The sequence below is a fragment of the Gnatocerus cornutus genome, chromosome 4 (assembly GCF_029298725.1).
Source record: "Gnatocerus cornutus isolate USDA-ARS CGAHR chromosome 4, icGnaCorn1.1, whole genome shotgun sequence".
Classification (NCBI taxonomy): Eukaryota; Metazoa; Arthropoda; class Insecta; order Coleoptera; family Tenebrionidae; genus Gnatocerus; species Gnatocerus cornutus.
This window is the reverse complement of record NC_142236.1, coordinates 18,124,400-18,268,578: the sequence shown is the minus strand read 5'-3', so window position 1 is coordinate 18,268,578 and position 144,179 is coordinate 18,124,400. Positions and strand designations below refer to the sequence as shown.

At 31.7% G+C, this 144,179-nt stretch overlaps 6 protein-coding genes across 7 annotated transcripts in view; 3 read left to right on the top strand and 3 right to left on the bottom strand.

Annotated features, from left to right (window-relative positions):
* Nucleotides 1-43,666, bottom strand: part of LOC148176517 (pan-ceramidase-like) — a 48,172-nt gene extending 4,506 nt beyond the window's left edge. Inside the window, exons 1-12 of the mRNA XM_088034338.1 lie at nt 43,279-43,666; nt 23,723-23,841; nt 23,533-23,676; nt 23,304-23,480; nt 23,129-23,256; nt 22,885-23,083; nt 22,558-22,767; nt 19,230-19,346; nt 18,983-19,177; nt 12,256-12,489; nt 4,035-4,130; nt 3,813-3,980 (exon numbers count right to left, since the gene is read on the bottom strand). Of these exons, the coding sequence (XP_087890464.1) occupies nt 3,813-3,980; nt 4,035-4,130; nt 12,256-12,489; nt 18,983-19,177; nt 19,230-19,346; nt 22,558-22,767; nt 22,885-23,083; nt 23,129-23,256; nt 23,304-23,480; nt 23,533-23,676; nt 23,723-23,839 (1,785 nt within the window). The 5' untranslated portion in view covers nt 23,840-23,841; nt 43,279-43,666. The remainder of the gene's footprint in view (nt 1-3,812; nt 3,981-4,034; nt 4,131-12,255; nt 12,490-18,982; nt 19,178-19,229; nt 19,347-22,557; nt 22,768-22,884; nt 23,084-23,128; nt 23,257-23,303; nt 23,481-23,532; nt 23,677-23,722; nt 23,842-43,278) is intronic.
* Nucleotides 43,667-48,368: 4,702 nt separating this feature from the next.
* On the top strand, nt 48,369-48,980 carry LOC148176516 (activity-regulated cytoskeleton associated protein 2-like). The gene has a single exon (XM_088035126.1). The coding sequence runs from the start codon at nt 48,369-48,371 to the stop codon at nt 48,978-48,980; it is 612 nt and encodes a 203-aa protein (XP_087891252.1).
* Nucleotides 48,981-53,607: 4,627 nt separating this feature from the next.
* LOC148176515 (pan-ceramidase-like) lies at nt 53,608-59,507 on the bottom strand. Its single transcript, XM_088034282.1, has 9 exons — nt 59,385-59,507; nt 59,015-59,335; nt 58,840-58,967; nt 55,246-55,447; nt 54,987-55,196; nt 54,392-54,937; nt 54,249-54,344; nt 54,036-54,203; nt 53,608-53,989 (listed from the first exon to the last, which is right to left on the bottom strand). The coding sequence occupies exons 1-9, from the start codon at nt 59,505-59,507 to the stop codon at nt 53,687-53,689; spliced, it is 2,097 nt and encodes a 698-aa protein (XP_087890408.1). The 3' UTR covers nt 53,608-53,686.
* An 8,850-nt stretch (nt 59,508-68,357) lies between these two features.
* On the top strand, nt 68,358-99,569 carry PH4alphaEFB (prolyl 4-hydroxylase subunit alpha-1). 2 transcript variants are annotated; one of them, XM_088033570.1, is made up of 9 exons: nt 68,358-68,560; nt 89,065-89,243; nt 92,381-92,532; nt 92,583-92,918; nt 92,972-93,378; nt 95,866-96,090; nt 96,137-96,202; nt 96,665-96,830; nt 99,391-99,569. In XM_088033570.1, exons 2-9 carry the CDS (start codon nt 89,074-89,076, stop codon nt 99,474-99,476), a joined length of 1,608 nt encoding a protein of 535 aa, XP_087889696.1. In that variant the 5' UTR covers nt 68,358-68,560; nt 89,065-89,073; the 3' UTR covers nt 99,477-99,569. The 2 variants fall into 2 exon arrangements, with proteins under 2 accessions (XP_087889696.1, XP_087889697.1); XM_088033571.1 differs by lacking the exon at nt 68,358-68,560 and adding an exon at nt 68,854-68,969.
* On the top strand, nt 72,700-79,169 carry LOC148176514 (uncharacterized). The gene is made up of 3 exons (XM_088035125.1): nt 72,700-74,025; nt 77,401-78,212; nt 78,265-79,169. The coding sequence occupies exons 1-3, from the start codon at nt 72,825-72,827 to the stop codon at nt 79,051-79,053; spliced, it is 2,802 nt and encodes a 933-aa protein (XP_087891251.1). The 5' UTR covers nt 72,700-72,824; the 3' UTR covers nt 79,054-79,169.
* Nucleotides 99,563-121,992, bottom strand: jdp (DnaJ domain-containing protein). The gene is made up of 5 exons (XM_088033573.1): nt 121,743-121,992; nt 121,585-121,686; nt 106,650-106,766; nt 103,356-103,541; nt 99,563-99,860 (listed from the first exon to the last, which is right to left on the bottom strand). The coding sequence occupies exons 1-5, from the start codon at nt 121,827-121,829 to the stop codon at nt 99,678-99,680; spliced, it is 675 nt and encodes a 224-aa protein (XP_087889699.1). The 5' UTR covers nt 121,830-121,992; the 3' UTR covers nt 99,563-99,677.
* Between the last annotated feature and the right edge of the window lie 22,187 nt (nt 121,993-144,179).

The window sequence follows — 144,179 nt, the reverse complement described above, 5'->3', positions numbered from 1 at the left end:
TTCTTTAGATTCTTTAGATTCTTTAGATTCTTTAGATTCTTTAGATTCTTTAGATTCTTTAGATTCTTTAGATTCTTTAGATTCTTTAGATTCTTTAGACTCTTTAGACTCTTTAGACTCTTTAGACTCTTTAGACTCTTTAGACTCTTTAGACTCTTTAGACTCTTTAGACTCTTTAGATTCCTTAGATTCCTTAGATTCCTTAGATTCCTTAGATTCCTTAGATTCCTTAGATTCCTTAGATTCCTTAGATTCCTTAGATTCCTTAGATTCCTTAGATTCCTTAGATTCCTTAGATTCCTTAGATTCCTTAGATTCCTTAGATTCCTTAGATTCCTTAGATTCCTTAGATTCCTTAGATTCCTTAGATTCCTTAGATTCCTTAGATTCCTTAGATTCCTTAGATTCCTTAGATTCCTTAGATTCTTTAGATTCTTTTCTTTAGATTCTTTAGATTCTTTAGATTCTTTAGATTCTTTAGATTCTTTAGATTCTTTAGATTCTTTAGATTCTTTAGATTCTTTAGATTCTTTAGATTCTTTAGATTCTTTAGATTCTTTAGATTCTTTAGATTCTTTAGATTCTTTAGATTCTTTAGATTCTTTAGATTCTTTAGATTCTTTAGATTCTTTAGATTCTTTAGATTCTTTAGATTCTTTAGATTCTTTAGATTCTTTAGATTCTTTAGACTCTTTAGACTCTTTAGACTCTTTAGACTCTTTAGACTCTTTAGACTCTTTAGACTCTTTAGACTCTTTAGACTCTTTAGATTCCTTAGATTCCTTAGATTCCTTAGATTCCTTAGAATCCTTAGATTCCTTAGATTCCTTAGATTCCTTAGATTCCTTAGATTCCTTAGATTCCTTAGATTCCTTAGATTCCTTAGATTCCTTAGATTCCTTAGATTCCTTAGATTCCTTAGATTCCTTAGATTCCTTAGATTCCTTAGATTCCTTAGATTCCTTAGATTCCTTAGATTCCTTAGATTCCTTAGATTCCTTAGATTCCTTAGATTCCTTAGATTCCTTAGATTCCTTAGATTCCTTAGATTCCTTAGATTCCTTAGATTCCTTAGATTCTTTAGATTCTTTTCTTTAGATTCTTTAGATTCTTTAGATTCTTTAGATTCTTTAGATTCTTTAGATTCTTTAGATTCTTTAGATTCTTTAGACTCTTTAGACTCTTTAGACTCTTTAGACTCTTTAGACTCTTTAGACTCTTTAGACTCTTTAGACTCTTTAGACTCTTTAGATTCCTTAGATTCCTTAGATTCCTTAGATTCCTTAGATTCCTTAGATTCCTTAGATTCCTTAGATTCCTTAGATTCCTTAGATTCCTTAGATTCCTTAGATTCCTTAGATTCCTTAGATTCCTTAGATTCCTTAGATTCCTTAGATTCCTTAGATTCCTTAGATTCCTTAGATTCCTTAGATTCCTTAGATTCCTTAGATTCCTTAGATTCCTTAGATTCCTTAGATTCCTTAGATTCCTTAGATTCCTTAGATTCCTTAGATTCCTTAGATTCCTTAGATTCCTTAGATTCCTTAGATTCCTTAGATTCCTTAGATTCCTTAGATTCCTTAGATTCTTTAGATTCTTTTCTTTAGATTCTTTAGATTCTTTAGATTCTTTAGATTCTTTAGATTCTTTAGATTCTTTAGATTCTTTAGATTCTTTAGATTCTTTAGATTCTTTAGATTCTTTAGATTCTTTAGATTCTTTAGATTCTTTAGATTCTTTAGATTCTTTAGATTCTTTAGATTCTTTAGATTCTTTAGATTCTTTAGATTCTTTAGATTCTTTAGATTCTTTAGATTCTTTAGATTCTTTAGATTCTTTAGATTCTTTAGATTCTTTAGATTCTTTAGATTCTTTAGATTCTTTAGACTCTTTAGACTCTTTAGACTCTTTAGACTCTTTAGACTCTTTAGACTCTTTAGACTCTTTAGACTCTTTAGACTCTTTAGACTCTTTAGATTCCTTAGATTCCTTAGATTCCTTAGATTCCTTAGATTCCTTAGATTCCTTAGATTCCTTAGATTCCTTAGATTCCTTAGATTCCTTAGATTCCTTAGATTCCTTAGATTCCTTAGATTCCTTAGATTCCTTAGATTCCTTAGATTCCTTAGATTCCTTAGATTCCTTAGATTCCTTAGATTCCTTAGATTCCTTAGATTCCTTAGATTCCTTAGATTCCTTAGATTCCTTAGATTCCTTAGATTCCTTAGATTCCTTAGATTCCTTAGATTCCTTAGATTCCTTAGATTCCTTAGATTCTTTAGATTCTTTTCTTTAGATTCTTTAGATTCTTTAGATTCTTTAGATTCTTTAGATTCTTTAGATTCTTTAGATTCTTTAGATTCTTTAGACTCTTTAGACTCTTTAGACTCTTTAGACTCTTTAGACTCTTTAGACTCTTTAGACTCTTTAGACTCTTTAGACTCTTTAGATTCCTTAGATTCCTTAGATTCCTTAGATTCCTTAGATTCCTTAGATTCCTTAGATTCCTTAGATTCCTTAGATTCCTTAGATTCCTTAGATTCCTTAGATTCCTTAGATTCCTTAGATTCCTTAGATTCCTTAGATTCCTTAGATTCCTTAGATTCCTTAGATTCCTTAGATTCCTTAGATTCCTTAGATTCCTTAGATTCCTTAGATTCCTTAGATTCCTTAGATTCCTTAGATTCTTTAGATTCTTTAGATTCTTTAGATTCTTTAGATTCTTTAGATTCTTTAGATTCTTTAGATTCTTTAGATTCTTTAGACTCTTTAGACTCTTTAGACTCTTTAGACTCTTTAGACTCTTTAGACTCTTTAGACTCTTTAGACTCTTTAGACTCTTTAGACTCTTTAGACTCTTTAGACTCTTTAGATTCCTTAGATTCCTTAGATTCCTTAGATTCCTTAGATTCCTTAGATTCCTTAGATTCCTTAGATTCCTTAGATTCCTTAGATTCCTTAGATTCCTTAGATTCCTTAGATTCCTTAGATTCCTTAGATTCTTTAGATTCTTTAGATTCTTTAGATTCTTTAGATTCTTTAGATTCTTAGATTTCCTATTGTCAGATTTTATATTCAAAACGTTATTCTTGAATTCTTTACCTAGGTATCTAGATACGATTGTTGGTTTTTTCAGAATTATTTATAATTGATAATAATTTTTCATATCTTTGACTTTTATTTTTAAAATTAATTTTTTTTTGAATTATTTATATTATGTAAATTAATGTTTTCAGCTTATATTTTTGGCAAATTACTCAGATTGTTGAAATTTTCTAAAAACTTATTTTTTATTTTTTGCGTAAATTGGTTTGAAATTTTTAAATTCGTTGAAATTTTGTGTTTTTTTTAATCTTGAAAAAATTGTTTCATTTCTATGTGCATTCATATTTTTTTTTATAGATAGTCGTTGAATTTAATCGATTTTTTGGTATAATTTTGTAACTTGCAGTACTGCGCGTTGTTTGAATTCATTTGATCCTTCATCCAAATTATGAAAACAAAACAATATTTTTGAAGAGAAAGCAAAACATATCCAAAAAACGAAAAAAAAATTATACAATCCACAATCCACGAAATTGAACGAAACGACGTCTAGTAGAATTAATTTTAATACTCCTACATTTTAGTGGTTTCACTGTGATCATCAAAATTTCAATTAAAACCCACCCCCAGATCCCACCCTCATCAGTCACGAATAAACACAAGCAAACGAACAAGGCATAACCAAATTCCTCTAAATTACATCTCATAATCGAAATTCCCTTTCACCCTAAATTAATATTCGTCGTTCAAACAGCAAAAATACTCACAAATTTCGCAAACACTTTCTTCCCCCTTTTCACGACTTCCGGCGGCTCGGCCACACAATCTCCAAATTGGTGCAGAAGCCCGGAAGTATCAAACATTACCCGGGAAACTAACGACATAACTTTTCCGGAAAGATCCGGAGGGGTCGGTCCCGGATCTATAGTTTCTCCCTGAAAAAAAACGAAGTGCTGTTATTGATTGTTACCAAGATTAAAAGCACTTACTTTGAGTATCGCTTCCGCCATCTTCTTGTAAATGTTTAAGTACAGGGTAAGGGTGTGGGGGCCGAAAATTGTGGAGGCGCCTTCGTATCGCTGCATCTGAAAAAAAATGAGGAAAATTAAGACAATGGAGAGAAAAATCTTTAGATTTTTTTAGATTAGGATTGTTTACCCAAAGATTTGGTGAAAATTATACTAAAAACCGATGACAGGTTATAACATAACAGTAAACCGAAAGAGAATCCAAAAAGAAAAATGTTGACAAAGAAAGATCCATAATATTCAAACAAAACCAAGAAATTAAAAAAAATAAAAAAAATAAAAAAAAAACAAAATAAAATACAGTGTGTCCTAGAACGCTCGCACTTCCTCATAATAACAAAATTTTCCATCAAAACCAGAATTGATTGCCGTATCGCAAAATGTTCTGGCATTTATAGTATTCAAGCTACAAGCAACTAAAGTTGACCATTCACAGCGCATTTCGTGCAATTTGAGAAAAAAATTTCACAGGTAACGTAATAACAGAATGCTATCTAGCGATTTATGACCTGTGATTGGCCAACCTAAAGTGCTTGTAACTCAAAAACGTGCGATACGACAATCAACTCAGATTTTGATAAAGAATTTCTCGTTAAAAGAAAGTGCGAGCGTTCTGGGACATCTTGTATACAGAGTGTTTTAGAAATACATAACCAATCGAAACACGGTAATTGGTGAAGACAAGTAAAATCAATTGACAAAAAATATTGTAGGTAAAAGTCTCTTCGTTTTTGAGATAAAATTAATCAAATATTTGGTCAAAATTTCCAGTTCGCCAGTGGACTAAAAAATGTAGTCTTGATTGCTTTGCAACAATCCAAGGTTTGTTCTTTTAGGTGGATATTTTCATCAGTGCTGTTCTAAATAAGTGAAAAAAAGTGTTTTAATTAATTTAATCGTTAGAAAATATAAAAAATAGTTAATTCGATTTTTTAAGACTAGCAAAGACCGTGTTTAATTTTTGGTAGTGTATGTCAAAAACACTCTGTATAGAATACAGAAACCAGGAGAATTTCTAGAAAAACTGATAAAGATATATGATTTCACAGACTTTTAGATTCCACAAATTACACAGATTTCTCAAATTACACAAAATTCCATAGATTTCATAAATTCCTTAAGCCTAAAACAGACTTGAGAGAAACTCGCGACACTTCTCGCGCGAGTTCTTGCTTATATGTTTACACTGTTTGCAATAAGTTCTGGAAGTTTCTCTCGCGTGAGTTTAGACAGTTCTGGCTTTTGCAATTTTTTGCAGACCCCTTATTTAAAAGAGTTGCGAGAACTTGAGAAAGATCAAAAATGCTTGTAAACACTGGAGAGAAAATCGCTCGCGCGGGAACTTCCGCGAGTTTCAGAGAGTCAACTTGCAGCGGTAGCTAGACTAGGAACAGCAATTTCCGACAAAAACTCACGCAAGATTTCATAGATGTCTTATATTTCATAGATTCCATTGATTCCGTATTTCTTGTAAGTCTTTCATAGATTCAATAAAATTTTATAGAATCCATAGATTCGATAGGTTCCTTATGTTCCTTAAAATCTTAGGGTTCCGTAGATTCCATAGGTTTCAGAGATTCCTTAAATTTCATAAATTTTACAAATTCCACAGATTCCACAGATTCTACAGATTTCACTAATTCCAGAGATTTTGCAAATTCCACAAATTACACCGATTCCTCAGATTTTATAGGTTTCATAGATTCGTTATGTTTCATAGGTTCCTTAGGTTCCATTGATTCCATAAATTCTATAGATTTCATACGTTCCATATGTTCCTTAGGATCGAAGGGTTCCTAGATTCCATAGATACCATCGATTACATAGGTTTCTTCAATTCTTTAAATTCCATAGATTCCACAGATTCCACAAGTTGATTCTGTAGGTTCTATAGAATCCTTAGATTCCATATATTCTTTAGATTCCTCAGATGCCACAAATTCTCCAAATTTGATAGATACCATCGATTACATAGAATACTTGGATTTTTTAGATTCCTTAGATTCCATAGACCCCATCCATTCAATAAATTCTAGATTCCACAGATGCCACCAATTCCCACAAATTTTTCAGATTTCTCAGATTCCACAGATTTCATACATTCCATCGATATTCAATCTAGGAATTTCACAAATTCCATAGATTCCATAGATACAATCGATTACATAGATTTCTTATGTTCCTTAAATTCCATATACCCCATACATTCCATAGATTTAATAGATTCTATAGATTAAACAAATTCCTGAATTTTTTCAGATTTCTCAGATTCTACACATTCCATCGATTCCTCAGATTCCTTAAATTCCTTAGATTCCTTAGATTCCATAGATACTATAGATTCCACAAATTTCTCAGATTCTTCAGATTCCACAGATTTATCAGATTTCTCAGATTCCACACATTCATCGATTCCTTTGATTTCTTAGATCTCGTAGATTCTTTATGTTCCATAAGTGGCCTTAAGGTTCCATAGATTCCATAAATTCCTTAGATTCTATAGATTTTTTATATTCTTTAGGTTTCAGAGTTTCCATAGGTTTCAAGGATTTCTTAGATTCCATAAATTCCATAGAAACCTTAGATTCTACAAAATTCACAAATTACACAGATTACATAGATTTCTTAAATTCTATAGATTCCATATTATGTTACTTATATTCCCCAGATTCCTTAAATAAACATAATTTTAATTTAGTCGTACAGAAAAAAACAATAAATCTAAAAAGAAATTGTAGACAACCTAGAAAATCAATATTATTCAAAGAACTTTGCGACAAAATTTAACAGGGACTCAAAATAAATCAAAAAGAAAATATAGGAGATCCCAACAATTTACCAAAAAATGGACAAAATTTTATGAGAATACAAAGATAATATATATATATAATATACAGAAACCGATTTATTAGAAAAACTTAGGAAATATAATGAAGATAAAATAGAACTCACAAGGAAGAAAAAGAAACAAAATTTAAAAAAAACTAGAAAATTTAGATAAAATCTAAAAAGAGTTTATACAGAATTTGGCAAATATGAAGAAAATAGAAAAAATTGTATGTTAATTTTGCAGAAGCATAAAAAGAATCAACGAAAAATCTAAAAAGAAATTGTAAAGAATCTAGAAAATCTACGTTATCCGAAGAAAATAAAAGAAAATTCGACAAGAATTCAAAAAGAACCAAAAGAAAACGACTCAAGAGAATTTAGCAAAAAATTGGTAAAATCTAATGGGAATCCAAAGGAAAATGAAAGAAAATCGAAAAAGAATACATAAAGTAGAACAGAAACCGAAAAAGGTTTTAGAAAATCTGAGGAATTATAATAGAGATTAAAAAAAACACGAAGAAGAAGAACAAGAAGAAGAAACAGAATATTAAAAGAATCTAAAAAGAATATAAAGGCGACAGAGAAAGAATTAATTATTAATTAAAAATAATTTAGACAATCAAGAAAAATTTGGAAAATGTCAATTTACCTTAAGCGAATATCAAAAAAATCTAAGAAAAATTTTAAGTAGATCCAAAAATTATCCCCAATTTAATGAAAATCTATAAACTCTAACAAATATCTAAGACATTCTTTAAAGAATTTGAGTAAAATATAAAGAGAATCTAAGATTTCAAATACAAATAAAAATAATAAAAAAAAATCTAGAATAAGTCTATCAATAAAAAGCACAGAATACGTTGTATTCTAGAGGGTCTCAAATAGAATTTAAGAAAATTTGAAAACCGATATCAAAACTAAAGAGGAATAAAAAACTAGAACGCAAAGTGTAATCAAATAAGAATCAAACGAGAATCTAAGAACAATCTTCAAAAATCTAGAAAATTAAAAAAAAATACAAAAATCGCATAATAATGCAGAGAGTGTAGCACTTAACAGAATCTAGGAAAGTTTCCTGCAAATCTCAAGATAGAAAAAAAATTTAAAAAGAATTTGTGCACAAACTAGAGCAAAACACGAAAATTTTAAGTTAATCTAAAATTACAAAATAATATAAACTTTTCGTCAGTAAATCCTTCATCCTTCCGGATTTCCGGTTTGTCTAAGCTGTATTGAAGATGCGTAGGAAGATATTAAATTGACTCCTGTCATTGCGTAATAGAAGAGTTACGTGTTCTGAATTAGTTGAAATGCTTTTTGGATATGAATAGATGCGGAGTATAGCGATATTAAGGTTAGATCTGCAGTAATGGAATTTAGATGAATCGCGTAAACATGAATGGAAACTCCCAGAGCTTTTGTTAAATATTAGACTTAGGAGTTCTTGCAAGAATTCGTCGAGACAGAAGAAATGTTGTATTTGTTGCTCCTTTGAGGATTGCTGCAAATTATTATTTCTAATATTAATATGTTCTCTAATAGTTAAAATGTACTTTTATTATATAATACAGTCTAAAATTAGAAATTTTAATATTAACACTAATCAAATTTTTCTAACTAATAAAAAAGAACTAGAAACTTCTAAAAATTTGAATAAAATTGTCCAGTGGTTGAAAAAACTTTAAAAATCTCAGAGTAGCGTAAAAATTTGTTTTGGAATTGACCTTTAATTTTTTTAGAAAAAAACTCCAAAGTCTTTAAAAAATTTTCAAAGAATTTACCAAAAATATAAGAGATTTTTAACGAAAACTTCAAAATAAATCTCCAAATAATCTAGAAAAAATTTGGAAAAGAATATTACCATACTCCAAACAATACCCTAAGAGTGCTCAAAAATCTCTAGAAATCTCAAAAGGAGCTCCAAAAAATTTTTACAAAATCTTTCAAAAATACGCAAATCTAATTTCTTAACAAATAATTCTAAAGAGTCTCAATCCAATATGCAAGGGAACAACAATTAAATCTACAAAAAAAAACTTTAAAAAAAATTACACATCTCCAAAATTTTAAAAATCTACCACAAAATCTCTCTAAAATCTTCCCAGAATGTTTTGAAAGTACGCAAATCTAATTGTCTAAAGAATCTCTAAAGAATTTCCACAAAAATTGCAAAAAAACTCCAAAAAATCTACAAGAAATGTTTAAAAAATTCCACAAAATTTTTAAAAACCTTAAAACATTTACAAACAAATTCTTCACAGAATCGTTCAAAATTAGAATTTAAAATTTCCAAATTTAATTTCCTAACGTATCTATGAAAAAGCTGCAAAGAAACTTCAAAGAATTTACCAGAAAACCTGCTAAAAAATCTCCACAGAAACTCCAAAAATCTTCAAAAAAATTACGAAAAATCTTTAAGGAATCTTCACAGAATCTTCCAAAATTACTTAAATCTAGTTTTTTATCAATATTCAAAGATCCTCGACATCATCTGTAAAGAAACTCTTAAAAATCTACAAAAAAGCTTTAAGAAATCTACAAAAAAATCTAAAATTTCCACAGAATTATCAAAAATCTTCGAAAATAAATGAATGAAAGGGCAAATCTAATTTCCTAACAAATTTCTAAAAAATCTCGACCTAATATGTAAAAGAGCGATAAATAATCTACAAAAATCAACAAAAAATCTTCAAATAATTTTCTCAGAACCCTCAAAACTCTACAAAAAAAAGTCAATCTTCGCCGAATTTTTTAAAAGGGAAACGTAAATTAATTTTCACACAAACTCTCAACCTAATATGCAAAAGAATAAATTTACAAAAAATCTCCAACAAATATCTTCACAAAATCTCCAAAATCTTTAAAAAATTGGGAAAAATCTCTAAAGAATCTTTACGAAATTTTCCAAAAATAAGTAAATCTAATTTTCAAACAAATTTCTGAAGAATCTCAGCCTAATTTGCAAAGAAACCCCAAAATTTGTCAAAAATGTACTAAAAATCTTTCTAAAATTTTCCCAGAATCTTTCAAAAGTATGCAAATCTAATTGCCAAAATAATCTCTAAAGAATTTCTACATAAACTGCAAAAAAACCCAAAGAATCTATAAAAAATGTTACAAAAAGTTACAAAATCTTCACATAATTGTCCAAAATACGAAAATAAAATTCCATGGCAAATACATAAAAAAAATTCACATAATCTGCAAAAGAACTTCAAAGAATTTACGAAAAATCTCCAAAGAATATCCACAAAATCTCTAAAAATCTTCAAAAAGCTACAAAAAATGTTCATAGAATCCTCACAGAATCGTTCAAAAATAAGGGAATTCAACATACTCAAAAAAATTTACATAATTTGCAAAAAAACTCCAAAGAATTTACAAAAAACCTGTTAAAGAATCTCCACAAAATCTTCAAAAACTTCGCAAAATTTCAAAAAAAATCTTCACAAAATCTTTCTAAAATACACAAATCTAATTTGCTATCAAATTTCAAAAGATATCCACATCATCTACAATGAAATCTATAAAAATCTCCAAAAAACAAGGAAAATTCTATGAAAAATTTTTAAAGAATGTTAAAAAGATACACAAATCTATTTTTTTAACAAATCTTCAAGCAATCTCGACATCCTCTACAAATGATCTACAAATAAACTTTCAAAAAATTTCTAAATTAAACTAAAAAATTAAAGAACCTCTAGAAAGAATTAAATATTTTAGAGAATCCAACTCCATAGCATTCAAACGGTCTCAAAATCCGAAATTCCAACAAATCTCCGAATAATGTCTTTAATAAAATCTTTAAAGAATCTAACGAAAAATCAAGGAATCTTTAAGAACTTTTTAAAAAATGCTCAACAATTTTCAAAAAGTCTGTAAAAAACCCAAAAATTTTTAAAACTCAAAAATTGCTTTTAATTTTTTTTAAGTTTAAAAAATCTTTTTTCTATTTCGCGTTCATAATGAAGATATTTCGATACGCGTTTGAGCGTATTTGAGTATCGAAATGGACCAATCCCGTGCCAATATTTCCAAGGGCATTTATTTTTCTTAGGTTTGCAGCAGACAAACCGTCAACCTGCCGTCAACGTTGACAATTTAGATTTTGGTTTTGATAAACCATGATAAATCGATCAATACACTATTATTTCTTGTTGTACTTGGCTTAATAATTCACCGGAGAAAAACTCTTTGGTTGGAAGAGAACCATCATGATCATGATCAACATCTTCGCTCTCTTGACTCCCTTGCGCTCCGTTAACCTCAAAACGTCACATCTGTCAAACTGACTGAAATTTTATTTGGCTACTTCGATTTTTTTGCCTGAACATTTTGCAAATATCAACTCCCCTAAAATTCCCTAGATTTCGAAATCAAATTTTTTCGTTTAAAATAAGGCGAAATAGAAAAAATAGCGTATGATACTTGTTCATAATGCATTTTGCCGCACTTACTACTTAAAAACGTGCGTGCGGCAAAATGTTCATTATGAAACGCGTTTCATAATATACTATTAAAGAATTTTAATAAATCACTAAAACATTTCTAAAAAATCCTTGAAGAGTTCCTAAAAAATCTTTGAAGAATCTGACAGATGAGTAAGGAATCTTCAAACAGCAAAATTGTCAAAATGTGCAAAAAATGTTTAAAAATCTCTTAAAACTGTCTAAAGAAAGACTAAAAATTGGAATTTTTTTAATGGTAATCCATATCATCCAAAAGGTCCAAAAATCAGAAAAAACTACGAAAAATAAACAAATACTGATAAAAATTAAAATTCTATGAAAACATAAAGAACTAATAAATTTACAGAAATTAAAGAATCTAAAAAAATAAAAATTCGACAAATTATCTAAATTCGTAGAATAAAAAAAAATATGTTAATAGGTTTAAAAACGAAGAATTATAAAAATGAAACCAATTTTAAATATTTAGCTAACCCACTTGTAATAGAAGTATACCTCGCTGATAATAATGTATTTCTCGCACTTATAAAGTGATGTACCACTTACTACACATACATTTCTTGCACGTGTCAGTGGAAGCTGAAAAAGTTCACGAAAAGGTTTGTAAACACGCCGTGCATTAATTTCCGATTGTTCGCAGAAAGACAATATTGACCAGGATCGCATTCAAGCCATTTTACCCTCGAAGACACCCCCGCCATTTACCGCAACTTTCCCTTTTGATTCCCTAAAATCGATCCTCTCCCAACTTCATAAAAACTTGATCTCCTCTTAATATAACTTTCCTGATAACTTAGCATTTTCCCATTTTTTTATCTTAATATTCAAGAAATATGTTTACACGGCTCTGCGAAACTTTTGAACAAATTTCAATCTTTACTCACTTGATATTCCTCGGGCGTCGTAATGTAGCTACTATACGTGTTACTCAGACCCGTAATAATGGATTTGGTGTCCGGGGAACCCCCGTTTGTAATAGCGGTTTCGGTGATGATGCTCCGGAGACGTCTTCCGGACATCGTGGTGAATTCCCCGGGTACTGCAATTAAGAAGACTTCTCCGAGTTGAATGAGCTGGGTGGAGACTATGCGGGGTTGCCAGGCGTATGGGGTGGAAATCTAAAAGAAAGGTTATAAATGGATCGGAAACTTGGAAAATTAATGTTGGGCGAAATAATCTAAGAACTAACTTTATTCGAGAGCAGGTGTTGCGAAAGTTAACTTATTAGTGATTGTAATGGGAGAGGGGAGACGAATTTAAATAATCTTTAATTGATTTTAATGCTGAGCAGAAGATACGCAGTGGTTGTTCAAATTTTGGAATTTTATAGATTCATTTCGATTTTTTGAGTTTAGAGTTCGATTTGAAGTCTTCAGATTCTACATATTTTACAAAAAAAATCTAGAGAGAATCTCTAACTAATTGTCAACGAATTCCAAGAAAATCTTCAAACGTTTTTTGAGAAATGTCAAAAAAATTTCTAAAGTGTTACAGAGAATCTCCAATGAAATTTCCAGAAAATTTCTAAAGCATCTTCAAGCAGTCGTCAACAAATTACCACAAAAAATCTCAAAACAATGATAAACACGAAGAAAATATTAAAGAAGAATCAGAAGATTAAGATTAAGAGAAAGAGAAGAACAGGATAAAGAACAAGTGAAGAAAGAGAAAAAGTAAGAGAAATACGCAGAGAAACCGACAGAAGAATGAAAGTAAGAATAAGAATAAAAATGCAAAAGAGTATGGAAATTAGAATGAAAATAAGAATGGAAAGAATAATGAAAATAAAAATAAAAACTGAAATAATAAAAAAAAGAGATGAGAATGAGATTCGATACGGTAATTGGCAAGAGGTAAAAGAACACTAAGAAGAACACAAAGAGAATGAAGAAGAGGAGCAAGATAAAGAATAAGAAAAAGAAACAAAAAAAAACAAGAAAATGAACAAGTAGCAAAACCGAAAAGGAAACAGAAAGAAAAAAACGAAGAATAAAAATGAGATTGAAAATGCGTAGAGGAAAACTGAAAAAAAAGAAGAACCATAAGTATAGAATAAGAATGAGAATAAAAATGAAATTAAAACTGGGAAAAAAAAAACAAGCAAAAGACTAAGAGGAAACACACGCAGAAGAACAGAAACAAAACAAGAAAAAATAGCAAAAAAAGAGCTTGAGAATGAGATTGCAAAAAAAGAGAAAAAATAAAATCGAATTGGAAATGATAATGAGAATAGGAATGAAAATGAAAATTAAAATAGGAATGGGATTGAAATTGGAAACAAACAGAAAAACAAGAAGAAAAACAATCAGAATAATAAAAAGAGAAACAAGAAAGGAAACTGAAAGAAGCTGAAGAATGACAATGAGAATGCAAAGAGAGAGAAGGCAAATAAGAAAAAAAAAAGAATTAAAATGAACGGGAGTTAAGAATGAGAATGAAAATTGAGAATGGAAATGAAAATATGCATGGGAATGGGAATGGGAATAAAAATGAGAATGGGAATGCGAATGGAAATAGGAGTGTGATTAGAAATAAGAATAAGAATGGGACTAGTAATGAGATTGAGAATGGAATTGGAAATGAGTTTAAAACTAAAAACAAACAGAAGAACACAAAAAACAGACAGAAGAACAGGAAGTAGAACAAAAAGAGATACAAAAAGAGAAAGAGGAAGAGATACATAAAAAGGAGCTCAAAGAAAAACATACAGAAGAAGAAGCACAAGAATAAGAATAAGAATGCAAAAAAGGAAATAGCGAAAAAAAAAAGAGGAAGGATGATAATAGAGTAAGAATGAAATGGGAATAAGAATCAGAATATAATTGAAATAAAAATGGTATTGGAGATGAAAACGAGGATGAGACTGGGATTTAAAATAAAAACATACAGAAGAACAAGACGAGAAACGAAAAAAAAAACAAAAAGAAAAATCTAAAGAGAAACATAAAAGAAAAAGAAAACAAGTAGAAAAAGAAGAGAAACCGGAAAATACACAGAACGAGAAACAGAAAAAAAGGAGGGAATGGGAATGGGAATGGAAATGGAAATGGAAATGGAAATGGAAATAAAAATGCAAATGGAAATGGAAATGGAAATAGAAATGAAAATAGAAATGAAAATGGGAATGGGAATAAGATTGAAAATGGGATTAAAATTGGGATTAGGACTGAGAACAGGCAAAAGAACAGGAAAAGAAACAAGAAGAAAAACAGAAAGCAGAACAAAAAAAGGAACATATAGAAAAACTGGAAAAGAAACAAAAAGAAAAACAGAAAAACAGGAAAAAGAACAAGAAAAGAAACATATATAAGAACAAGAAAAGAGACAGATAGGTGAACAGATAAGAGAAGATGCTGAAGAATGAAAATAGAATGAGAGTGAAAATAGGGATAAAGAAGGAAAATAGAATTCCGAATGAGATCGGAAATAGGAATAGACTTGGAACTGAAAACAGGCAGGAAACGGGAATAAAAACAGACTGAAAAATAGAAAGAGAAACAAGAAGAAAAACAAGAAGAGGAAAAAAAAGGAAAATAAGAAAAAAATCATGAGAATGAAAATGAGAATGAGAATAAGAATGCAAAGAAGGAAAATGCGGGAATGGGATTGGGAATGGAAATAGGTATAGCAATGGGATTGAGAATTAGAATAAACAAAAAAGTATACGAAGATAAAAATTTGCGTAAATAAAAACTTCCAAAAACTTGGATCTTCTGAACAAAAGAAGAAAACCAAAAAACAAAGAAATTTGAAGCACAGAAATTTATAAAATTTTAAATAAAAAACAAAAAAAAACGAAAAAGAAAAAGAAGAATAAGATTGAAAATAAGAATTGGAATAAAAATAAGCATAAGCAGAAAAACAAGTACATAAACCTGAAGAATATCGTAAATAAAAACTTTGCTTAAATTTTCTGAACGAAAAAAAAACAAAAAACAAAGAAATTGAAAGTCATCATAAAGAGAATACTATTAAACCAAAAAAAGTTATAAAGTAAAAATGCAAAAATAAATAAAACAAAAAAAGCACAATTTTCCAAATAAAAATTTGAAAGAAACAAGTAAAACAAAAATGTAAAACCACAAAAGGAAACAGCAAAGCTTGTACGCTGACTGCTAGCTCTGAAAAGAAGTGCACACTATCGAGTTTAGTAAAAAACAAATAGTTTCCCAGACAGGCATTACATTTATCTAGCGACGACTTCACCTAAAAGACGTACCTAACACCATTTTTCCACTTTACCTATTTTCTCATTTTTCCATACAAGTACAAATATTGAGAAACACTTCCAATGCTATAAAAAAGTAAAAGCGTTTTACATTTCCCAAGAAAAAATAGCTCTCGTTCACAACTATCGATTCGAAAGGACACATTTCCCCGACCGTTTCATATTAATATTGTATAATCTATACATGTCATAAAACACGGCCTGTTTTTCTCCTAAAGAACAAAAACTGTTTCGTACATTCGTGTCCTACATTTACAATTTTTCCTGTTTTTATTTCAGGCTGTTTTTATCGCATTTTCATAATTTACGCATCACAAGCGCATTTATCACTCGAAGCTCGTTCTTTTATGCTAAACAATCGTCGAATCGATTCATTAGGAGGCGGAAATTTAATTAAACGCGGACTATCAGCATTTACTATCTCAAAACGGACTCCAATTCTGGACACTTGTCATCCATTCATTAAACTCATCTCGCCCGAAAAGCGGCCCTTATTAGTGGAGAATTCAATATTCAATGCTGAATCTGCTCTAACTTTTCTTTTTTTTAAATATTCAATATTTCTTTGTTTATATTTCGTATTTTTGAAATTATGATCCAATCGGTACGATGCGATGAGAGTAACTGTCTAAACAATTAATTATTCTATGTTAGGAATGGAACCGATTAAAAAAATTATAAAAACTGCGAAAAAATTAATGAATAGAAATATAATTTTAGAATAGAATTTTCTATAAAAGAATAAAATGGTAAAGCGAGAAAAAGAAGGGAAAAAACTAAAAGAAGAAGTGGATGAGAAGCAGAATGAAGAACTAAAAAGGAAACGACAAAAACATAAATGGAACAAGAAGAAGAATAGAAAGAGAAACAAAACGAGAATTAGAAATCAAAATAAGAAGAATAAGGATGAAAACAAAGATTAGAATGAGAATGCAAAAAAGAAAGAAGAAGAATGGAAATTAAAATGAAAATAGAAATGCAAAGGAGAATGAGAATGTGAAGAAAAAGAATGAGAATAAAAATAGAGATGGAAATAAAATTTGAAATAAAATTTCAAAAGCATTTTCTACCAAGTCGTCAACAAATTTCCAAAAAAAAATTTAAAACAATTATGAACACGAAGCAAAAATTAAAGAAGAATCAGAAGAATAAGATTAATAGAAAGAGAAAAAGAAGAGACAAGAAAAAGAACAAGTGAAGATAGAGAAAAAGTAAGAAAAACACGCAGAGGAATCGACCGAAAATCTGGAAGTAGATCAAAAAAAGAAGCAAGAAGAAAAAGTAGAGTGTGAAAGAAATGAGAACTAGAATAAGAATAAGAGATTGATTGAGAGTAAAAATGCGAAAGAGTATGGGAATTAGAATGAGAATAAGAATGCAAAGAAGAATAATAAAATTAAAAATAAAAATCGAAATAGGAATAAAAAAAAAGAAATGAGCATGAGATTCAATACGGTAATTGGCAACAGGCAAAAGATCACTAAGAAGAACACAAAGAGGATCAAAAAGAGGAACAACATGAAGAACAGGAAAAAAAAAACAAAAAAGGAAACAAAAAAACAGGAAAATGATCAAGTAGAAAAACCGAAAAAAAAACAGAAAGAAACATAAAGAAAGAATAAAAATGAGATTAAAAATGCGTAGAGAAAAACTGAAGAAAAAAAGAAGAACAATAAGTATTGAAGAGGAATGAGAATGGAAATGAAATTAGAACTGGGAAGGGAAACAAACAGAAGACTAAGAAGAAAAACACGCATAAGAACAGAAAGAAAAACAAAAAAAAAGAGGCAAAAAAAACGAAAAATGGAATTGGGAATTGGGAATTGGAAATTGGGAATTGGGAATTGGAAATTGAAAATTGGAAATTGGAAATTGGAAATTGAAAATTGGAAATTGGAAAGAGAGTAGCGCAAATAAAAACTTTCAGAAGCTTAAATTTTCTGAATAAAAGAACGAAAATAAAAAACGAAGAAATTTGAAACACATTATCCGATGAACACTACAAAAAATTTTAAAATGCAAATACAGAAACGAAAAAATCAATGTTGCCAAAAAACTAAAACTGCAAAAAAATTAAAGAAAGAAAAAATAAGAAAAATAAGAATAATAAAACGAATGAGGAGAATACAAAATAAGAAGAATAAGAATTTAAGCATTTAGAACAATTTGTGCTTTTTCAAATTTGTGCAAACTATTCTAAAAACTAAAACTAAAACTTTGATTAAACTCTGTTTTTTTGAGTTCTTCGTATTTTTAAATATCGTCGGTTTACGTTGTTAAGTTAATTTTCGGATAAAATGCGTTTTCCATTTTGTAAAAAAGCTATCTTTTTATGTTATTATTTTATTTCGGAATTAAGAAGCATTCTATTTTCAGTCCTCAAGTTTTCAAATCTCAGATGTAAAGACAAATATGCGAAAAATAAACATTTCTCGAGCTACCTTAAAAAAAATTGAAAATGGACTTAAGCCGACGATAAAACGTTTTGGTTGTTGTGTTTGGTTTAGACTTTTCAATTTTGAAACCAAATGTTGATTAAAGCACATTCAAAAAATAAGAATATGAACCTAAAAAATCTCTTTTTTTGCATACATAATTTGAATTTTTTTGAACTCTTGAAATGATTTGATTTTCTGGATTCTTTAGGTCATTTGGCTTCTTGTAATAAATGTGTAATAAATGTGTAATAAAAATTCGAAATAAAATTCGAATAATATAATAAATGTGACTGAATGCACAAAAAAAACAACAAAGAATTCAGACTGTAAAACTTGCAGAATTTTAAAAACTCTAGAAATATACCCAATTATACAAATTTTAAAAAGTGGAATTATAAAAAATACAAGAATAAAGGCAAATAATCAAAATTGATCAAAAAATTTAGAAAAACCTTTTGATTGTTGTCAAAGAATGGAAGAAATAATAACATCCAAACAGATCAAATAGAAAGTATTAAAAAAAAAAAAAAAACACGAATGTTCATGTTTCTTGGTTTTGATATTCGAGATTCTGTGGATTTTCACACTTCTAAAAGTATAATATAATTTTTTAAATTCTTTTTATCCTTATTTTTCTTCCTCTAATCCCTTAAATTATTTCTTTCAAATTCAATACGTATTGATTTTATAAATTTCTTATTTGTTTTTGAATCTTTTACAAACACATTCACCACTCCCCACAATACCCAGAGATTTAATTAAACATTTTACTATCTCAAAACACCCCAATTCTGACCACATGTCATCCATTCCCCAAAAACCTCCCTTGTTAAAAAATAATCGCTCCCTCATCTCCCAAATCGCAATTCCCCGCACGTTTGCCCGAATTACTCCGCATTCAGTGAAAACACGTCGTACCAACTTCATTAATTAAACAAAAATTACCCTGCCTGAGTTGATGAGAATTGGTTTGGGATATTGACAGTCTACGTCTTCTTGAGTCGGCTCAAAGAGTAAATCCCTGAGAGTGTTCCAGCGAGAGTTGGCACTACGTGTTGCTTGCGAAAAACCCAATTCGCCCACGCCATCTGTTGTCCCGGCGGCGAAGCTGTAGCCCATGGCGGGAAGGCAGCCGCGGACCTTGAAAAAATGGGTAAATTTCAATTGTTTCTTTACTTAGTGTCGGAGTTACTTTTTGTGTCGTTCCGTTGGTTAACCTGATTTCGGCGGTTTCGGACGGCATGTCGACGTAGCGGTGGGCGTGATTGATCGGGGTGTGGATCTCTTTTCCTGGAGCTTTTAGCAACACCTGCAAAGAGAATGTTTTTGTTAGTTTCCGGGTCACGGGATGTTCCGGAAGTTTGAACCCAGAAAGACTCCACAATGGAAGGTTCGAATTAAAATGTTTCAGTTGTAAATCTGTTTGAATGAGGAATTAAGGCGATTGCAAAAAAATACTGAAATAAGAAAAAATGTAGTAGTAAGAAAAAACAATAAAAATTGAAAAAAGGAAAAACCTAAATAAATGAAAAAAATCAATGAAGAAGTATAGTTTTAAAGAATAATTTACAATTGTAGACAGAAATTAAATACATCGCTGGATAGTAAAAGTAAATAAAAAAAGAAAGAGGGAAAGAAGTAAAAAAATTAAAAAAAGATTAGAGAAAAAAATTAAAAATGAGAAAGCAATACTAAAAAAACAAATATAAAAAAATCAAAAACTGGAAAACAGTAAAATAAGAATCAATTTACAAAATTATGAAAGGAATTACGAAGAATGGGGAATATGGAATATAAAGAACAACAACAATAATAATAAAGATATAAATAAATAATAAAACTACAAATATAGTAAGGGCAGTTAGATTTTGAACAAAAAAAAATAATTAAAAGCATTTAGAATAAAATGAAAGTAAAACAACAAAATATTGATAGAAATGTAGTAGCAAAAGATGACAAATAGAGCAGCAAAAAACAAAGACAGAGCTCGAAAATACGACCGTAACCAAAATTATCAAAAAAGAATGCACAAGAAAAAAATAGAAAAAAAACAAAATAAAATTAAAAGAAATGTAAATACAAAACAAGAAAAAGTAGAACCATCTAGTAAATTATCTTGGAATTAAGAAGGATAGAGTGTGAAGAAAAAAGTAAACAAATAAGTAATAATATTATAAGATACTTTAAAAAGATGTAATAAAAAAGAAAAAAAAAGAAAAAAAAAGAAAAGAAGGAAAGATAAAATAAGGAAAGCAAAGAAATGAAGGAAAGGAAGGAAAAAAATGAAATAAGGAAAAGAAGGACTTGAGGGAAAGGAAAGATATATTGGAAAAGAAGGAAAGGAAGAATAAAAAAGAAAAGAAGTGGGAAAAAAAAGGAAAAAAAAAACGGAAAAAAGAATGAAAGAAGAAGAACAAGAAGAAGAAGAAGAAAGGAAGAAATAAAGAAAAAAAAAGAAAAAAAGAAAAGAAAAGGAAAGAAAAAAGAATAAGAAAGAAAAGAAGAGCAAAAAGAAAAAAATATAAAGAAAAGTAACGATGGAAAAGAAGAAATGGAAAGAAGGGAAGGAACCAAAGAAAAATAGGGAAAAAAAGCAAAAGAAGGGAAGCAAAGAAAGAAAAAGATGAGAAAAAAGAAAAAAAAAGAAAGAAGGAAAGAAAGGGAAAAAGGAAAGATAAGGAAGAAAGTGAAAGAAGGAAAGGAAAAGAAAAAAAATAAAGAAAAGAAAGAAAAAGAAGGAAAGGAAGAAAAAAAAAAGGAAGTGAAAGAAGTGACGGAAAAAGGAAGGAAGGGAAAGAAAGGAAGGAAGAAAAAGGTTTAAAAGATAGGAAGGATAAAAAGGAGAAGAAAGCAATAAAGGAAAAGAAGGAAAGGAAGGAAAGAAAAGAAAGGAAGAAAAGGAAGGAAAGGAAGGAAAGGAAGGAAAAGAAGGACAGGAAGAAAAGGAAGGAAGGAAAGGAAGGAAAGGAAGGAAAGGAAGGAAAGGAAGGAAAGAAAGGAAAGGAAGGAAAGGAAGGAAAGGAAGGAAAGGAAGAAAAGGAAGGAAAGGAAGGAAAGGAAGGAAAGGAAGGAAAGGAAGGAAAGGAAGGAAAGGAAGCAAGGAAAGGAAGGAAAAGAAGGGAAGAAAGGAAAGGAAAGAAAGGAGGGAAATGAAGGAACGGAAGGAAAGAAAAAAACCAAAGAGAAGTAAGGAAAGAAAGGAAATGAAGGAATAGAAAAAAAGAAGAGCATGAAAGGATGAAAAAGAAGGAAGAGAAAGAAAAGAAAGAGGGAAAGACAAGGAAGGGAAGGAAGGCAAGGAAGGGAAGGAAGGCAAGGAAGGGAAGGAAGGGAAGGATTGGAAGGAAGGGAAGGATGGGAAGGAAAGGAAGGATGGGAAGGATGGGAAGAAAGGGAAGGATGGAAAGGAAGGTAAGGAAGGGATGGAAAGGAAGGAATGGAAGAAAGGAAAGGAAGGAAGAGAAGGAAGGGAAGGAAGGGAAGGAAGGGAAGGAAGGGAAGGAAGGGAAGGAAGGGAAGGAAGGGAAGGAAGGGAAGGAAGGGAAGGATGGGAAGGATGGGAAGGATGGGAAGGAAGGGAAGGATGGGAAGGATGGGAAGGAAGGGAAGGATGGGAAGGATGGGAAGGAAGGGATGGAAGGGAAGGAAGGGAAGGACGGAAAGGAAAAAAGGAAAGAAGAAAAGGTGAGGAAAAAAAGAAAAAAAGAAAGAAAGAGAAGAAAGAAATAGAAAAGAAAAAAAGAAAGAAAAAAAAACCGTCAAATAAATTATCTCAAAATCAGGAAAGAAGGATAGTAGAATATGAATTGAGTAAAATAATCAAAAACTCTGAAAGATAAAAGATAAATCTGAGAGATTAATGAAAAATGTGGTAAAAAAAATAATAAAGAAGAACAATTAAAAAAATAAAATAAAGAAAACAGATCGAATTGCGGAATTTTGAAAAAAAAATTAAAAAACGAAGCTAAAAACCTACAAATTACTAAACAAAAATTACGTAACGTAAGAGAAAGAGAGAGAGAAAGAAGAAAAAGAAAGTAAGAAACACTAAAAGAAACAAAATTAAATAAAAGGAAGAAGGTATTAGAAAAAAATCTTTGGCGGATAAATAAAATAAAAACGAAAAACGAAAATGAAAAAAACTGAATAGATGAAAAAAGTAGATATTTAAATCAAAGAATATATAAAACTAGACAAAAGTGGAAGAAAAACGACTAGAAATTCTAAAATAAAAGAAATAAGATGTATCCAAAATATAGCTTATCGATGAAGACAAAGATAAAACAAAGACATAAAAACAAATATAAAGATGAGAAATAAACTGACAGACACACATTTATAGGAAACATAAAACAACAATGAAAGAACAACAAAAATATCTAGATTTTGGAAGAAGAAAAGAATTTGAAAGTCTTGTCAGTCAAAAAAATTTGCTGACTAGAAAATCTCGGATAACTGTAAAAAATTTTGTAGCGCGAATTTTAAAACTATCATAATACTAATAATTAATAAAATCTTACCTTCGCTTTCCCAACCAACTGCTCCGCAATGATCTTCGTGCTCTCAAACATGTCTCTTCCCGGTCCCGCCGCCACGCAATATTTCGCCTCGCCGCCACACGTACTCGACGCCACATGACACTCTTCTCCCGTAGTAATACATCTAGCACCCTTTATATTAGGCGACACGTCTCCTAAATTCGTCGAGGCAAAAGCTCCCACAAACCGGCCCTGGAAAATATCCAAATAATGAAAATTTGTTTGCAGCCACCGTGACTAATGATCTAAGTTTTGTGATATATTTTGTGCCGGGAAACGTGTCAAAGTTGTGAAATTACTTTTTCTTACTTGTCCAATCGGGGAGTCCCTATTTTGGCTTTTTTCTAAGAGAGTGGAGGCGTAACCGACGTTGTCGGATGTGATTAGACAATTGGTAAAGTTCATGGAGGTGGGGTGGACGGGGAACCAATTAATTGCGCCGATTAACGTGTTGTTTGAATCGACGAGTTGTAATTGGACCATTTCCTTGTCGACGTTGTGGGCGTATCTTAAAGAAGGCGCGAAATTTTGAAAGTTTCTTCAAGGGACTTACCTGGCGCGCTCTTCCTGAGGGTTCAACATGTACGAAGAAGGACTTCTGTTGATGCTAGCTCCCAGAAGTTCTCCAAAAGTTAGAAAAACTTTACCATCGACCATGTTGTCATGGGCTCTGCTAACACTCTAAAACACTGAAATTAGATGAAAATCGCCAGACCACAGGACCGTACTCTGATAATCCCATCGACCAGCGCATCAAACGATTCTTTCACAAAGCCCATACAGGGCAAATCGTACATGAAATACATCAGAAACCCTCCTGGGGCCCCATGGGTGTGCGTGCCACTCAAAATGAGATTTTTTTCATTATACGTATCGTTGTACAACCCCCTCAAGCGTGCAAGCACCTAAAACGACACTTCCCTTCAATATTTGCGAACAAAAAAGTTGTTTACTCACAGCTTTGTGAATCCCGTCTGACATCATCCCCGCGTCTACGCTGACGAAAACGGCTCGTTTGTGACCGTCGTCAAAAATGAAAGCTCTGGAGAACTGGCGGAGGTGGATTCCACACCCTTTTTGACTGGATTTCGCGTATCCCATCTTAAATAACTGCTAGAGTAATCGGTAAAATACAAACAAAACTTACAAAGGCGATTTCTGCGGCCGGCCCTGTACAATCGGCGCGCCCCACACCGATCCTGTATTGCCCCCAGGCCTGGTGGAGGACCAGTGAAAACACCGAGAGAAAAAAGTAGAGACCCATGCCTGTAATTAGTAGGAACTGCAGCGTTTTTAGTTGCACAATGGGTTGAGTAGCCGTTGTTTTCGTACCCTTATTTCAATTCGCCCTGTAGCGAGTAATTTTATGCACATCCGGACGAAAATATTGGTTTTGGTGACAGATGCTCAGGTACTGGAACTAGCTTTTATCCTAACACAAACACGATGACATCATAAATTTTTCTGAGCTTATGGAAATGTAGTCTTTTACATTTTTTATTTCCCTAATGTATCAATATATTATAGGGTTTGTCGATATCGTGAAAAAATACGTTTCAATTTCTCCAGCGTAGCGTAATAAAAGGAGAGGGTAATAAACAGGTCGAAGAAGGGAACGTAAAGTCCATTTTTTTTAAGCAATTGTCAATGTCAAAATTCCTTCAAAGACCAAACTGTACCACTCTAAAACATGTTGTTTCGGAACACCCGTTTATTAAAATCTCCCTAGATCAAGTTTGAGGTTATGGCGAGTGGTCGGAAATTTTCGAATGTCAGAAAAGCTGCAGTTGAAACCAATTTTGTACAAATCGACAAGAAATCCAATTGTTCGATCACAGACGATCACGTCTCATGGGCAATACTTCACTGTTATGATCAAACAGAAGTGATTAACAAACTCGGGGTTAAAAGTTCAATACTAAATTTATTCCCAAAACTATTCACAATAATATACGCAATTATAATTGATTTGACTACTGAGATTCTAAACCATTTGTTCACATTATGCTAATTATGTTACAACAGTATGTTTGGTTACCGCTGACCAAGTGACCCGGTCTGCTGTGACATTTGCTGAATTACTTGGCCCTCATGGATTACCAAAAATCTTCTGTTTAACTCATGGTTAAACATCTTGGGGGGCGGCATCTTTGGTAGGGACTTGATCGTCCAGGCGCAGTGGTTGCAGCTCTATTGCCTCGTTGTTAGTGTTCCTCTTTGGTATTTTTGAAACTTTCCGACAATTTATCAGTTTTTGTACCACCCAAAAACCTACAACAACTATAATTACTAAGTACTACTCCGTTTGTTGTTGGCTGATGTTCCTCTAGTTGGCTTCAAGTTCTTCTTTAATTTGAGTTTCCGATTCTTGAAGATCTTACAAATTGTCGGTGGCGTCTATGAGGTTGAGAATGCGGTTTCAGATGTTTTCAAATTTACCACCACTCACATTTTTTGGGAGGGTCGTCTTTTCTGGTTTTTCAAAAGTCACTACCCGAACAATTCCATCATCATCTGGATACGCTTCTTTGATTCTTGCAATTGGTCATTTGCTGGGATTTATGTTGTCTTCTTTTATGATAACCAAATCTCCATTGTTCATGTGTTCTTGTTCTGTTTTTATTTGTAGCGCTGCTGCAGCAATTCAAATATTCCGATGACCAAATTTTCTAAAAGTACCGTTTCATTTTCGGCACCAACTTTCATCACTCCGATAAATTCCAATCTTCTTAGTCACATATTGGACTTGGTGGGGTGATCAACCCCAATCAGAATGTGTGCTGGAGTTAAGACAGCAATTGGGTACAACAGATTCGAGTTTAGGCAGGCCTCTATTTGCGTTGTTAAAGTGCTTATGGGCCGATTGCGGCCTGAGTGCAGTGAATACATCACCCTCCCCCTTAATACCATACCATTAAAGTGCTTAGTTCTTCATAAGTTAGTGTTGAATATCCAATCATTCTCTTAAGATGGTACTTTATAGATTTGACACCAGCTTCCCAAATTCCCCCGAATTGAGGAGCAACTGGTGTTGAGTTCCAACCGTTCGTCTTTATCTTCATCTTGAACGTTGGATCTTTGTGTCATCATTCGTACTTCATCTTCTAACATTCTGTTTGTCCCGACGAAGGTTGTGCCATTATCACTATAGATATGCGCACACTGTCTTCTTTTGAAGATATGCTGCCAAAAATGTTTCTGAAGTCATGTCACTTAAGATTTCCAAATAGCATCGGAAAACATTTTGAGGGCCTCGCCGGGGCAGGTACAAGTCCGTTCTTGACCTTCCCAGCACATCTGGGTAGTCATAAAATGGTAATTCTTCAATGTTTGCAAAAACCCTGTTCTAAAATTATTTAGATCTTATTTTGCTGTGCTCTGATGGTAAAAGAAACGTATAAATACTGTGGTGCGTTTATGGCTGTAACTTTTTAAACAGTTTTCACCAAACTGACCGCAAGACCCTATAAACATAATCACCCTCAATCAAGTGGTGGGTCTTGTCTGATGACCAGAATTGATCCCCAATAAATTACAGCCTTTTTGTTGATTCAAATTTACTGGAGTTATAGAAAAAATATTTGGAAATAAAGTTGGACATACAGAATCCGCCAACACTAGTGTCCCGGCCTAAAATCGCCATTAATTATGAAGCTATAAAAAAATTTTTTTTGCACATGAAGAGGAAACGAAGCGCTACAAACTGATGTGATCAGTTTTACTCTTGTGTTAATCATATGTGAAATAAACGCAAAAAACTACGGTTTTCAATTGTGGAGGTTTGTGAAATCAACCGCTTATTTAATTTTTTCCGATATAAATGTGTTAAAAATATCTCAGTTGTCATTTTAGATTTATTGCAAATTGAATTCAAAATTTGAGGAAAAAATGCTGTTTTATCAAGTTAGTTTCCAATTTCATCACGTCAAAATTGGGAACTACGTTTACACCCATCTGTCAACTTTTTGTGTCACAAATGACATCTATTCTTTGGTTCGTTTCAGATTGTAACAAAAGTCTTACTTGGTGAAATTCTCGCTTTGTCGATGTTAATTAACAATTTTTGGTGTCCAAAAAGTGCAACATGCCCGAGTTAATTAAAATTGACTTTCATACGAGTGAATGAAGTGACTTATGAAAAATTGGTGTAAACGTAGTTTGCCACTGCGCCGTCGTTATTTTGAAAACTATCTTGATAAAACGGCGTTTTTTTCGCACATTTTAAACACAATTTGCAGTAGTTTCAAAATAAAAACTCAAATATTTGTATGACAGTTATGTTGAAAAAAAATTGAATTCGCGAGTATTTCCACAAAAACTCAAAAATCTCTAAAAATTATACTTCATAGGCGTCGCGACGCTAAACTAACAGTGATAAAAAACAAATTTTTGCGCCAGCTTCTAAAGCTTAGTCAACTATGAGCGTATGCAAATTTTCAAAATTTTATGTGTAAAATCAAAGACGATTTTGGGGGTGGACACAAGTGTTGCCGGACCTGTATAACATTATGTTAAAGTGACATAAGTAAGTTGCAAGTTTAATTAATTTCAATTAAATTATTGCGTTAAACCGGCCTATACTTAGTTACTTACTATTGATCAGAATTAAAAATCGATTGTTCTAAAATTTACTTTTTAAGCAATGAAAGTGAATTGTATAAAGAGAAATGAACGTTAGAACAATCAATAATTTTAAGAAATAAATTAATTTTAAAAATTACATCTTTAATTAAAATTAACATTTAATTCCAACAAATGTCGGCAATCAAACTTAAATGCAAGATTAATTTAATTGCAATCAACTCATTGATTCTAAATTTCTTTCAATGGTCTTCAAATCATGTTGTTTAGTCGACTCAACCGCATGAGTTTTCAAGTGAGTTGTAAATAAAATTTGGTTGTCTGACGCACCCTTGTACAAAAACTGACCGCTCAGATCTCAAGCAGACCAACCCAAAAGTTCTAGGGGTAAAATGTATTGTTGGGTGCATATTATATTCATACCCAAAGTCCCTATATCTATAGGTCTGAGCGAGTCTACTAATCGCGTTTCCATGTTGATGACGTCAAAACGGTTCGCTTTTTGGCGCGAAGTTTGAATACAATTGTCAGCAAGCAAACTGCAGTACACCGGTGTATTTTTGCGTGAATGTATTTTCACTTTTAACACTCAATTCAGTCATAAACTAATTAGAACAAACAAGCCTTTTTTAAGGTTTCATGACGAGCACAAGTGGGGTCCCCAATCGCTGCTTGACCCAAGTGTCTCTAATGAGAATAGTAATTCGCACTTGGCTAATCAGTATCAAAATGCTTTCAAATCTAAGATCGGACGCTGCACTGTCAGAAAAGTTTGGTCTTACCTCACCATTTTCTTCCACAACTACGTGGGGAACACCAAGAAAACCTCAAGATTTCGCACATTTTAAAATGGTCTGCCATATAGCAATTTCTGCCAGGAAAGGGTGAGGAACACAAAACTTTTTGACAATACAACTTCCGATCTTTCAATGAATAAAGTTTTTGTCATTGAATTATTTGTGTCCCAGGACTGAGTGTCTTAAGATCCTAGGATATTTCTGATGTGTTTTTCTTCAAATAGGAGGTAAATACGATGATAATAAGCAGGCATAAGAGCCAAAAAGAAACTGAAATTTTTTTTGGGTAGAGGACCAATCATACAAATGCGCCACTGCTCTCTGTAGGAACCCTGTCGAATTATGTAACCCTGTCCACTTATATAAACTTTGAATTTTAAATTTGAAAAAAAGAAGAATTCGTAGCGCAAGCGCGTTTACGACAAAATGGTTGACGTACAACTGACAATTGACTTTTTACATTGCCAACCTAATACACATAAAATAACTAGTGACTCATTTTACCAACATGACAACACTTTGACAATTCTTTTTAAGAAAAAATGGACTTTACAAATGACTTATTTAACTGTCAAAAGTGTTCTTTAAAAACTAAACAAATAAGAAATTTGTGCTAAAATGTAAAACGAATTTCTTTAAAGCGTAAAATATCTAATCAGCACGTGTTATACGTACAGGGTGTACTCAAATAAAGTGCAAAGATTTTAACCCCAATATCAGGCAAAGCAGTTTGACATAATAGCCAAATTGTCCGTCCCAAAACGTCACCGTTTCCGAGAAAAAAAAAGATTAAAATTTTCTGCAGAAACTCGTGGGCGCCACTGAGGTCTTTTAGGGTAGGTCAGTTCAGTATCAAGTTCAGTTTAAACCATCAAAAAGTTGAGAATAAAAACGCTAATAAACTAGTGGCAAAAAATGACTGGTAGAGAAATTGAGGTGGTAGAGAAAATGTGGGTTTTACAGTGCCAAATTGTTCAATTTTAGATTATTTTAAGTTAGATTTTTTAATTCTTTGTCAGTGGTTTCTTTAGAAGTGTTGTGATTAACCTAAAGTTTTAAAAATTGTTTTCTCTACGGATTAAACTGAATTGGATCGTCCAATCAAGGGCATTTGAGCATTTTTCGTAACTATTTCAGGTAATTTTGTTATTATTTCGTTTTTAATTAAAATTTCAGTTTCATCCACAAAGCCAATCGAAAAAAAAAAACTTATGTATAGCCCTTTTAGGAGCCCAATTTATTTCAAACAAATTAATTTTTTGCGAAAAACCTTCAAATGTGGTATTTAAAATAAATAAAGTGTATATACTAAATGTCATAATTTTTTAAAAATTATATATATTTTGTAAAATTGTGTGTAGAGTACCAAAATTGCTAACAGAGTGCAATGGTGTGACGTCACAGAAAGCGCTAACTTTTAAGGCCATGTTAAACGTTTCTCCCAACTCAGTTTTCAGATCTTGTCATATACCTGTCAAGAAGTGCGGGACTCGGACATTTTATAACAGTCTCGTTATCTGTTTGGGTAGACACAATAGTTGAGGGATAGAACGGTTTTGGGCGTAAAAATTTACAACGGGTTAATTTCAAAGCACATTTCTCTTGTGATCCGAAAGTATGGTATTAGACACTGTTTGCAATGTCCACTCCTAACTTTTCAGCAGCAACAAAAATATTTTTTTTTTTAAATCCCACAAAATTGCTAAACGGCACATGAATTTTCCTAAGAAGAAAGTTGTAAATTTTACCTGGAAACCAAATTTGAAACTGTATAAATTAAATCGATATTATGACTCGATAATACTCCAAGATATTTTTGGACGATTAAAATTACGGTAGTCTCCCGGTATCCGCGGGGGTTCGGGTCCAAGCCTAACCGCTGATAAGAAAGAGGTCTGAGTGAAAATTTCCTTTTTATTGCTTTTCGTGTAAAAGTGATAAGACTCCGAAGTTGACCTATCAAAATTCGAAAAATAATTAAAGATCTGACTGCAAACATAGTGGTTTGGTTTTGACAAAAAGCGAGAATGCCAAACAACTGTCACATTAGTAAATGGCGGCACAAATGTACTTGATGCTGAATATTTAATTCGAAAAATATATCGTATACGAAATTATAAAACCATTCAAATTGTCCTTTGTTCCGATCTAGACCAAGATATAAACACTGTAACAAGAAATTAATGATTTATTCTAATCTCAGGACCATTGCAAAACTATTCAGCTGTAAATCATGGCAACATTGAAGTGTTGGTTGCCGACTTTTTTAAAATTGGGGATCATTTTTACATTACATTTTATTTTTTTCTAAAGAAACTTTTCATGTGGGGAAAAAACCAAGGAGTTTCCCGGATGTAGAATAAAATTCCTTATCTATCGAGTCGTAGTTCAAGCAAAAATTCCTAAAACTGTGCCCGTAAAACGACATGGCGTTTTTTAGTTTTTATTTTTTTTAAATAAATTTATAAGAACATTTTGAAAATCAAGGAGTTTCCCGTGTACATTTCGATGTCCTCTACACGTACAAAAAAAAATCAAATCTCCAACTCTTAATTTGTGGCCGTAAAAAGTAATGGCGTTTTGCGCTATTTCCTATGTACTTCGGCCGTGGTAGGAGAGAGCCTTAATGTACCCGGGAAACTCTTTGATTTTTAAAAATTTCTTATAAATTTATTTAAAAAAAATGAAAACTGAAAAAACGCCATGTCGTTTTACGGGCGCAGTTTTAGGGATTTTTGCTTGAACTACGACTCGATAGATGAGGAATCTGATTCTACATCCGGGAAACTCCTTGATATTTTCCCCACATGAATAGTTTCTTAAGAAAAAAATAAAATGTAATGTAAAAATTATTCTCAATTTTCTAAAAATCGGCAACCAACACTTCAATGTTCCCATGATTTACAGCCCCTCACAACAGGGGGTCTCAAATCCTAATCACGGTGCGACGACTACAGCTCGACCGACCGGCGATTGACCATTGGGACCCCAAATTTATACCTATTTCCTACCAAGAATTGAAGACTGCCGCATCTGAATATAACATTTTAACCCTCATGCAAGATTTCTAAAAATTAATTTTAATACATTTTGTTGACATTTTAATAATTAGATTAAAGATTGCAAATGATTTTCAATCGATAATATAATTAAAAAGTCACTGTTCAGTTTTATTCTCAGTTGAGTGTAGTATTTTAAGTTTAGATTTAGTGCAATCAAACTCATCTTTGTTAACAAAAAATTCGCTTTTGACTCTTGAAGTAGATCTCAATTAATAACTTGCATTACAACATTGCATTTAAACAGTCTATTGTATATAGGACAACGGCTTATTTGCATTTCATACATTGATTGTTATGCATTTTATTGCAACTTTGACCATTTGGTCTTTTGCCGCAAGCAGGGTGGAATATTCTCTCAAATAGCCATAAGATCAAAAAGGTCAGCACCGAGTTGACTCCCATACATGACCGTCAGGTTAAAACAAAAAAATTAGACGATTGAAAGCTTTTTAGCGCTCCCGTAACTATTTGATTTTTAGATACCAGCATAGCTCTATATTGTTACTTCTGTGTTTTGACAATTTCCCCAAATTTGTTAAAATAATTATCCAAAACATGATTTTACATTTTCAATGATTTCTGTATGCATATCTCAAATTGTGCTACTTTAGCAACTTTTTAAACTTTTCCAAAATGATGAAAACATTCATTGATGTGGACATTTGTTCTCAACTTTTGAAATATTTAGTTATGTCAAGATATGTTATTTTTAATGTTTCGTGATGCTTATAAAATGTATAGTTGTTTTGACGTCCACGTATAAAAAGTAAAAACAAATTAGTGTTAAAATTTAATACACCAGTATTACTTAGAATCCTTCTAGATCGATGGATATCTTTCATAATTTTGAAACTCACGTTAATACAAGTAGCTAGTGGCAAAAGTACAACTACACAAATTTTACTAGCTATTTGTGTATTAAGAGCGTAAAAATTTACATTGCCGACTGAAAGAGACAAAAAGTCTAAAGTTGCGCGGCAACCTCTCGAAAACGGCAATTAGAATTTGTGCTCGAAATACACACAATATCTTTTCTACAATCTTGGATCTTTTTTTATTAAAAACAACTTCTACATCTAATTTTTAGATTTTTAAGACCCAACCGCACACCACCTTCTATGTTGCCATGGAAAAAATACCTATGGCATAAGCGATTTATCGAAAAAAAAATCGTGATCAAGTGTTTTTTCAATTTTATAAAAAAAATTGTAGCTCTAGAACATATGTATTCTTTACCTACCTGTAATATTTTGTGTTATTCGGAAGTACCCAAATATCCGTTTTAAAATTTGATAGAACTGATTTTATTAAATACCCGCGGATGCGTTGAAACACATGAAATGACAAGATGAACTAATATCTAAATCTAATTTATTTAAATTTATTATCAATTAAAACACTGCGTGACAAAATTTTAGTAGCCAAAAAACTGTTATGTTCTATAGGTAACCCACCTTTTGAAAAAACATATGCCGTTAACCGCAAGTCACCACCAAATTTTATATTTAATTTTAAAAGTAAAATTTTATGACTTTGTAAGTTTTAAACATTTTTGTTTACAAAATAAATGTGTTTACATTATCAAATACAATCAATTTCAAATTACTTTAATAAAATCGAATTTTGTAATAAAGAGTAAAAAAATCGTATCAAAGTTGGCGGCTAAACAAGTTATGATTTGCATATAATTTTTTGAAATTTTAGTATTTTATATGTATTTTAAATATTGATAACCATTCCATAAGATTAAAATCATAAGTAAAATAGAAAAAGAATCTCTTTTCTATGTTTTTTTTAACTACTTATGTTAAAAATTGACGTAACAAAAAGAACGTGAAGGTTATTAAGTAAGGATGTCCTTTTGGTATGTACTTTGTTTACATTACATAACACATTCAAAATTAATTTGAATTTGTTGCACAGTGTAATTTTGAAAATAAAATTGTGATGGTACACATTTTTTACTTGAAATATAAAGTTTATTAGATGATGCCCATCATTTATTATTTCTCTTTATTATTCCTTTATTATTTTCGAGGGACATAATATTTCGAAATCGGGAAAACGTTCGAAACAAACTCCAAAGCCAGGCAAATTCATCTGCCTGGTTTATTGCTAAACTTTTGTAGAAAATATGCTAATTTTACAGACGATTTTCACCCTTATGGATGATTGGCATGTGTCAAATGGTTAGTATGGTGGGTTGCATATTTTTCAAAACACGAATTTTAGTTGAGGGGTAGAACACCCTTAAAAGTAAATACGATTTTGGGGGTGGACACAAGTGTTGCCGAACCCTGTATAAATATGTAAGGAATGAAAACGCCTATCCCATTTTCTGGAACCTTTTTACTTTTAGTTTTGTAAGAAAGGAACCATTTTTAGAGTTTAGATTGCAATTTCCGAAATAAGATCGGTCTGTCATTCAAGGTCCTACGGCGACCAATGAGAGACAGCGGAGAAATTAAAATAGCTAATAGCGTAACAAAGCTAGATACGGTACACAGAATGCTCACAACCGTATTGCTGGTTGTCTATTCAGAAACCAAATCAAAAGGTTTATTTTTGTTTAAAATTCTTTAAAATACCTAATGGTGGCATAAAGGACCCTAGCAGCAACCACTGAAATAGTCTGTACGGCCGACAAAAGCTTAAATACTCTATTCAAAACCACCATTTAACATTTGACAGATGAAAGAGTTAAGAAGAAAACGAAGTGCGCGAACGCATTGCACTGAATTTTTTAATTCATTGTTTTTTTTGAAATATTTTACATTATATTTTAATTTATATGTCTTTTAGAAAGACAATGTATACAGGTTTAGCAGTCACAGGTCCAAGTTTCTTAAATATTTTAAATAAAAGCACAATTTGCCAGCAAAAAGATGCTTGGATATTTTGATCTTTAAAGACATTATACATAAGGTTTAGTTTTAAACCAGCTTTTTTAAGTAAGTGACGTCACCATTTTTGAACTATTATGGTTTTCTATTGCTCATTCTAGCACTCAAATTAGCTATTAGTTATGACCTTTTGCAAAAATTTGTATTTTGAAAGCCTCAAAACTTTCTTTTTGTTCTCAAATTGTAAAACGCGACAGTCTGAACTTTGGAATTTTGATTTTTTTAATTTTGACTGTCAACTTTTGAGTCAAAATAAGCGCTAAAATTTCAAAAAAATATGTAAATTGACCTTAAAAACTGTAATTTTTGACATTTCTGAAGATCCAGCCTTGACACATAGATGGCGCCACTTTTGAGTCAAAATAAGCGCTAAAATTTAAAAAAATATATGTAAATTTACCTTAAAACCTGTAATTTTTGACATTTCTGAAGTTCCAGACTTGACACATAGATGGCGCCACTTTAGAGTGAAAATAAGCGCTAAAATTCAAAATAAATATGTAAATAACGTTAAAACCTGTAATTTTTGACATTTTTGAAGTTGCAGGCTTGACACATAAATGGCGCCACTTTTGTGTCAGATCAGGTCTCGTTGACTTGTAACTCTAATTAGTTGTCAAAAAAACAAAATTTTCAGTTTTAGAACCCTAACTATCACTAACCATATTTGTGCTAAATTCAAAATTTTCGAAGAGAATGGCTAATTGTCTATTAAGAGCGCTAAGATTCGCATTGCCGATTAAGAGAGACAGTTGCCGCGCGACTTTAGGAGGGCGGGCACCTCTCGAAATCAGGAATGTGAATTTGCGCTCGAAATAGACAGATTATTTTTTCTACAATTTAAATTTTTAAAATGTGTAGTTTAAAGTTGAACCTAAAATTCACAAATTTCTATTAAATTTAGCTACTCTGATATTAGCAAGACTAACAATGAAATTTTGAAATGCTACTACATTGTGCCAAATTTAAAAATTTGAGAATAAAAAAAACGTAAAAAATTTTCAAATTTTTTTAGAAAAAACCTTTTGCAATTTACTGTTGGAATTTGAGGTTTGATTTACTGTTTGAATTTAAGGTTTCATTGCCAAAACAGTAAATAACACTTCTTTAAAATTAAAACAATTTAGAATGAGAAATGGAAATTTTGAAAATGTTCATTCTCAGACTAATAGAAAATTTCAAGTTTTCAAAATTTTAAACTCATAATTTTGTAAGATGTTAAAACTTTGAGTCTAATTCTCTTTTAAACGGTTAGTTATTGTGTCAAATTGCCTATAAGAATTAAAATTTGTTTTATTTAGATCCAAAGTTCACCGATTTCATAATTTTTACAATGTTTGAGGTACCAAAATTGCTTTTGTGCATAAAACGTTGTAAGCTCCTTGGCAGAAAAATCGATTGCGCCCTTGGGCGAATTAAGATCTGAGAAAAAAGTTTGTGGGCGTTTTTAATCACGTTTGTACCATTACTCAACGTGTGAGATACGTTGAATATTAATCACGGGTGCAGTACACAATTTTTTCCAATTTGGTAAAATTCAAAATTTAGTTTGGTAATTAAAACACTTTCTTCCTCAGTGAGTAAAAAAATGACAAAAAATTAAAAAAAATCACAAACCAAAATCATCAAAATTTGTACGATACAATTTGACACTGTAAAACTTACCTTATTTATATATTATAATTTTTTTTCACCAAAATAATCACCACTTCAAACTCAAAATTACTTTTAGCTTTGTATTTATTCTAGTTCTCCTTGTATAAATGTATAAACAATACAGGGTGTATAAAAAAAGTCAGTTCTTTCGCTCTATTTAACAACAATACGAAACGTTCACTAACAAAACATTGCAGTAGACAATCGTGTTGTTATTTTTATGTACACATTGATAATATTTAATTACTGCTTCATTTAGAATAAATAAAGTTGTGAGTGGTTTATTTTAAATAATTTTATAAAATCCATTTGGCAACAATGTTGAGTTACACTCAAGGACTTGTTAGCTAGAATTGAACTATTTTTACGTGCTATTCGTCCGAGAAAGTTGACAATGGTTTTGAGTCAGTAAAAAATTTTGTTATTTGAAAATATTGGTGCGTCACTGAAAAAGCCCATGAATAAAGAAAGGTAAACTGAGTCAAACTAGACCTAACATTTAACGTCGCGTTTTTCTGCGCAAAAGTCGACAAAAATGCCTCTTTTTCTGTGTGCCCTCAAAAAATAGAAAACGTCAAAAATAATTGACAGTTTTGATTAATATGTTTTTATATTGCCGTGGATAACATTTTGTTTGATAACATTTGCACTTTTGATTTTAAAAATCTCACGATTTTGTAGTTTTTCTTGAGTGGAAAATTATTTTCTTTTTTCGAAAAAAATTTCATGACTTCATGTCAACCATTTGCGGTCGATATCTCGCTCATTTTTGGAATAAACTAGTGTTATTGAAGCTCCGGACAAAATCGACGGACAAGTAACTATGTTATTGCCAATTAAAGTTTCGGATCCTGAATTTTCAGTTTCAATTTTTAATGCTCAATATTTTCAAACTTACGACAGATAGAAAGAAGTGGTCCGCGGTATCGTTTTTCTCGCAATATCGCTTTTTAGAATTCGCTCTTAAATATGCAAAGTTAGATGGTAAATTTTTTGCGAAAAAAAAAATCCGATCAATCGATAAAAATTTTCTAATTTTTCATTTTTTGGCCGCCACTAATATATTATTTAACCTACCGATCTGAAATTTGGCCAGTTGATAGATTTCAAACCGCTCTTTTGACTTATGTAGAACTCGAAGATATTTAATGACGTTTTTGCTTCGAAAGAGTTCCTTGAAAATCATTCCAAAAATAAACTCTTAAAAAAAGATTACGATCAATGTCTCGTTTATGTGTGAAGCAAACTCAAGTTTTTTGTGCTCATTTAACGCAGAACTAACGCTGAATCCAAAACTGAAGAAATTTTTAACGTACGTTAATAAATCACTGAGTTATGGTTAAATTTTGGGTAGCAGCTAGAGTAGGAAAATAATAACAGAGAAATTTGTACCTTTTTTTTTCTGTTCTCCAAAACCTCCAAATAAAATTTCATTAAATGTGGATTGTACTTTAAGAAATTCTCAATTTGAGAGCAATTTTTAGAATTCAATGTTAATGCGGAATTGCTCAAAAAATTAAATGAAAAACGCGAAATTTCAAATTTCCCACTCGAAATTTTGAAGATCGACATCTCGTTAATTTTTAGAGCAAACTTGCATTATTGGTACTCATTGTACGCAGAATTTTGCGCAAATTCCAAATCCGGGCTCGAAATTCACGAGCGACAACAAATAACCGAATTATGGCCGCTTTAACTTTCAGAAAACTGATTTTTATTTTACAAGTTTGTAATGGTCGATATTTTCAAAACTATAACAGACAAAAAAAAAACGGTTCGCTCCATCGTTTTTCTCGCGCTTTTCTTACTTAAAGTAACCAAAATTTGATGGTCGATTTTTTCGCAAAAAAAATTTTCAACCCAACCGATTTTTTCAATTTTCAGTTTTTTGACCACCACTTGAAAACTATTTGGTCTACCAATCCGAGATTAGGCCAGTTAATACATTTTGAGTCGCTCTTTCGATTGATGTATAACTCAAAGATATTTAACGTCGATTTCGCATTGAAGATCCCTTAAAATATTCTTTAACTCTATACTAAAACGCGTGCAACCTTCTCGCTTCGATCTTGAGATATTCGAGTTCGAAGAGATGTGAATCGGGGAAAGAAACTCCTCCGAAACCGTGCCTTTTTCGCAGCTTTCGCCGCGCTCCAAGCCTCGACGAGTTTCCAAACGAATCCGGAAACGAATTTTCGTCCTCTTCGGCCGTTTGGTTTTCGCGAAATAAATTTTTAAAACTCTGGGTTCGAGTCCTGTGTTTTCTGGAACCTCGCCGTACGTCGGTTTCGTGGGGACAAAACCATGACCATTAAGTCGAGAGACACAGTCATAAACATCTCAAAAGGGTCTGATTTTTTGTACACACAACATGTACGGTAGCGGCTTTTTTTCTCGGCACTTATTTAAATCGGTTCGAGCAACGAAGGAAACATTAGCGGAGATTGATTTATTAATTGAGTTCGGTTTATTTTTAATACAGGATTTCTTTGACCATCAAGGTGTGTTTTCGGTATGTATGCGTAACTTAAACTTGAGCATCTGGATAGTCCGGTCAAAGTAGACATAAAAATATTGACCAAATAACAAAAACTCCGACAGAGCCAAATATTTGTGGAGACCATGGGTACACCAGTAGAAATAAAATGCCAAAAGTCCCCATAGATCCCATGTGTGCTAAAAAAGTTGTTCAAGGTCAAAGGTCAAAATTTTCGGTTTTTTTGATTTTTTCGAAAACGGTAAGTTTTTTCGAAAATATAGTTCAAACAAAAATTGTAGATCATAAAATTATCTACAAAAAAGGTCCTTATACTTTTTTTCCTAAAGATCACCATTCCTAAGATATTTCCGTTCTAAAAGTTTAAAGAGTTACATTCTTGAACAATTGTATGCAACAAATACAATTGTTGTGGTTGGTGAAGATGTTGATTTGTTGATACTTCTTACTTCCCGGACTCCAATTGATACAATTATTTACTTTTTAAAACCTGGGAGGGCTCAACAGCGAACAGAAATGTATTCTTCAAAAAGTTTATCTGCTTATCCAAAATGCCAAAACGATATTTTATTTTTACATGCGATAACCGGCTGCGATACTACATCAGCAATGTTCAGAAGAGGAAAAACATCAGTATTGAAATTATTTGAAAAAAAAGATTTAATTTATTGCGCTAAAGTATTTGAAGAAATTGACTCATCTCCTCAAACGATAATCACAAAAGGAATTCACTTTCTCCTTGCAGTTTATGGAGCTCCAAAGAAAATTAATTGTATTGACAAGTATAGATATTTGACTTTTGTAAAAAATACACGGAACAAAAAACAAGTACAACTATCTTGTCTTCCTCCAACATCGGCTTCTGCTCATCAACACTTGTATCGAGTATACTATCAAGTTCAGACATGGCTAGGCAATCAACTGAACCCCGAAGACTGGGGTTGGAAATTAACAGATAATACTTTGGAACCGATTCAAACTATACTCCCACCTGCTCCAGATAAACTTCTAAATACTATTTTTTGGTATTTAGTATGAACAAATCAACATCTTCACCAACCACAACAATTGTATTAGATGCATTAAATTGTTATTAAGAATGTAACTCTTTAAACTTTTAGAACGGAAATATCTTAGGAATGGTGATCTTTAGGAAAAAAGTATAAGGACCTTTTTTGTAGATAATTTAATGATCTACAATTTGTGTTTGAACTATATTTTCGAAAAAACTTACCGTTTTCGAGAAAAATCATAAAAACCGAAAATTTTGACCTTTGACCTTGAATAACTTTTTTAGCACACATGGGATCTATGGGGACTTTTGGCACTTTATTTCTACTGGTGTACCCATGGTCTCCACAAATATTTGGCTCTGTCGGAGTTTTTGTTATTTGAAATGTCTATTTTGACCGGACTAGGAAGCAAGTTTCGGAACTCCTCTTTACAAGCGCGAATTCATTGTTTAATCACAGATCATCATTTGATGGACAAACATTTGTTGATACTCTGAATAAACAATTTGCATAAATACTAATTATCTAACAGGCTTTTTTTAAGGGCACTTATGCAAAAGTACAACTGATAAATGAAATGGACGCGACGATTATCATTACGACCCGGTCGACTTTTAATCGTAGATATTAGAGAGGCTAAAAATGCGGAAAATCTTTATACAAAAGGAGTAAAAAATAATAAGCGTATCATTTTTCATTAATTTTTCGCATATTGGAATATTTCTTGAAACAGCTACCGATGGAAATTTTATTGCAAGCGTGTGATTTTGGTACGGGGAGAAGTTACAAAAAAAATCATATCTACAAATAAATCCTAACTTATTCTGTTCTGACGATATAAATAAAATTTTCTTTATAATTTAATTCTTAATTCTAAATCGACATCACTGCATTCCTCTTCACACAACTAAAACAACGACCATCACACAGCGACAGTCGCGATAAACAAATATGAACTGGACGAAAACAATAAATTAACAAGGGATTAAGAAGTCCTGATGGTCGTTTTATTGTAGTTTAACAAAAAAAGACTCGGCCAACTTATAATCGTTCTAAAGCAGTAAATAGATATTAGACAAGACTAAAAGTGCAAGAGTGTATGACTTAATAAGATACTTTTTACACAAAAGGAGTACACCATCTGAGTTACGAGTAGTTTTGTTATTTATGAGTATTTATAAGTACCGACTTCCACTCCACACCCTTTGTCACCAGAAAAAAAAAACGACCATCAGACAGGGATAGTCGGATGGCACATTTTACCGATGTTTTTCATCAATAACAAAATCTGCTATTCGGTAAATTGGTACTATTGTGTAGTGAGTACTCCAATTAAGCCTTAAAGTCATGCCGACAACTGTTCAAGCGGAGATAAGAAGAAGGTATATAAGAATTGGATAAATAAGTTAATGTTCACTACAGATGAACCGATAAATAAATATGAATTCGAAGAGAAGAATAAATTTACAAAAATTAAAAATGCGAAATCTCTAAAGAATGGGACCGAATATCCTGATGGTCGTTTTATTGTAGCTTAACAAAATAAAAAATCAGAATCTTGAATACCCCAAAAAGTACGTCTATAATTAAGCAATGTTTAAATACATAAAATATAGTTTTCCTCGAGATAAACGGCACTTATTGAAATCAGTCCGAGCTGTGAAGAAAACAAAATCTGACATGAATTAATGACGGAACCGTACGCTCAATTTACAAAAAAATACGATTTTTCATGCATGTTTCCGATACAAGTATTTGCTTTGAGTGTGGTAAATGAGGTCCCTATTTCGGTAAAAAAAAATGTTTCGAAAGGTAACTGGGGAATTCCATAAAAAATTATCAACAGCATTTTTTCTTCAGAAACTGAGAATTTATTGTGTGATTGCATGAGTTCAAGAAAAAGGGCAAATAAACCTTTTTTAATCACCAGAAAATCAGGGGCAGTTAGACGAAATCACAAAAAATCAGGAGAAAATATTTGAACATCAGGGGCCAATCATTAGAAAATCAGAGGAAATCACGAGGAAATCAGGGTAAATTAGACGAAATTCCAAGAAAATCCGAGAAAGTTAATCGCAAACACAAGGAATTCTAGGAAAGTTTGTCGGATACTGTTTTGGAAAATATTGAACTTCTGGGATTAACCTTCCTAAGTCTTAGGAAATCACTATGAATCAGAGGAATTCGTTACGAAATCAGGGAAACTGACGAAATACAAAAAAAAAACAAAGAAAGTTAGACGAACCAGGGAATGTCAGACTAAATTATAAGGATTCGGGGGAAGTTAGGCGAAATCAAACGGAAATCAGGAGAAATTAGCGAGAAAAAAAAGGAAGTTATGTGTGCCATTTTTGACAAATATTAACCTCTGACAAGTCATGTTATCAGAAAGAAATCATTAGACAGGCAATAAGGGAAAATCATTAAGATATCAATAGGAAATCAGATAATATTACTTGAAAATCAGGAGTTGGACGCGACATCAAAAAAAAATCAGAGGAAGTTTGACGAAATCACACAGAAATCAGGGAAAGTTAGACAAAATCACAAGACAATCAGCGACAAAATCAGGTGAACTCAGCCTCTGGCCAATACCAATTTATGAATGAATAAACTTAAACAAACAGGTCGTTTCCAAACAATGGGTCCCAAAATATAAATTATTGTAGCCCATTTATAATTATTGCTAAAATCTCAAAATTTTTGACTCGACCATTTTTCTGTATAAATATGGCAGCGAAAATCCCGAAAACCCTGTGTGTATAATAATTCTTATTATCGAGGATATTGAAATGCAATATTTATTTGCGAATTAACGAATTTACAGGCGATTTCTGAGTTGGTATCCGCTAAGTCATAAAACAGTTGGGACCCATGACAGACACTCAAACGCAAAACCGACCGTAATAAAAGTTTAGACAAATTTTGTAACTTCAATCATCCCCGTTAACATCATCGCTGCGTCAACATTATATTTATTTATTATTTTTTTATTTCTTCCATTAAATAAAAATTTAGTAAGAGAGCGAACCCTTTTATTCTTCATAATATTTTTTGGACCAGTTTTGAAACTGCTGCTCTATTAACGATGGTGTGTTGTTTTCCTTTTCCAACCCCTGTTATCAAATGTTGTGAAGAAAGATGGCAAACACTTAGCCGAGGGTCGTACCTGTACCACATTCACAAGGAAAAATCGTAAGTTGGATAATTTGGAGGTGATTATTACTGATTATTACAACCCCATTTTATGGCTTAGAGGACACCAACTCAGAAATCGCCTGTATTCATAGAAACTCACCAATTTATATAAATTCGCGAGATTTTTTTCTTGCTATGACGTGGTGCCCAAATGAGAGACTACGCCGTTTGTCTTTTTTTTTTCTTTCATTTTAATAGAATTTGCAATGAGTTCAGAAACCATGAAAGGGGCAGCCTGTCTGATTTATCAAGTTTCTGCGTAGTACTGTTAAATTTTTAATAGCGAAGTCAGTTGGTTCTTTAAACCTTTTATTCTTTTTTTGATTCTAAAATTTTCCTGAAAATCTACATTTTGCCATGCGTTATTGTTTGTATCAGAGTTTCAAAAAACGAAAACCACAAAATATAAAGTTATCTTAAAACTTTCTTTGCTAAATGTTAAATGACAAAATACAATTAACTAGGTGGCTTTCGGAATTCTGTAGAACCCGATTTTTTTGTCAACCTAACTTTTTCGAGGATTTCTTTGTTTCATAGTATAACAAATAAACAATCTCAAATTAAAATCCAACGTCACGGAAAAGCGAGGTTTACGAAAAAAGCGAGATCTACAGAATTCCGAGGGCCACCTAGTTCTTGCACTAAATTTTGTAATTTAGCATAGTAAAAACTGTCACAAAAGTAATTTGTTTTAGCTAAAAATCAATTCTGATTTTTTGTAATTTCCGACAAAGCGTAAGAGATTTATTTTGTCGTTTTATTAGACATTAAATTTTAATTTGCAACCGGTCAACAACAGCAAAATCGCTAAAAATAAAGTCAACAAGAAAAATCAGCGCCAATTTAACTAAGCATCTCACGGAAATTGCCGTTCCACTTATAAGTAAAATTCAATTATAACTCGCATTTGCTACTTGACATTGACATAAATGCACTCTTCTACAGCCATTTTTAATAAAATAAGTCTCCGATAACAGCCAATTAAGAGGAACTTACCTAAAACCCTTCCATGAAACTACGTCAAACTGGAAACACCAAAACACGTCACAAGAATTTTCCGTGGCCCAAAAAATATTCAGATTCCACGCATTTTTACGTAACCGCACAGTGAAAGTCCCTCTTTCCCGAAGCTGTCAAAGTCGTCTAAGTCGTTCCACCATAAATCCAAGCATGTTTACACACGAACTCGAGATAAGACGTCGAGGAAATTTCTGTGATATTTTAGCAGTGATGGACGGAGCCACTGGAATGGTTCAGGTGAGGCGATGGCACCGTCACCGACGTGCCATGAGTCACAACGCACAAAGAAACTCAACACAGACAATGACAGGCAGTTCCGGAAGAATTGCGACGTTGGAAGAATTAATCGGAATCCAATGTCACAATGCGGGTAAAGTTGCCATCAGCTGTTACAGCACGATTTAGTAATTCTTGTTATCGTTTTCATGACCTGAGTGAACTCGAATTCTTCGGGGAAAAAATGGCAACGATTAGGCGGAAAAAGTGCAAGAGGCGCTCTACCATAACTTAATTTCGTGGTAATGAGCTGAATTAGCATGTGAATAATGAAGACGATATTTTGCGGTTATTTGAGCTGAGAGTTGACGAACTCTCGAGGCTTAATTACATCAGATAAAGTTAAGTCTGTTGGAGAAATTGTCTAAGGAATTTACAGAAAGATTAGGGTTTGGGTTGAATGGAACAGGGCGTCGCGTCGCGACGCCGTGCGATGCTGTTATGTTGACTTGATTAGTTGTTAGAGTTCAGAATTTTAGATCAAGAAAAAGAGATTTTCTAGAAGAGCAAAACAACAAAGTTTGCTTTACCAATTTACCAAACTTTGAAAATTTAGGATCAAAATCAGAAATTTTGAAAATTTTAAGGATATTTTAGAAAACGTGTTTTACGGTTGATATGAAAATGTAATGCTGGTAAATTTAAAACCTTACACTGTTTGATATACTTACCAAAACTATCTAAAAACTAATTAAAAAAAAAAAGTAAAAATTTTTGGAAATTGTTCGTTATTTTTTTCTTAATGTTTTTAAAGTTAAAACCATTACAAATTTAAAATAAGCAACTTGACGTTTTTACAATTTCCAGTTCAAATTAACATGCTCAATTCTTTAAAAAATTTTGAAAACGTTCGTTTTTGATCTACCCGAAATGTTCCAAACATTATTTCGGTAGCTTCAAAGCTAAAAAAAATTGAATTAAAAAATCACCGATTTCAGTTCATTAACTCTATGAAATTTTAAAATTTTTGGGCAAAAAAATATCTTAAATTTAAAAGATGTTTTGGAAAACCATGTTTTTTCAGTTAGTATAAACATTTTACAATGTTTGAGATACGTACTAAAATTTCTAACGTCAAAAATGGTTCAAAAAAGACAATTTTTGAAAATACGTACTTAGTACATTTTTTTTAAGCAAGTAGAAATTTTAAAATTTGTGATTTGTACTACTGTTGGTTGATTATCGTATTTACTATATTAAATTGCAAAATTTTAAGACAAATGTAAAATTTTTGGTACTTGCAAAGCTAAAATTCTGAACTTTTTTAGGTAAATTTTATAATTTTGAGTGTTAAACTATTTAGAACAAAGTAAAACGGCTTAAAAGTAGAATACCACTTTTCTGAAGCTAAAGTATCATATCAAGATTTCAACATTGCTGAATAAAAAAAGGTTTATGAAATTTGTATTCTGAATTCAAAAATTTCTGTCAAATTAGATGGTTTTAATGCTAACAGAATAAAAGTTTCGTTTTCGTTACAGGATTATCGTCCATGGGAGATCTTCTGTTGATTTAGCTATTTTTAGACTTTTTCTTGGTTCAGTGTGGTAAAATTTAAAATCAAAAGTGTTTTTTTGAAATCTAAAATTTTGAAAAATTACAGTTTGTTATTAAAATTCATGATTTTGATTGCGTATAAGCCGCAATAATGTAATTTTTAGGTGTTACGACTTTGGAAACGCTCATTATGAATTATGAGTTCAATATACCAAATTCCAATTTTTTTTTATTTTTACTTGTAGAAATACCAAAAATGTCTAATGCTAGAGTAATGAAATGAAATGAAATATCAGTTTTTTCAGTTATTTTTATATGTCTAAATTTGAAAATTTAAAATTTAAAACACTTAAATTCATTACAATCGTTACCCAAATTTTAAATGTTTGGGCCAAAATGAAAAATTGTGTAAATTTCGCTTTTAGATCAACGTCAAATTCTATAACTGACTGTTTTAAAATACAGTTAAAATTTGTAGTAAGTTTGACATGGGACGTTTCAAATTCTTAAATGAAAAATAAGAGAGAAAAATAAAACAAAACTATACCAAAGTTTTAGAGCCAAATTGGAAAATTTGTGAAAACTTAAAAAATGTTATAGAAAACAAAAAAATATAACTAGAACAATCAAATTTTACATTGTTTGAGGCACAAAAATTACGACATTAAAAAATGCTTAAAAAGATATTTGTGGAATTTTATACATTTCGAAAAAATTTTAATTTTTTTTTAGTAGCAAACAAACATTTGTACGGTTTTCGGTTAAAATTTATGGTTCTAATGCCAAAACAATTTCTTAATTTCATAATTCAGACAGTTTTACTGTTTCAGACGCTAATGCTGCAATAGGGTACCAAAGAAGAAATGTCAAAAATTCTATTTATTAGCCAAAATCAAAATTCACAAATTTTATCAAATTAGTTTTAATGCAAATATAATAAAACTTAAAAGCAATACTATTTCTTATTCAATGCTACAAAATTTTCAGATTGAAAAATATTTTTGAATTTTTTTTTTAAAGTTTATAAATAAGTCGTTGTCAACGGCGGCTATAAAATGCCTGGTATCCCAATCTAATTAAATTTTCGGACATTACAACTTTCGAAATGTTCATCAGTTATTGTGGCAAATTACATTTCTAAGGCAGAAAAATTTTGATTTTTTTTTTGAAATATCACTATTAAGCCAAGCTTATAAGTTTTTTTTTTAGATTTTTTTCTATATTCTAATAGCACTCACTTTGAGTTTGTCTCTTTTTCGTTTTCAAAATCTTTCGTATATACTTTTTTTAGCTTTCTAGATTCTAATGACTTTCTTGGGCCTTAATTTTCTAAGGCCCGATTAGTTCAAGACTAAAGCTTTAATTTACGATTATACATCAAATTTGATTGCAGAATAATATTTTTTGTTTGGGGTTAAATGTAGTCCGTGGCTAAAATTTAGTTCTGAACTATAGCAAGGACTGAACGAAATTTGGATTGCACAAACGACTTAATCCTGGATTAAACGATATAGTCTGGGACTAAACATAATCCCACAGGTTTGATGGATTATAGGACGAACTAAATTGACACCTCTTAGGCCCGATTGCAGAAACGCGGATTAAATTTTTAGTTCAAGACTAAAGCTTTAATCTACGATTATATGTCAAATTCGATTGCAGAATATTATTTTTTGTTTGGGGTTAAATGTAGTCCGAGACTAAAATTTAGTTCTGAGCTATAGCAAGGACTAAACGAAATATGGATTGCACAAACGACTTAATCTTGGATTAAACGATATATTCTGAGACTAAACGTAATCCCACAGGTTTGATGTATTATAGGACAAACTAAATTGACAGCTCTAAAGAAAATCTCTTAGATTATGTGGTTTTGCGACTTGTGCATGTTGAAAATAATGGCAAAACAATCTTAATTAATGAAAAAGGTCACAGGCACTTTCTTATTATTGCTCTGGACTAAACATGATTTTTGGATGTGCGCGTATTATGCATTTTCAGAAATCAGACATAATTGGGCTACAAGAGCTACTTATCTGTGGTCATATTATATTTTTTGAAAATAAGCACAAATATTGTGTAAAAACCACTGACGAAGAGGTTGTTCTTTTCGATTTCAAATCAATTTAAGTATTTAGGGGTTGTTTAAAAATCGAAATTCATTAACTTTGTTATTTTTTAACCGATTTCGTTCGTTTTAATAGCGTTTGCAAGAGCAAAAATCTCTAGACCACTTTTTGATCATAGTTTTGATAAAGAAATATATTGGATCAGTTCTTGGTGTTGACAAAAATTATCAAAAATACGATTTATTCCCAAACACCAAATGCTGACGCGCGTTTCGATAGCAATGGTACCATCATCAGATGATTAAAAACGCGCGTCAGCATTTTTTGACAAAATTTGGTGTTTGGGAATAAATTGTATTTTTGATAAAGTTTTGATAGATAGTGAGAGTGTTCCTATACAAGATCTCACACTGGAGTCTAGGCATAAGTCGGATGTCCCAAGCAAAAACACAGTATCTGATATAAAAAAAAATAACGGAGCTAGAATTAACTTATTAAAAACGCTTTCACAAATGATGTGAACTCTACTTTTGTCATTTATCTGAAAATTTTTAAATAACAAATAGATAAATGACAAGTGTAATGTTAAAATCATTTGTAAAGACATTTTAAACAGGTCATTTCTAGAACCAGTAATTTTTTTTAAAAAGCAGATATTGTATTTTTGCTTGGGACAGCTGAAATTCTCTGTAATAGTCAGGATAATATTTTAATACGACATACTACAATTGCAATTAGAGCTTTGTTGAGCACCGATTTAATTAGTTTTTATAGCGTTTGATATAGAGAAAAACTCTCTAAAATGGTGGTTTCCATAATAAAAGTAAGTACAATTTAGTATTTAGAATATCTCAATTAAGAGCCGTTTAAAATGATGAACCTAATTGTAAAATAATGTACAGGGTGTAATTTTGAGATAATAAATTATGTATGCAACGCGAGGAGTGTACGCATCGAGATGGCACCAAACAACGTTGCCAGGAGCCCAATTTTGTTGAGAGAGAAGACTTTTTTTTTGGAATCTATTAGTTTTGACAATACAGAGTTTAAAAGTTACGTGTGTAGTTTCTTTCCGGAAAAGGCGCGTAACAACTGGCGACCAACGTGTGGGGCTGAATCGTGAAGCCGGAAAGAAATCTTAGAAGAAAGGAAACGGCGGACGGCGGAAAATACAACTTAAAATCGCGGAAAAATTCAGAAGACGCAGACATAACGAACATTGTTATGTTGAGCCAACTTAAGGCTCCCGCAGCTAGCGATGAAATCGCGACTTCAGTGAGGAAAGGAAACTTTGCAGAGTGCAAAAGTCGGTTTCGGGGTACGAAGGAAGAATCGGTAGAGGCGTTCGTCGACGCTGTCAAGATTTACAAAGAGTGTGTCGACGTATCAGATGCTAACGCCCTTAAAGGTTTGCCGATGCTCCTGGACGGTGCGGCAGCAACCTGGTGGCAGGAAACGAAGGCCACTGCACTCACGTGGGATCAGGCTATCAAAGCACTAACTAGAAGTTTTGGCGAGTGCAAAGCTAACTACAAAGTCTTCAAAGAACTGTTTGCTAGAGAGCAGGGGGAGAAGGAACCCACTGGTGTGTTTGTCAGTTGGGCGAGGGCGTTGTTATCCAAGTTATCCCCAGATCCTCCTCTCCACAAAACGCACGAGGTAGACATGGTGTATGCACTGCTTCATGTGAAGATCCGAAAGGCCATCGTAAGACACGAGATCAACTCCTTTGAGCAGCTCGTACAGAAATGTATGGTGAAGAGAGCAAACCAAATGACAGCAAACCACGACAACGCATCAAGTGCTTTGGGTGTCAAGGATATGGGCATACACTGAAAGAATGCCGGAAGACAACGCGGAGTAATGACGCGAGACAATCAAGTCCTATCAGTGTTGGGCTTATTTGCTACGGATGTAGAAAGACTGGACACATTCGGTCTCAGTGTCCTGAGAATAATAAAAAAATTAGAGCTACACCAGGAACTGAGGCGACAGAAATACTCTCAGCTAACCTGGAGGAAGCAAGCTCGAGAGTGTTGATGTCCTTAGAAGTGAGTGGAAAGAAAGGTTTGGCCTATGTGGACACAGGGGCAAAGCGGAGCATTGCAGGTCCAAGTTATACGAACATTTGCATAACCTAGGCCTCCCATGTTTAGATAAGGAACAGGTAATCAATCACGCTTGCGGATGGTTGCCCTAAGGTGGTGCAGACCAAAGTATTCGAAGTAAGGGTCACCCTGAGCGGACGCAGTATGAGTTTCAGTTTTACTGCTGTTGCCGAATATACCGACAATAAGACTCTTTTGGGTGTGGATTTTATAAAACAGGCCAACATCATCTTGGACTTGCCAGGAATGAAGTGGCGTTTTAGGGATAAAGATGAGTGGTCTGCACTCTGCAATGAGCCCCAAGAACCATCGTCGGTACTAGTAAGCAGCGTGGATGTCGAACCACTAAGAGCCGAAGAGGCATGTGATCTAAATGACGAGGAGAAGAAGGAGGAGGAGAAAGTCGACGAGTTGAAGGTGAAAGTTGTGACTGAGAAGAGGAAACCGACGATTGATGAGGCAAACTTTGAGCCGGATTACGATCTAGAGAGCGAGTCGGAGAAGAAGGAGAAGCGGGAGAAGAAGAGTGAGGAGAAGAAGACGAGTTTGAGTTCGGAGTCGTCGGAAACGAGCTCTGATGATGATAAGAAGAAGAAGAAACATAATAAGAAACACAGGAAGAAGAGGAGTCGGAAGGAGTGGAGCTCTAGCAGTTCAGAGTCAGAGTTGGAGTCGTCGGACGACGACAAAGAACGAAAGAAGAAGAAACACAAAAAGAAGCAGAAAAGGAGGAAGAAGTTCCTGCAGGGGGCGAGCCCCTACCTGGGTCTTCCAGTTGTAAAGAAAAGCGACGAGGACGCAAGTCTCGTTTTTAGGCTCGTTGTATTCTCCATGAGGGCATGTTGGAGAATACAAAGGGGGAGTGTAACGCGAGGAGTGTACGCAACGAGATGGCACCAAACAACGTTGCCAGGAGCCCAATTTTGTTGAGAGAGAGAAGACTTTTTTTTTGGAATCTATTAGTTTTGATAATACAGAGTTTAAAAGTTACGTGTGTAGTTTCTTTCCGGAAAAAGGCGCGTAACATGCATAATTTTACAAATAAAAATTCATTTCTGTTTTAAAAGTCTTGTTAAGAAATGTTACGAATTTTTCCAATAATTGAATAATTCGGTAGTTCTCAGTAGCTCTCATAACCCCTTAGCCGTGCTAGAGATCTCCAAGCAAGATAAATCTTCTACTTACAGTAGTGTCACAGTTGGTAGATCAGTTATAACGACATAAGGAATAATTTTAAATTTAGATGAATTTTTAGTTTTCTAACCTGCAGTACCCATTATTTGCAAGTTTTGGATCCATCCGTGAAATACATGTCAAAATTGTGGTTCGTTCACAATCAAAAACGTTTTATCCTGGATTACGTAATCTCATCTATAAACCACGTTCCTGCAATTGGATCAAAATATAGTTCAGGACTAAATTTAATCCAAGATTTTATAGTCCGTTGTTTAATCAGCGTTTCTGCAATCGGCTCTAAGTAAAATCTTTTAGGTTATGCGGTTTTGCGACTTGTGGATGTTGAAATAATCGCAAAACAATCTTAATTAATGGAAAAGGTGACAGGCACTTTCTGATTATAGCTTTGGATGTTCAACTAAACATTTTTTGATGTGCGCGTTTTAGGCGTTTTCAGGAATCAGACATAATAGGTGGACCACAACAGCTTATGAGCTAAATCGCCCAAATCAAGTAGGTGTGAGTTCATATTTTATAATTTTTTGAATCAAAGCAAAAATGTAGGATGAAAACCACAGACCAAAAGAAAGTTTTTTTCGCTTACAAATCAATTTAAGCATTTTGTTTAAAAACCAAAAATTTATACGTACATAGAGAGTGTTCAAAAAATGGCGGACCAACTATTCACTACGTGAATCTTCAGATCATAGCTAGTAGCTAAATTAATTTTTTCAATAATTGAGTGCTTCGTTGAAAATCTACAGCCACTTAAAGGGGCGCTAATTATGGCACAAATTTTTCGTTATAATGAACTCAAGGTTTACAAAATCTTACTAGAGTTCATGTTTTGGGTGACATTTACATACTTACGGTTTTTAAATGCCTTAAATGTTGATACAAAACGTTATTTTGCATTTTTTAAATTAAACTCAAAAGCGCAAAATTAATCTGGCAACATTTCATTTCAAGAATTCAGTAATTAATTGTTGCCTAGTGGCTGACAATGACCATTTTTTTTAGAAAAGTCAAAAATTTTTTGAGTGTCACAAACTAGAGGAGTTTATTTCTCTATAGATGTATAATTTTGCTGAATATACCGACACGTGAAGAAAACAGTCGAGAACAAATGGTCCTCGATCTATTGTGACTTTGATACTGGTCAGGTGTTATCAAAGCTAATTGCAAACCATAGTAACCAATTACATGATTTATTAATAATTGTAACTACCAAAGTGTTACTGCGGTCACAAAATTATACTCCTGATAATTACCGGAAAATTTTAAACAGCATTTCCAATTCACAGTGTCTTAGAGTTTGATGTTCTTATGAGTTGGTCGGCTATTTTTTGAACAGCCTGTATATGCCCCATTTATTAACTTAATTCAGTAACTTCGTTATTTGTTAACCGATTTCGTTCGTTTTAATAGCTTTTGAAAGAAAAAAAAATGTCTAGACCACTTTTTGACCAAAGTTTTGATAAACGTATTATACAAGACCCTACACTGGAAAACCTATACAAGGTAAAAAATCGAAAAACTAACTAATTACATCAAATTCTAGGCATAAATTCTCTGTAATAGTCTGGATACAATTTTAATACGAAATGTAAAATTCATCCTAATTGCAATAAGAGGACGCTTCGAAGAAATATGTTTCTAACTTTTTTCCTTTATCATAACTTTTTCCTCACCGTTTTAATTAGTTTTTAGAGCGTTTGATATAGAGAAAAACTCTTTAAAATGGTGGTTTCCATAATAGAAGTAAGAGAGTGCAATTTAGTATTTGAAACATCTCAATTCAGAGCCTTTTAAAATGACAAACTCGAGAATAACCTTATTCTAAAATAATGTACAGGTTAAGATAGTAAATGATAAAGATTATGAGTAATTTTACAAATAAAAATTCATTTCTATGATTTGAAAGTCTTGTTAGGAGGAATAAGGAATGTTAGGAATATCGCTATTTTTCCAATAATTCGGTAGTTCTTAGTAACCCCCATAACCTCTTAGCCATGCGGAGATCTCAAAGCAATATAAATCTTCTACTTACAGTAGTGTCACAGTTGGTACATATCCAGTTAAAACGACATTTATAACCTGTATTACAATATTTACATAAGAATGTAAGTAATTACATGTAAATAAATGTAAGTAATTTTTTGTTTTCTAACCTGCAGTACCCATTATTTGGATTAATCCGTGAAGTTACATGTCAAAATGTGGTTCGTTCACAATCAAAAACGTTTTATCTTGGATTACGTAATCCCATCTATTAACCACGTTTCTGCAATAGCATCAAAATATAGTTCAGGACTAAATTTAATCCAGGATTTTATAGTCCGTTGTTTAATCAGCGTTTCTGCAATCGGCCCTAAAAGTTTCAACAGTTTTTATTGGTATTTTTTTAAATGTATTTTCTAAATTAGTTGTTATCTTTTTATTTATTTATAATTCATTTATTCCCTGTATTTTTAGATCATTATTGTTTTTTTCGGTCTGTTGATTTTATGGGTTAAATAATGATATTATTTTTTATTTAATTTTTTTCACTTCTTTAGTACCGATATTTTCTGTTTCCTAAATTAATTCACATACAGAACTGTAAAAAATAGTAAAAAAAACTGTTTTAAATGAAAAGCTACAGTAGATAAAAGTTGAATTCTAAAATATCTAAAAACGCAAACAAAAGAAAAAGAAACATTTTTTATTAAACCACAAGTGTCCGTTAGCAACGTGATGTCCATACCAAACCGATCAAATCTCTTTAAAATGCACACAAAGACAAGATTTGCATAAACCGACATTTTAGATAATGTCAGCGTTACCAGACAACCTTCTATCTACCAGAGCATGAAGAAAAATGCAAAAATTGCAAGGTTTCATTTTATGCAAGAATTGCCATTTTTTTAAAGCAAAACATGTTGAGGGCCACTGATTTCTCAACTGCAAAACTTAGGACAGGGCGCGGGAAACGGAGCGAATTATACGTTAGACATTACCAAAGTTAGAGAACATTCAATGTTACGACAGACAAAAAAACAAAAAGTTTTTATAGTCTGTAATGTCGTTTCGTGCGTCTTGTTTACGTTTAAAACTGGATTTTACTTAAAAAAATTAGAATTTATAGTGATACTTACTTTCCACTTCACTTTATCTTTAGGGATATCTTGAGTCATCAGTATGATTATTATCAAAAAAAATTTATTGTCAATAACAGATTAAAAAGACATTTCTCTAAATTTCAGGATTATCCGAACGTTATTTATGCGCCAAGGCCACAGTAAAACTGTTCGTCACTCCACTATACTCATGGAGATCGCCAAACTCGTTCTTATGGTGTCCATGATGACTAATTCTGTACTCTCCAGCCTCCACCTTCTCCCCCACGTCCCATTCTATCGTAACTTGGCTTTCACCGGTGTCGTAATTCGTCTTCTTCCACAAGTACCGAGTGCTCCAATTAGCATCCGACGCCACCACGACCCAATCATCTCCTTGTGATTTTTCCACGGCGAGGTACGACCCGCCATGTTGGAAATTGTGTCTGGGGTTGCCTCCAACCTTCAAAACGTTCAAATCTCACGATTTTACAGCAGTACCAACTTACGAAAACGACAGAAACTGTGTCTCCTGTGGTGACAGTGTCTGGGGGTTGGACCAAGACGTCGCCGAAATTTTGACCGTCGGCCACGCCATCGCTGGCTGCTGGTCCAACGAGGGTTATGAGTTGCGAGGAAAAGTCGGGAGGAGTCGGACCGGGGTCCAGAACATCCTCCTGGAACTCATCTTCAAGAACTGTTTTGATTGTAATCCAACTTACCTTCATGAGAGCTTCGGCGAGTTGCTTGAACTTGTTGATGTAGAGGTTGAGAGTGTGGGGGCCGTAAATCGTGGACCCGCCTTCGTACCTTTGCAACTACCAGAAGATGTTAAAAGAAAGGAAGAAGCAATGGGGATGGTTACCTGGTACTCTTCAAACGTCGCGATGTAGTTCGTGTAGATGTTACTATGACCTGTCACGATCGCTTTGGTGTCTTCCGAACCTCCGTTCTGGATGATGGTATCCCTGACCGCGTTGCGGAGGCGGCGGCCCGACATTGTGGTAAATTCTCCGGGGACGGCGGCAAGAGCCACGTTACCAATGGTAAAAAGTTGGGTGGTGACGATGCGGGGCTGCCACGGGTACGGAAAGTCGATTCCTCCAGTGTTGAGCAAAATGGGCTTGGGGGCATGACAAGCAATATCTTCCTCCGTTGGAGGGAAAAGGAAGTCTCGGACCGCGTCCCAAAACGGGTTATCCGTCACTGTACCTTGCTCGAAGTTAAATTCACCAGGACCATCGGTGGTACCACCGGCGAAACTGTAACCCATAGCCGGTGGACAACCATGGATCTCTTGTTCGGTACCATTCGCCAACACAATCGTACTTTTTTCCTTCGGCATGTCGACGTACTGGTGGATGAACCTCACCGGTCCCGTCACCTCAACACTTTCCCCTTCGTACAATTCCTAGGAAAAAGAAGTAGTGCTGATAGTACCATCTTCAACTCCCACATACCTTTCCCTTCTCGTACAGCCTTGTGGCGATGATCTCGGTACTCTCCACCATGGTATCTCCAGGACCGGACGCGATGCAAAAAGCAGCGCTTCCGTTGCAGGTACTCGTTACAAAGTCGCACTCTTCGCCGGTGTCGATGCAGATTGGGCCTTTGATGTTGGGGGAGACGTCGCCCAAGTTTGAGGAGGCGAAAGCACCGACAAAATCACCCTGAAAGTGGTCGTTACTAAGAAGAAAGTTTGGGGTAAAGTGGTGGTACCGTCCCGGGCAGACTTCCTTCGTTTACTAGAGTTTCTAGAAGGATGGAGGCGTAGCCTACATTGTCTGTGGAGACGAGGCAGTTGGTGTTGTTCATGGACGTGGGGTGGATGGCGAACCAGTTGATGGCGCCGATGGGCTTGTCGTCTGAAGAGCGGACGAATTTCAGTTGAACCATTTCTTTGTCGACGTTGTAGTCGTATCTGGAAGAAATAGTATTATAGATTCCAAAAAAAATCTAAAGAGGAGTTAAAGAAACAGACAAATCTGAAGAAGATCTTACAAAGTTTAATGAAACAGAAAGACAAATTGTATATTTTGTGACTATCATAGATCTAAGAATAATACAAAAAATCTTTAAAAAAAATTGGACAGAATATTGAGAATGCAAAGAAAACAGAAAGAAACTAAAAAAATCTAAAAAAATATAAAGGATGTAAAAAAGTCTACAGAGAATCAACAGAATTTAAACATGAACTAAAATGAAAATTGAAAACAACGAAAACACAAAATATAGACACTACAAAGAAAATCTAAAAAAAATCGAATGAGTGAAAATAGTGACAATTCTGTCTAAAAAGTATTTTAAGAGAATTGAAGCAGAATTTAGGAAAAGTCAACAGAAAATTAAAAAATGTTAAACAAAATCAGTGGAAAATCTATATATAATCTAAAAAATCTAGACCGAATCTACAAAAGCTAACTATCTAAAGAAAATTTCGAAAATCTAATTAAAGCTTAGACAAAATCTAGAAACACAAAAAAAATTTAGACTAATATTTTGATAGAACCCAATTAAAATTAAAGAGAATCTAGAAAACTTAAATTGAAGAATAATTTGGATAAGCTAAAGAGACTTTAATTAAGAGAATTTAGAAATCATTGAATCAAAACCAGTTTTAAAAAAATATACTTAAAGAGCACTAGAAAATTTTAGATAAAGTAAAAACAGAATTTAAAGAATCTAAGGATACGGAAAAATCTCAAACGAATCAAAAGTATCTACAAAGAATTTTTATACAAAGTTTTATCTAAGTGAGAATGAATAAATAAGATCTAAAAGGAAATCTTGAAAACTGAAATAGAACCGAAAAAGGACTGCAGAAAATCTAAACTGAATAAGGAATATTTAATTTGAAACGAGAGAATTTAAGACATTTAAAGAGAATTAAAAGTCTTTTTATGGAAGTTCTAGAAAACCTAAGAATCTAACAAGAATCTAAATAAATCTAAAAAAACCTAAAAACTCCAAAAAGAACTTGAAATAAAATTTAGAAATAGCTTAGATTAGATGGCAATAAAATCCAGCTCATTACCATCACTCTACTCTCATGTGTAAATTTTCTAAACTTCTTGGGTGTAACTTCCTCTTTCAATTCTTTAGGGAAAAAATTAGGGGAAAATTGAATAACGATTTTTGAGGTTAACATGTTGTCAAAGTTTGGTGTATCAACAACTCACATTAGTTAAGAATTAATCAAAGGTTAGTTCTAAGAGAGATTTAAATAAGGATTTAACAAATTTTGGCAAACTTGCGCAGGACGATTAGCTTCTACGCATAATTGCTTCAAGTCAAACGCTTATTCTGCCAACTCTTTCCGATAAAAATTGCTAGGGGCTGTTGCCAACTTTACTTTTTTAATAAGTGGACCGATAGTAATAATCTATAATAATAATAATAATAATAAAATTATAATAATAATCTAATAATAAAATTAGAAAACATCAAATAAACTATAAGCAAATTTAGAGAATCTAAATAAAATCTAATAAGATTTTGAAAATCCAAATAGGTTCTAAAGAGAATAGAAACAAAATTTAGAGCATTTAAAGGAAAATCTAAAGAAAAATAACGGATATTTAATGAAAAACAAGAAAATTTGAGGAAAGTTCAAAAAAATTCAATCTATATAAATTTTGGAAAACTTAAAAAAAGTTGAAATATAAGGTTCTATAAAATTGGAATAGAACGAAGTGAGATTCTGATTAGGAGAATCAAAACAAATTTTAAAAAATCTACTGAAAGATTAAAGGAGAAAGTAAGATCTGAGGATTATCTAAAAAAAAAAAGACAAGAACAAATACTTTTAGAGATAATGTAAGAGTCGTCTAAGGATAATTTAGATAATCGGAAAAACATTTAAGCAGAACCAAGAATTTTTGTAGATGATTTGAAAATAATAAAAAATCAAAAGTTTAAAATTCAATCAGAAGTGGGATAGAATTCTAAGAAAATTCAAAGTGTTTTAAAAAGAATCTAAGAAGAATCTTAATAGCATTTAAAAAATTTTAAAACAATTTTAAGAATACAGAGAAAATCCCGAATAGTATGGACTAATAATATAAAGAATAGTTTGAAAAGAATGAAATGGATCTAAGAAAAATTCAACTAGAATTTATACTCACGTCTAAAGAAAATCAAAATATAGGTTATATTGGAAAAATTAAATAGAATTTGAAAAATCTGAATATTGTTTAGACAAAATCTGGAAAACTTATGAATTTAAAGAAAACTTAGAAAATCTAAAAAAATAAAGAGAAAATGTAGTCAACTTAGAGAAAATGTCGAATGTTCAATAAGAAACGGAAAAATTTGAGGAAAATCAAAAGGATCAAAAACTCAATAAAAAAATGTGGAGTCTGAATGAATTTAAAGAATATTGAAAGAAAGCCTAAAAACTTTTAAAGAGAATATAAAAAGAATTTTGTTGAATTTAAAGCATTTTAAAAAGATCTACGAGAAGTTTTGAAAATTTCTTGAATTCAGCGAAAATTTAGAGAATCTAAATACCATAAAATCTGGGAGAATCTAAGACAAAATGATCTCAAAAAAACTTTCAAATATAAGACTCTAGAAAATTCAAAGAAAATTATGAAGACTTAAAAAGTATTGAAAAAGAATGTATGCACCATTTAGAGAAAATGTTGAAAAACAAACATGGATTTACAACATTTAAACAGAATTAAGACATTGTTTAGACATTGAGGATGTGATACATTTAAAAACAACCTAGAAAATCTAAAAATCTAAAAGAAAAATCAGAATATAAGAAATAACTAAAGAGGATCAGAATTACTAGAAACTAAAGAAGTTAAGAAGAATTGAAAAAAAACTAAAAGAAAATCTATAAAATTGAGATAAAATCTAAATATGATTTAGAGAAGAAGAAGAACTTCAAAGAAAATGTATACTAGATTTTAGAAAAGAAGAGCCCTAAAAGCATACTTATAAGGTAAAGCTAGAAAGTTTATAATGAATTGAAAAAAAGTCTAGGAAACATCAAAAATAAAATTACAGTCGATCTAGACAAAACCTAAAATATGAAAAAAAAAATAGAGAGCATTTGCGAAACATCCACAAAAAAGTCAATTAAATTAAATTGAATTAAAAAAGGTTATATAATTTCAAGTTCAAAAGGCGTTAAAAGACGAAGATTCCAAAAAACATAAAGAACTCTAAACTGTACGAATTAAGAAAGAATCTATAAAAAATTGAAAATAGAAATTATAGAACTGTTAAAAAGAATGGAAAAAAACGTAAAAAAAACTAAAATTTGAATATGATGATGAACGCGACACCATTCGTGGCACTTACTGGTTTCGTTCTTCCTCCGGGTTATACAAGTACGAGGCCGGGCTCCTGTTGATGTTAGCATCCAGAAGAATTCCAGAAGAAAGGAAGATCTTTCCGTCGACCATACTCTCATGGGCGTTGACAATTGACTAAAACGACCATCGTCTAATATTTCCCCATCTGAAGAAAACCTTACCTGAGTAATCCCTTCGACCAAAGCATCGAAAGTCTCTTCAACAAACCCCAAATTTGGAATATCAAACATAAGGTCCATTAGCCACCCCCCAGGGGTGGAATGAGTGTGGGTACCACTCAAAATCACGTTACTTTCAGTGTAGGTGTCATTGTACTTCTTCGCCAAGTTCTGCAAAACCGCTCTTCTGACTCCATGAGCCATAGACTGAGAGTCTACAGAAACGAAGACGACTCTTTTGATACCATCATCGACGATGAAGGCTCTTGAGAATTGTCTCAGGTGAAGACCGCATCCAACTTGGCTCAATTTCGCATAGCCCATCTTCAAGAAAAAACTGTCAAAAAGTGTTAAATTGTCTTCGGAAACTTACAAAGATTATCTCAGCCGGGGGACCGGTGCAGTCGGCTCTGCCGACTCCGATCTTGTAGTCAGCGGAGATGAGTGCCGTCTGAAGGAGCACGAAGAGTGCTAACACTGTTGCCCGGGTAGTCATGATTTGGGACTAGTTCGGAGCGGTGCGATTTTTGGGTTTTTATAACTTGGAGTAATGTAATAAATTAAGATAAATAAAGTGACAGTTTGTAAATCCGAAGATTAAGAAAGGTAATAAAAGTCGATTGATTGAGTATGTTGAAGATAATCTACTTAAGCTGTTGGGGATTAGTTAGCACTTTTGTTGGTCGTTTTGGGGAAAACAGTGATGGTGTGAAAATTTCTTTTAAATTGATAATTATGTAACAAAATAACAAAAAAGTAAAAAAAAAAAAAAAATTAAAGTTGACAAATTTGACAAAAAATTCGAATTTTGAGTTAGTTCCAAACCTAATTATTTTTTTTTAAATTTCAATATTGTGTAATTTGGCCGTTTAAACAATTTGGCAACACTGATATAGTCAGAAATATCAAATTTAATCGACATTCGAGAAATTTGAATTTAATGTAAAAACAAAAATTCTGAAAAAAGTTCTGTTTTTTTCTGAAATTTTCTAATTTTGTTATAAGACAGTTTTATATACAGGGTGTTTTTGAAATGCATGTACAAAACAGTTCTGCGCTATTCCAGAAAGTATGAAGTATAAAAAAACATTTTTTAAATCAAAAACTGACAAGATAAAATTAATCACAATCCACGTATTTTCTACACCACTGCCAAAAAACGCACCGGAATTGACTTGTTTTCTAAGCGATCAGCAGCTCGACTTTTTGTTCACTTTTTAATCAGTGGCGCACATGCAAATTTATTGAAATTTTTTAACAATTTTATCTCGAAAACAAAAAGACTTTTACTAGAACTTTTTTCTCTTAATAGGTTGAATTTGTGACAAGGAATTACCACACTTTTTTTGAACGTGCATTTCTAAACATTTTGTATACAGGGTGAACCCGAATAAAGTGCAAAGATTTTAACCCCAATATCAGACACGGCTGTAGAACTTGATTAAACCACTGTTTCCCAATGACACTTCAAAAACCATTCAAACAAAAAACGTTTGCCCTCGCTCTTATCGAATTTGATTAACTTTTACTTAATTACTGATTTTAAATTTAGAACACATTTCAAAAATTTGGTACCGCGAAAAATTATGTTTCGATTCATTAGTAAGGTGTATTTTTTAAACTCGCTTTATGAATCAAACTACAATTTCAATTAGAAATGAAATAATAAAGAAGTTATCTGAAGTTATTACGAAAAATGATCAAATGCCCTCCATTGACAACCCAAAATGTCAATATGCTTAAATTTAGTTTTACCCAAAGCTCCGATAATAGTTATTTATTATACAAGACGATAAAGGACCACTTTAACCATCGAGTGAATATAGTTAATACACGAGTGGCGCAGCAGTAAAATTTAAAACACTTTATCTACCCTTCATGTTAAAGTAGCACTTTATCTACTCTTGATGTTAAAACGCAAGTTAGCCTTGCATTTTTAAGAAATAAAGCACACTTTGAAAGCTACTACAGAAAAAAGACATTTTTTATATACCTGCATCATAATCTTAAATTAAAACACGCAAAAGCGTACAAAAAGGGGTTCTTAAAACACTAAAGCTTTAAAGTTGTCTAGGTAACAAAAAATAGTAAAATGTCAGGACCAATTTTTATTTATAATACATATAAATAAACATAAAAATTACAATTACTATTGTTTGAAATTTCAAAGCCCACCGCTTTAAGCTGGTTACTGTTGTTGGTTGCTTCTAATTTATAACTAGTAAAAGCTTTTTTATTTTCATTCTTCTGTTGGACGTCTATAGCTTTTGATGAAGTTGATTTAGCAACCGATGTGTTCAGAACACCAGCAATGCGTTTGGAAACAACTATTTTGTTTGAACTGGATTCTTCAATATAGCCACTAGCTACACTCGAATATTTTCATCTCTCCTGATGTTTCAACTCATCGATGCTCATACCAATGTTTGCCATAATCGTATGAAGTTCGTCGGAAAGCATGACCAGCATATTTCTCAGCGTCGGGTAGATTCAGAATTAATTGCAGTTCTGCATGTTCTGCTAGCCTTTTAATATTTTCACTCATTTTCTGAACGGATTATTACAAACATTAAAAAATCTGCTTAACAACGTAAACAAACAATTGCTAACCGTCTCTACGAAAACGATTCACAAACAACCTGATAATTTTATTGTAAAAATTCACATTTTTCAATGCTCCTAAAGGATTGTAAATGGATAAATATAATAAAAAATAGCGAATAACACTTGTATATACTATTTTGCCACATGTTTATTAGTGCTTTTATTCTCAACTGTTTGATGGTCGGACAACGCAAAAATTGGCTATTATGTTAAACTGCGTTGTCTGATATAGGAGTTAAAATCTTTGCACTTTATTCGGGTTTACCCTGTATTTAGAATCTAAAATTTTGTTTAGAAAAAGAGCTTTGACGTGAGACAAAAAATATTTTTACCTTGACTAAAATTTTGGAATTTTGTTTATAAGCTTCTAGAGCTTCTATGAGCGCATACAAATTTTCAAAATTTTATCTATAAATAATTAAAGACGACTTTGGAGGTGAACACAAGTGTTGCCGCACCCTGTATATTTCGAGCTGCCATTTTAATTGGTTAGTAGTATAAAATTCGAAAACATTAAACGTCGTTTTTGTCCTGAAACCGTTTCTTGAATATCATCTTAAGAAAAAAACCTCCTGAAAACCTATTTCGATCAATATTTTAGTATATTGGTGAAACAAACTTGTTTTGTTGGTGCTCATTTTACACAGAATTGTGCGCTGAATCTAAAGCCATCATCCAAATTCCGATACGTCAACAAATCAGTAAGTTATGGTTTATTAATTATTAATTAATTAATTTCAATTGCGCGTTGTCTCTAGAGGGTCAACATTTTCAAGGTCCAGAAATATCGGTGCTTCGTATCGATGAAACTATGACAGATAGAGAGGTGCGGTTTTACCATAGTTTTTCTAGCATTGTATATTCTTTGAATCCGCTCTAAGGTATCAAAAATTTAATGGTTGATTTTTGAACAAAAAGAGTTAAAAACGATGGGAAAAATTGTTTTTTTTGCCTGCTTTTCCTAAACTGTTTGTCCGACCGATCTAAAATTGGAGCATGCAATAGATTTCGAGCAGGTTTTTGGATTGGTATACAGATATTAAACGTCGAAATAACTTTATAAATAATATTTCGATCAATAACTAATTTATTTCTTAAGCAAACTTGCTTTGTTGATGCTCATTTTACGCAGAATTTTTCGTTGAACTTAAATCCGTTTTCAAAATTCCGTTGCGTCAACGAATAACTAAGTTATGGTCAATTAAAATTTCGGGTTGTCGTCATAGGGCCAAAATTTTGTAAGGTTCAAAAAGTTCATGTCTTTGAAACTACGACAGATGGAGAAATGCGGTTTTTACCATCGCTTTCCTAGTGTTTTGAGTATTAAAAATTCGATAGTCGATTAAAAAACATCGATTCAAACGATAAAAAATAGTCTTTTTTGTTTTTTGACCGTCTCTCTGAAACTATTTTTTTTGCCGATCTGAAATTTGACCAGATAATAGATTTTGAGCTGCTCTTTTATTTGGTATAAACTCAAGGGCATTAAATGACGCTTTTGCTCTGAAAACCATCTTTAACTATCATCCCAAAAAGAGCTTATAAAAATGATTTTCGGTCAATTTTTAATTAACTTCTCAAGCAAACTTGCGTTCATGAGACTCCTTTTACGCAGAAATTCAAATTTATAGTCAAAATTCTGATACGTCAACAAATAACTGAGTTATGGAGTGATATGTGAAAATTGATATAAAAATATTTGATTTCAACAGTTCAACTAAAACCATGAAATTGTTGTTAGTTTTGAGAAATTTCAAAATTTTGTTTGTGACCAAAAATTTTAAAATTTTAAAAATATTGTTGCAATAAAGTTATTTATCAAAAGATGATCGAAATTTTCAAGAGTTTTTTACTGTACATCTACGAAATTTACAAAATTTTAAAATTAGCAAAAAAAGTTACTACAAATTTAAATCCTTTATTTAATTCAAAAAACTTTAAATTATCTACGATTCACCGGACAATAATTTTGAGATTTTGGAGGCTAAACATCTAAAATTTGTCTTTTAAGCTCTATTTTTTTTAACTTAGTAAATAAATTAATTAGCAAATAAAAAATTATAAACTTACTTGTAGGAGAAAAGTTTAATTTCACAGATCAAAAGCAAACGTCATAATAACTAGTTTTCAAGCTAGTAGTAAAAAAGTTATTAAAATAAGTTGCTCAGAATTCACATTTCCTATTTTCAAAAATTTCGAAAACTGCCAATTTATTAATTGTAATTTATTATTCTAACTCTGCTCATTTTGGTTTAATGCAACGTTTTGCTTATTAATGCACGGTCTTGTTCAAAAGATCGTATCGCAGTAGGCCGAGTTTGCAACCTACAATAAAGTTAGTAGCATGAAAACGATCGTTTTGAAGTTCTATTGCTGTAATAAAATTTAAATTGCTTCTATTAAAATGAACAGAAACACGAGCTTCCGTCTATTTTAAGAACAACACACTGTATAATTTTTGTATTTAGTTTTTATTACAACTCTATAACTTAATTTTGATTAATTAATAAGCCGAACTGAGTTTCGCTATGATTTTTTCGCTAAAGTACTGTACAAGTTTAATACAATTAAAAAAATATATTTTTGTAATGTTATCATATGTATGTTGGTATTAAATTTGTCACTCAGTGCTAAATGTGGTAAGATCAAAAATAATGCAAAAATATCTACAATATAGAGAAAAAAATTGTCCACTCACGCGTAAAAACTTCTCGTCCAAAAACCTTCCACTTTACGCACTTGTTACACAAATAACTATATGTATTATTACAAAACCACAAAAAATCTCAATAAAATTAAACATTTGGCATTATCATCACTCCAATTACACCGAATTAGAAAATTATCCGACTGATCCCAGATAGATAGTCCACACGTAACTTCCATCCAATTTATGAACCAACATTGTAGCCACATGGTAATAAAAGTGAGAGCCGGCACGCAACATGTGAATAAAACATAAAATTGCACGTTCTCGAAACGCGAGCTTATAAAATTCAAGCTTTAAAACTGATCGCTGAGGGTTTCTTTCGCCGTCAAAAGAACAAGAGAAAAATTTAATCTACAACCTTTGAATTCCATAAATTTGTGCCCCAGACGAGACGAAACATGCTACATCGTGATTTTCATAGCTTTATAAATTTGCGAAATTAATTTCGTGTATAAGGGAGATTAATTAGTAATTACACAATCGTAAAAATAAACAAGGAAACTTTTTAAAATTAAACAAATTACCGATGAAGTCGCAGTCTTTAATGAAATGTCAAGATGATCAGCATTTCCAGAAAATGCTGATCAAAGCTCCTTTTACTTCCTTTATAAGTTTAATCTCGTAATAAAAACTGGAGAAAGTTTTGCCCGAAACGTTTCTTTTATCTTTTTTTTCAGTGACGTAACAAAGACGGGTCTAATCTGGCTGAGTATTCCCTGAATACAAATTTCGTGAATTCCTGAGAAGGCGTAATTTCATTATTAAATTTCACTTATAGGAGTCGGATTAAGATGAAGCAATTGTGTTAAAGTTGAGCTATTATTGTTTGAATTAAGCTCGTTTTGGTGATGGATAAAGTTTCACAAACTGTTGGTTTTCATTTCGTTGAATTTCAGTAAAAGTTTTTACAATTTATAATAGATCTTCGGGTATTAACGCGGTTTGCCGAGTTTTTATAATAGGTTATTGTATTGCAAGTGAGAGAAATGCGGTGTTAGGGACGAATGGGATGTCAACCACGAGCGTTATCATAATTACAGATGTAATTTCAGATTCCAATGTAAGCAAAAACGGATTTAAAACAAAAATCTAAAAACACAATTTTAGAAATGGGAGCAGAAAATACTAAAAAACTAAAAATTCACTAAAACTATAAAGAATAGAAAACGTTTAAAGGGAATCTAAAACTTTCAAACACAATCATAAAATATAAAGAAACTACATAGAATCTAAGAAAAGAAAAAAGAGGGAATTTAATCAATCTTAAAAGAATTTAAAAAAAAAATAAACAGAAAATCAGTTGAGAATTGAAAGTAAATCTAGAAAATTTAGAAACAATTGAAAATCTTCAGGTTTTGGTAAATTTTTCAGAATTTTCAGGTTTTTCGGAGGTTCGATTCTTAAGAATTTTGATTTTTTATAGAAAAAAGACAGTTTAAACAAAATACAGAGAAAAAGATTCCCGTAGATTGAAACAAAACCTAGACATCGATGAAGATGAACAGAAAGAAAAAGGAGAAGAAGATGGTGATTGAGAAAAAGAAAAAGGAAAAATAGAAGGAAAAAGAAAAAAAAAGGAAAAAAAGAAGAAGGAAAATAAAGAGAAAAAAGACAAGAAGTAGAAAAAGGAGGAGCAGAAAAAAACGGAGAAGAAGGAAAATAAAACACAGATATCGAAAAAAAGGAGATGAAAATAAAGAAAAAGTATTAAAAGAAAGAAAAGGAAAAGGAGATAGAGAGGAGGAGAAAGAAAAAGAGAAAGAACGAGAGGAAAAGAAAGAAGAAGAAAAATGAAATAAAAGGAAAAAATGGAAAAAAAAAGAAAAGAAAGAGGAGATAGAGAAAGAGAAAAAGAAAGAAAAGAAACAAAGTATGTAAAGTATTGAAGAAGTAGAAAAGAAGTATGTGAAGAAGGAGAAAAAAAAGGAAGGAAATAGAACAACAGGAGAAAGAGGAGAAGAACAAGAACAAGAAAGAAAAAGAAGAGAGTAAGAAAAAGAAGAAAAAAAACAAGGAGCAGTAAGAGAAAAAAACCGAACAGACAAAAGAATTGAAGCAAAAAGAGGAGGAAAAGAGAACGGAAAGGAAAAAAGATGAAGATGCGAGACGAAAAAAGAAAATTAAATGAAGAAGAAAAAATAGAAGAAGAAAAAGTAGAGCAGTATTCGGAGAATAAGGAAAAGAAAGAGAAAAACAAGAAAAAAGAAGAATAAGGTATTAAAAGAAAATAAAGATAAAAAGAAGCAAGAAAAAGTTAAACAAAAAAGAGAAGAAAGATAAGGAGGAAAAGAAATAGAAGAAGAAGGAAAATACGTGAAGAAAAAAAAGGAAATCTGGGAAATGGCAAAGATGGAAATAGAGATATAGATGAAGAAGAAACAGGAGAAAGAAAAGAAAGACAAAGAAGAAGGAAGAAAAAGTGAAAGAGAAGAAAGAAAGAAAAGAAAAATGAGATGAAGAAGAAGAAGATGTAGAAGAAGAAAGAAATGAAGGAGAAATGAGAAAAGGATGCGAAAGGGGAAAAGAAAGAGAAAGGTGAGAAAAAGGAAATGGGGGATAAAAAAGAATAAAAGATTGAAAAGAATGACAAGAAAAAAAGAAGAAGAAAAAGAATAAGTTTAAGAAGAATGAAAGGAAAGAGAAGAAGAAACCAATTGGTGAATAACTATTATAAACAAAACAGATGTTTTTAAACGGTGGGCTCAAAAATAAAAAGTGTTCTAATCCTCATTTTCCCCGCAGAGAATTTTTGCAGGCGCCAAATGTAACATACAGCTCTATGATTGGTCGTTCAGCACAGCAAGTTTACACAATGATTTTTACAACTTCTGCAATTCTTGCAGAATGTCAAACAAGGATTATCACATCTGTCAAATTGTTACAAAATTTTAGGAGCATCAGTAATAAACTAGTTTTAGTTATTTTCAGTGTTAACATCAAAAAATAGATAAGCCATGACTTTTAATAAAGTGTTGGTAACTCTTAAAGCCAATTGATGACGTTTGAGGTTATGTGTATTTATGTCCGAATTCTCTTTCAATTATAGTAAATATTGTTATTGCAGTTGTCATCTTAGTCACAGCTAAAATTAAATTTTTAAAAGCTTTTCAACTAAAATGCAACAAAAATATTTATTGCCATTGTATTTTTTACACAAAGCCAAAAAAGCAACATTTTATGGAAAAAGTTAAAAAGTTGTTTTACAAGTTGAAATATTCATTATTTTATTTATTTTTGTTTATAAAATTATTATTTATGTAACAATCATAATAGCTTTTTGCGGCAAAGTTTTGGTAATAAAAAATTTAAACGTATTTGTTTGCACAAATCCGGCACTTTGGACCAGAAAATAATCTATTGTGTACTGATAAAAAATGCTTTTCACACGATTACATTAATTTTTAGTCGATTGAAATAAACATTTACATAACAAGTGCGAAAAGTGCCAAATTTCGCACGAGTGAGAATATACACGCACGAGTCTATAAAAGACACTTTTTGACGAGTTATATACATTATTTTTACTTCGACCCACCATCTCAAACAAAAAATTAGTCTCGAAAGACTTACAGACCTGTCAAAATTGACTTATGTCAGAAATCGTATATTTAAACTTTAGTTTTACAAAACTCCTATTTTAGGACAAGTGCTTTTAAGTTTTATAAAACAAGTTTTTTTAATGCAATTTTTTTAATTTGCATGTTAAATAGATTTTTTTTGGTAACAAATCTATAAACGCATTTTATAAAAAAATGGTTATTGCAACATTATAGAAAAATACAAGTTTTTTGACGTAGTCATGGTAACGAAGCTATTAATGCATTCAGAACGAATCTGATAATAACTTTTCCACTTCCATGAAACTGCACAACTTTGCGCTCTCAATCCACAAATAACTACGTATTGTGTGTTGCTTACATTACAAATCAATACGCGTTTCGCGCTATCCACAGATTCTTATTTTACCGACAATGTCGTTTTAATCACGCCGCTAGATGTCGCTACCACCCCTCTTCCTGTGTTTCTATTCAATTCCGCCGCCAGATGCCGCCGCTCCCACCACAACATAAACAATCAGTGTTATTTTAGAACACATGTTTAGTTGAACTGAAGTAATGACACATGGTAATATAAATCGTTATATCTTATTGTCGGTCAGTTGGATGCTGCCGGCAAAAAGTGAGTGATCGTGCCATTGGATCAAGTCGTTTGTGATATGATCATCTGATCAATAAGTGAGTATAGGGCGATGATCTTTTGTTTCCGGGGGCGTGTGGACTAAAAAGGGAATCTAGAAGGTTCTGACGTCGATTATAGGACACTCTGTACATGTTTAATTGTGATTGATTGGTCTAATCAGGTTTGATTGTCGTTGGGCTAGAAGTGGGTTATTTTGGTATTGTAAAAGCGAGTTATTTTTGACTTTGCCGGTCGGAATTTTAATTGATAAAGCAGATTCTGAGTAGTATTGCACAAGCGAAATTGGTTCTTGGCGTACGTGATGAGGACTTCCTTCTGTTTTGATAGCGGCGGTGTTATCACGACATGCGTTTTAGTAATTATTTATATCCGAGTTTATCGTGCCATTTTTTTCACTAAATGTGCCAAATAGTTTAAATGGTGTTGGTGTGAAAGTGCATACCGGTAATTTTTTTCTTATTTTTTTCCCTCTAAATGCTCAAAAATGGGTTTAGTGCGAAAGTGCATACCAGGAAAAAATCTTTTCGTGGAGAAAGCAAATGTGCTGAAAAGTTCACACCACGTGAGGAAATCGTACTTTTATTGGGAAAAATTTGCAACTGCATGAGAGTACTTATTGTGAAAATATAAACAATTACGTCATTGCTTTTTTGTTGGTAACAAACCGCATATTTATTAGCTAAGACAAGTCAACGGAGGAATTACATTAAATTTATTATCCCACATGATGATAAATTACAATTAATTAGAATGCCAGGCGAGACGGTTTTGATTCCCATGAATGTAACACTTTGTGTATTAAATTTATTATACAGGGTGAACTAGTTTTGCGTAATCTAGATTTTGTACTGTCAAGGCTTTACGCTCCGAACTGTCAACTTTACGTGGCGATTTGTCAAATTTACATTGACAGATTTACAAAATGTCACTTTGACGTTTGAGTATTTCAATTTCGAATACAAAACTGGTCAGTAATACTTATTTAAAGTACAAGTGCCCAACTGCATGTGAGCGAGCTTTCGCTATGAGCTTTTCGCGAGAGTACTGTAGATGATTTTTTATACTGTTTTTATCTAAGTACATATGTATTTATTATGTTTTTATTGAAAACATTTTTAGTAATGTTATTAATGCATGTTGGTATTAATTTTGTCAGTAAGCGCTAAATGCCAAGGCCAAATCGCAACAGAATAAACTTTTTATTATTAAAAATAAAATTTATTCATTTGCATTGAATTTCGATAAATCATGAAATAATTTTTCAAATGTTTTTTGATCAAATCTTTATTTCGTCTCCCCTTTATTTTTCCCAAACCCTTTTTTTTCAATTTTCTTGTGGGATTATTTTCGAATTTTGTATTACACATTTAAATTTTTTCTTTATTTTTGATTTTTTGATTTTTTAAATTTTTTCTTTAGATTACTTTGTGACAAGTTGTTTTCATTAGAAGAAGAAACAGAAAACTGCCAGGAAGTAGCGTCTCACAATGTGAATTCGAATTTCTTTACCACACTTGGAGATTTTCCACAAAAATTGACTCAAACTGGGTCCATTTCAATCGAGTTTTGAACTTCAAATATGTCAATAATGTCGGGTTTTCTTTTAAATTTTTGACAAAACTTGAAAAAATTACGTTTAAGTTTCCTGCAAAATCTGACCTAAAAGCGTGGCCATCTTTGTGTTAAGCAAAAATGACAGGATTTGACGAATTTTGTTTTCACCGTTCTCTAACGTGTGATCTACAAAATTTTTATTTAGGGTAGGCTTTGACAAAAATTACGTAACTCGAGAAAAAATTTGACAGTAGTTTGACATGTGTCATTTGATTTAATTTCAATTAGTTTTCAATAGATTATTGATTCTGCAGAGACACACGATACATTTTCTCTTATTTGCACCTCGTAATGTTACATATTTTCATCAAAAAATTGAGGTTATATTAAAATTTTACTCCGACATGACTTATATGTTTGTCTCTTTTTCATGGCCTACCCTAAACAAAAATTTTGTGGCTCACATGATATTTTGAGATTATTTTTTTTTGTGCATTCTTCATTTTCATAGCGTATTTCTTCGAGTGTTGTTTTAACAATTATTATTTTTTATCGAATTGCCTTCTGTGTACTTATTATTTGTTTTTTTTATGTTTTGGTAATTTTGGTTGTTTTCGGTTCAGATATTTTTTCGTTATTGGATTTTTTCGTTCTTTTTATTAGCTTCGTATTTGATATTTAGATTCTTTGAATTCTCCATTTTTTTTTGTTTTTGGGAAAATTTGTATTGTTTCTATTCTTCCGAGTTTTTGTCGTTTTCAAATTACTGAATTCTACAATTTCCTGAATGTTTTGAGATATTTTTTCTTTAGAGACATTTTAGTTTGGATTTTACCAATAATAATAATAATAATTCATGAAATGTTTGTTCTAAACATGGCAATGTGAGAAAGTCATTTCTGATCCAAAAATGTTGTAATTTAGCATACTTAATTGGCATATGGAAGACAACGTTTTTTCTAAATTTCACTCTTTTAGATGTACAGTTTCCGCAGCCAAATAGTGATTTTATGACTTAATTGGGGTACTCTCTACACAAAAGGTCTAAACCATCGCATTAGCTTATTCTTAAATCTTGTTATTTATGACCGCCCTCGGTAAAATTGACCACCGGTTCATCGGCGTCTCAGGGTTGTTTAAAGATTTGGGGAAACGTGTAGTCTTGCTACCGAAACGCGCGTCAACAATGGATGATTGGGAAAATAAGCGCTTTTTAGAAAGCGATGGATCATTTTAGACAGGATAAAAATAATAATAATAAATAATAATAATAAAAGTTCTATTAAAGTCAACCTGGTAAAAAACAAAGTTTTCCAGAAATCTTCTTAATGATGACAATGATGACGAAGAAACTGAAGAGAAAGGGGAAGAAAATTTGCCTTCAAATAAACCATGATTTAAAATGTCAGTGTTTTCTTAACATTGTCCCTTCTCACTACCACCTTCAAGTAGTGACGACTCGGTGGTCAATTTTGCCGAGGCCGGTCATAAATAACAAGATTTAAGAATAAGCTAATGCGGTGGTTTAGACCTTTTGTGTAATGAGTACCCCAATTAAGTCATAAAATCACTATTTGGCTGCGGAAACTGTAAAACATCCAAATATTAACAATGTAAATTTCTAAAATTTATAATTTTTACTTTATAGTTTTGGAATTTGGCACACTTAATAGCCATGTCTGTGACAGCATCGAAATTACTACAGTTGTGGGATTTAATGCAAAATTATAGGGAAATTTGAGTTTATTCCAAAAGTGCCAATGTAAAAAAGACATTTTCTGCTTTAAAATCTTCTAAAATGGCACACTTAAAAGGCAGATAACATTTCCTGAAACTTTCACTCTTAACGACAAAACTGGCAAAGTTTTCGCAGTTTTTATTCACGCTCTTTTGTCAGGTTTTTCTTTCGATTTTCCTCTTCTGATCTCTGCGTTTAACTGTCCAGTTTTCAAAATCTTCAGAGATACACTTTTATACTATTTGCATAGAAGCAATTTGTTCCCCCTAAGCTAAAAAAAATGATTGATGATTTCGTCCTCCAATTTCTGCTCTCCTAGTAGTAATACATTATTCCAACCCCATTATATCATTCTGTATAATTTAGTAATTATATTTGAGTTTGGGGTGTTCTGCTCATTTACTCGCTTATTACGCAACTACTTCACTTTGAGTCTCATGATGTTCTTGTTGCTACTTGTAACTTTTAGCACAGTTTTTGCTTTAAATCTTCTTTTTAGAGACGATCATCACTGTGTCAAAACAGTCATAGACAAAGAGTTTATTTCGGAACGAGACATCGTCGTGGTTTTTGACAATTCCACCACAAACACTGAGATCTTCATCCCCCAAAATCCAGTGAGGTTGGTGCATGTTGACAACTTTGAAACTTACCAAGCCAAGAGTTTTGTCATCTATTTGAAGGAGAACTCCACGTTGATCTCTCTTCTGCCAAAACTTGATAAACAGGCGAAACATATTTTTGTCACCCCTGACCCTTCTTTGGTTTCTCAAATAGTCTCCTTGGGGTATGAAGTTGGTGTTAACAACCTCTTAGTGGTACAGAGCAACCAAGTATACTACCATCCCAATTGTGGTGGTTGTGGTTCTCTTAAAATAGCCCATCATGGATGTGACCATGAGCGTTTTTTCGTCCCCAGGAGACGATTCAAGAAGTGTCCACTCAAAGTCGGTTACATTACCTCTTCTCCTTTCGTTGTTAAACTCCATGGTCGGAATCCCGGCGTCATGGTATCTCTCATGGACATGATAGGCCAAGTCGCTGGTTTCGAAATTGACTACCACAACTCGACGGTTTTTGACCACGAGCTCTTCAACAACGGTTCTATCGACAAAATGAGTGAAGCTCTTCAACGTGGAGAGATAGACGTGGCCATCGGACGATTGTTTATGAATGAGACCAAGACCATTCCTTTTGACTACGGCGCCATGTCCTTCAACGACAGTTTGATCTTCTGCACCCCAAAAGCCCAGAAACTCAAGTCGTACCGAAAACTGTTCATAGTCTTCGAGATGGAGATCTGGACGAGAGTCTTCATCGGCATCTGGATCATGATCGTCATCTTCTACATCTTCGGGTTGATTGAAAACTTCGACCAGACGACTCTCTTCGGGACGATGTTTGATGTTTTCCACATTTGCATCGGTGGGGGTGTCACCATTCAACCAAAATGGCTCTCCTTCAGGATCCTTTTGACATTCTCTTTTCTTTTTGCGTTAAGCCTGGACTCTATCTATCTCGGGAATTTAAGTCAAATCTTCGGGTTTTCGTCGTACGATGAGCCCGTCAACGACGTAGACAAAGTTAGACCGTCCAAACTAAAATTTCAAATTTCGTGGCTGATGGAGCGTCTGACTCTTCTTTCATTCGTTCTCCGAGATATCAGCAGCAGAAAAACTCGATTCTTCATACGAAATGTTTCCGAGTTTCACTTAATGAACGAGTCGGTTTTTATCAAGGAACGCGGTACTCTCGTGTTTAGCACTCTGTTCGATACTCATCCTTCAGAGACGACTCTTCTGGACACCTTCACCGTCGGGACTGTTTACATTTCATTCTTCATAACGATGTACTTGAGGAAGAACTCTCCTTACAACGAAGCTCTCAGTTTTTGGAGCAACGAGATCATGGAGCGAGGATTTCCGAAGAAATGGTACGAAGATGTTAAACATAGCAACGTCAGAGTTTCCATTCTTCCGGAAGAAGAAGAGAAGTTGGTGGTTTTGCAGTTGGCTCACTTTGAAGAGAGTTTCTTGGTGTTATTTGGAGGGTGCGGTTTAGCACTCGCGGCGTTTTTCTTGGAGTTTGTTTTTTTGAAGTTGGAGGAGATTGGGGTCGTGAAGAAAGTCAAGGAGACGATTGTCTTCTTGGTGATGCTGTTGAAACCACCAGAGCTGCATCGAGATCAAAATAGAAAGAGTTTAAACGGTTTTGTTTGATCTCAACGATTCTAACAATTACTCGAAGGAGATGACAGTCATAATCGGTATAAATTTAATTGAGTGGTTGGTTTTATGAACTTGCATTTCGAACAGATTCAGTGCTAATTATGCAATTAATATCACTTTAACAAGTGTGAAATGCAGCAATTGTTGATCGAGGCCACAGCACGAAGTTTGCAGTTGTAGAGGAGAGTTGCCTGCACATGAAATTCAAATGGAGCGTGTTTCAGAATATATTAGAATCTTCATAACAATATATTTAGTATTAATAAAACGTTTTCAAATTGTAATTTTGGGTGTTTAATTTTTAATTTTTGCTTACTGTATGAGCACGTCAAGCCTATTTGATACCCAAAATTTCTAAAATCTAGAGACTGAAGTACCGAAGTTATGGCATTCAGAAATTAATTCTGATTTTGGCTTGTTTAATATTGCAAAATTTTGGAAGTTATTTGTTTTTTTAAAAAATCGTTTTTGTAAAACTTGCAATTTTGAGTGTAAAATATTGAATTCAAAAATTAAATTTGATTTTGCTTTCTGAAGTTGCAATTTTTTGTGAATTCTATAATTTTGGGTCTATAATCATGAATTTTGGTTTACGTTAGAAACAGCTTATGCTCATGAAGTGTTCTAACTGTCAAATACATAGATCTGACAGTACCGAAGTTATGGCACTTAAAAGACTTTTTGGAAATTATTTGTTCGTCTGAGAAAAAAAATTGATGTAAAATCTGCAATTTTGGATGTCTGGAAATCTTGAATTCTTGCTCACTTAATAATCGCCCCAAACTTAAAAAGTGTAATGCTTTTTAAGAATGCTTAATGGACATTTTGCCCTCTTTGAAATTGAAATTTTTGTAAAATCTAAAATTTTAGGCCTCCACTCTTATACGTATTTCGGCTTACTTTACAAGCGGTTCGCGGTTATAAGGTGTGCCAAATTTCCAAACCATAAATCCGAAAGTACCGGAATTATGACACTCAAAATAATTAATTTAAATTTTTTTATAAAACGTAATTTTTAATTTTTGTTTGTTGATTTTTTCTCACTGTATGACCAACTTCAGCTTAATATGTATTTCAAGTTTAAAAAATGTAGATACAGAAGTACCGAAATTATGGCACTAAAAGTTTAATTTTGATTTTACTTACTTTGAAAGTGCAAATTGTTATAAAATTTGCAATTTTGGGTCCATAATCTTGAATTATTGCTTATGTTAGAAACAGCATGAGCTTGTGACGTGTTTCAAGTTTCAAAATCATAGATTTGAAAGTACCGAAGTTACGGCACTGTGTAGAATTAATTGAGGTTTTGCGATTTTTAAAAATGCAAATTTTTCTAAAATCTGTAATTTTGGGTCTTTATTTGTTAATTTTTGCTTACTATACATATAAGCAACTATAGCTTATTAAGTACTTCAAATTTATAGAATGTAGACACGGGAGTACCGATGTTATGGCACTCAAAATCTAATTTTGATTTTGCCTTCATTGAAATTGAATTTTTTTTTGTAAAATCTGCAATTTTTGGTCTATTCTCTTGAATTATTGCGTTCTTTAGAGACGGCTTGAGCTTATGAAGTGTTACAAATTTAAAGTGCCGGAGTTATGACGCTCGGAATAATTAATTGTGACTTTGCGTTCTTTAAAAGTGAATTTTTTTGTTAAATCTGCAATTTTAGGTCTATAATCTTGAACTGTAGCTTACGTTAAAAACAGCTTATGCGAAGTGTTTCAAATTTCAAATCTACAGGGTCCGGCAACACTTGTGTCCACTCCTAAAATCGTCTTTAATTTAAAGGTAAAATTTTGAAAATTTGCATACGTTCATAGTTGACAAAGCTTTAAAAGCTGACGCAATTTTTTTTTATCACGGTTTCTTGGGCGTCGTAACGCCTAAGAAGTATAATTTTTAGCGATTTTTGAGTTTTCACGAAATATTCACGAATTCAAATTTTTTTCAACATAACTGTGACACAAATGTTTGAGTTTTTGTTTTAAATCTAATGCAAATTGTGTTTAAAATTTGCGAACAAAATGCTTTTTTTCATTAAAATGACAATTGAGATACTTTTAACACATTTATACTGAAAAACAACTAAATTAGGGGTTGAATTTGCAAACCCTCACAATTAGCTAAAAATTACATTTTTAAGGCGTCGCGACGCCAAAACTATGAGTGATAAAAAACAAATTTTCAATGTCAGCTTCTAGAGCTTTGTCAACTTTGAGCGTATACAAATTTTCAAAATTTTATCTTTAAAATTAAAGATGAATTTGTGCGTGGACACAAGTGTTGCCGGACCCTGTATAGACCCGAAAGTACTGTACTGTTAATGTGGCAATTTATTTTGATTTTGGCTTCATTGAAATTGCAATTTTTTGTAAAATCTGCAATTTTGAGTCAATAATCTTATTGCATACGTTAGAAATGGTTTGAGCTAATAAAGTGTTCCAAATTTCAAAATCATAGACTTTAAAGTACCGGAGTTATGGTACCCAAAGATTATTTTTGATTTTGCAAAGTTTTATGAAATCTGCAATTTTTGGTCTATAATTTTTAATTTTGGCTTGCGTTAGAAACGGCTTGAGCTTATGAAGTATTCCAAGTTTCAAAACCATAGAACCGAAAGTACCGCAGTTATGGCACTCGGAATAATTAATTCAGATTTTGCGTTCTTTAAAAGTGAAAATTTTTGTAAAATCTGTAATTTTGGGTTTATAGTCTTTATTTTTTTACTCACTTTATAAACTGTTCGAACTTATCACGTGAACCAAATTGTGAGAAACAAAAACACAAAAGAAGTGGAGTTACGGACCTCAAAATATTAATGTTGTTTTTGCCTTGCTTGAAATTACAAATTTTTGTAAAATGTATAATTTTGCTTCTATAATTTTTAATTTTTGCTCACTTCATAAGTACGTTTAACTTATTTGGTACCCCAAATTTTAAAAATGTAGACACGGGAGTACCGAAGTTAGAATGAATGTTATGTTCTTCAAAATTTTAGATTTTGAAAAATTCTCAATTTTGTGTTGATGAAGTTTCCAAATAGCCATATTTTTGTTCATTTTTCCTGCCACAATGAAAACCACAAATTTAAAATCTACGATTAATGATTCCTTCTTGCAATTTCTGCTCACCTTGTAATACATTATTCCAACACCATTATCTCATTCCTTATAATTTAGTAATTATGGTTGCATTTGGAGAGTTCAGCTTTGTCACTAATTTAAAGTCGGTTGAAACTAAATTACTTCACTTTGATCGTCAAGATGTTACTGTTGCTACTTTTAACTTTTAGCACAGTCTTTGCTCTAAATCTCACGTTTAGAGACGATTATCACTGTGTCAAAACAGTTATAGACAAAGAATTTCTTTTGGAAAGAGACATCGTCGTGGTTTTTGACAACTCTACCACAGACGCTGAGGTCTTTGTCCCACAAACCCCAGTGAGGTTGGTCCATGCTGACAAATTTGAAACATACCAAACCAAGAGTTTTGTCATCTACTTGGAAGAGACCTCCACGTTGATCTATCTTCTGCTAAAACTTGATAAACAGGCGAGACATATTTTTGTCACCCATGACTTTTCTTTGGTTTCTCAAATATTCTCTTTGGGATATGAAGTTGGTGTTAACAACCTCTTGGTGGTACAGGGTGACCAAGTATACTACCATCCCAATGGTGGTGGTTGTGGTTCTCTTAGAATAGTCCATCATGGATGTGAACATGAGCGTTTTTTCGTCCCCAGGAGACGATTCAAGAAGTGTCCACTCAAAGTCGGTTACATTACCTCTTCTCCTTTCGTTGTTAAACTCCATGGTCGGAATCCCGGCGTCATGGTATCTCTCATGGACATGATAGGCCAAGTCGCTGGTTTCGAAATTGACTACCACAACTCGACGGTTTTTGACCACGAGCTCTTCAACAACGGTTCTATCCACAAAATGACTGAAGCTCTGCAGCGTGGAGAGATAGACGTGGTCATCGGACGATTGTTTATGAATGAGACCAAGACCACTCCTTTTGACTACGGCGCCATGTCCTTCAACGACAGTTTGATCTTCTGCACCCCAAAAGCCCAGAAACTCAAGTCGTACCGAAAACTGTTCATAGTCTTCGAGATGGAGATCTGGACGAGAGTCTTCATCGGCATCTGGATCATGATCGTCATCTTCTACATCTTCGGGTTGATTGAAAACTCAGACGACGCTCTTCCAGACGATGTTTGATGTCTTTCACATTTGCATCGGTGGGAGTGTCACAATTCAACCCAAATGGATTTCCTCGAGGATCCTTTTGACCTTCTGCTTCTTTTTTGCGCTATGCTTAGATTCCATTTATCTAGGGAATTTGAGTCAGATTTTCGGGTTTTCGTCATATGACGAACCCGTTGATGACGCTTTCAAACTGTTTTTTTCCAAAATGAAATTCCAAGTAAGTTGGCTGATGGAACGACTGACTCTTTTCACGTTTGTCTTTCGGCACAATCGCAGCAAAGTCAGTAGAATTGTCGTCCGAAATGACTCCGAGTTTCACTTAATGAACGAGTCGGTTTTTATCAAGGAACGAGGTACAATCGTCTTCAACTCTATTCTTGAAACTCATCCTTCCGAAGCCTGTCTAGTGGACACCTTCACGTTCGGAGCTATTTACCTTTCTTTCTTCATAACGATGTACTTGAGGAAGAATTCTCCTTACAACGAAGCTCTCGGATTTTGGAGCAATGAAATCATGGAGAGAGGATTTCCGAGGAAATGGTACGAAGATGTCAGACATAGCAACGTCCGGGTTTCCATTCTTCCGGAAGGAGAAGAGAAGTTGGTGGTTTTACAGTTGGCTCACTTTGAAGAGAGTTTCTTAGTGTTGTTTGGAGGGTACGGTTTAGCACTCGCGGCTTTTTTCTTAGAGTTTGTTTTTTTGAAGTTGGAGAAGATTGGGGTTGTGCAGAAGGTGAAGGAGACGATTGTTTTTTTGGTGATGCTGTTGAAGCCACCAGCGCTGGATTGACATAGAAATAGAATGACATAGAAATTAGAAAAAGTAATTAATTTCGAGGTATTTAGTATATGTATAGGTAGGAACTGTTGAAAACTTTTAGTTGATTTTTAAGAAAAAAAAGTTTCTTACAACGCAGATTCTGTCGGTGTAGCTGTAATTTGGTGTGCTTAATAAAGAGTTCAAACATTGTTGATCCCAAAAATTTCAATGTGAAAATTCTAGTTTTTTAAATGTGACTTTTTGTGATCTCAAAGTAGAAATTTCTCAAAACTATAATTTATTATGCTTAAAAAATATATGAAAAAGTATTATTTCTGAAAAATTTAAATTGGTAACACAAAAACTGGGCAATTTTAGAAATTTTGGCAGTTTTATGTTTTTTTTTTTAAATTTTATTTTTATTATTTTATTTTTTTAATTTTTAATCAAAAAATTTCTCGAAATTCTTCCGCCGTAAATAGAAGTATGTAATTTAGTGAGGTTAAGAGAAAAATCAGCAATAGTTCATTTTGCGAGTTTCAAGTCTATAACATGAAAAATGTGCAATTTATGGAAATATTTGCAATTTTTTTCTAATACTAATTTTCGTGAATTTTAAATTTAAAAATTTCTTAAAATGATTCCGCTGTAGCTAGAACAATGTGTAAATAAAGATATTAAATAATATGATTCTTGCGAATTTCAAATTGATAACACGAAAAATGTGCAATAAATGAAAATGAAAAATTTATATTTTTCAAAGCTGCAATTTTTCGAAAATCCCAAACTAAAATTTCTCGAATTTTTCTGCTGCAGCTAGAACTCGGTAATTTAATGTGCTTAATGACATCCAAAACTATATTTTTTTAAAATTTCAAATTTATAACACCGAAAATGAGCAATTTATAGAAATTTTAGTAGTTTCTTGTTCTTCAAAAATGATTGAATTGAATGTCAAACAAGATTTTTTTTTCCTAATGTTTTAGCTGCAGTTAGATCTCTGTGACTGAATGAGCTTAAGAAAGAAACCAAGAAATTTTAATCTTTAAAATTTCAAGTTAATAACATGAAAAATGTGCAATTTATGGAAATTTGCAATTTTTCGTAAATCCCAAACTAAAAATTTAAAAAAAATCCTCTACTGCTAGAATTTTGTGATTTATTGTCTTTAATAAAGCTATCAACAACCATTAGTCCTGAAAAGTAGAAACTGATATCACGAAAAATGAGAAATTTATACAACTTTTGGTAGTTTTCATGTTTTTTTTTAATTTGAAATTTTATTAATTTCAAACAAAAAAATCTCAAAATTCTCTTGCTGCATGTAGAACTTTGTGCTGTAGTGTCCCTAAACGAAAAATAAAAAATTTTTAATTCTGAAAATTTTATTGCAATAACACGAAAAATGTGCAATAAATGGAAACTTGGGCAATTTTTTGTAATTTTAAAACTGCAATTTTCCGTGAATCTCAAAATTTTTCAAAATTCTTTCGTTACAGCTAGAACTCTCTGATCTAAAATTAAATAAAAAAAAAATAAATCTTAAAAAATAAATCTAAAAGTATTATTCTTGAAAATTTCGAATTGATAACATGAAAAATGAGCAATTTATAAAAAAATTGATACTGGTGGAAGTTTTTGGTTAGTTTTGAAAATAAAATTTTCTAAAAAATCTGTTTCTTGCACTCAAAATTAGGCGTTTATCACAGTGTAATTTCAGTATTCTGGTATTAAAATTGTCAAAATCACAGAAATTTATCAAAAGTTGAGGAAATTTTGTATTCGTTTCAAAGTGAAGATTTCTAAAATTTTTGGTTTGTGTTTTCACATTTTAGAATTTAGCACAGTTAATAAATAAGTCGAAAGTTGAAAGTCTACTTTAGGAGTAGAATTATTATAAATATAAGAATTGTTTTTTGCACTCCAAATTTTTGATTTATAAAGTGTATGAAAAAGTCTAAAGAAGTAAAAACTCTAAATTTCTTTGTTCTAGATTTAAAATTGTTAAAACTACAGAAATTCATAAAAAATGTGTAGTTTTGATTTGTTTCAAATGAAAATTTCTAAAAATTCTGTTTTTTTCTCAAAAATTGTGGAATATGCCACAATTCAAAAACATGTCAAAAGTAGTTCAAAATTTTAGATTTTAGGATTAAAATTGTCAAAAAACAGAAATTTATATAAAGTTAAAAGAAATTTGTATTTAATTTAAAGATTTGTTTTTTTTTTCCTAAAATTTTTCCTCTTTATGACTGAAATTACCTGAAACTGAAATTTAATAAAAAGAAGGAGAAGTTTTTGGTTTGTCTTTATAATGAAGGTTTCCAAAAATTTTTTTTTGTGCACCCAAAATTTGAAATTAAGCCCAGTGGATAAATAAGTTCAAAGAAGTAAAACCACCAAATTTCACTGATCTGTCATTAAAATTGTTAAAATCACAGAAATAAAAAAAAAATTGGAAAGTTTGGATTCATTCCAAAGTGAAAATTTCTAAAAATTTTGTTTTTTTAGTCAAAAATTGTGGAATGTTGTACAAATCAAAAACACGTCAAAAGTAGTAAAACTCCCAAATTTTACTGCTTTACGATTAAAACTGCAAAAGTAATTTTTAATAGAAAGTGGTGGAATTTTGGTAGTGTTTGAAAATGAAAATTTCCAAAAATTCTGTTTTTGCACTCAAAATTTGAAATTTAGTTCAGTAGATACAAGGTGTCTATAAATGTTTCTAGTATCAATGGTGCCTCTGGAATTCCTGTTGTGCACTACTTTGCCGCTTTGTTTTCATAGTGAATATAACTATCTTGAAAATTATTTATAATGTTACTTACGTCAACGACGTTTTGGTTACGGTTTTGTGTCCAAATTTTTGATTTTCGGGTTTCAAACCACAACTAGAACAGTTTTCTTCAAAAAACTTACTTTGCTCGATGATTGAGGTTAACTACAAATGTCAGTTGAAAAATCTAAACCCACATTTATAATGAGCGGCAAGTTTCTTTGACGTTTCATAGCCACCCTTGATGCTAAAAACATTTATAAACACCATGTAAATAAGTTGAAAAAGTAAAATCTCTAAATTTCATTAGTTTAGGACTAAAATTGTCAAAATTCCAGAAATTCATAAAAAATTGTGGAAACTTGTGATTCGTTCCAAAACGAAAATTTCCAAAAATTCTGTTTTTCATTCTAAAATTGTGGAATATAGCTCAAATATAACTCAAAACAGGTTAAAAATGGTAAAACCAATAAAATCGACAATTTTTTTTAAATTCATGTAAAGTTTTTGTTCGTTAATGAAAATTTCTCAAAATTCTTTTTGCTGTGTAATTCAACTGTAATTTAGTGTACTTAATAAAATGATTAAAATTTATTATTATTGAAAATTTTACGTCTATAACTTGTAAATTTCTTTAAATTTCGTCATTTTTATGATATTAAAAAAAACTTTTTCTCTCAAAATTATTTTCAGAAAAATCAAGATTAAATGAATGAAGTACTGTTTAGTATGCGTCTCTAGATAACCACAACAATAAATTCCACTAGTCATAACTTATTTAAAATTCGAATTGTATTAAGCGACATCTTCTGCTAATCACATAAGTTTAATCAAAAACTCGAAGTAATTTTCCATCAAATCGTGCATCTCTATAAATCCGATTCCTCTAACGATAATTCTTCATACATACTTTCGCACATCGTCTTATATAACCCATTCCTTCCACCAACAATGAAAATCGAAGCAACTACTGATAAATTTCCGTAAAAAAAGTTCAACTCTTGCTTGCATCATCTAAAAAATCTCGACACGCAACGAGTTTAAATATCAAAAAGGACGCTCAAACAATGGCTTTGTGGCAAAACACGAGTATAAACTTTACGTGTGAACTAATAAAGCTGACGTTAAAAGTGGCATTTGGTGGAACTATTTTTTGCATGTTTTGGTTTCGGTCCGTTAAAATGACATTTGCCGGACCGCGTACGAAACTATTTTTGTGTTTAGCTACCGGTCCGCTAAAATGGCATTTAGCGGACCGCGTACTAAATTGTTTTTCGCGGGTGTAAGAAAGCGGCAAATCACGGAATTTCGTAATAAATGATTAGTTCGAAAATGATTGCTCTGTCTACTGACATAATGAAAATCGTAAATTACGCGCTTACGTAACGATCCGATTAGTAAAAGCGAATCTGTGAAGAGGTCTAACGTGGGAAAAATGTGTAATTGTTATTAAGTAGTTGCTAATACACTCTTTTATGTTCCGTTAAATTGCTATTGTTGTACGCTCGTTTATTGAGTGGATGGGTGGTCGATAATGAAAAATTTTGTGGTGTTACGACGTATTAGCGTCATTGTTGCAAGTGAACTTTTCGCACAATTATTGTTTTAATAATAATAGAATAATTTCTCTTTTGGCACAACTATTGCTTTATTTTCGCGTGTAAATGTCAGAGAAAGGTAAAACTTTTTGCACCCATATACTAATAAGTAAAGAAACAAGTTTGAAGGGAACGAACTGTATAGAAATTTGTTGTTTGAATTTATTACCATGCGTTTTACGAAATTGGATATTAAAATAAAAAAGTTTGTTGGATACGACTAATTTGTTGATGTTTACACAAAAGCGGGAAGTTACTTTATCTTGAAACCTTCCCATGATCTTATCTTGTAGAAACAACACTTTGTTCTAGTGCGCTTCCATAAAAATGTTTAATAAATTTTCTCTTTTGTCACTTTTTAAAATTGTTATTATGTTAATACAAGTAAAGTAGTGGGTCAATGGCATCAAAAACCGAGGAAATAACATAAATTATAAATTCAAGAATTTTTTAGCAACCCGGACTCGTCTTTTCCTATTAAATAATTGCTAATTTAAATTGTTCCTAATATTACTTTCTTTTTATATAATGTAATGTTCATGAATTGTCCCAAATGTAAAAATTATACAGCTAAAGAGACATATTCTAACTTTTTTTACTTTTAGAGACAAATCGAAACTTGCGGATTTTACATTGAAACACATACATTTTCAAGCTGGAATAATGAAATTCAGAGAAATTGCTATTTTGGTGATATTTATGCACTGTGTCAAATAAATATCAACATTATAGAGTCAAATAGATAAATTTGTGAATTTTTTACTTTTTGAGACAAATCGAAACTTTCAAATTTTACATTGAACGACTCAACTTTAGAAGTTTTCAAGCTGAAACAGTAAAATTCTGGTAAATTGATATTTTGGTGATGTTTATGAACTGTGCCAAATGTTAAAATTGTAGAGCCAAAGCGACTTTACTTTAATAGACAAATCGAAACCTACGGATTTTACATTGAAGGACGTCTTATTAGAAGTTAGGACAGTGAAATTCTGGGAAATTACTATTTTGATAATGTTTATGAACTTTGTTAAATGTCAAAATTATAGAGCCAAAGAGACAAATTCTAGAAATTTTTACTTTTAGATACAAATCGAAACTCGCAAATTTTTTATTGAAGGACGTAATTTTAAATGTTTTCAATTTGGAACAGTGAAATTCTGGTTTATTAATGCTTCTATGATGAGTATGGATTGTGAAAAATGTTTAAATTATAGCGCCAAAGAGGCAAAATTTAGAAATTTTTGCTTTTAGAGACAAATCGAACCTTGGAAAATTTTCCATTGAAGGGCGTAGCTTTGAATGCTTTAAAGCTGCAACAGTGAAATTCCGGAAAATTACTATTTAGCTAGACTTCATGAATTGTGCTTAATGTCAAAATTATAGAGCCAAAGAGACAAATTCTGGAAATTTTTACTTTTAGATATAAATCGAAACTCGCAAATTTTTTATTGAAGGACGTAACTTTAAATGTTTTCAAGTTGGAACAGTGAAATTTTGGGAAATTGATACTTGGGTGACGTTTATGAACTGTGCCAAATGCTAAAAATATAGAGCCAAAGCTACAATTTTTACAAATTTTTACTTTTATAGACAAATCGAAACCTACGGATTTTACATTGAAGGACGTCTCTTTAGAAGTTTCCAAGTTGGGACAGTGAAATTCTGGGAAATTACTATTTTGATAATGTTTATGAACTTTGTTAAATGTCAAAATTATAGAGACAAAGAGACAAATTCTAGAAATTTTTACTTTTAGATACAAATCGAAACTCGCAAATTTTTTATTGAAGGACGTAACTTTAAATATTTTCAATTTGGAACAGTAAAATCTGGCTTATTAATGCTTCTATGATGAGTATGGATTGTGAAAAATGTTTAAATTATAGAGCCAAAGAGGCAAAATTTAGAAATTTTTGCTTTTAGAGACAAATCTAACTTTGGAAAATTTTCCATTGAAGGGCGTAGCTTTGAATGCTTTAAAGCTGCAACAGTGAAATTCCGGAAAATTACTATTTAGCTAGACTTCATGAATTGTGCTTAATGTCAAAATTATAGAGCCAAAGAGACAAATTCTGGAAATTTTTGCTTTTAGATATAAATCGAAACTCGCAATTTTTTTATTGAAGGACGTAACTTTAAATGTTTTCAAGTTGGAACAGTGAAATTTTGGGAAATTGATACTTGGGTGATGTTTATGAACTGTGCCAAATGCTAAAAATATAGAGCCAAAGCTACAATTTTTACAAATTTTTACTTTTATAGACAAATCGAAACCTACGGATTTTACATTGAAGGACGTCTCTTTAGAAGTTTCCAAGTTGGGACAGTGAAATTCTGGGAAATTACTATTTTGATAATGTTTATGAACTTTGTTAAATGTCAAAATTATAGAGACAAAGAGACAAATTCTAGAAATTTTTACTTTTAGATACAAATCGAAACTCGCAAATTTTTTATTGAAGGACGTAACTTTAAATATTTTCAATTTGGAACAGTAAAATCTGGCTTATTAATGCTTCTATGATGAGTATGGATTGTGAAAAATGTTTAAATTATAGAGCCAAAGAGGCAAAATTTAGAAATTTTTGCTTTTAGAGACAAATCGAACCTTGGAAAATTTTCCATTGAAGGGCGTAGCTTTGAATGCTTTAAAGCTGCAACAGTGAAATTCCGGAAAATTACTATTTAGCTAGACTTCATGAATTGTGCTTAATGTCAAAATTATAGAGCCAAAGAGACAAATTCTGGAAATTTTTACTTTTAGATATAAATCGAAACTCGCAAATTTTTTATTGAAGGACGTAACTTTAAATGTTTTCAAGTTGGAACAGTGAAATTTTGGGAAATTGATACTTGGGTGACGTTTATGAACTGTGCCAAATGCTAAAAATATAGAGCCAAAGCTACAATTTTTACAAATTTTTACTTTTATAGACAAATCGAAACCTACGGATTTTACATTGAAGGACGTCTCTTTAGAAGTTTCCAAGTTGGGACAGTGAAATTCTGGGAAATTACTATTTTGAGAATGTTTATGAACTTTGTTAAATGTCAAAATTATAGAGCCAAAGAGACAAATTCTGGAAATTTTTACTTTTAGATATAAATCGAAACTCGCAAATTTTTTATTGAAGGACGTAACTTTAAATGTTTTCAAGTTGGATCAGTGAAATTTTGGGAAATTGATACTTGGGTGACGTTTATGAACTGTGCCAAATGCTAAAAATATAGAGCCAAAGCTACAATTTTTACAAATTTTTACTTTTATAGACAAATCGAAACCTACGGATTTTACATTGAAGGACGTCTCTTTAGAAGTTTCCAAGTTGGGACAGTGAAATTCTGGGAAATTACTATTTTGAGAATGTTTATGAACTTTGTTAAATGTCAAAATTATAGAGCCAAAGAGACAAATTCTGGAAATTTTTACTTTTAGATATAAATCGAAACTCGCAAATTTTTCATTGAAGAACGTAACTTTAAATGTTTTCAAGTTGGAACAGTGAAATTCTAGCATATTAATGCTTCGGTGATGAGTATGGATTGTGAAAGATGTCAAAATTATAGAGCCAAAGAGACAAAATTTAGAAATTTTTGCTTTTAAAGACAAATCGAACTTTGCAAATTTTCTATTGAAGGCCGTAGCTTTGAATGCTTTTAAGCTGCAACAGTGAAATTTCGGGAAGTTACTATTTAGCTAGTGTTCATCGATTGTTCTTAATGTCAAAATTACAGAGCCAAAGGGAAAACTTAAAAAAAAACTTTTAGAGACACAAGTCGAAACTTTTCAATTTTACATTGAAGGACTTAACCTAAGAAGTTTTTAATCTGAAATAGTGAAATTGTGGGCAATTACTATATTGGTGCCGCTTAAGAATTGTGGCAAATGTCAAAATTATAGAGTCAAACACACAAATTTTAGGAATTTTTACTTTTGGCGACTAATCGAAACTTAGAAATTTTGTATTGAAGGGCATATCGTTAGAAGCTTTAAAGCTAGCACAGTGAAGTTTTGGGAAATTACTATTGGGGGGATGTTTATGAATTGTGCCAACCGTCAAAATTATAGAGCCAAAGGGACAAATGTTTGAAATTTTTACATTTAGAGACAAATATCGAAACTTTGAAATTTTACATTGAAGAACGTATCTTTAGAAGTTTTCAAGTTGGTACAGTGAAATTATGGGAAATTAGTACTTTAATGATATTTATGGATTGTGTCTAATGTTAAAATTGTAGAGCTAAAAAGACAAATTTTGGAAATTTTTATTTTTAGATTTAAATGGCAATTAGCAAATTTTACAACGAAGGACCTAACTTTAGAAGTTTTTAAGCTAGGACTGTGAAAGTCTAGGAAATTACTATTTTAGTGATGCTTATGGATTGTGCCAAGTGTCAAAATTATAATGTCAAAGGATCAAATTTTAGAATTTTTTATTTTTAGAGACAAAACGAAACTTGCAAATTTTGCGTTGACGGACGTAACTTTAGAAGTTTTTAAGCTGGAATAGTGAAATTTTAGGAAATTACTTTTTTTGTGATATTTATGGGTTGTGCCAAATATTAAAATTATAGTGCCAAAAGGACAAATTTTCAAAATTTTTACTTTTTGAGGCAAATTGAAACCTCCCAATATTTGATTTTTTGATTAAATTTTTTTTTTTTTGACATAATTCTGCAGCTCTGATTTTATGAATTCTTTTAACATCACAGAGTATTCAATTTTTATCCAAATTTTAGAGTTTCGAATTCCTAATTTTTCAAAATTTTAAGAATCTCAAAAATTATAAAATTGTCAAATTTGCTCAAAATTGTGGAGTTTATAAATGTATTTTGTAGGTAAATGTTATTTTTTCTCTTTCCGTGTATTTATAGCGAACTCTCCAAAGTGCAATTTCCAGAAATTTTTACCTGAATTCCGCTCAATTATTCTCCCATCAAAACCTCCCCAAATTACTCAAAATAACACAAAATGATTCTCAATTACACTAAAATGAAACCAAATAATCCATAATACAAATCTATTACTTTCATTGCGTCTTTCCTTATGCACTAGGCTTGGCTCGGTAAACCAAAGTCGTGACTCCATCGAGAATAAATTACCTAGTCAATTATTTATTACCTTGGTGCAGCTTCAAAAGATCGGAAAAAGCGATGATGCAACTCGTTGTGTCTTCACTAGAAGCTTTCTGCATGAAGGCGATTTTTTCCACTTCGATTCTCCGAGAACTTTCTCCGGTGTCACGCGAATTTTTTGCCCAGCCAAAGAAGAAAATTTTGCTTATTCGATTTTTGGTACCAATCAGGCGTGCAACTTAAAAACAACTTCCAGGAAATGAAATTTTTAAATTGCAAACTACATCGATAGCACGACCTTGGAGCTCCAAGTACCGCACTCCATTGACATTAAGCTCATCAACATTGTTAACATTACAAAACATCTCTTGCAAATCAAACATTTAATTACAGTTTTTTTCACCTTTCATGTTCCAGCCCAAGGCTGTGTCATAAAATGCCGTAATGAGAAATCTTAATTTTTCATCTCGGGTTAACAGAAAAAGTTCAGTGGATTTGGTACTATTGCAAATTGCGCGTTACGTAACAAAGTCTTTGCGGGTTCATTCGATTCGTTGAGTTTGTGCAACGCTGAAGTATTTTTTCTTGCAGGTCAACGAAATGGGAAAAATTGTGATTTTGTTGGTTCTGGGAGTTTTGGGGGTGGCGAAAAGTGAAGTTTTTACGGCTCTTGCTGATTTGGAGGAGCTTTTGCAGACGGAGGTGCATCTTATTCATACTTTGGAGAATTATATTAAGGCCGAGGAGGAGAAGGTCGAGTATTTGAAGAGGTGAGTGCTAATTTAATTTTTTACTATTTGTTTGTTCAATCTATATGTATTTGTTCGCATTTTCTATTTTAATGATGTTCTTTCTTCCTGAATATTTTTTGTATTTAAACTGTATTTATTAACTACGTTCTTCTTTTATCTTGGTTTATAGTTTTCAGATTTATTTCTTTTTTATTGCCTCTCTCTCCTCAATTTTCTCTTTCTGTTGTTGTGTTTCATATTTTTTTCTTCTTCGCTATTTATGTATCTTTTCTCTATTGTTTTTTTTTGTTTCTGTAATTTATAGGATGTCTGTATTAAAATATTTATTGATCTTTTATAAAAATACATCAATTAACATTTAACCGCTATTTAAATTTCACTTCATATAAAGAAACAAATGACACATGAAATATTAATATGCCTATTATATTAACCACAATAAGTACAACAATTTTTATTTTAATAAAAGTAGGCTATAGCGTACCCTTTTACGTGAGTTATGTTGTAAATAACTCACGTTGTCATAATAAACAACAAGCATCCCAACTATATTGGCATGTTACCTTTTCTATTTTGTTTTTATTTTTTCATATATTCTGGTTTTTAAGTGTTAATCAATTTTAGTTTCTCAAATTATTTTTGTAGTTTTAACTCTTACTTTGGAGATTTTTTTACATTCTTTTTTCTTTTCGGGCTTTCTGGTTGTTGTAATTATTATGATTTTTTTGTTTTTAGCTTTTTATTTTTTACAATTTGAAATTTCTTCTTTTTTCAAAATTTTGAGTTATAATTATTATTGACACTTCTCAGAGATTTTTAAAGAAGTGGTTTTGTTCTTGCTTGCTTTTGATTTTTATATTTGTATATTGTAAAATTTCTATATTAGTTGATTTTGCAACTTTTTATATTTTGAAGTTCTGAAATTTTTGAATTTTGAACTTAGTGGCTTTCAGATTCGTTTCAGTTTTTAGAGGTACGAAAATTGTTGGGTTTTGAAATTATTTGCCTCGTATTTATATAGGTATTTACAAAGATATGTTTTCAATTTCAGTAACTTTAAATATTTAGATTAATTACATTTCAAAATTTCTGTATTAGTCACTTTTGCAAAATTTTAAATTATGAGCTATTTTGAACTTATTTACTTCTTATTGTGATTTTTATAAATGTTTTCACATCCGCTTTACTCTACTTTCCAAAAATTTTATTATTTTTCGATTTTTTTAAACTTTGATGTATTGAATTTTTGGATTTTGAACTAATTGACTTCTTATTTTGATTTTTTAAGATGTGTTTTCAGATTCGCTTCTTTTTTGACTTTTTACTTTTCAAAATTGTTACTTATATTAGTCGATTCTTTAAAATTTTGAATTAATTGGAACTGAAATTTGTGGATTTTGAGCTTATTCCCTTTTTTTATATTTAAAAATGTGTTCTCAGTTTCGCGTTCTTTAAGTTTTTTAATTTGCACATTACAAAATTTTTAATTTCGTCGATTTTTCAGAATTTTTCAATTTTAAGTTACTGAAATTTTTGTTTTTTACCTTTTTAGCTTTTTTTTTTAATTTACCTACTTTCAGTTTTTAAATTTTAACATTAAAATGTTTGTATTTTGAAAATTATTATTTTATTTTGATTTTTTATGTTGTGTTTTTAGATTCGCTTACTTTTAGTTTTTAGATTTTGTTTAATTTCAATTTTTTTACGGTATTTTGTATAATTTTTCAAATTGTTAATTTCTTTAGAACTGAAATTTTTGGATTTTGAACACTGGGCATTCTATTCTGATTTTTAAAAACGTGGTTTAATATTTGCTAACTTTTACTTTAAAGATTTTTTAACATTCTGAAATTTTTATTTTGGTCGATGTTTTAAAATTTCTAAATTCTAAGGCAATAAACCTTTGAACTTATTGACTCATTTTGATTTTCATAAATGTGTTTTTAGATTCGCTTACTTGTGGTTTTTAGATATTTTACATTCCAAAATTTCCATACTCGTCAATTTTTCAAATTTTAATATTCTGTATTGAAATTTATGGAATTGGAAATTATTAGCTCCGTATTCAGATTTTTAAAGAAGCATTTTCAATTTTGTTTATTTTTTATTTTTTGATGTTTTACATTCTAAAATTTTTGTGTTGGTCGATTTATCAAAGTTTTTTAATTTTAAGGTACATACAACTGAAATTTTTGAAATTATTTTGATTTTAAATTTAAAACATTGTAAATGTTTGAAATGTTTTTGTATTTTCACATTTTTTACATTTTTTACAAAATTCCAATTTTCAGATTTGCTTCGTTTTAGTTTTTAAATTTTTTACATTTCTATTTTAGTAAGTTTTTTCAAAACTCTAATGTTCTAAATCTTTTTGGCTTCTGATTCTAATTTTTAAAGTTGTGTTTTCAGGATATGCTTGCTCACTTTTTGTTTTCATTCCAAAATTATTATTATCGTCGATTTTTCAAATTTTTTAAATTTTGATGTACTGAAAGTTTTGAATTTTTAACTTAGTAGCTTTTTATGCTGATTTTTAAAGTGTTTTAGATTTGCTTGATTTCAGTTTTTAGATTTTTTTCATTAACTAACTGAACTTCTGGTTTTTGAATTTATTACCTTCTTAATCTTTATATATTTAAAAATTTTAGATTCGCTTCCTTGAAGTTTTTAAATTTTTACATTCCAAAATTTATATACATATTCGTAAATTTTTCAAAAATTTCAATTCTTTGGAACGGAAATTTTTGGATTTTGTTTTGTTGTCAGATTCGTTTTAAGATTTTTTATACATATTTCTGGCTCTAAAAATTTTTAATTTTTTGGACGGACTAAAATATTTGGTTCTTTTAAACTTTTAAAATTAATTTATTTGGGTTTCTAAAAACAGATTTTTTGTATTGGTTTTCCAATCTCGATTTTCTATTCTTCATCTTCTATTTCTTCAGTTTTCATTTCATTTTTAGTTGTATTCTTCTCTTCTTTTGTATTTTTTCATGTTCATCATCTTCATCATTATGATCATCTTGTTGAGATTTCACTCTTCGCTCGCTTTCTTCATTTTTATCTTCTAGTTCCATGTTCAAAACAAGAAACTGACAAGAAGACGCTATTTAAAGATGATGAAGACAATCTAAAATCTTCTGTAAATTTTGCAGATACGCCGCGATCTACCGATCCCAATACGACAAAGCTTCCGAAGACGTCCAACTCTACATAGCAAACCCCATAAATGCCTACACTCTCGTAAAAAGACTGACCGCCGACTGGAAAGAAGTTGAGAACTTGATATCGACCGACTTAAGTCCAGGTATAGTACACTACTTTTTCCACCTTTTCCTAACACCCTTAATTTTCCAGACTACATGGCGAACATCACCTACATAAAAGACACCATGAAATTCCCCACCGACGAAGACCTTAACGGAGCCGCCGTTGCTCTGACTCGCCTCCAAGACACGTACCGTCTTGACACGTCTTCTTTAGCCAGAGGCGAACTCAATGGAGTGAAATACAGTAGCGAGCTCAGTGCGGCTGATTGCTTCGAATTGGGGCGGCAGTCGTACAATAACGGGGATTTTTACCACACCCAGCTTTGGATGAGGGAAGCGGACTCTCGGCTGAAGAGGGAAGTGAACGAAACGGTGGAAAGGAGCGACATTTTGGAGTATTTGGCCTTTTCGACGTACAAACAAGGTGACTACACCCTTTTGAGTCTTCGGTCTATTTGAATTTTTCTTTGTCTTCAGGTAACATCCCTCTGGCTCTGGATCTGACCAATAAACTCCTGGAGATCCTCCCCACGCATCCTCGGGCTTTAGGCAATAAAGTTTACTACGAAGACGAGCTCCAGAAGTCGTTTCAGGATAAGAAGAAAGGTGACGATGGTGGTGAAAATGAAGACGCTGGGGATGTGAGTCCAGTTCATGATATCTACGGACGAGAGTATTACGAGCAGCTCTGTAGAGGGGAAGTTTCGCTTCCGGTGGAAAAGGCGTCACGGTTGAAGTGTCGATACTTTAATAAGAATCATCCGTTTTTGATTTTGGCGCCTTTTAAAGTGGAGGAGGCTCATCACAAGCCAGATATTTTCATTTTTTATGACGTATTGGCTGACAGCGAAATTGCGACTATCAAGAGGTTGGCGCAGCCAAGAGTGAGTTTAATTTTTGAGTTTTTGATTTTTTTAGTTTTGATTTTGATTTTAATGATCTTTATATTTTTCCCGTTTAGATGTGTAGCTTTTCACATTTAAAGAAGTTTGATCTTTTAGATTTCTATGTTTGCTAACGAAAATGTGCTTGGATATTTTGACCCTTAAACTCATCTTTCATAAGGGCAAGTGCTAAACCAACTTTTTCAAAGAGAGAAATAGAAATAGAGTACTGCTTCAAAAGTTCGCGCTCATGTGACGTCACTATTGGACCCTATAGATTGATTTTAACAAATAACTTGTTTACGGTCCTTAGAATGAGTCTTTTTTAGACTCCATCTCAAAAAGTTGCTAAAAAAAAATGCTTACTGTAGTGGTTTGGTATATAAAATCGGAAGCGCATTTTTTTCGAGAAATAATTAATTATACATAGTAAAAGGTTTGAATGTGTTTTAGGGAGCTTTAAGTAAAAATTGTTGTTTATAAAACCTGCTAAAAGTACCTAAAAAGTTTTTGCGGACTTATCTGGTATTTCGATTAGAGACTTTTAATGAAAATATTATAAATTTTATTTACCATTTATCGTGCAAGCTTATGAGTTCTTTTTTCTTTGTTAGTTCTATGAGTATTTTAACAATTTTTCGTTAATTATTTTAGACATTTTAAATCCACGGAAAAGCCATATTTTTAGAGAAAGTTACACATTTTAACTAGAATTGAAAAGTTGCATTTGTCTTCTTTATTCTACAATTTTTCTTTTTTTTAAGTTCTACGGATTTTTAGGAATTCTCCGCTTATCACTTTAGACAGTTGGAATTTTAGTAATTTTCACTAGAAATAAAAAAGATATTCGTCATGTAAATTTATTTTTTTTTAGTTTTATGGATATTTTTACAATTCTTTCTTTCTGAATGTTGACAAATAGTATCTAAAAGACAGCAGACAAATTTTATGATTCTTAGAGAAACTTAAAAAATGAAATGCAAAGTTGATTTATGATGTCAACTTTTTTTGTTTTTACATAGTTCTGTGGATTATTACATTTAATTTTTAAATTTAGACCATTGAAATCGCCAGGAAAAGAGCCACATTTTTTTAGTTTGATATTTTTAGAGAAATTTTAATTAGAAATGAAAAATTATACTCTTCCTATACATTCAACAAATTCTTTTTTTTTGTATTTTAATGGATATTTTGACTTTTTTTTTCTTCTAGATTTAAACCGGCAGTTTAAACATAAGTGAAATCTTATGATTCATCCGGTCAACTCTTTTTTTAATACTTTTGTTTATTTTTGAGGATACTTTATTTCTCAATTTTGAGAGTTGAAATCGTCAAGAAAAGAGTAACATTTCATTAATTTGATTATTTTCAAAAAAATTTTAATTAGAAATGAAAAATTGTCCTCTCATTTATCCTGCAAACTCTTTTTGTTTCATGTCTTATGATATCTTTTCTTAGTAGTTATATGAATTTTTTTGAGAATCATATATTTCTCTATTTAGACTTGAAATCTTCAAGAATAGAGCAACATTTAATTAATTTGATATTTTTAGAAAAAGTTAAACCACATCTCATGAATTTGAGACTTTCTCTAAAAGAACTTGAATTTTACTTTCTAGAAAAGAAATTCTTTTTTTTGCAGTTCTATTTGACAATTTTTTATTTCTTAGTTTAGAGAGTTAATAAAATATGTAAATAAGGAGCCACTTGCAGTTTGCAAATTTTAGACCTAGTTAATACATATTTTAACAAGAAAGGAGAATTCTGTTTATTTGGTATACTTTTCTTTTGGTATTTTTTTGGACTTTTTTGCCAATTCTTTTATGTTCTCTGTAAAAAAGGAGCCAAATCTTCTTTTAGATCTTAATTTTTCAGTATTCCCGAATTCTCTCTAATTTGGCGCTTTTAGAAAAAATTAGAAATGAAAATTTGATTTTTTTATTAGTTTCTATGAATATTCTAACAATTTTTTGTTTCTGGAATAAGACAGACAGAATCTATAAAAAAAGAACAGAATCTCATCAGTTCACTTGGAATTGACAAACTGCGTTTATTCGACAGACTAAAAAAAATTGTTTTTGTTAATTCTATAGATATTTTGACCAGCAAGAATGGGATTTAGATTTAGCCGACCAGTTAAAATTTAAAAGAAAATATAAGTTTGAAATTTGCTTTAGAAATTAATGACAAGTTTTTTCTTAGTTCTATCGATATTGTAATTTTTTGCTTCTAAATTTAAAAAGGCAGAATCTAAAAACACCTAAAATAACCAAAATTTTACATATCCTGCAAAATTGTTTTGAATGTTTTCTGGATTTTTTTACATTTTTCATTCGTTTTTGGATTTAGGTAACCGGAATTTTATGAATTTAAAGCTTTTGGACAAATTAAAAAAACTCTGAAATTATCAAAATCGATATCACCAAAATTTCCATCCCCAATTCCTCAAAAATCAAGAAAATTTTTGACCAAATTTGTGATTTTCAGTTTAAACGAGCTACGGTCCAAAACACCGACACTGGCGCTCTCGAAATCGCCCAATACAGAATCAGCAAGTCCGCCTGGCTCAAAGAAGAAGAACACAAGCATATTGCCGACGTCTCGCAAAGAGTCAGCGACATCACTGGCTTAACTATGACCACCGCCGAAGAGCTCCAAGTGGTAAATTACGGAATCGGAGGCCATTACGAACCCCACTTCGACTTCGCCAGAGTAAGACTAAAATTCTGCGACTTCAAACTCTAATTTTTTGTTCTAGAAAGACGAGAAGAACGCTTTCAAGAGTCTCGGGACGGGGAACCGAATCGCCACTGTCTTATTCTATGTAAGTCTCGTATTGAGGGCGTTTATAAATGTTTCTAGCATTTTCTGGCTTGAAATTGCAAAGAAGAGCTCGAAATCTACAAAACCACTAATTTTTTATCAAGATTCAACGGCTGAATTGCAAGATAACAGAAATCTGCACGAAATCATCAATATTCTTAGAGAAATCCGCTTATTTCGATGCTAAACGACGATTTCTCGCTGATTCTCGCCGTTTTCTGCTTGTATTTGCAAAGTAGAGCTCGAAATCTACAAAACCACCAATTTTTATCAAGATTCAACGGCTGAATTGCAAGAAAACCATGATTGAGGTGTACTATTAACGTCAGTTGAGAAAATCGAAACCCACATTTGTATGAGTGGCAAATTTCTTTGAGTTTGATGTTAGAAACATTTATAAACATCTTGTACTTAAGTTAAGTTCAAGGAGGAATAAGAAATTTTTTTTGTTTTTTTTTTTAAGATGAGTGATGTGGAGCAAGGGGGCGCTACCGTGTTTCCTAACATTCAGGTGGCATTGTGGCCCCGGAAGGGCGCCGCTGCGTTTTGGCACAATCTCCATCCGAGCGGGGACGGCGATAAGATGACGAGGCATGCGGCGTGTCCTGTGCTGACGGGCTCCAAATGGGGTAATTTCGCGTTTTGGTCAGAGGTGGATTAAGGAAACATCGTTTTGTTTTGTTTCTGTATTTATACTGGTTACTTTTATCTTTTCTTATGTTCTCATTAGATTTTCTATTATTTTTTATTTAGATTTTTTTAGTTTCCTGTTCTTTTGAGGTAATCTTTAAAATCTTTCTAATTTCTGTAGATGGTACTCTGGATTCTCTGTAGATTCGGTCTAATTTTCCTCAGATCTTTCTCAGATTCTGCTTTAGTTTTCTAAATATTTTAGAATTCATCTTGATTTTCTTTGAATTTTTCTTACATTTTTTTTGGTCCATATTTTTATTTCGATTCTGTTTAGACTTTCTATTCTATTTTTTTAGCTTTTTCTAGATTTTCTTTATGTTGTTTATACAAATTGTTTTTCAAGCTTTCAGAGTTTATTTCCATTTTGATTTCGCTTTTCTTATATTGTTCTTTACTTAATTCTTTTAAATTACTTTAGATTTTCTTTAATTTATATGTTATATGTTTATATGTTTAATTTATATTTTCTTTATGCTTTTTTTTCATGTTATACAGGGTGATTTTTAAAAAACGGCAGGCGTTGAAGAATTTTTATTTATGAACTGATTTCAAAAATTTAAAAAACAAATTAAATGGTTTTTAATTTACTATAAACTGATTTTAAAATTTTTCTAAATGTCTTAGTATCTTTTGGGCGATACTCAACTTTCTTATTTTAAATTGGCACCCATTTTTTTTTCATAATTTGGTAGATATTAATTTTCTTGATTCAGAAATGTGTCATATGTTCTACTTTTACAAAAAATTATTTTAAAAAAATATCAAAAATAAAAAAATTTAGGCATTAAAAGTTAATAAAATCTAGGTGCGTGGTGTCAAATAACCCAATACCGTTATTGTAATGTCAAAAAGCACCAAATAACAGAAAGAACAAGTTTTCTTTCAACAAGATGGGGCTACACATTACAATTACAATGTCAATTGTGCAATGAAGAAAGCAGAACGGCGTTTCAACAGTATTTTAATTAAATTAGGTAGATGTTTTTTTTTATTTGTAATTATTATTGTCTTTTGTTATTAATAATTTCAAAAAAAATTACCAATTCTTTCTGTTATTTGTTGCTTTTTGACATTACAATAACGGCATTCTTTTATTTGACACCATGCACCTAGATTTTATTAACTTTTATTGCTTTTTTTTTTCAATTTTTATAATTTTTTTAAAAATATTTTTTTGTAAAAGTAGAACGTATTACACATTTCTGAATCAAGAAAATTAATATCTTCCAAATTATGGATGCCAATTTAAAATAAGAAAGTTGAGTATCGCCCAAAAGATACTAAGACATTTAGAAAAATTTTAAAATCATTAATTTGTTTTTAAAATTTTTGAAATCGGTTTATAAATAAAAATTCTACAACGCCTGCCGTTTTTTTAAAATTACCCTGTATGTAGATTTTTTTCTATTCTCTATATTTTTTTTAAATTCTTGTTGCATTTCTCAAATTTTCTGAAATTCTTAAATTTTATAAATTTTCTCTAAATTTACTGTAGGTTACCTTTGAATTTTCGTCATATTCTCTCTATTCTCATTTGATATTCTTGATTTTCTTCTTTACATTGTTCTTAGAATTTTTATTTTTTTTTAGATTCTTCAAATTCAACATTTTTTTAAACAATTCTGTCTTGGTTTCTCTTGAATTCTCGAGATTATCCTTAAGGTCTCTAGTTTTTTTAGATTAATTGTAGATTTTTTTAGATTCGGACACATTCTCCTTAAATGCTCTGCATTTTTTTTAAATTATCTTTAAATTCTGTTTAAATTTAGAAGATTCTTCTTGGAATTTCTTGGGTTTTTTTCGAACCTTTTGATTCTCTTCAGGTTTACTTAGATTCCAATTACAGTATATATTTTCTTCATATTCTTTTAAAAATCAACACTCAAGATTTTCCTAATTTTTTCCTGAGATTCTGTTTAAGCCTTCAAGAATGTTTCTTTTCCAAATTTTACTTTTTTTTGTTTCTGCCTAAATTCTTTTTAAAGTTTCTACCATTTTCTAAATCTTCTTTAGATGTTCCCTAAATTACTCTCTAGCCTTTTAAGAATTACTGTATTTTCTAGATTTTATTTAAATTTTCGATTGTAAATTGTATCTTGATCTAAATTATAAAATATGTTTTTTTTAATTCTCTCAATTTGTGTTCCGAATCTATGTTGTAGAATTACGAAATTTTATTTATTTCTTCTTTAGATTATTTTTTGTATTTCTCGATTCTCTTGACTTTTTTGTATCTAGTGATTATTCTTTTTAGATTTTGACTAAATGTTATTAGATTTTCTTTAGATTCTTGAATCTTTGTATTTTCTATATTTTCGCTAGATTCTGTTTACTTTATCTAAATTTTACTTTCTAGATTCTTTTCAGATTTTTTGTAGATTTTACTTAAATTATTGTTTTGTATTATTTCTAGATTTCCAATCAAATTTTTCTCGCCCTTCGTTAAATCCGCCTCTGATTTTGGTGGTTCATTTTTTTATGTTGGTAAAATTGCAGTTTCCAACAAATGGATTCACGAGCGCGGGCAAGAATTCTTGAGGCCATGTACTAACGAGAGACCAAGCGAGGACTTGGTGGCGTAGCCGAAGACTGTTCCTTTTAGAAGTGCTATAATCAAAGATTTTAATTTTTATTTATTGTAATTTCGATCGGAGAAATAAAATTCTCATTTACTATTTACGTTTATTTATACTTATTCTCAGAAACAAACCAAATTTCTACCATCTACAAGAAGTTTTGAGTACCAGAGGGACTTCTTCACATGCAGTTTATTAGATATAGGATTAGATTTCATTATTTTTCTCTGCGGCTTTTTTGTTTGCTAGTTTCATGTATAGATTGGGTCCTCCTTCAGAAGCTCTTCTGAAAGATGTGGGGGCGACGCCAGCTGTTAGACTGGAAGGGCCCGAAGAGCCTCCGGAAGCTAAGACTTTGTCGTGAGATTTTAAGTTAGCCCATTGTGAAGACTGGAAGTTGAGAAAAGTGTGAGAAATGATGTGGCAAAAGGGCTTTTGGGGTGGTGGAGGTTGAACTAGCATGCGAAACTACCAGAAAGAAAGTCCAACTTTTTGAAAATTTTAATAATCTTTTAACTCTGATTTTTTTAACGATGTTAATTCTAGTTATTATTTTTTCTTAATTAACCAAAAATTACTGAAATGTTGTAAATTCTTATTAAAAATTTGAGTTTTCCTAATTTGGTGGAGTTTTTTAAGCATCATTTGTAGAGTTAGACCAAATGTATCAGAACATTGGTACATTTTAGGCAGTTGATTTTTTTTGAAAGAATTAAAACATTTTGAATTTGAACCTAGCTTTAAAATTTTCTGTTTGTTAGATCTGTGGACTTCTAATTTTACTTCGGTTCTGAGTTTAAACCATAAAATTACTACAAACAAATCATTTTGTGCTTTAAAAGTTTATTTATAACTTGTATAAAAGAAGTCAATTTACAGAAAATTTTGAAAACTTTTTTATTCTGTGGATTTTTTGAAGATTTTTAGTTTTTGAACTTGAACTGGTCAAATATATGTATTAGAAAATTACCACATTTTAGGCAATTGAGGATTTAATTTTATTTTGAGATGAAAAGTCCATTAATTTTGAAAATTTGCCGATTTTTGAATTTTGCTTAGTTTCTTTTAAGAAAATGCAGCTAAGTTTTATTTTTCTTAACTGTTATTTTTGAAAGTGGAGGAGCCAAACGTTCCAAGAATTACTTTTTTTATGTTGACTCTCAAAATTAAAAAAAAAATAGGTCAAAGATCAACCTTATGCAGTTGATGATTTCTAAAACTTATGATAAATTTTATATCGAAATAAAAAAAAACAATTTAAAGATTTTTTCTAAATTTTGTAGGCTTTTCAACATTGCTTTGTTTATTTTATTCAATTTTATGTCATTTGGCCAAAAAACGCTCAAAAATCCAATTTTTTTTATCGTTTTATCGTTACCGAGTCGGAATTTTTGGTTTCTAAAAAAATTTACGAACGAATTTTGGATATATCAGGGCGGATTCTAAGCAACAAAGACGGTCGATAAACGATGGTGATGACGCATCTTTCTATCTGTCGTTGTTCCGAAGATATTGTAAATTGAAATGTTCTAAAATAAAATTAACCATTCAAGATTTAAATCGGCTATAGCTCAGTTACTTGTTGTGGTACGTAGATTTTGAGCACGGATTTGGAATCTGCGTGAAATTCTGCATAAAATGCGGATCCACAACTTGAGTTTGCTCCAAAAATAAGTGTAGATTTAGTAGCTTTTTTTGAGATCCTTGTTTTCGAAAAAACTAATTTATAAATTTCGAATAATTTTTGAGCGAATTCTAAGCAACAAAATGTGATAGAAACGATGGCGAAAACCATATCTCCCTATCTATCGTAGTTTCCGAGATATAGAGCACTGGACCCTCAAACTTTTGGCTCTCTGGCGACAATCCAAAAATTAAAATCAGCGATAATTCAGTTATTTGTTGACGTACAAGAATTTTGAACACTGATTTGGATTCAGTGTGAAATTCTGCGCAAAATGAGCTACAACAACGCAAGTTTGCTTCGCAGATAAATTAGATCTTGCCTAAAATAGGTGTCCAAGAGGTCTTTTGGATTGATTTTCAATCAATAATAATACCTATAAGCGACATATATCAATCGAAAGAGCAGCTCGAAGTCAATCATTTGACCAAATTGCGGATCGGTGGGGCAAGTAGTTTATGAAGCCGTCAAAGAAACAAAAACTTAGTTTTTTTCAAAAAAATTAGTCATCGAATTTTTGATATCTAAGAGCGGACTTTTAGTAAATGAAATGCGAAGAAATCGATGGCAAAAACCGCATCTCTCTATTTATCATAGTTTCGAAGATATTGAGAATTGACATTTCAAAAATAAAAACCAACTATCTGAAATTTTAATCAGCCATAACTAAGTTATTTGTTGATGTACGGTAATTTTGATCACGGATTTGAATTTAGCGCGAAATTCTGCGTAAAATAAGCCTCAATAACGTTTTTGCTTCACAAAAATAAACTACTTATTGACCGAAATGTGTTCAGGTCTTTTTTGAATGATTTTCAACGAATTTTTTCAGGGCGAAATCAACGTGTAATGTTTTTACGTTATATGTGTATCAATCGAAAGAACTATTCAAAATCTATAATTTGGCCAAATTTCAGACCAGAAGGACAAATAGTTCACGAGAGACAGTCAAAAAACAAAAATTCAATTTTTTTGAGTCGAAATTTTTTGTTTCGAAAAAACTGACGAACGAATTTTGGATATCTGAGGGCCTATTTTAATTAACGAAACTGCTCGAAAAACGATGGTGAACACCTCATTTTTCTATCTATCGTAGTTTCGAAGATATTGAGAATTGAAAATTTCGAAAATAAAACTAACCACTCAAAATTTAAATCGACAATTAGTCAGTTATTTGTTGACGTACGGGAATTTTGAACACAAATTTGGATTCAGTGTGGAATTTTGCGTAACACAAGCCCACATAACGTTAGTTTGCTTCACAAATAAACTAGATATTAACCAAAATTGGTTGTCAGAAGTTTTTTTCTGAGGTAATTTTCAAGAAACTTTTTCTGGGCAAAGTCGACGTTTAATGCCGTTGCGTCAAATATCAATCGAAAAAGTACCTGAAAGTCTCTCATCTGAGCAAATTTCAGATCGGTAGGACAAGTAGTTTACCAGAGGAGGCCAAAATAACAAAAAAAAAACAATTTTTGACTTTTTTTTTTTTCTGAATTTTGGATAGCTAAGAGCAGATTTGGATTAAGCGTGAAAGTCTGCGTAAAATGAGCCCCAATAACGTAGTGGATTTCCGTTTTTATTTTTCTATGTACAAAAAAATAGTTTTGACCTCTGAAGGTAAAGCTTTAAAAGATAAAGAAAAAGTGCTGCTGCTGGTGGTGATAGTACCATGCGCTGGGTGGCATCGGATTCTGTTGGAGAGGAAAAAGGAAGCATACGTAACGAGTATAACCATTTTTATTTCCATGTAACATTTATAAATATTAATGTTTTGATTTGATAACATTCATTTAAAATATGTCGTCATAAACATTTATCAAAATAGTGTGTAAAGGAGTGGACTTTGTGCATTACCCTGATAGAGAAGGTGTCAAACTAAAAATGCCGGAAGTAAACTCATGCATGGTGATAATCCCAACTCTAAATCAGTCATTTTAGCAACCTAATCAACTAATATCACAAGAAACACAGTTGGTCCTTAACATTTTGATTATAAATCTTCCAAAGGTTCAAGAAATCGAGAAAACATCAAACAGGTCGTCAAAACTTGCGGAAATTGCCGCCTCCAGCAACTTCCCCACTTTTTGTTGTAACATCCATGGTATGGCTAGAAACTAAATAGGTTTTGGATATCATAAAACATGTAACATTTATGACTAGACAGATTAGATTTCGTAATTTCGGAATTTACTGACAACCTCGCTTGGCGCTTCGGTGCCCCAAGCTGACCCGGTGCCGCGACCGGACCAGTGCAGATTAGCGCCGCCTTCGGAAGCTCGTCGTTGGGCTGCTGTTACCCCACCCGCCCCCAAGCTGGATGGACCGGACGAGCCGCCGCTTTCCAACATGCGGTCTTTGGTCTTCGGGGTGCTCCAGTGCATGGACTGCAAAAGAAAAAGAAAATCGGATTAGGGTGTGCCTCAAGGCGCAGTTTAGGGGCTCTTTCTTTTCCGTTAAAAGAACGCCTCAGGCGCTACCAGTGTCACAAATTTGGACCAAATCAAAGTAGCAGTTTTAAAGTTAGAAGGATATGTTCAAAAAATTGTTTGGGCTACTTTAATAGTTCAAATGCTGACATCTAAGTTGTCCACGTACGAGGAGGCCATTCTCTTCTTTGTGTAATTTTTACATAAAATGAGCCCTCATTAAAGCGATAGTACCATCATTTAGCCCTTTTGCCGAGACGGATACACTTGGGTTAAAAAATTTTTTGATTTTTTCTCTAAAATGTGCCTTTTTTAATAAAACGTGATCTGGTCGTGTAAACTACGGTACCAATCGAAAGAACAATTCAAACTGTAGAAGTGTGCCCAATTTGAGCCCAATTGGAGTAGCAGTTTTAGGGTTAAAAGATAATGTTCTAAATCCTTGGTTTCAAAAACTTTTAGGCTACTTCTGGAATTCAAATTCCGATATCTGAGCAATCTCTTGAGAAAGAAATAATCTGAAGACACATGTCTATTCCTTATGTCATTTGACATAGAATTAGCCCTAGTGTAAAGAATTAGTACCACCATTTGGCCTTTTAGGGAGACGGAAACAATTTGCTCTGGCTACTTTGTGATGGTTTTTATGTAAAAGTGCCTTTCTTAATAACGCATGATCCGGTCCTGTTAAATATTATATCAATCGAAAAAACGATTCAAATACTAGAAATGTTCCAAATTTTAGCCCAATTGAACAAACAATTTTTAAGTTAGAAGGAAATGTTACAGATATTCGTTTTCAAAATTTTTGAATTACTTTAAGAATTCAAATGAATATATCAGCAGTCAGTAGACATACAAAAAATCTAAGTACACCATTCTATTTTTTGTGTATTTTCACATAATATGAGTCCACATCAAGGCGATAGGACCACCAAGTAGCCTTTTTGGCGAGACGGATAGTATTTGATCAAAATATTGTTTGATGATTTGTATAGAAGGGCCTTTTCTTAATACAACGTGATTCTATCCGCTTAAATATGGTACCAATCAAAGGAACGATTCAAACACTAGATGTTTCCTAAATTTGAGCCCAATTGGGAGAGCAGTTTTAAAGTTAGAAGAAAATGTTCGAGACTTTCGTTTTCAAAGTTTTTTGGGCTACTTTAAGAATCAAAACGTCGATATCTCAGGAGTCCGTGAACATAGAAAGAATCTAGGGACACCATTCTCTTCCTTGTGTCATTTTACATAAAATAAGCCCTAATAAAGACGATAGTAACATCATTCAGCCCTTTTGTCGAGACCGATATAATTTGGTCATCATATTTTTTGATGATTCATAAAGAATGGTGCCTTTCATAATAAAACGTGATCCAGATCAGTTAATTGTGGTACCAATCGAAAGAACAACTAAAATTCTAGAAGTATGCTTAATTTGAGCCCAATAGAAAAACAGTTTTACGGTTAAAAGAAAATGTTAAAATGTTTCCTTTTAAATATTTTCTGGGCTACTCCTAGAATTCAAATGCTAATATCTCAGTAGTCCATGTACGTAGGAAAAATCTGAAGATACCATTATATTCCTTGTACAATTTTACATAACATGTGTCCTCATAAAGGCGATAGTACTATCATTTGATCCTTTTGTCAAGATCGATACTGTTTGGTCAAAATAATTCTGATAATTTATAAAGAATTGTGCCTTTCTTAAAAAAACGCGACCCAGTCTGGTTAGTTGTGGTACCAATCGAAAGAACGATTCAAACTCTAGAAGTGTGCCCAATTTGAGCTCAGTTGGAGTAGTAGTTTGAAAGTTAGAAGGTATTGTCCAACACCTCTGGTTCCAAACATTTTTGGTCTACTTCAAGAATTCAAGTGTAGACATATCAGCAACCCATTGAAGTAGAAAAAATCTGAGGATATCAATATATTCCTTATGTAATTTTGTATAAAATTAGCCCAAATATACACGATAGTACTAAAATTTGGTCTTTTAACGAGACGAAGACACTTTGATCCGGATATTTTTTGAAGATTAGAATATAACGGTACCTTTTATAATTAAAGGTGATCCAGTTCTGTTAAATATAGTGGCAATCAAAAGAACGATTCAAACACTAGAGGTGGCCCAAATTTGAGCCCAATCGAAGCTGCAGTTTTAAAGTTAGAAGAAAAAGTTCCAGACCTTTGTTTTTTTTTGTGGTACTGTAAGAATTTATATGCACATATTTTGGCAGTCCGTGATCATACAAAGAATCTGAGCATACCATTTTATTCCTTATGTCATTTTACATCATATGAGACCAAATAGACTTCATTGTACCACGTAATTTAGCCTTTTATTGAAAAAAATATACGATTGTCAGATTATTTCGTGATAATTAGGATATAAAGGTACTTTTTACAATGAAAAAGTGATCCGATCATTTTAGAAGTATCATCAATCGAAAGAACGATCCAAACTCTCATCGTTTACAAAATTTAAGTCCAATCGGACAAACAGAAATGTTCAAATGTTTCTTGTTCAAAATTTTCGGGGCTATTGCAATAATTCAAAGGCTGACATCTCAGTAATTCGTGGACATATTAAAAATTTAAGGACACCGTACTATTCTTTGTGTACTACTACACAAAATAAGCCCAAATTATCGCGATGGTGCTACAACTTACCCTTTTACCAAGGAGGTTGCACATTCGTTTGACTGTTTTGTGATGATTTGTTTGTAAAGGTGCCCCTCTTAATAACGCCTGATTCGGTCCTGTTAAATTTTATACCAAGCAAAAGAAAGATTAAAACACTAGAGGTGTTTCAAGTTTGAGCCCAATCGGAATTAAAACTTTTAAGTTAAACGGAAATGTTCGATTTCAAATTTTTTGGCCTACTTCAAGAATTCAAATGCAGATAACTTAGCAACTCGTGGACGTAGAAAAGTTCTGAAGACACCATTACACCGTAACTTGTGACCAAATTCGAAACAAAACTCAAATTTTAAGCGACTCAAAAAGTCAATATTCTAATGTTCCTCGTGAAATTCTGCACTAAATGAGTAAAAAAAAAATTACCTGATGAACATGCTCCTTCATTCCCAGCCACTGTTTGTAGCTAATAGAAATCCCGCTGTTTCTCCATTTATCATAATTGGCCCGTTTTTCTGCATCGCACAAAACTTCTTTGGCTTCCTGTAAATTCCAAACAATTAAATCAACAACAGGAAACTCGCCATAACACAATTATTCAAGAATTAAAAGCGCTCAAGGAGCTTGCAACCAGCGCTAGCGCTTTTACGAACGACATTGCACCACCGAAGTTTTCAATTAAAAAGCTCTGCCGCACTCAAGACTTGGAAACATCACAAACAAGCGTAATCAAACGAAATTACTGACGTGCGCTACTGGTTGCCATAACGAACTTGCGAGTTCCTTGAAAAAATTGCGAGGTCGAGAAAAGTTCGTTAATTAATTGGGGGAGAAAATTAGTTTTGGGTGGCAAAGTTATTCAAATCCTTGTTAGAAATTATCGGTGTAATTTTGCGCGACGTTAGATCGAAATTTCTAATGTCATTACCTGACGTGTGTCTAGATTAACTTCAGAACTAGTTAGAGAACTTGGAGAGCTGAGATGCGAAAAAATTGTCAGTTTGAAGAGATATTTGCAGTGCGGTAAAATAATGAGATTACATTCCGTTTAGGGAGGAGCACGAACTGTGCTATTTCGGTCAATATCATGTTTATTTGTGAAGCTAACTTGGGGTGTTGAGGCTCATTTTATGCAGAATTTCAAGTTGAATCCAAATCCGTGCTCACAATTCTGGTACGTCAACAAATAATGGAGTGATCTGAATTCTGAATTTAAATTTTTCGAAAAAATTAAGTATGTTCTTATGTAAATCTAATTAAATCGATATCTCGCTTATTTTCACGTCAAACTTAAATTATTGTGCTCATTTTACGTAGAATTTAACACGGAATCCAAAACTGTGCGAATTTTTAACATATGTCGACAAATGAGTGAGTTAGAAGCGTTTAAACCAAAAATCAAAATAAATAATTATTAAATGTCGCGCATAAAATTGTGTGTTAAACACGCTTTCAAATGTCTGCAAAAGAACATTTTAAAAGTTACATTGCAGCAATGTTTTTCGATTTTTTTCCATATATGTATGAGACTCTTCAATTGATTTGGTACTTTTGTCAATTGCTAGTCATTTTATGACACAATCGATAATGCAGTATGAAGAAGAATGGAGAAAAATTGACGTGAATGGAGAAGAATGGAAAAGAACGGAGAAGAATGGAATAGAACGGAAAAGAATGGAAAATAATAGAAAAGAACGGAAAGTAATGGAGAAGAATGGAAAAGAATGAAAAAACATGAAGAGGAATGGATAATAGAGAAAAATAAATAGAGAACAGGAAATAGAGAGTAGAGAATTGAGAATAGAGAACAGAAAATAGAGATTGAAGAAAAGAAATTATTAAATAGATAATAAATATATGAGGATAGAGTACAGAGGCTAAAGAATACAAAAATGAGTAATAAGAACGGAGAATGGAGAATGAAGAAGAATAGAGAAGAATGGAACAGAATGGAGAATAGAGAATAGAGAATAGAGAATAGAGAATAGAGAATAGAGAATATAGAATATAGAATTGAGAATTGAGAATTGAGAATAGAAAATAAAAAATATAGAACAGAAAATAAAGATTAGAGAATAGAGAACAGAAAATAAAGTTTGAAGAAGAGAGATTAGAAAATAGATAACAAAGATTAGTAGATAAAGTATAGAGGCTACAGAATACAAAATTGAGGAAGATCAACGGAGAGTGGAAAATGAAGAATGGAGAAAAATTTAAAGAAAAATGGAGAACGATTAAGAAGAATAAAATAATGAAGAGTGGAGAAGAATAGGAAATGAAAGGAGAAGAATGGACAAGAACAGAAAAGAATAAAAAATGAAGAGAACAGAAAATAGAGATTAAAAAAAATAAAGATGAGTCTAGGTAATACAAAATAGAGAATGAAGAATGAAGAAGAATAGAGGAAAATGAAGGAGAATAGAAAAGAATATAAAAAAATGAAAAACAATGGAGAAGAATAGGGTAGAATGAGGAAAAATGGAAAAGAACGGAGAAGAATGGAATAGAACGGAAAAGAATGGAAAATAATAAAGAAGAACGCAAAGTAATGGAGAAGAATGGAAAAGAATGAAAAAACATGAAGAGGAATGGAGAATAGAGAACAGGAAATAGAGAGTAGAGAAATGAGAATAGAGAACATAAAATAGAGATTAAAGAAAAGAAATTATTAAATAGATAATAAATATATGAGGATGGAGTACAGAGGCTACAGAATACAAAAATGAGTAATAAGAACGGAGAATGAAGAAGAATAGAGAAGAATGGAACAGAATGGTGATGAATGGAGAAGAATGGAGATGAATGGAGAATAGAAAATAGAGAGTAGAGAATAGAGAATATAGAATATAGAATATAGAATATAGAATAGAGAATTGAGAATTGAGAATAAAAAATATAGAACAGAAAATAAAGATTAGAGAATAGAGAACAGAAAATAAAGTTTAAAGAAGAGAGATGAGAAAATAGATAACAAAGATTAGTAGATAAAGTATAGAGGCTACAGAATACAAAATTGAGGAAGATCAACGGAGAGTGGAAGAATAATTGAATAATGAAGAGTGGAGAAGAATAGGAAATGAAAGGAGAAGAATGGACAAGAACAGAAAGGAATGAAAATGAAGAGAACAGAAAATAGAGATTAAAAAAATTAAGATGAGACTAGGTAATACAAAATAGAGAATGGAGAATGAAGAAGAATAGAGAAAAATGAAGGAGAATAGAAAAGAATATAAAAATATGGAAAACAATGGAGAAGAATAGGGAAGAATGAGGAAAAATGGAATAGAATGGAGAAGAATGGAAAAGAATGAAGAAAAGAGAATATAGATTAGAGAATAAAGAATAAAGAATAGAGATTAGAAAATAGATAATAAAAATTAGAGGATGAAATATACAGAATATACAACACAGAATACAAAATTAGAAAGAAGAACGAACGGAAAATGGAGAGAACAGAGAAGAATGGAAAAGAATGAAGAACAATAGAGAACAATGGTGAAGAATGTCCAATGGAGAATGGAGAATAAAGAATAGAGAATACATTAAAAAAAAATTTAGAAAATAGAGAAGAATGAACGACAAGAGATTAGAAAATAGATAATAAAGATTAGTAATTAAAGGATACAGAATATAGGATATAGAAACGACAATGGAGAATGGGGAAGAATAAAAAACAGTACAGAAGAATGAAAAAGAGTACAGGAAAATGAAGAAGAATGGAGAAGAATAGATAATGCAGAATGGAGTATGAAAAACAGAAAATAGAAAATATATTCAAACTTGAGATGAGGTAGAAAAGCCTTAAGGTTAACGTTATTTAAATACAAATTTCTAGTCAGAAACCAATAAACGACCTTTATTTTTAACAGAAACAAGATAACGGTTTGTCAAAAATATAAAACAACAAAAAATTGACCAAACTTAAAATGTGGATAATTAGAAAAAATTCGAAAATAAAATAATTTTACTATGATCTGAACTTGTTGGTGGGTGTCATTTATCTGTCAGAAGCATTGTTGTACTCCAATTTGCAATAGACAGACAATAACTTTCTAAAAAACTTGATGTCGTCGCTTAAGTTGATAAGTGGCTAAGTTTATTTTTGAGCAAAATGTGTTTTCACTTTTATAAAAAGGATAACAGGAAGGTACAGCGTTGAATCCTTTTATGTTATTATGTATTTCAGAATTAAGAAACATATGTATTTTATTTCCATTCCACAATTTTTCAAATTTCAGATTTGATGGCAAATATGTAAAAATTAAAAAATTTTTGCCTTACGGTTAAAAAATTCAAAATGGACTTAGCAACTTAACGACTTGGGCCAACGATATTATAACTTGGATTATTAATAACAAAGGTAAAATTGCTGTATATTTAACTTAATTTAATAAAAATAATTAACATAATTTTATTAATAATAACACTGTGCTCGAATTGCAATCTTTTTTCCTCAACAGGTTGGGCATCCCTGGGGTAAATCTTAATTAAGTATGTTAAATACAACAGTGCTTACCGTGTTTGAATGTTAGCTCGCGTTTTCGATATTTTGCAATTTTAAAATTTTCCGTTTTAAAATTTTTGCTTTTTAATTTTGACTTTTTGGAATCTTTTAGAGCTTTCCTAAACCTTCGAGAACCTTGCATAGACCATGCGAGAACGTTCTAGAAGTTTTCAGCCAACCTCCTACTCCGTGGTCAGGTCAGGTGGTCAAAACTATAGAATTAATGACCATAAGTGGAAAATGAGTGTCGACTTAAAAGTAGTGGCGTTTTTAAAAGGTATACAAACGGGTTATACCAAAAATATGTGCTATATGTGCTGGCCTTTAAGGAAGGAATTTAGATTGCGTTAAAACAATATAATAAAAGTGCCTATCGAAAAAATTTGATTACCACAGCTTTACATCAAACTAGGAATTGTAAAAAAAAAATATTAAAAATGCTTAAAAAGCATTAAACCCAGAAGGAAATGCATTTAATGAATTGCAAATGACAAAAAAAAATCAAAAACTAAGAGAAATCTGTTTTCTGCAAAAACTTTTAGTAAAGCCGATTTACCTCCTTGAATCTAGTTGTGTGCTAACAATTTTGTTAGTTTATGTGTGTGGCATTGATTTTCTATTATTTAAGTTCATTAAATAGTCAATGAATTTTAAAAATTGCGTTTTGATTGGGTCTAGTGTTAAAAATTGTCAAACTTAAATTATTCGCAAATGCGAGCTAACTTTTAAATAAAATTCATATTATTGGATTCAGCGTATGCGGCTGTGTTTGACCCACCAAGTGCCCAGCTTGTTGCATTTTGCAGCTAGCACAGTGTAATTAATAATCCTACTTAAATTAAATGCGTTATTAAATTAAATACGTTATTTTAATCTAATAAGTTAGCGTTTACGTATTTTGTTATATTGTCCCCTACATTTGGATTTCCTATTAAAAAGGAAGATAATTATTGTAAAGCAATTATACCCAATATACTAACATGTTTTCGCATTTCTCATTTCTCGCATTCATTAATTCCATAAAAAAGCGAAAAAATAAAAGAAAAATCTCCTTAGAATTGTTTCATATTTGACGCTGTCATAAAGACAACATTGAAACGAAATGATAAAATCGTATTTAAAAATAAAGCTTTTTTTTCATTTTATCTATTTGACGAACCCTGAGATGTTTGCTTTCATCCCCACGAAATTTAGTTTTAGTTTAGAATTTAGAATTTAGTTTAATATAGGCGAACCAAACTACGCTTTTCTTTATCTGCTTGTAGGAGAAATTTTTAATTTCACAGTTCATATGTTCAAACTAGTAGATTGAAAAAATAATATCTTAGAAAAGAAATAAAGTCAAAAATCAGAACATCCCAAAGGTTGAGAACTGCCGCTTTTGCTTTTTCCTCAAGCTTTGAATTTTTAACGCTCAATTACCCGTTGAAAAGAGCTAATTTCCGAAGAATGAACGGAAACTTCGCTGTAAACTCACAAGACATCAACAACACGTCGATTGAAACCCAAGTTTCCATTTTCCTGAGTTTTCTTTTCCAATAAAATCCATTTTACGACGCGTCAGATTTTCGTCTGATTTCGCCAGAAAGGAAGATTCGATTACTGTCCAACTTTTAGTTTAGCCTCATTACAATTTTTAAGTTTTTTACCCGCTTGCACCGGAAATTTTCCGGGAAAGTGGAAATTGGTAATTTCAAGGGTGACAGAGTTCAACACATTGAAAACTGTATGTTTCGATGAAAAATAGATCGAGGGAGTTTAGTAAACGGGACAAAGGTGGAAAAGGTCAAGTCGGGGACAAAGAAAAGCTTCCATTTCCTGGGAATACGAGCTTAGAGGTAACAAAAGCCTTTTGCAAGTCACAGCGAGATTTAAACTTGGATTTCGTTGTAATTTAAAAGTCGTTACCAGCGTTTGAAAACTAATTTGTCTTTGTAGGTATTCGAGTGGTGATTACGGTTTTGGGGAAATTTTATCAGTCCGTGACGTATTTAGTTAGCATAATTCCAACATTCTGGAAAAATTGACAGTACTAAAACGAAAAAGTTTTAAAGTTTTAAGGTTCTCAATCGGCGAGATTCTATGTGTCCTAGTTTTGGAGATATCGAGCACTAAAGCTTCAAAATTTTTGCTCTCTGACAACTTCAAATGCTTCTAATTGAGTTATTTCTTGACGTACGTATAAGAGTTGCACAGCTTTAGATTCTGCGTGAAATTTTGCGTAAAAAGATGCAAACCGTATCTTTCTACCTGTCGTAGTTCCAGAGATATCCAGCACTAAATATTCCGTAGCTTCAAAATGTTTGCCAACCCAAAGTTTTAATCGTTACTTATTCCATTATTTGTTGACGTATGTTAAAAATTAATACAGTTTTGAATTTTGCATGAAATTCCACGTAAAATGACGCAAACCTCATCATTCTATCTGGTAGTTCTAAAGATTTCGGACACTAAACATTCCGGAGCTTAATTATTGCCTCCTGACGACAACTCGAAACTTCAATCGCTTTCAATTTGGTTATTTGTTGACATACGTGAAAAATTTGGTACTGTTTTGAATTCTGCGTTAAATGTTGCGTAAATTGTCGCAAACCACAAATTTTTGTATGTCGTAGATTCGGAGATTTCGAACACAAAAAATGCCGGAGATTTATTTTTACCCTCAGGCGACTACCCAAAATTTAAATCGCTTCTAATTCGGTTATTTGCTGGCGTATGTTAAAACATAACACAGTTTTGGATTATGAGTAAAATTCTGCGTGAAATGACGCAAAGCGCATCCTTCTAACTGTCGTAGTTGAGCGCTAAAGATTCCAGATCTTCAAAATTGTTGACCTCTGGCGAGTACCTAAAGACTCAAACCCTTCTAGTTTAGTTATTTACTGACGTATGTGTAAAATTAACACAGTTTTGAATTCTGCATAAAATTCTTCGTAAAATAACAAAAATCGCATCTTTCTGCCTCTCGTAGATCCAAAGATATCGAAAACTAAATATTCCAAAGCTTCAAAAATTTGCTTTTTGGCGACTACCCGAAATTTCAATCGTTTCTAATTTGGTTATTTAATGACGTACGGTAAAAATTAGCTCACTTTTGGATTATGTGTAAAATTCTGCGCAAAATGAGCACCAATAACTTCAGTTTGCTCACCAATAAACGAGATATTGACCAAATTAGGTTTTTATATAAACTTTTTGGGGTCAATTTTCAAATAGATTACGAATGGTAGTCAAAAAAGCAAAAATAAAAATCTTTATTCGATTTTTGACGAAAGTCGGCCGGTTTTTTTCAAGGATCAGCTGATATTTTGGACATTTTTGTCAAATGAGCACTTTCATTTTCAGTACATCAAAGTTTCTTACAAGTTTTATAAATTTTCTTAAGAATGACAATTATTTATTTCCCATGCTTTATGAATCTCATTACGTCACTGTTGTGTTTGATGGCATTGGTGGAACTTAATCTTAACTTAAACTTAAAAATTGTTAAAATAATGCCTCAACAGAAAAACTAATAGAAACGACACTTCTTAAAAAAAGTAAGACTATAAAAACTTAAGAACTTTCGTCTCATTTCTGTTGAAGTCGCCAACTAAAATTTTTGTGAAGAAAAAAAACGTAAAACTCAATTTTATCCAAATATAAAAATATTCCATTTATGAAAATGTATTTTCAACAAAGCATGCAAATTCAATTTAATGAAAAGTGTGTTTCAGAGTCACTATTATATTTATTCCTTTCATTTCATCCATTTCCAACGTTATGATTATAATTCATATTATTAAATGTAATAGATTCCTTTAATAATGCAAACTCATTCATTCATTTCTGGAATACAGGTGCCTGACATTTATATAACTTCGATATTCATCGATCTGGAATTATTCTAATGCTTATAATTCTTATTACAAATGATTGGCTCAATAATTCCAGCGGTTCTAAAACGATAGAAAGCTAAATTGAATATTTAATTGTGATTAAATATATTTAAAGCCAAGTGGGTTTAGAATTTTTGCTTGTAGGTACGACCTGCCTAATTACATAATTATTGAAAAACGAATTTTGAAAAATTTTGGAACAGCAAAATCTTTATGTTATAAATGAGATTTTTTAAATTAGACTCTTACCTTGAAATTTGTAAAAAATAAATAAAAAATTGTCAAAAAAGCCAAACAAATTTACAAAAGATTATCCTAAATTAGCAAAGTTTTTAAATTTCTATAAACTTTTTTTGGAAATCAGTTGTGATTTTGACTATAACCTTAAGGCAAATGGCTTTATAAGCTTGCTTGTAAACCCTGCTTTATTACAAATTTATTAAAATAACTTTTATTGTTCTGTAACAGCAAAATTTTATATTTTGAAAAAAACTTGTAAATCACAAATTAATTACACTAAAAATTTCAAAATTTAAAATTTCTTTGGACAAATCGCCTAATTACAAAATTATTGAAAAAGAAAGCTTTTAAACAGCAAAATTTTTGGATTTAGAATAGTCTCTTAAAAATCAATTATAAATTAGACTATAAACTTGACATTTGACAATTTTGCCTTGAACTTGCTTCTAGAATCTGCCTAATTACAAAATAATTAAAAAAAATCCAAAAAATACCAATAACAATTTTTTGAATTTTTGAATCCATTTTAATTAGTCATTACAATTAATTAGACTATTACTTAATTTGTGAAAAATAGTACCTTAGAATTGTAGAATTTGCCAAAGTAGAAAATTATCATGACAACCAAAACGAATTTATAAAAGTGTATTCTGAATAAGCAAAATTTTAAATTTCGATAAGATTTCTTTTGTAAATTTGCTTGTTAATTAGACTATTATCTTGAAATTTCTAGAAAATGGCGTTTTAAGTTTGCTTGTCAAACCTGAATAATTACAAAGTTATTGAAAGAGCAAGTTCGATTTAAAAAAAAAATTACTCTTCTGTGACAACAAAAGTTTGTAAATTAAAAAAAACTTGTGTAAATCCTTAATTATCTAAACTATAACCTTAAAATTTGTGAAAAATAGGGCCTTAAACTTTTTTGTAAAATTACAAAATTATTGAAAAAGAAAGTTTCGAAAAAACTGATTATATTCAAACAACAAAATTTTTTAATTTAATTATACATTAAAGCTTTAGATTAGACTTTTTATATATTATTTTAGACTATTACTAATTAATTAGACTATAACCTAAAAGTATTTGTACGATATATAGTAAATGGTATCCTAAGCTTGGTTGTAGGACCTGCCTAATTAAAACAAAGATATTGAAAAAACGAAACAAAAATTTTCAAATTTTGTATTTTTCTGAAATTTTGAATTTTTGCTAAAACTTTTATAATTTAGTTATACACTAAAGCATAGGTTTTGTGATTTTTGTAAACTAGTTTCTTAGATTTTTACCCTAAAGTCTAACAAAACCTCAAATTTTTACATTTTTTTTTATAATTTTTTATTGTGAGCAAAAATTTCGAAATTTAGAAAAGATTTTGTAGTTCAATTATTAATTAATTTTATCGAGGCGTTTTTTGGCTCGATTTTCGGATAGAGGACCCATTCCCCCAACTAATGCGCGAGGTTTCGAGTCTTTGGGCGTTCGGGGGCCGTTTTCTCGATTTTAAAAAAACCTTTTGTGTTTCGACGATTGACATTTCTACCTCGTGTTGGTGGCGCTGGTGGCGCTGCTGTCATATGTTTACGTTTTCCACCGGTTTTCTGCTTGAAGATGTTGTAACGTCATGTGCAACTGGTTTTGGGGATTTTCGACACTTTTCACGATCCGCCGCCCCCTGGACACCTACACGCGCACATTTTCGCTCTTCAAAGGACACGATTTGCAAAAAAAAAACGTTTTTTTCTTTCGACGATTGACATTGACATTTCGATGCACGTCGTTGGTGGCGCTGGCGTCGTGCTTCGGCCAATGAGCTTCCGCCACGTTCAATGGATCGAAAACCCATCGCATTAAAAAAAAATCGATCCAGTGACAGTTGTCATTGCTCAAATTTTGTGTTTTACGTGCTGCCTATGCAATTTAAACTCGAAACGACGTTTTGTGAGGTTAAAACACCTAATAACTGTCATTGACTTTAACTAGATAACCTAGATGGTGCAAAGTACCCGCCATGATGTTCCTACTCACCAGCCATATTGGAAATAGTGGATTCAAATTTTTAGGCAACCCGCAATTTTCAATTGTAATGTTTTACTCTAAGTTTAAATAAACCAGCGAAAAAAGTCTAAAGAAACATGCAAAATTTGATAAATTATGACTAAAGTTGTATACCAAACGACCAAAATTATAAACAAATTAAAAACTAAGTTTTATTTAACCATTTTAAAAATTTTCAAAACTGATCACTCCTACAATTTTAAATTGTTTTTATACATTGAAATTATACATTATAGATTATAAAAGACCATTATACAGACCATTTACTATTTACACTCATTATCATTGGATTACCATAAAATGGAACTAGTTTATCAAAAATCACTGCGAATTCTACAACAAAGAAAAGAAAACAGACTACCATTGACTTCTTACAAATAAATTATTATTTAACTCATTATTTAATCAATAACGACGCTTGTCAACTTATTTTAATGCCATCGTTGAATAAACATCTTAGAAAAGTTATAATAACATATTTTTTCGAATTTGCCGCTTTAATAGGTCCATTAAAGTACTCAATTTGGAGTCGTTTATAGGTATCTATAAAAGAACTCAAAGTACGAAATTTTGTTTTTTAAGAATTGGCAGAACTAATTAGTCTGGCTGTCACCCGTTTCCTGTCAAGTTCTTGGTCAATTTGGATTTTACGACTCGTGTTTAATAAATTGCTGCGTGAACAAAAAATGTATCAATATAATTGAATTGTCCTTTGCGGCCAACAATAATTGTTCCTAAATATAATTGATGTGAATACTGGCTGTGAGGTTAGGTTACGTTAAGTCAAAATTCAGTGATAGTGAAACTCAATAAATGTCAAATTTTAAATTAAATTTGAAAATCTAGTGGCAAGTCGTGGTTACAAATCCATTACCAATCGTGTAAAACGAAAAGTCTTAGAATTTTTGGAAAATTTCAATTTTTTATTAAAAAAAGGGTGCAAATTCGAAAAAATAGTATTGACAACCGTATGAGCAACAAAATTTTAGATAATAGGAGGCCATGAAAAACAAATGAATTTGTCGTTGATTGTCTAAACTAAGCCGTCAAAATTTGACAGTTCTCGGCATGGCATCTTTGGATGGTGATTATTTTATTATGGTATGGATTGGTGTGCAGTTATTTGAAGAAATCGGGAGCGTGCATCGTAGCAATGGTTCTGGCAGAACAAGAAGTTCAAAGAGCCGAAGACATCAAAGATTCAAGCACATATGATTGGGTATGACAACAAAAGCCGACATACTTTTCCAAAACAAAAGTTTGTAGACAGCCACCCTTTATCTAAAGTTTTTTTGCTCATATGGTATAAAGGACTTGTTTTATAATGGCATGGGTGCACCGGGAATTCGTGCACCAAATTGGCCATTATAAAACACGTTCTTTAATATACTATTTTACCTTTTAAAATGTAAAACCGCCGGTGTTGATAAATCTGATGATTTATATCATTGCATACACAAATGCTATTTCCAACACGGATTTCTACCCCCACCACTAGCTTTTCATCGCCTAGGTATATTATAACATGTCACTGATAAGTGTGTGGTTTCAAGTAGCAAAAGCATGAGGATCTTTAAATATCAACAACAAAATGAGAATTTGAACAGCTTTCACTGAAGTGAACCAGACACGTATTGAGAAGAGAAGGGCAAATGGAAATGGACGAATGAAACGAAAGGCAACAAACATGAAAATCCACGTTTTTGAGGTTAAGAGCCCCCTTTCCAGCAAAACAGACAGATGCGATTCCCCCATTAAAATCTTTTATTCATCGACAGTCAAGATGTGAGGTTATCTTAATTGCCGATGTTTCAGTTGGCACCGATGAAACGACAAACTCACGCTCTAAGGTTGGCAACACTGAGTGGGTTTCACGTGGTGCCTAAGCAAATCGAACTTGAAATGTCATTTTTTGTGAGGTTATGAGGTTGCGTTTTTTTTCTTTGCCATTAACTAGGCCATTATCTAATCCTTAACGATCTTTTTGCATAAAAATTTCCTTCCATTGTTTGCAATTCTGGGATTGGTGGAGGTACCGAAGATTGTGACGAACAAACGAAAAAGATCATCGGGTGGTTGATGAAAGAGCCTTGAAAGACAACGGAACAATCGTTGTAACAAGCTGTTGTAAGTGAGGTATTTTCTTTCACATTATTAATGCTGTCATTCTGAAGTCAAACTTTTTTCCCATCAGAAACACCGCACTGCGTGGTTTCAATGACGAACAACATTTTTGAAGATATTTTATACGTCACAAACTCTTATGGAAGGTAACAGAAAAACATGGAGATCTTTAGACATCAGCAACATAATGGGAGTTTGAACAACTTTAGGAACCACAAACCTCTTTTGGAAAGTTGCAGAGAAACGTAGAGATCGTTTATGTTGTAATGATCATGAAGTGATCATGAATGATTCTGAAGTCAATCCTTCGGAAACTCCTCGCTGGGCGGTTTCATTGAAGAACTTTTGGATTATGCTTTATGATTCACAATCCTCTTTGGAAAGCAGAGAAACATGGAGATCTTTAGATATCAGCAACATAATGGGAGTTTGAACAACTTTTTGGAATAAGACTTAAACTTCACCACCCCTTTTGGAACGTTGCAGAGAAGCACAGAGATCTCCTGTGTTGTGGTGTCCTTTTTGAAGTATTTTTTTTGCATTGTTGCAGATTGACAAATCTGAAGTCAAATTTTCTTCTCTTCAGCAACACTTCGCTGTGGGGTTTTTTATTCAAGAACAAGATTAGGGAAGATTTTTGTGGTAAGCATCGATAGAGGTTCAATTGCGAATAACAAAACTTTCTACCTATCTTTGCTCTCGCTTTTGTTGCAATACTTTGAAGAACAGCACGATGGGACTCTTCCGGTCATTGCAATTCTGGGACTGGTGGAGACTTCGCAAATTGTGACGAACAAACGAAGATGATTGGGCGGGCTATGAAAGGACATTAAAAAAGACAATGGAACAACACTTGCAATTGCAAGTGAACGATTTGTTTCAGAAGTGGTCAATTTACTTCAGTTTTTGTGGAAAACATCATCAATGACGTGAAGTTGTGTCTTCTGTGTTGTAATATTCTGTTCTGAGATATTTTCTTTTACAATATCGATGCTATCATTCTGAAGTCAAACCCTTTTTTCATCAGGAACACCTCACTGGGTGGTTTAAGTGACGGACAACATTTTGGAAGATGTTTGGTGCGCCACAATCTCTTTTGGAAGATAACAGAGAAACATGGAGATCTTTAGACATCAGCAACATAATGAGAGTTTGAACAACTTTTTGGAATACGATTTTGGGTATTCAACTTCATGATATTATGGAATGAAGAAGAAAACAATTTGTGCAAGCATGGTAGATTGTGACCAAACAAAGGTTGATGAACATTTTCTTTTAGAGGTTGACCAATTCTTTTCAATTTGTGTGGAAAGCACGTTTTTACCCATCACATATTCTTTTGCAAGATACTTTATCCTTTCAATCTATTTTGGGAACTAACAGAAGCTAGGAGATTTTTTATTAACATCAGCAACGTATTGGGCGTTAATTGTGGCCAAAAAATTTCAAAAAAAAATTAACAGTGTTGTCGATCTAAAGACAAAAAACCTACTAGATAGACCGCGCTGCGTGGTTTCATTGAAGAACCGCCTTTTTAAACATGCTTTATCCTTCACAGTATTTATTGGCAAATGAACTGTCAACAAGTACCCACATATGGATCAGTACGGTGATAAAGTAACAGAAGGGAAAACAGGCAAAGAAAATGAAGAGCCCAACAATGTATGTAATAAATGAAAAGTAAAAATGAATAAAAAAAAATTAGAATACATTGCACTGCATTGAACACTTGATGAAGCTAAAGTCAAGGAGAGAATGGAAGATACAAAGATCGAAAAGGAGAAGGAAAAAAGAAGAAGAGGAAGAGGTAGCGTAGTTTGCGACGAAAGATTCTACGGCGAGGTAATAGAAAAATATTTAACCGAAAATTGACGAATTGTTAAACAGGACGTTTAGCGAAATCTCTAAAAAGCGAAGCAAAGGAAGACTACTCACACATTGAACCGATCGCATTAAGCGAGTTAGTAAAATCTTCATTGCCAAGCGTAATTATTTTTATCAGTTTCAAATATCGAAGAACACAAAAAATTAAGTTATCCTTGAACTTTCTTTGCTAATCATAATACTTGAAACGCTGAAACAAATTGAACAAATTTGGATTTTTTAAAAATTTAAAAATTTCCCCACATTTTGAGAATCGCTGCAATAAACAACCTTCCTGCGACGTTCATAATGAGACCACTTATCTTAACCACAACCGTGACGTTATACACATTTAATTTCGTAAATTCGTGATAACAGTAAAAAAATACAACAAACACGATAACTTGTCTTCGCTCAGCCCAACAAAAACTTCTCTTCTAATTAACAGTTCGTTAAAACTCAAAACTTTTCCAATAATTAGAAGGAAAGAAAACGAAGGGAATTAAATTTAGCTTCATTCCCTCGGCACAAGGTTAAGCCTGATGATTTATGCGTTTTCGCGTCCATTTGCGATCGACTATTGACAGTTAATTAATCAAACATTCATCCGCAAAGTCGATTGATTTTAGTGGCAACTAACTCTTGGGATTTCCACTCTCTCAAGGTCCGCGCGAATGTCGCAACAGAAATTCCTCACCTTCAATAACTGGAACTTCTTCTCGGCGTCTTTATCTCCTTTGTTTTTATCGGGATGAAACTGCAGCGCCCGGACTTTAAATTCCGCCGAAATTTGCTCCACCTGTCAAAAAACCCCATCACTTTCAAGCCCGGAATTTTGGGAAACTGGAAACTTACAGAAGCACTCTCGTCGCACCCCAAAATCGCGTAAAATTCCTCCTCTTCCTTCCTCTTGTAGTTTAGAATCTCGTCAACATTAGTCATTTTCACCGACCACCGCACTGCACGGATTCCCGACTCCAACTGAAGCAGAATCCGGGAACCGGAGTCGAAGCGGACCGGAGGCTCCGAACGAGTTCACGACGAAGCCGTTGCTTAAGACTGAGTGAAAGTCGGTGTGTAAGAGTGGACGGGATTTTTGCAATTATTGCGAGATAATGTGAATTGGGTTGAGGGACGTGCGCACCATTGTTGATTTGGAGTCTTGGGAATCGATGAGGGAGGTTTAATGGGGATGGGGGTGGTGTTTGATCGGAGGTGGGAGGGTGAGGAACGGTAAGGAGGTGGAGGAAGTCACACATGTTGAGAAGAAAAACAACAAATCCAGTTCAATGATTGTGTGCAAGTAGTTTTGGAAATTGATCAATTCGATAATAAAGGCATTTTTCAAAATAATAAAACTGTTTTTCAAAAATATGTTACTATTGCAAAGAAGACACTCAAATTTACAAACTTGCAAAATAATAAAACCATTCATATGCAGATTTTTGGGACATTTTTGAACTATAAAAAATATTGAAAAAAACTCATTTTTCAACTTTTCAAAATCTGTTAAATAAAAAATTTTAAAAATTTTAATGAGCATTCTTAAAATTAATTAAAAGGAAATTAATCAATCAAATCGAGGTTTAAAAATTTTAAAGTTTAAACCACAAAATTTATTAGTTCAAAAAATTGAAAATCTCAGCTACGCCTCAAAATTAAAGATTCTTGAAGAGTTTTTAAATACAATTTTCAAAAATTATTATCAAATCAAAAAACTTTGAGAACTTTTGAAAAAAATTATATTGCAAACCCCAAATTTTGAAAAAATAAAAAAAAAATAAAATTGTAATCATGCAATTTTGCAAATCTAAGAATTTTAAAGAAAACACTCTTTTATTCACAATTATGGCTTGGAATGACTTGATTTTCAACTTTTCAAAATCTATCAAATCAAAGAATTTTGAAAATTGTCGCAAAAATTAATACTGAAACTTTGACAATGACTCGGTTTGTTTATTATTTTGTCCACAATTATTATTTATAAAAGCCCATTTTTTTACTTAACAAATTTTGTCAGATCAAATGAATTTTGAATTTTTTTTAAAAATTACAATTTTACTCTCAAAATTTATGAGGTTAAAGAATTTTAAAATTTCGAGTCAGCCTCGGTTTTTATACATACTACATATTTTATTCACAATAATAACTAAAATTTATAAAATGGTTCACTTTCCAACTTATTATTGTCAAACTACATAATTTCAAAATTTTTGACAACATTTAAATGCAAACTACGGCTGTTTTCTGTGCTATTTTTTTACAATATAGCTAAAACTTGAAATGCTTCATTTTTCAACTTTTCAAAATCTATCAGGTTACAGAATTTTGAAAAAATTTAAATAAATTGTTAACCTCAACTACGCTTCAAAATAAAATAATTATGAAAATTCACACTTTAAAATTTATAAGATCAAAAAATTTTGAAAAAATATTAGTATGCAAACCTCAACTACGTCTCAGATTTAAAAAAAAAATTAAAAACAATTTTTGATTCTCGCAACATAATTTCCATACCAACAAATTTTGAAAAAATGGGTGTAGCAAATCTTGACTACGCTTACGTTTGTACATTATTTTATTTACAATCGTGACTAATGACCTATTTTTCAACATTCCAAAACTTGACAATTCAGAAAAATTTTATCAGATTAAATCAGATTTTCGAAAAATTTTGGAAAAAAATAAAATAAACCTTAGCTACGCCTCGATTTATACACTATTTTATTTACAATCATGGTTTATAATGGCTAAAATTTCAACTTATCAAAATCTGTTAGAGCTATGAATTTTGAAGAATTCGGTTGTAAATAACTTTCTCAATTTTTGAACTCCAATTTTTGTATTTACGGAAATCAATTTTAAAATTTATGAATTTCAATTTGAAGTTTTCAACTACATATCTTCCAAATTCATTCCATTTTTTTGCTTCTTATTTTGATTTTATTTTAAATTTCTATGTATATTCTCGGATTTGTTATATTTTTTAGATCATCATATTGAGTCTGTTTTCATCCCATTTTTAGAAATTATTCGTATTCGTTTTCAGGATTCTTTTTTTCTTTGGTTATTTTTGATTATTGTGAATTAATTGTATTTTCTTTGATTTTTTTTGATTAGTGAGAAATTTTTAGATTTATAAATTCATAATTTTCAAAACTTTAAACGCACGAAAATCCTAAATTACTGTTAATAATTATAATTAATCGTAACTCAACCTTCATTTTGAATCATATAGTATTAATCTGAACATTTTGTATTTACGAATTTCAGAGAGATTAATACAAAAATTGAATAAAAAAAGAAGATTGTGAACCGATTGACCTTAAGAAAGTTTAAACTAGTAAAATCCAAATATATAGTATGTCCCCGGATTGAGTTCACAAGAGGAAAAAAAAACGTTATTTTTCATTTTACAAAAAAATGACAAAGGAAATAATATTTTTTGCTTAATTTAAAAAAAATAAATCTTTAATTAAAACTTTAATATTATCAAGCTGTGTTCTTAAAATCGAAAAAAACCAAAAATAACAAAGATCTTTTTTATTTTTAATATTGCAAAAAATGTCAATGGAATGAAATTAGTTCCTTAACTCAAACCAATTTCCACTATTTGATTGACCCATTACCTGTTTTAGCCTATAGTTCAATTCTAACTCGTAATTCTTTAAGACTGTTTCGAATTTTCTCAATTATTGTTGAGGATGCAATTGCATTTTTTTTTCAATTTTTTAATACTTACACATTATTGGGTAAATTTTTCTTTAATCTTTAACGCACTATTTGATATTGCTAATCCACAGCCTGCTATTATTTAAATACAAAATTACATAAATAAAAATACAAAAAAAAAAAATTTAAGAACACAAACTAATAATTTTGAAATTTTAATTGCAGATTTATCTGTTTTGAAATAAGCAAAAAATGTTATTCCTTTGACATTTTTTTGTAAAATGGAAAATAAACTTTTTTTCCCTCTTGTGAACTCAATCCGGGGACATACTGTATATTTAAAATTCTAATAATTTGACAACAGCAATTTGTAGGTCTCTGAAAATTTTAGATTCTAAACGTTTCAGTTTCTGATTCTTATATAATCTTCGATGTTTCAACATTTGAAATTGAATTTGAGATTCTAAGCTTTTGAACTTGTTTATTAAGTTTTTTATTTCTTTTTTAGATTTTTAAGTTTTCAATTTCTGTTTTTCTCAAGTTCAGTTTCAAAGTTTTTAAATCAGCAGTTTCACAGAAATTCAATTTGACAGATTTTCAATTTTGAATTAGATTATTATTAAAAAGAAGTAGTATTAAATTGCCACAAAGACGCAAGAGTGGAAAAAAAACTTGTACCGACTAAACCTGAAGATTGCCGACAATGTTTTTTCTAAAGGCGAAAGGACACTTATTGATCTTTAACATACTTTGAGTGTCATACTTTAAAAAAAATTGAAATTCCTTGTTTTTGTCTCCTTTTCTTCTGTTCTCCACTTGCTTCGCCTTTGTCTCCCTTCCCACTAGTTTAATATTCTCTCATCATCAATCTCATCTTAGTGTTCCTTGTAACATTATCCTTTATACGAAACTCCGTTCCCGATATTGATAAATTAATTATCTCAACTCTCAACTCCCCAAACAATCGTCCTTTTTGTAATTCACCGCCACATCAAATTTCCCCGAAACTCTCCCTGGAAAACGAGCATTTACTGTGCCTTTTGATTTCGAATTTCGAGAGAACTGCAGATTTAATCACTGAAATGAAACCAAAGAATGAGGGAAAAGGGAGACGTGGAGGGTCCTATTATGATGAAACTTCTATTTGGAATTCCGAGGAGTCATGCAGAAAATGTGAAAATCTTGTTCTTGTTCTGAAATCCCCAGTGATAATAAAACGATTTTTGCTGTCTTCGCCCATTTTCTGGTTTGACTAATTACCTGTAAATTCCACCCCTGCAGGAAATAATCTCCAACTTCGAAGAAAGTTTTCTTGCGGTATCGATCCGACAGGTCATGTTGTAATTCTAAGAGTTTCGTTTAAATTTCTTGAAATTAAACTTCTTTTTGAGGCTGTGCAAACAATTGTTCTGTGAGAAAATAATTTCGAAGAAGCTAGACATTTAAAACTGTTATAATTTAAACAAATTAATTAATTAATTAAGTGAACAGTCAACAGGTGGTGAGTTTGTAATTAATTGTAATTAAATTACAGTGACATAGGCAGACAGAAGTGCACTGTTGTTGCGATGGTTAAATACCGCCGTGCGACGTTTCTTCTTTCAGAAAAAGAATAAAATACGATATATGCGATGATAGAATTGAAAGTTTGATCCTCCACATCCCATCTCTTGGGACTCGTATATTCAATGACCGCGGTTTTGCTTAGAAGCAAATGAAATTGTTGAAAACGAGCAATTTTTTAAGTAGAAAAAGAAGAAAAAACACAGGCAAGAGTTTTAGAAAAAATGTTCACTGGAGAAGATTTGGAATCTCAAGTTTGTTTTGTTCCATCATTCTTCAAATATGTTTTTTTATTATACCTGCATCTCAATCCTAAATTAAAACACACAAAAGCGTGCAAAAAGGAGTCTTTAAAACATTAAAGCTTTAAAGTTGTCTAGGTAACAGGAAATAGTGAAATGTCAAAACCAATTTTTATTTATAATATAAATAAACATGAAAATTACAATTACTATTGTTTGAAATTTCAAAGGTCGCCGCTTTAAGGCTCTGTCCTACCCCGGCCGAAGTGCATAGGAAATAGCGCAAAACGCCATTACTTTTTACGGCCTCAAATTAAGAGTTGGAGTTTTGATTTTTCCTTATAAATTTATTTAAAAGAAATAAAAACTGAAAAATGCCATGTCGTTTTACGGACACAGTTTTAGGAATTTTTGCTTGAACTACGACTCGATAGATAGATAATTTTATTCTACATTCGGGAAACTCCTTGGTTTTTCCCAAACAAATGAGTAGTTTCTTTAGAAAAAAATAAAATGTAATGTAAAAAAATCCCAATTTTCAAAAAGTCGGCAACCAACAGTTCAATGTTGCCATGATTTACAGCCCCTTACAACAGGGGGTCTCTAATCCTAATCACAGTTTAAAGACTACAACTCGGCCGACCGGCGATTGACCATTGGGACCCCAACTTTTTACCTACTTCTTACCAAGAATTGAAGACTTCCGCATCTGAATATAATAACATTTTAACCCTCATGCAAGATTTCTAAAAATAAATTTTAATACATTTTGTCGACATTTTAATAATTAGATTAACGATTACAAATGATTTTCAATCATGAATATAATTAAAAAGTCACTGTTCAGAACCTTTTTTTTTCAGTTGAGTGTTGTATTTTGAGTTTAGATTTAGTGCAATCAAACTCATCTTTGTTGACAAAAAATTCGCTTTTGACTCTTGAAGTAGACCTCAATTAATAACTTGCATTACAACATTACATTTAAACAGTCTATTCTATATAGGACAACGGATTAATTGTATTTCATACATTAATTGTTATACATTTTATTGCATCTTTGACCATTTGGTCCTTCGCCGCAGGCAAGATAGAGTGTTCTCTCAAGTAGCCATAAGACCAAAAAGGTCAGCACCAAGTTGTCTCACATACATGACCGTCAGGTTGAAATAATAAGATGAGACAATTAAAAGCTTTTTAGCGCTCTTGTAACTATTTGATTTTTAGACACCAGCATAGCTCCATGTGTTTTCTTCTGTGTTTTGGCAATTTCCCCAACTTTGTTAAAATAATTACCCAAAACATGATTTTACATTTTCAATGATTCCTTTATACATACAGAGTGTCCGGAAAGTGGCGCACCACCTTGAAAGGGGGTAATTGGGTGGTCCCCTAGAGTACCAAAAAAATTTAAAAAAAAATCCAGATTTTCTGTTTTCGCAGGAAAACCAAAAGAAAATTAGAAAAATGACAACATTGCAGAACTGTACCTCCCATAAATTAAATTTTCAGTATTCAAGGCCATAGTAACGTTGCTGTTGTATTGTTGGCGTTAGTCAGGTCGGTTCATGAACGAGTAATGTAACTATGGTTTTATGTGAACGATGCCACACTGATAGAGATTGTTGATTCAAAAATTTTATTAACAGTTTTCAGGCATTTCTTACAAGATTTTTGCACATTTTCAATTATTGCACAGAAATCATTAATTTTTGCATCAAACTTTGCCTCTTCAATCCATCATACCTCGAAAAATTGTAGACATGGATTTTTTTTAACATTTTTCCGGTGATTTATGTCATTGTCCGATGATACAGTTTCACGGTGGTGCGCGCCTTTCCGGACACCCTGTATTGTGCTACTGTAGCAACTTTTTAAACTTTTCCAAAATGATGAAAACATTTATTGAGGTTGTTCTCAATTATTGAAATATTTAGTTATGTCAAGATATGTGACTTTTTAATTTTTCGTCATGCTTATAAAATGTATAGTTTTTTGACGTCCTATTAAAAAGTAAAAACAAATTAGTGTTAAGATTTAATACACCAGTATTACTTATAATCCTTCTAGATCGATGGATACCTTTCATAATTTTGAAACTCACGTTAATATAAGTAGCTGATGGCAAAAGTACAACAACACAAATTTTAATAGCTATTTGTGTATTAAGAGCGCAAAAATTCACATTGCCGATTGAAAGAGACAAAAACTCTAAAGTCGCGCGGCAACCTCTAGAAATCGGCAATTTTATATAATTTGCGCTCAAAATACACACAATATTTTTTCTGCAATCTTGTTTTTTCCGCCATTAAAAACAACTTCTACATCTAATTTTTAGATTATTAAAACCCAACCGCACACCACCTTCTATGTTGCCATAGAAAAATATACTTATGGCATAAGCGATTTATCGAAAAAAAAATCGTGATCGAGTGTTTTTTTAATTTTATAAAAAAAAATATAACTTTAGAACATATTCTTTACTTACCTGTAATATTTTGTGTCATCCGAAAGTACCCAAATATCCGTTTTTATGTTTGGTGGAATTGATTTTATTACATACCAGCGGATGTGTAGAAGCACAAGAAATGACAAGATGAACTAATATCTAAATCTAATTTATTTAAATTTATTATCAATTAAAACACTGCGTGACAAAGTTTTAGTAGCCAAAAAACTGTTATGTTCTATTGGTAGCCCACTTTTTGATAAAACATATGCCGTTAACCGCAAGTCACCACCAAATTTATATTTAATTTTAAAAGTAAAATTTTATGACTTTGTAAGTTTTAAACATTTTTGTTTCCAAAATAAAAGTGTTTACATTGTCAAATAGAACCAATTTCAAATTACTGTAATAAAATCGTATTTTGTAATAAAGAGTAAAAAAATCGTATCAAAGTTGGCGGCTAAACAAGTTATGATTTGCATATAATTTTTTTAAATTTTAGTTTTTTAAGAATCTCTTTTCTATGTTTTTTTAACTACTTAAGTTAAAAAATTGACGTAACAAAAAGAATGTGAAGGTTTTGAGGTAAGGATGTTCTTTGGGTATGTACTTTGTTTGGATTACATAACACATTCAAAATTAATTTGAATTTGTTGCACAGTGTAATTTTGAAAATAAAATTGTGATGGTACACATTTTTAACGAAACATTTTTTACTTGAAATATAAAGTTGATTAGATGATGCCATCATTTATTATTTCTCTTTATTATTCATTTATTATTTTCGAGGGACATAATATTTCGAAATCGGGAAAACGTTCGAAACAAACTCCAAAGCAAGGCAAGACAGTGTTAAACTAAAGAAAGGAAGATGTAGAGTTGGTTGTATACTTAACATAGGTTTTAAGAACAGGGGATGCAACCCCAATCGGCAGTCACTATAACAGACCACCGTCTTGTACAGATACTGAAATAAACAAGTTACTTCTACCACTGCGTTTTACTATAAAACACCACATCCACTAAATTTCCTCCATTCCATGACGTTCTTCGTTAAAAGCCATTTTATCTTTTTGATCCCGTTTCTATTAAAATTTTCTCCATTCCTTCGTTATATGAGATTCTTCCTTTATCTAATACTTCTATCGATGTGATCCTTTTTTGTCCTTTTGTGTCCCAATTTCATTACATTTCCCTCTATTTTCTGATATTCTTCGTTTTGAATGGAAGTTTATTTCTTCTTTTTGGAAATCCCCATTTCTATCAGTTCTCCTCCATCCTATGACCTCCGACATTCTTCATTTTGACATTTTACTTTTTTTATGTTTTAAGTTATTTAATGACTTTCCAGAAGGTTTGTTTCTCCATTCTTCATTTTGCGTTTTTGCTTATTGTGAATTTAACCTATTCAATTGTCTCTTGGTTCTAGCGGTGTGATTCTTCTTTTTCCTCAATTTGTGTCTTATTTCTGTTGAAATTTTTTTATTCCTGTTTTCTATTTCTAGGACCAATTTTTATTTATAATATAAATAAACATAAAAATTACAATTTCTATTGTTTGAAATTTCAAAGCCCGCCGTTTTAAGCTGGTTACTGTTGTTTCTTGCTTCTAATTCATAACTAGTAGAAGCTTTTTCATTTTCATTCTTCTGTTGGACGTCCATAGCTCTTGACAAATTTGATTTAGCAACCGATATGTTCAGAACTCCAGCAATGCGTTTGGCAACAACTATTTTGTTTGAAGTGGATTTTTTAATATAGCCACTAGCCACACTCGAAGATCTTCATCTCACCTGACGTTTCAACTCATCGATGCTCATACCACTGTTTGCCATAATCGTATGAAGTTCGTCGGAAAGCATGACCAGTATATTTCTCCATGTTCTGCTAGCCTTTTAATATCTTCATTTTCTGAACGGATTTTTACAAACGTGAAAAAATGTGCTTAAACAACAACAACAATTGCTAACCGTCTCTCCAAAAACGATTCACAAACAACCTTTGATAATTTAATTGTGTAAATTCAAATTTTTTCAATGCTCCTAAAGGATTGTAAATGAATAGGTATAATAAAAAATAGCGTATAACACTCGTTTATAAACGCCTTTAAAACACTTACGACGTTAAAAGCAGTATTATACTATATATACTATTTTTCTTCAGTTTATCTTAAAAACTTGTGTTGTTATAAAATTGCTCGACACTATTTAGTCGATATTTTGCTTATTTTTGGACCAAACTCAAACTGTAGATACTTTTTTACGCAGAATCTCACGCAAAATCCAAAACTGCGTTCATTTTCACGTACGCTAACAAATAACTGAGTTATAGCCGATTAAAAATTTGTGTGGTCGCAACAGCGCGAGCGAGGGGCAACTAAGTAAATCTACATCGGTCGATATCTCGCTTATTTTTAGAGAAAACTCAAGTTGTAGATACTTATTTTACGCTAATTTAAAATTCGTGCTTAAAATTTCCGTATGCCAACAAAGAACTGAGTTTGACCGATTAAAAGATTGTGTGGTCGCAATAAAAGGCAACTAAAAAAATCTTGGGTAAATGCGACTAAATTGTACGATTTCAACAAAGATAAAAATAAAACCCGTCCTGGTTTTTTGAGGACTTTCAGAAACTAGAAGATGTTCGTCAAGAAAATATGCACCAGGAAATGTAATCTGCTGAAGAATAATTTCATAAGTTGCTGGCAAATTTCAAAACTTCACTTGATGCTGCCTCGACATAAAAAAGATATAAAGTTCTATACTTCGAATAAAATTTTCAAAAATTCATCCATATCTCAAAAATCCTCCTACGAAAAAATATTACGAAAACTTTTTTGTAGCAAATTTGATAAGGTACAATTGTCATAATAAATATTTTTAATATTGGAATCACCACTGATGATTTGTTTTCTTTGACATTTACCATGGCGTAACTATATTAATAGCACACCTATCGATGGAAACTTTTGACATTTTGTTTAGAACAATAAAATTTACGTCCACACAAAAAACAGCTTTATGTGAATTATTTCCAGCTTTCGATATTTGCCTGGACTACAAAGTTTTTTGAACTTTTTTGGAATTTTGGGTTAAATTATGATACACATTATAAGCAACTTCAGCTAAAATACCATCATTTTCAAAATAAGCGATCATAATAGAAGATTCCACTAAACCTGAAAATAACACCGAGACATCAAACGCCTCACAGATTTACCAAACTCTACTCAGAGACTAATAAAATCGTGTTCTATTGAATGCTTTTATCTCAAGGGATGGATAAAATCGGTCAGTCTTTAAGTTATTGAAGATCAAACTCAGACTAATCTCAACTTGTCTTGCAATCTGCCTTTGACTCACGAAGGGATTATCTGCTACAATTTTAGTTGGACCAGTTTCATCAGCCGGCATTGTTACAGTTCGACTTTGAAGTTAATTTTACTTAAATTGTTCAAATTCTCGTAATTTTTTATACTTACAGGGTTGGATATTGCCTGCTCTACGTACAAACAGTTGTAGCATCGAAGTTTCTCTCGAACTTTCCCAATATCAACAAAAAGTCCCTTTTTTCGGATTTTGAGAAATCGCTTGAAGTGTTTGTGGTACGTAAAATGTTTTGCGTACACCAAAAGTCTGGCGTGAACAGATCAAATGAACGCCCTATGTACATTTTTTAGGTATTTTTTTAAGAATTCTTGAGACTTCTTATTATTCTTCTGACTCTAATGTTTCATTTGAAAAATTTTGTCACAATCTTGTTTTTCTACTTTCTACTTTCTTTTGGTATAAAACTTCATGTCGTAACTAACAGCACCGCTGCAATTTTGACGCATGAAAAGTAAATATTTAAGAGAATTGACGGTTTCCAAGCAAGAAGTCGAGATAAATACGTTCAAATTATAATTTATCACATATTAAATGTATAATTTCTAATTTCATAGGCAGCCGCACCAGCACCAAATTTACAAAAAATGCGAATTTTATTGAAAGAAGTCAGAATATTTTGCTTTGCCTTTAAAATCAAAGTTTCTGAAATTTGTACTTTTTGTCCAACCATTTTGCAACTTGGTAGAGTTGATAACGACTCACAAAAAGCAATCTCCCTAAATTTCATACCTGTAGCACCAAAATTACGTATTTTAATGAAAAAAGTCGGATATGTTTGCTTTGACTTAAAAATAAAAATTTCCAAAATGTGTATTTTTTATCCAATAATTTTGCAACTTAGTAGAGCTAATACACGTTTCCAAAATAGTGATCTCCCCAAAATTCATATCAGTAGCACCAAAATTACAGAAATTACACAAATTTCAATGAAAAAGTCGGAAATTTTGGCTTTGACTTCAAATTAAAAATTTTAAAATGTGTATTTTTTGCCCAATCATTTTGCAACTTGGTGGAGTTAATAAACTACTCAAAAATGGTAATCTCTCCAAACTTCATAATTGTGGCGCCACAATTACAGAAATTACACGAGTTTTAATGAAAAAAGTCCAAATGTTTATACTTTGACTTTAAATCAAATTTTCTAAAACGTATATCTTTTGCCCAATAATTTTGCAAACTTTGTAGGGTTAGTATACAACTTAAAAATAGTTAATTCCCTAAAATTCATAGCAATAGCAAAAAAAATATTAAAATTACACGCGTTTTAATGAAAAAAGTCCAAATGTTTATACTTTGACTTTAAATCAAATTTTCTAAAATTTATATTTTGTGCCCAATAATTCTGGATAATGGAGTTAATAAACGACTCAATAATAGTTATCTTCTTAAATTTTTTAGCAGTATCACCAAAATTACAGAAATGACATACATTTTATTGAAAAAAGTCCGAAAATTTTTGCTTTGCCTTAAAACCAAAATTTACAAAATGTGTGTGTTTTGCGCAATAATTTTGCAATTTGGTAGAGTTAATGCATGGCTCAAAGACAGTGATTTCCCCAATATTCATATCAGTAGCATCAACATTACAGAAATTACACAAATTTTAATAAAAAAGTCGAAAATTTTGGCTTTGACTTTAAATTAAAATAAATAAAAATGTGTGTTTTTTGCCCGATAATTTTGCAACTTGATGGAGTTAATAAACAACTCAAAAATAGTTATCTCCCCAAATTTTATAGCAGTGAAACCCAAATTACATAATGTACACGAATTTTAATAAAAAAAGTCCGAAATTTTATCTTTTTTTTTAAATTAAAATTTTAAAAAGGCGGATTTTTGCCCAATCATTTTGCAATTTGTACAATTTGGTACACATTTTTACACGACTCAAAATCGTTATCTTCCCAAATTTTATAGTTGCAGCACCAAAATTACAGAAAATTTTTATTTCGACTTTAAAATGAAAAATTTCTAAATTGTGTATTTTTCCCCAATCATTTTGGAACTTAGTAGAGTTAATTAACGACTCAAAAATAGTTATCTCCCTAAATTTTATAGCAGTAGCACCAAAATTACAGAATTTACATAAATTTAAATAAAAAAAGTCCGAAATTGTTTGACTTTAAAGTCAAAATTTCTAAGATGTGTATTTTTGGTCAATAATTTTGCAGACTTTGTTGAGTTAGTATAAAACTTAAAAGTAGTTAATTCCCTAAAATTCATAGCAATAGCAAAAAAATTATAAAAATTACACGCGTTTTAATGAAAAAAGTCCAAATGTTTATACTTTGACTTTAAATCAAATTTTCTAAAATTTATATTTTGTGCCCAATAATTCTGCAACTTAATGGAGTTAATAAACGACTCAATAATAGTTATCTTCTTAAATTTTTTAGCAGTATCACCAAAATTACAGAAATGACATACATTTTATTGAAAAAAGTCCGAAAATTTTTGCTTTGCCTTAAAACTAAAATTTCCAAAATGTGCAATAATTTTGCAGCTTGGTAGAGTTAATGCATGGCTTAAAAACAGTCTCCCCAAAATTTATAACAGTAGCATGAAAATTACAGAAATTACACGAATTTTAATGAAAAAGTCGAAAATTTTGACTTTGACTTTAAATTAAAATTTTTAAAATGTGTGTTTTATGCCCAATAATTTTGCAACTTGGTAGATTAATAAACGATTCAAAAATAGTTATCTCCCCAAATTTTATAGCAGTAAAACCGAAATTACAGAATGTACACAAATTTTAATAAACGAAGTCCGAAATTTTATCTTTGGCTTTAAAATTAAAATTTCTAAAAGGAGGTAAATTTTTGTCCAATAATTTTGCAATTTGGGCGAGATAATACACGACTCAAAAATCGTTATCTTCCCAAATTATATAGTTGCAGCACCAAAATTACAGAAATTACACAATAATGTTGCAACTTTGAAGAGTTAGTATACAACTTAAAAATAGTTAACTCCCCAAAATTCATAGCAATCGCAAACAAATTATAGAAATTACATGAATTTTAATGAAACAAGTCCAAAAAATCAAACTTTTTAAAATTTGTATTTCCTGCACTCAATAAAGCCGTCATTAAGACCTGGAAAACGTTTATTAATAGAGCTCATTAATGAACGATTTTAGACCCTTAATAAACGGTTGACGGAAATACTCAATTAACAAACAAGTTGGATAATGAAGGCGATTAATAATCGCGACGTTTATTAAATATTAATAAATGAAAGGAGATAATTAATCGCCCATTATCAAACGAGTTAGTTGCAAAACTTTTCCATCGAATATATTTTGAGGCAATTCTACTTCCCAACAGCACAAAAAATCGTTCGTTAAAAAATGTCATTACTGAACGATTTTAGACCATTAATAAACACTCGACGAAAATAGTATTAATGAATTATTCACTCTAAATAGTGTTTTAATGTGACTTGACCCAATTTGGTATTAGTGCGTTAAAGTAGCTATTACGAGACTAGTGAGTTAAAGTGGAGACTGGCAAACCCAGAATCAAAAAATCATTGATTCCTTCCATTATTAAATTTAATCGCACACAAAGCGCCTGTTAAATCAATAATCCCCCGTGTTTGGTTAATGACAAACAATTCCCTATCAGGCCCGCACCAAATTCTATTAAATAGTTGCAAGCACTGCCAACATAACAACATTCAGATTAGATTTATCGCACCAGCCATTTCCCAAACAATGGTCCCGAGATTCTCCCATAAAATTAAATTGAAACAGACTCGTTTTATTGACTTTGCTCTTAACTGAGGTTAATCCGATTCACAAAATCCGCGCGCAGTTTTAAAACCTTCACTGCAATTCCGCGTAATTACATCATCCGTCCGATGACCAATCCCAGTGCGTAAATCAATAAAATTAATATTCCTAATGAGCCTCAAGGTACTTGAGTTTTGCATAGCACTTCTGTTCCGTTGACATAAAAGGAAATGCGTACAGTAAAATTTGTACGATCCTGTCGCGATCCGTTAAAATGTAAAAATAAGTTTCCTATGATTTCGAGTTCATCAGCCGCGGTTAATTAATATTATCATTTATTTTTGAAAATTATTTCCGGTACACATAAATTCGTATTTTTAGGCGGGAATGCGGCACGGGAATGAATGGGACTGTGATTTGCCCCCGTGTTGCGATATTGACACTGCGCCGGAAATAATTCCATTTCTATTTAAAACTTTTTTTAGCCTTCCAATGGATTAAAACGATCGGCAAAGCGCTGAAATCAATTTCACTAGAGAACGGAGTTTCATCGGAATGAATAATCAATCAGAGGTCGACTATTTTGTTTTGCGTACAATGGGGGAATGACACAATGTGGCTATTAGGGGATGTGGGCCAGTGGACAATGACAATACCGGAAATCTTTTGAAAAGAACTGTAATTGTGGGTAGTATTGATTTTAACGAACGTGTTCGAGTCGGGTATTAAAATAGTTCAAATGTACTGGAAGTGGGTCAAAACAACAGTCTGGATTTAGCGGGAATAAGTCGAAGAAGCGCAGGAATTGGACCACTTTCGCTTCTTGGTTTTGGGAGGAAAATGGAAAACGGTCGTGTCAGGGTTATGTAAGGAGTCCAAAAAAATTGAAGAAATTTGATATTGGTGAATATCAATGGTGAATTATGTAATCGTAAAAATAAACAAAAATAAAGGATTTGAAATAATTCGAAAAATCCGAGAAATTAAAAAAAAAGTATTAAAAAAAATTACTACTTTTTAATTTACCAATTTGTAGAATTGTAGAAAAAAATCGAGCCAATTTAAAAAATTTTATTTAGAGTTACCAAATTTTGTGGAAATTGCCATCTTACCTATATTTGATTTTTAAATCTAACAAATTTCAAAATAATTAAAATAGCTTTAGAAATTTTCTACAATTTAGGCAAACCAAAATATTCTGTTATATCTCGAAATTTTGAAAAATTACCACAGTCCATTTTTTCTTAAAAACAATTGTCAAAGTGTTGTCTTGTTGGTTAAACGAGTCACTAGTTATTTTATGTGTATTAGGTTGGCAATGTAAAAAGTCAATTGTCAGTTGTACGTCATCCATTTTGTCGTAAACGCGCTTGCGCTACAAATTCTCCTTTTTTTCAAATTTAAAATTCAAAGTTTATATAAGTGGACGAAAACACGGTTCCGAAGAAAATTTTGGATCATCAAAGGGAAAAAAACGGTGAAGTTTATTTTACCAAATGTGTCAGATGCATCCAATTTACAGAACAAACAACGAATCAGTTGATGGGCCAACTTCGTTGTGACATCATCAGCACCATTCCAGCACACTGGCATTACGTTCAAGTTAGAGCCACAAAGGGACGAGTTCATAAATCCTACGAGGGTCATTCCAAAAGTTTTGAGATTAGAAGAAACAAGAAGGGTGGGAAGTTATCTGTTTTCATGACAATAACAGACGACTATTGGTGACTATACCACAAAAATTTCACTCACCCCTCTAACCCTTTAGTCTATAATAGAAGCGCGAATCAGTCATAAAAATGAAACTGACCAGAGAACATTTCTGGGCGATGATCCTGTACGACTTCAAAGTTGGCATAAAGGAGGAACGGTGCCTTGAAAAATGAAAAGGGGCATTTGGGGATGAAAGTCCTTCCAAAGCAACGGCTTACCGCTGGTATGGTGAATTTCGGCGCGGACGTGTAACATTGACGGATGAAGAAAGAAGCGGCCGACCTTCAACCGCAATTACGTTAATGAAAACGTTAATGCTGTGGAGGAACTAATAGTGAATAACCGTCGAATCGCTTGTTGCGAGATTCAGCACATCTTAAACATTAGATCGGCAGCGTTTTTTTTTGCACCAACATCTGCGAGTAAAAAAAATTGCATCGCGTTGGGTGCCACACCAGCTGAGGCAGGAGCAAAAGGACGCGCGCGTAGATCGGTGCTGCTACATGCCAGATCGCTTTGAAGATGGCACTTCCAATCGTGTATCAGAGATTATTACAGATGATAAAACCTGGGTATACACCTATGACCCCGAAACCGATCGTTTCAGTGTCCTGATGACGCGATGCAAGCATTCCAGGACGAAGTTAGCGCGCTACCCTAAGAGGCATGGGCTGGATGCTTAGGAATTGGTTCAAGCGCATGCACTCTTGCATAGAAGCTCAAAAAGCCTGTTTCGAAAAGCTGTAATAAACAGTTTTGATCTAACTTGTTCTGTTTTTTTTTAATCTCAAAATTTTTGGAATTACTCTCGTATAAAGGGTACATCGCAATCTTCCCATGTCTTTTCGCAAAGGCTAATTGGAAATCGTAAGTGACATGATTTCAGAAAAATTTTTGGCAGCATATCTTCAAAAGAAGACAGTGTGCGCATATCTATAGTGATAATGGCACAACCTTCGTCGGGACAAACAGAATGTTAGTAGATGAAGTACGAATGATGACACAAAGATCCAACGTTCAAGATGAAGATAAAGACGAACGGTTGGAACTCAACACCAGTTGCTCCTCAATTCGGGGGAATTTGGGAAGCTGGTGTCAAATCTATAAAGTACCATCTTAAGAGAATGATTGGATATTCAACACTAACTTACGAAGAACTAAGCACTTTAACAACGCAAATAGAGGCCTGCCTAAACTCGAATCTGTTGTACCCAATTGCTGTCTTAACTCCAGCAATCATTCTGATTGGTAAAGAGTTGATCACCCCACCAAGTCCAATATGTGACTAAGAAGATTGGAATTTATAGGAGTTGGTGCCGAAAATGAAACGATACTTTTGAAAAATTTGGTTATCGGAATATTTGGATTTGCTGCAGCAGCGCTACAAATGAAAAACAGAACAAGAACACATGAACAATGGAGATTTGGTTATCGTAAAAGAAGACAACATAAATCCCAGCAAGTGACCAATTTCAAGAATCAAAAAAGCGTATCCAGATGATGATGGAATTGTTCGGGTAGTGACTCTTGAAAAACCAGAAAAGACGACGATCAAACGAGCAATTGATAATTTAATTCCCCTCCCAAAAAAAAGGTGAGGAGAAGCAACCAAGAAAAACAGCATCTGTTCCCGTGGTGGCAAGTTTCTCGAGATCAGTGGTGGTAAATTTGACAAAGTCAAAACATCTCAAACCGTATTCTCAACCTCATGAGCTCAAAGACGCCACCGACAATTTGTAAGATCTTCAAGAATCGGAAACTCAAATTAAATAAGAACTTGATGAAGCCAACTAGAGGAACATCAGCCAACAACAAACGGAGTAGTACCTAGTAATTATAGAGGTTGTAGGTCTTTGGGTGGTACAAAAACTGATAAATTGTCCGAAAGTTTCAAAAATACCAAAGAGGAACACTAACAACGAGGCAATAGAGCTGCAACCACTGCGCCTGGACCATCAAGTCCCTACCAAAGATGCCGCCCCCCAAGATGTTTAACCATGAGTTAAACAGAAGATTTTTGGTAATCCATGAGGGCCAAGTAATTCGGAAAATGTCACAGCAGACCGGGTCACTTGGTCAGCGGTAACCAAACATACTGTTGTAACATAATTAGCATAATGTGAACAAATGGTTTAGAATCTCAGTAGTCAAATCAATTATAATTGCGTATATTATTGTGAATAGTTTTGGTAATAAATTTAGTATTGAACTTTTAACCCCGAGTTCGTTAATCACTTCTGTTTGATCATAACAGTGAAGTATTGCCCATGAGACGTGAGACTGCGTCTGTGATCGAACAATTGGATTTCTTGTCGTTTTGTACAAAATTTGTTTCAACTGCAGCTTTTCTGACATTCGAAAATTTCCAACCACTCGCCATAACCTCAAACTTGATCTAGGGAGATTTTAATATACGGGTGTTCCGAAACAACATGTTTTAGAGTGGTGCAGTTCGATCTTTGAAGGAATTTTGACATTGACAATTGTTGTCAACTTTTGGAAAACTTGATTCGTTAATTTAATGGACCCTAAGTTTGAATTTTGCTTTAAATTTTAGTTGTATTTATAAAAATACAAAATTTTTACATAAACGAAACATTTTAAAATTTTCGTTTTTAAAAGTTTTGAAAATAAATTTAACACTTCTTAGGTACGTCTATTTCAATATTGATTCTTTCTGTATCAATATTGATTGTACTCTTAGTCAACTTTTTTTTCCACTTATTGCTTTCGTATTGTCGGGAAAATCAAAGTGAAAATCTAGGAAATAAGTTTTTATGACATACCCACCCATTTTGTGATAGCTTTCAACGAGTTTAACGACTATTTGTTTATAACTTACGCTGTTTTTTGAGCCAAAAAAGCTTTTTTAATTCAATTACCACTTCGTCTTTTTTTGACTGTAAACAAAGTCGGAGCTTTTTAAGTAAAACCTCAAAATTTTATTGTTTTAAGATTAAAACAGCCAAGGTTACGAAAATTTATACATTTTGAAAAATGTTGCCTTGTATCAAAATGATTCTAAAACTTCTGCTTTTTGCTCTAAAATTTTAAAATTTAGTACTGTACATTTTAGTACAGAAAAATTTGTTTGTTTTAACAAAATCTACCATCTGTTTAATTTCATGTACTTATTTCTGTGACACCCTGTGTAGCCTGTAAATTTCACCGTTTTGGCATTAAAACTGTAAGAATTCTAGAAATTTATACATTTTGAAAAATTTTGGTTAGTTTTAAAGCAAAATATCCTAAAAATTTTGTTTGTTTTTCTAAAATAATGAAACTCGGCACACTTACTAAACAAGTTAAATCTGGTAAAATCTGTAAATTTTACTGTTTTAGCAGTAAAACTGCCAAAGTTACAAAACTTAGTAAAAAGTGGTGCAAACTTTTGGTCCCTTCAATATGAAAATTTCTAAAAATTCTGTTTTTTTGCTCCGAATCTTTTATTTATGCATACCTAGTCGAAAGTATCATAACTTCTAATTTTTAGTGTTTTGGGATTAAAACTGCATAACTTAAGGAATTTATTAGAAATAAGTGTAAATTTTGATTTGTATTCAAAAATGATGATTTCAAAATCAAAATTCCAAATGTAAACTTTTAAAAATTCTGTTCTTTACTCCCAAATTTGTGCACAGTAAATAATCGAGCCCAAAATAGTTTGTACAATCTGCGAATTTTATCGTTTCAAAATTACAGAAACTAAAAAAAAGAAGTAATGAAAAAAATAAAAATAACATGTTTCAGAAATGGAAAAATCAAATAAACAAATAATGAACCAAAAAGAATTGACGAAAACGAGGGAATTGAAATTGGGCATTAACTATTATTTGAAGGATTTACTACGAAATTTCTACCTGTATTTTAAGTCTGTTAAATATTAAAATTTTGGAGCAAGAAACAAAATTTGTAGAAATTTTCATTTTGAAGACGATCCAAAAATTTCTACCACTTTTTCTATCGTAAACCATCAAAAATTTAAAATTTTATTGTTTTCAACATATGTTTATCAACTGTGCAAAGATCCAAAATTTTAGAATAAAAACAGATCTTTTAGAACATTTCACTCTAAAACAAGCCAATATTTTGTAAAAATTTCTGTAATTTTGACAGTTTTAACCCCAAAGCACTGAAATTGGAGGTTTTACTATTTATCAATGGTTTATTAACTGTGCTCAATTACAACATTTTAGGCCAAAAGACGGAAGTTTTAGAAATTTTAGTTTTAAAGGCAAACCAAAAACGTTTTCCACTTTCAATTGGATTCCGTAACTCTGTCATTTTTAATACTATTACTATCATTAGTCAAATTTGAAGGTTTTTCTATTTTCGACTTATTTATCAATTGTACTAAATTTCTAAACTTTAGAGCATAAAACAGAATTGGTAAAGTTTGCAGGTTATAGATACTATTTTAGACTCCATTATTAACTGTGCTCAATTTCAAAATTTTGGAGCAAAGTACAGAATTTTTAGAAATTTTCATTTTGTAGTGGAAGCAAAATTTTTCGTTTTGTAACAGTAAAACTACTTTTGACCTATTTATCAACAGTAATAAATTTTAAAATTTTAGAGCATAAATCAGAATTTTTAGAACATTTCATTTTGATACAAAACAAAATTTTTCAAAATGTGTGAATTTCCGTAATTTTAATCCCAAAAAAGTCAAATTTTTCTATTTGACTATCAGCTGAGCTTAATTCCAAAATTTGGGAGCAAGAAACATAATTTTTAGAAATTTTTATTTTAATTACAAACCAAAATTGTCATTACATTCTAACTTTCGTAACACTGACAATTTTTAGTCTAAATCCTAATTCGAGGTTTTACTACTTAACAAATGTACTAAATTCCAAAATTTTAGAGCCAAAAGTAAATATTTAAAACATTTTACTTCAAAACAAACCACAATTGTTCAAAATTTTGTATAAATATCTGTAATTTTGACAGTTTTAGTCCCAAAAGAGTAAAATTTGCATATTATACTATTTTTGATTTGACTGTCAGCTAAGCTCAATTCCAAAATTTGGGAGAATGAAACAAAATTTTCAGAAGTTTTCAGTTTAAATTCAAACCAACATTTTCATGCATTTCTATTAAGCACCGTAACTTTGACAGCTTTTATCCTAACACAATAAAATTTAGAGTTTTTTTAATTTTAGATGTATTCATCAATTATGCTTAATTTCAAAATTTTAGGTCTACAAACAGAATTTTTAGAACTTTTTACTTTGAATCCAACCAAAATTTTTCTGTAATTTTGACAGTTTTAATCCTAAAATTAATTTAATTAATCCTAAAACGGTAAAATTCGCAAATTATACAAACTATTTTGAACTCGATTCTTAACTGTGCTCAAATTTGTAAACAAAGAACAGAATTTTTAGAAGTTTTCATTTGACGTTTACAATTCATGAGGCCAAAATAGTTATTTACAGTCGCGTGTGGTAATTTACATTTTACAGCGCGAAATCAGTTTAAAGCACGACGGCGTAGCCGGAGTGCTTTAATGATTGAGCGCTGTAAAATGGTTAACGCACAAGAGTTGTATTAAACTTTTTGGCCGAAAAACTTGAATTTAAATAATTGGGTTCTTCAAAATTCATGAGAACTGTCACATCTGACAATTGTAAATTGCATCATCTGTCAATTCTGTCAATTTTGTAGTTGGTGCACAAAAAGTACACAAGATGGCGCTCTATAAAAAATGTTTTAATATGACTTTAAAAATCGAAATATTGTCTTAATTGAGATATTAATTTAGGTAGATTCCACTTTGGTGATCAATCTTCATTATGGTAAAGTGATTTTAATTTATAATCGCATCTGAAGAGCAGACGATTTGGTCAATTTTTACCGCACGGCGTGTGTAAACGTCCAGGGCGCTTGTAAATATAATGTTTCCGAAGATGTCAATTGAATGTTAATTTGACGTTTACAATTCATGAGGCCAAAAAGTTTATTACATAATAACTGTTTTAGATTTATACTTTTAAAGTTTTGGTTTTCCCAAAAGTTTAGTTTAGACGAAATTTCAAAGAAATAAATTAAAAAATTGTAAAATTTTAAAACAAAAAATTATAATCAGTCCTTTCATTTTTACGAAGTTGTTAAATAAACTTAGATTTAAGAATCTTTGCAAAACTTCTATTGTTGCCCGATAAAAAGTTAGTTTTTGAAAACATTTTCAAAATTTTCAATTTTTTATTTTATCGGACAGTAAAAAGTTAATAAAGAAGTTTCTTCCTGTAAATAAGTCAACAATTTTTAGAAATTGTATAAAATGTTTTCTTAACATACAGGCTGTCCCAGAACTCGCGCCCCATAGAGCAAGGGAGGGTGCCGACAGCAATACAGAAAGTAAATTTCAAAACAAAAATTGACTAAGATTAATAGTATTCAAGAACTGAAAAAAATTTAACAACCAATCCCGAAAGCTTATTCGAGAAGTGGAGTAAAAGGCCATCCCAATTTCCTAGGCAACGAGAGTCTAATATTCATCTGACCAATGGATGATAGTATGTGTTC

What these genes read in the sequence shown, in the direction of transcription:
- LOC148176516 (XM_088035126.1), top strand. Translation starts at nt 48,369, where the DNA reads ATGTTGAGCCAACTTAAGGCTCCCGCAGCTAGCGATGAAATCGCGACT.
- LOC148176515 (XM_088034282.1), bottom strand. Translation starts at nt 59,507, where the DNA reads ATGACTACCCGGGCAACAGTGTTAGCACTCTTCGTGCTCCTTCAGACG. An exon ending in CCCCGGCTGAGATAATCTTT is followed by an intron (nt 59,336 to 59,384) that starts GTAAGTTTCCGA and finishes TTTTTCTTGAAG; the next exon opens with ATGGGCTATGCGAAATTGAG. An exon ending in CGACGTTTGAAGAGTACCAG is followed by an intron (nt 54,345 to 54,391) that starts GTAACCATCCCC and finishes ATCTTCTGGTAG; the next exon opens with TTGCAAAGGTACGAAGGCGG.
- LOC148176514 (XM_088035125.1), top strand. Translation starts at nt 72,825, where the DNA reads ATGGTATCTCTCATGGACATGATAGGCCAAGTCGCTGGTTTCGAAATT. An exon ending in AAATAGAAAGAGTTTAAACG is followed by an intron (nt 74,026 to 77,400) that starts GTTTTGTTTGAT and finishes GTGTCAAAACAG; the next exon opens with TTATAGACAAAGAATTTCTT. An exon ending in TCGGCATCTGGATCATGATC is followed by an intron (nt 78,213 to 78,264) that starts GTCATCTTCTAC and finishes ACGCTCTTCCAG; the next exon opens with ACGATGTTTGATGTCTTTCA.
- PH4alphaEFB (XM_088033570.1), top strand. Translation starts at nt 89,074, where the DNA reads ATGGGAAAAATTGTGATTTTGTTGGTTCTGGGAGTTTTGGGGGTGGCG. An exon ending in ATCGACCGACTTAAGTCCAG is followed by an intron (nt 92,533 to 92,582) that starts GTATAGTACACT and finishes TTAATTTTCCAG; the next exon opens with ACTACATGGCGAACATCACC. An exon ending in AGAGGTTGGCGCAGCCAAGA is followed by an intron (nt 93,379 to 95,865) that starts GTGAGTTTAATT and finishes TGTGATTTTCAG; the next exon opens with TTTAAACGAGCTACGGTCCA.
- jdp (XM_088033573.1), bottom strand. Translation starts at nt 121,829, where the DNA reads ATGACTAATGTTGACGAGATTCTAAACTACAAGAGGAAGGAAGAGGAG. An exon ending in AGAAGTTCCAGTTATTGAAG is followed by an intron (nt 106,767 to 121,584) that starts GTGAGGAATTTC and finishes TGGAATTTACAG; the next exon opens with GAAGCCAAAGAAGTTTTGTG. An exon ending in TGAAGGAGCATGTTCATCAG is followed by an intron (nt 103,542 to 106,649) that starts GTAATTTTTTTT and finishes TTTCTTTTGCAG; the next exon opens with TCCATGCACTGGAGCACCCC.